The 141,046-nt window shown below is 41.9% G+C and overlaps 8 protein-coding genes and 1 non-coding gene across 13 annotated transcripts in view; 4 read left to right on the top strand and 5 right to left on the bottom strand.

Annotated features, from left to right (window-relative positions):
- Positions 1–14,092, bottom strand: part of IGF2R (insulin like growth factor 2 receptor) — a 60,804-nt gene extending 46,712 nt beyond the window's left edge. The window contains exons 1-3 of the mRNA XM_054064021.1: positions 13,905–14,092; positions 6,446–6,579; positions 1,336–1,460 (exon numbers count right to left, since the gene is read on the bottom strand). Coding sequence (XP_053919996.1) covers positions 1,336–1,460; positions 6,446–6,579; positions 13,905–14,026 — 381 coding nt within the window. The 5' untranslated portion in view covers positions 14,027–14,092. The remainder of the gene's footprint in view (positions 1–1,335; positions 1,461–6,445; positions 6,580–13,904) is intronic.
- Positions 14,093–28,771: 14,679 nt separating this feature from the next.
- Positions 28,772–32,105, bottom strand: MAS1 (MAS1 proto-oncogene, G protein-coupled receptor). The gene is made up of 2 exons (XM_009557716.2): positions 31,574–32,105; positions 28,772–29,812 (listed from the first exon to the last, which is right to left on the bottom strand). The coding sequence occupies exon 2, from the start codon at positions 29,773–29,775 to the stop codon at positions 28,786–28,788; it is 990 nt and encodes a 329-aa protein (XP_009556011.1). The 5' UTR covers positions 29,776–29,812; positions 31,574–32,105; the 3' UTR covers positions 28,772–28,785.
- Positions 32,106–38,422: 6,317 nt separating this feature from the next.
- On the bottom strand, positions 38,423–67,840 carry PNLDC1 (PARN like ribonuclease domain containing exonuclease 1). 4 transcript variants are annotated; one of them, XM_054064028.1, is made up of 22 exons: positions 67,723–67,840; positions 66,823–66,880; positions 66,274–66,347; positions 65,099–65,132; positions 64,848–64,971; positions 63,311–63,399; positions 62,909–63,009; positions 61,487–61,566; positions 60,374–60,511; positions 59,079–59,148; positions 58,751–58,836; positions 58,468–58,523; positions 57,718–57,788; positions 56,828–56,881; positions 56,569–56,611; positions 55,931–56,030; positions 55,269–55,444; positions 55,033–55,131; positions 53,465–54,134; positions 45,966–46,153; positions 45,734–45,865; positions 38,423–38,736 (listed from the first exon to the last, which is right to left on the bottom strand). In XM_054064028.1, the coding sequence occupies exons 1-19, from the start codon at positions 67,799–67,801 to the stop codon at positions 54,062–54,064; spliced, it is 1,605 nt and encodes a 534-aa protein (XP_053920003.1). In that variant the 5' UTR covers positions 67,802–67,840; the 3' UTR covers positions 38,423–38,736; positions 45,734–45,865; positions 45,966–46,153; positions 53,465–54,061. The 4 variants fall into 4 exon arrangements, with proteins under 4 accessions (XP_053920003.1, XP_053920004.1, XP_053920005.1 ...); XM_054064030.1 differs by lacking the exon at positions 38,423–38,736 and having other exon boundaries at positions 44,150–45,865; positions 57,718–57,785; XM_054064029.1 differs by lacking the exons at positions 45,734–45,865; positions 45,966–46,153.
- Positions 67,841–68,535: 695 nt separating this feature from the next.
- On the bottom strand, positions 68,536–71,438 carry MRPL18 (mitochondrial ribosomal protein L18). Its single transcript, XM_054064033.1, has 4 exons — positions 71,307–71,438; positions 70,200–70,380; positions 68,985–69,219; positions 68,536–68,730 (listed from the first exon to the last, which is right to left on the bottom strand). Exons 1-4 carry the CDS (start codon positions 71,362–71,364, stop codon positions 68,659–68,661), a joined length of 546 nt encoding a protein of 181 aa, XP_053920008.1. The 5' UTR covers positions 71,365–71,438; the 3' UTR covers positions 68,536–68,658.
- A 2,250-nt stretch (positions 71,439–73,688) lies between these two features.
- On the top strand, positions 73,689–83,023 carry TCP1 (t-complex 1). The gene is made up of 12 exons (XM_054064024.1): positions 73,689–73,845; positions 75,760–75,845; positions 76,614–76,742; positions 77,307–77,404; positions 77,720–77,830; positions 78,500–78,681; positions 79,291–79,417; positions 79,721–79,896; positions 80,587–80,710; positions 81,823–82,015; positions 82,323–82,486; positions 82,728–83,023. The coding sequence occupies exons 1-12, from the start codon at positions 73,698–73,700 to the stop codon at positions 82,939–82,941; spliced, it is 1,752 nt and encodes a 583-aa protein (XP_053919999.1). The 5' UTR covers positions 73,689–73,697; the 3' UTR covers positions 82,942–83,023.
- Positions 75,069–75,204, top strand: LOC128851931 (small nucleolar RNA SNORA29). The gene has a single exon (XR_008449461.1). It is a non-coding gene; the product is annotated as a small nucleolar RNA SNORA29 (small nucleolar RNA).
- A 122-nt stretch (positions 83,024–83,145) lies between the features above and the next one.
- Positions 83,146–93,259, bottom strand: ACAT2 (acetyl-CoA acetyltransferase 2). The gene is made up of 9 exons (XM_054064032.1): positions 93,099–93,259; positions 92,482–92,616; positions 90,629–90,810; positions 88,970–89,087; positions 88,080–88,223; positions 86,890–87,012; positions 85,973–86,127; positions 84,017–84,127; positions 83,146–83,458 (listed from the first exon to the last, which is right to left on the bottom strand). Exons 1-9 carry the CDS (start codon positions 93,145–93,147, stop codon positions 83,291–83,293), a joined length of 1,185 nt encoding a protein of 394 aa, XP_053920007.1. The 5' UTR covers positions 93,148–93,259; the 3' UTR covers positions 83,146–83,290.
- Positions 93,260–102,936: 9,677 nt separating this feature from the next.
- Positions 102,937–127,486, top strand: WTAP (WT1 associated protein). Of its 2 annotated transcripts, XM_054062033.1 has the most exons (8): positions 102,939–103,231; positions 106,403–106,440; positions 106,530–106,585; positions 109,120–109,178; positions 110,790–110,917; positions 117,334–117,512; positions 122,224–122,378; positions 124,227–127,486. In XM_054062033.1, exons 2-8 carry the CDS (start codon positions 106,411–106,413, stop codon positions 124,808–124,810), a joined length of 1,191 nt encoding a protein of 396 aa, XP_053918008.1. In that variant the 5' UTR covers positions 102,939–103,231; positions 106,403–106,410; the 3' UTR covers positions 124,811–127,486. The 2 variants fall into 2 exon arrangements, 1 of the variants encoding a protein (XP_053918008.1); XR_008449074.1 differs by lacking the exon at positions 124,227–127,486 and having other exon boundaries at positions 102,937–103,231; positions 117,334–120,897; positions 122,224–122,360.
- A 1,880-nt stretch (positions 127,487–129,366) lies between these two features.
- On the top strand, positions 129,367–138,209 carry SOD2 (superoxide dismutase 2). The gene is made up of 5 exons (XM_054063652.1): positions 129,367–129,514; positions 131,398–131,600; positions 134,275–134,391; positions 136,155–136,334; positions 137,694–138,209. Exons 1-5 carry the CDS (start codon positions 129,486–129,488, stop codon positions 137,837–137,839), a joined length of 675 nt encoding a protein of 224 aa, XP_053919627.1. The 5' UTR covers positions 129,367–129,485; the 3' UTR covers positions 137,840–138,209.
- Positions 138,210–141,046: the final 2,837 nt, after the last annotated feature.

Genomic DNA, 141,046 nt, shown 5'->3' with positions numbered 1-141,046 from the left:
TGGAAAGGAAAATGCCAATACAAACATACATAAATGGACTAAGAGCAAGGCAATGTACGGCCTACCAGTTTGATGTCTTTTATTCTACAAAGCAGAGTGACTAGCAACCTCCTCTGCTACAAGGAAAGACTTTCTCCAACCTCAGCTACTTATTTTTATAGGTTCATGTTATACACATTTTTATCTGTTTCAAGATGGGGGTGCTACCATAGTTGAGAGCTGGATGCTCAAGTGAATGTCTCTACTTCAAGAAAGACAACAATCAGATTTTTCCATTCTCCCTCCATCACCTCAGCTAGAAGCACTTTAGCGTATTTAAACTGATTCCTTCCACGTTTAAACCTGCCAGGAAAATGTTGGAAACAAGTTGCTCCAGACAAAATCCTTTTACCATGTCACATGAAGAACAGATGTTAAAACTATGCTAACTAGAAGAAGTTTGAAGATCATTAGGATCTGGTATTACAGCTGTTGAGTTGAGCAATTGTCTTTAATTTAGTTTAGAGAGCCATCTGCTGAAACAGAACAGGAAGCATTTCAATATCTCCGCTGCACTAGCACTTTGTTAAAATTGGCTAGATTTCCAAGAGGGAGTGTGCAACAGCATCATCGGTGTCAATCAACAGTGGTACAAACAAGTATTTATCTCTCATACACAAATACGTAAACCCATCACAGCCTGTACAGAAAACCAAGCTGTAGTATCAGTCAGCTGTGTGGAAAGTGTAACTACAAAAGCATGTGGAAGTGAATTGCATATACATACTCCCCTAGGAGCTTTTCGGGGATCTCCATTCACACTCCAAGCAGATTCTCACAAACAACTACAACCCCAGAAGCCAAGCTGGTTGTGTAAGCACTGGTAGCTCAACTATGGACAGACAAAACAATGCTTATTATTGTCAGCTATGCTGACCCATAAGAGGTCAGTCATTTTCTTTGATGCTGTTCTACTAAACAGACCTGCTAGGTCCACAGCTGGGGCACAGCCAGCATTTAAACAATAGCTCTTATTGTTCCAGCACCCTGTCCACTGTTGACTTATTTCTCCACATTATAACACCAGAGTGCAATCCTTGTAAAAACATTAAAAGCCCAGAAAAACCCATGATCAGAGCTAACTTGTAGATCCGCAATTATTTTCTACAGGGACTGAATTTTTAAAGTCAGAGTAGATCATGATCTTATTTTGGTACTAAAACATAGCTGGCTCTTCCTTAAGCTATGACACTCAGTAACTATTGCACATCCATGAATGCAGCAAGTCTACTTTAAAAGCAAATTAGAAATACATGACGTTTCCATTGAAGATAAGAACACTCGATTTAGACTTACCAATGTTTTCCCACACAGGAAGTTAATGTTGCTTTGAATTCGGTGCTGACCTCCTTGCTGAAAGCAGTCTTTTGTAGTGTTGAGTTCCAGAAGATTTTTAGACATTTTTTGCAAGCCTACATCACCTAGAGTTTAAGGAAAAAAAAAAAAAAGGAGGGGTTTAATCACACTACAGCACCAGACTCTAGTTTCAGGCACTGAGCAGTACAAGACATACGAGTTCACTTGAAGACAGTCTTTATCAGAGTACAACTGAAAACCTTTGTGGTTCTTGCAACTGGAACACTAGATCCAAGTTAAGGTAGTGTTTCATATCTCTAATCACACTTCTACTTTCTCAAAAGTTTTTAGCAAACAATTTGAATGTTAAGAAGCACAACAGCAATTGACAGTACAAACTAATCACTGTCTTAGGAACAAAGGACTCCACCAGAAAACTGTTACCAACTACTTTCAAGTACCACAATTCACTCCTTCCTCTCACCAACTTCTATTTATCAGCTTTTTAGCCTTTATGTCATTTTTAAAAATATCATTAGCACAATGACAGAGTCCATAACAGAATCACAGAATTATTTGGGTTGGAAGGGACCTGTGAAGGTCGTCTAGTCCAATCCCCCAGCAGTCAGCAGGGACATTTTCAACTAGATCAGATTGCTCAAATCCTTTCCAAACCTGACCTTGAACATTTCCAGCAACGAGGTATCCACAACTTCAGGCAGCCTGTTCCAGTATTTCACCACCCTCATCATAAAAAATTTATTTACTTATATTTAGTCTAAATCTACCCTCCTTCAGTTTAAAACAACTACCTCTTGTCCTATCAAAACAGGTCCAACAGCCCTCTCTCTCCATCCTTCTTATAAGCCTCCATTAAGTATCGAAAACCTGCAATAACGTCTCCCCAGAGCCTTCTGTTTTCCACACTGAGCAAACTCTCTCAGTCTCTCTTCAAAGGAGGTGTTTCATCCCTCTGATCATTTTTGTGACCCTTCTCTGGACCCACTCCAACACGCCCTTGTCTTTCCTGTGCTGAGGACTTCAGAATTGACAGTACTCCAGACTGGGTCTTCACGAGCATGGAGTAGAGGTGTAGAATCACCTCCCTTGATCTGCTGGCTGTGCTTCTTTTGATGCAGCCCAGGATACAGTTGGCTTTCTCAGCTGTGTGCACACATCACCTTAAGTCTACTTAATGAAGAACCTGTTGGTGCCCGATCACAGCCACTGTACTGGCGCTGTCTGCATACAAACCCAATAGAGATCCACTGCCTCAGCATGTCTCCCTGCAGCTCCCATCTCCTTTAGCACAGCTAGCATGCAGCATGAACACAAAGGTCAGTGCTGCATCACTGTGCATTCTCCTCCTCTCCAGCACCCGACATGAAGGGGAAAAATGAAGCACATTTCAAGTCATGATGAGCACCAGCTCAGGCCACTGAAATGTTCCTGTTCAAACCTACTTTGGTTAGTGTTAAGCACCAAGCCCTTTAGAAGTAGCATGCTAACTCCACTATGTCCATTTTTTATACATAGATATTAATTTTGCAAAGAGTTTTGGTTGAATTATACAGAACACTATAAAACACAAGTATTGACCAGCTTCCCCCTTCCCATTTTTGTTTATGTCTACACTAGGGAGAAGGCAAGACAAATCTGTATTCATTGCAGACATCAGCTTTGTACCTAGGCCAGATGTTGCTTCATCTTAGAAACACTCGCTGGAACTTGACCCAGCCTGCTATCTCCTCAAGGCAAGCAAAACTACACTACACCCAAGTAACATAACCCAAGAGCAAAAGGAGCATAAGTAAGAGAACTGGGCAGGAAGAGGGTACAAGAACCTCAAAAATACCGTCAAGGCAATATTCTGCAGAAACATGACTCCATGCACCCATACTCAAGGCTGTTACCAACTGCCAGTGCTTCTCCTAGTGACAGGAACTGTTTGGTGGCTTTCCAAAAAGCTCCCCAGCACTATTTTTCAATCCAGTCCTGCAAAGGAACTGAGCAGAGATGCATTTGTGACTTTTTCTGATGATCATAGACTGTGTTGAACTGTAGCAGAGAGAAAGCAACTACAGTCACCAAACTTGTAGGTAAAGCTGGAACAGTGGCAGTTAGAACAGCAACGAAACACTATCAAACACAACATCCCATCAGCAGCTCAGAGCTCTTCTACCATGGTGCACATGCTTACGATAACTGTGTTTCAGGAGGGTACATTAAGATGCTCATCCTGAAGCAGCCATTTCCTGTAAAAAAGGGGAATGACCAGTGTTACAGATCACTAAATAACCCTCCACCTTCTCAAAGGAAAGTAAGAGTGGAGATACACCAGTGCACAACAGCAGTGCAGACTAAACCTGCACATGCATGTGCACTGGCTGAGAACCTCCAACAGTGGTACATGTTACCACCACTGCAGTTCAGTGGAAGCTGTCAGTGGTTCAGGCCTTTCATATTTCCTGCCCTTCTCATTATCAAAAGGCTATCTTCAAGTTTTTAAGACTTCTAGCACTGATGCTGAAAAAGATGCCATGCAGACTTTTTAAACCTAAGTAGCTGCTATAAGAACAAGATTTTTACTTATCACATCACTGCTTAGAAGATGCTGGCAAGGAATCCTTCCCCTCCCCCCCCCCCCATCATATTAGCAGAAGGAAGCCAGCAGAACTTTCTAGTCAAAAGAGTTGTATATAGTAACAATACACACACACAATTAAAAACTCTGATTACAAATGTCTACAGTTTTAAGCCCCAGCTTACCAGGGAACTTAGGGCAGCACCATCCGAGGAATTACCTCGATGTTCTATAAGCAGTAGTTTTACCTCAACTCTGAGAACACACCACATTGCCCTAAAGGCCTTGTGAGAACTCTAGTCTCCTCAAAGTGATATTCAAGAAAAATCAAGTTAAGCCAGTATATCTTGTTTAGTACAGGCCAATATACATGTGTTCCTCCCCTCTGCACACTTGAAACAAGTCTGGGAACTTGCTAAAAGTTTTAACAAGAATTTCTTCAGTGTAACATGACTCCTCCCATACCTGCTCACAGAGCAAGTAGTCTCATGAACCATCCTGTCATATGATCAGCTTCCCAAGAGGCTCCTTCCAAAGCACCAGTTTTGCAACCACCTTTTCCATAATATTAAGCTTTCTCTTCAACAATCACTCATATTTCTTCATGACTTTAGGAATGCATTCCTTCCAAAAGGAATACACTAAAATTAGCTAGTACAGCTTACAAAAATTAGCACCATATACTCCATGTTATACAGTTGCGTTAAATCAGTATAAAAGGCACCGTCCACAAAACCTTTTACTTATTCACTCCATCTGTTCAGTTGTTTGGAAAGCAAAAGGCAATCATGGAAGACATCCAATCAGTTGACAAGAAGAAGGGAGCATTTAGGTGGAAGTTATCATTTCACGTCCAGTCCTCCTACTGCAGCTTGACAAACCACACATTACACCACTCAGGTTAAAAAACAGTTACAGTAATATCTGCTAAATGGCACACGAGTCATTATGTGGCACACAAGTCATTATGTGGCAAACTATATTAAGTAAGTACTATGTCATTTCCATCCTCACTGACATCTAAGACCTAAGCATTTGCCTGTACCTTGAAATCTTCTAAGGTCAATCAATGAAGCTGAAGAGCTTTTTCTAGCAGAGGTCTTTGGGGTCCTAACACCAATACTAGTACATCAAATTGACACACATTAATGCTAGTCACAAGGCTTCTTGCTCTATATTTATGGAATGAAAAACATTAGTGGCATTCCCCCTGAGATGTTACACTCCTCAGAGTAAAAGATGCTACTACATGAAATTGCAGTTTGAACTTAGATGAATCCAACCAGTCATTGCAGAAAACTCTGGGCCTTGAACATACTGCACGTAACAAAAAAAAAACCTCAACAAACCAAAAACATGCAGTCATGAACTGAGACATACTTTTATTCATGCACCCAGTGATTTTATAAGCCTGGGTCACAAACCATTGTTGGTTTGAAAAGCACTGACTGACCACAGCCTGAAAACAAAGTATCACTACAGTTAATGGAGAGGGATGGGGAGAATGGCAGCTAACTACCTGCTGTACATCTGCATACAGGCAAGAATCATCTTCCTTCCCACCAGCAGTTCAAGCTTAAACACTTTTACTGAACAGTCATAGCATTTAAGAGCTGTCTGCTAATGGAGGGCAAGACTTGGCAAGCAATTAAATTCGGACTTCAGATTGGCAGCTATTAAAAGGCAGTCTGAAGAGATATTACTCTTCAGAAAGCTATTGCTTTATTCCGTTAGAAGTAATAGCCAACTACCAGAAAACCTCTTCATCAGTATCCATATACTGCTGTTGCACTAGCTAAAGTACAGAAGCAACCTTGAAAGAGACAAGCCTACATGAAAATACACATACACTGTTGAGAGCACAAACTGCTTCCAGCTGATGAAACCACATGCAAGCATGTGTATAGGAATATGCCAGTTTCATATTTAGATCAGCATGCAGAAGTTCACACTTCTCAGAACACCAAGGACATCTTGTTTAATCTAGTGTCCGCTTCAGTAGTTTACAAGTATAACTGAAAACAGAAGACTGCATGTAATTATTTCCATTCTGTGTGTATCGGTGTAAGGATGACATCCCTGAAGCTCAGCAATACTCCAAGATTGCATTACAGAGTAACCTGACTCTGAACAAAGAGTTGATGTTACATCAGGCTAGGTTGTGGTATAGTTCAGAAATATAACTCAAGCTTTATCCTGTGTTCAGTATCAAGTTTCAAACAAGGCTACACACAGTGCATGTCTTGCCACAGGTAGATGCAACTACTTCTGCTCGAGAAAGCCTTGCATAGTTCCACACTCGGGTACAGTTAGCTAAAACATACGATAAGTTTCACTGTCCTGTGAAGTGATTATCTGCAATCAAACCAGCTTTCCCAAATCTCCTCAGTAAATCTACAACAGAATAAAGTTATACGCTGTTCTGAAAAGAAAAAAAAATCTTTGCTAACATGTCAAAGTTTGCAGTAGTTATAGGACCATCCATTAACATGAACAACTTATGAGGAAGGACACTTGTTTACTTACCTACAGACAGAGAGGTATTCTTATTCATGTCATATGCACAGATTGCACTCGATCTTCCACACTTCTCAACACCAAAACAGAAGTTTATTTTATAAAGCACATGTTTGTCTGCATCGATGGCTTCCCATGTGTAACTGAAAAGAGAAAAAAGCCTGTGAGTTGGTATTCATACTGCATGCACCACCACTCTCTAGACACAAGTTCCTGAACCAACTGAGTTAAAGCTAAGAACACCACTAACTTGGGCTGCATATTTGTGTTTTAGATCTGTAAATACCAGGAAAAAAAAAAACAAACCCAAAACATTGTGTCAAAGTAAAAAATAAAGCAAATTTAAACACTTGAGGAGTGTAAATGGCGTTCACTTTCCCTTTTCTTGAAGGCTAAACCTCCCATTCTTCCCTATCAAATCTGTGAAGAGAGGCCACTCTGACTAGGTCTATCACAGGTGGTGAACACTTGTCTTCGAGAGCCTGCTAAACTTCTAAAACATCTTTGGCAGGCTGCACACTACTGCATTTTATCAATAAGCAATAAGAGCAGCAGAAGTTCCAAGACTAAGTGGAACAGAGCAGCCAACAACATCCTGCCTGCCAACAGCAGAGCCACTCAGCTTCAGGGTCAAAACTGGGGTTGAGATTCTCACAGCATTCAGACTGAATGATGCTAATAATGCTTATCAGGGCCAATTTGCACATTTGTGCATTTACATATATATTATATAAAAAAATATATCAATATTGAAAGAATAGCTTCTGAAGGATGATGTCAGAAGCAGAGCTACCCAGAAGAGACTCAGGAAAAGATGATACTAGCTAGCTACAGGCATGTCAGAAAGTCATCTAACAATCAATAGAGGAACATGAAGCTCTGGTTAAATACTATGGGTAATTAATTGGAGTAAACAGAAGAAAAAAAATAAATTCAGTGTAGTTCAGAGACAGAGCAAGGATTTGTTTCCCACACAGCAGATGCTAAAACTGCAGTGAGATGTTGTCAGCCACATGACAGAGCACCACCCAGTTTCGAGGAAGGCCCAGGCCAGCTAGGTCAGAGCCAGGAGCTCTTTAGGCAGCCTGCCATACTTGCATGGTGCTGTAGCCAAGCTGTTAAAAAGGCACAGCTCAGTAAACATTTGCTGTGAGCTTGACTCAGTTACACCTCTTCTGGTGCCAGCAGCAGCTGGCACCCTCTGGACAGTAATGATTTTTGCAACATAAGAAATTCGACAGCTTCCCTTCCATCCCAAGTGGAAATTCAGTAGGTTTTAATACGGAGTCATCACATCAGAAAACTGAGGACAGCATGATGACTTATTAGGTATTCCCTATTCACAACTCGCACCGGGTTTAATAGACCTACCTGACTCCTAGAAGCATCTGTCTTAACCTTCAAATGAATACCAAATCCAGAAAGGGTCCTCAGCTCACTGCTCTCAGCTATCAATAAATTAGCAGGTTACCAGAAGCTTCACACATAAGGTTTGCTAGCCTTAATCTCTAGCACTACTTGATGTTATTCTATCCCAGATCCTCTCAAGAAGGGAATTCCTTGCTGTGCCACTCTGAAGCCCAATACTTGGTTGAGGAAGGAGCAACAACAGTTCAGTTACTTGACTCCAGATTTTGAGTCAGACAACAACTCCTTTCAAATCCACTGCATCCCATCTCTAATCAAACAGCCGCCAGTAAAACATCCCATACTTTTCCATTTAATTACTAACTACAGGGTTCTTTGCTTCCCTGTACTACAACAATTTTATTAATTTCAGTCTACTAATGACTGGGACAATTTAGGGACAACTACAAGAGAGTTCTTTCTGTGAGCTGAAAAAAAAAATTATATCCTAATTATACTGGGATATAAAAGCTCCAATAAAATAACATAAGGCTCAAAAAATAACTTACCAGCTACCGAATCATACCCAAAATACCAATAAAATTACTTTTTAATCAGATTCAAGTACTGTGCCTCAATCCTAGACAAATACTTGCCATTATTCTTTCCTCACAAGCAGGCAGAGCTCACATTTTACAGTCGTACTGATCAGTGCCCTGAGCCAGTTTCTTGCATTTCTGAAGGGAATAAAGAATCCCAATGAGGATGATCAGAATGAAACTACAGCACAGTATAACCAAAGTCAGGAACAGGATAAAGCTTGACAACACACAATCATAAATACAAAATAATTTAGAAGAATCTAACTCTACCTTCAAGGGCTTCATGCAGCAAGAGAGATTAACACTATAACTGTTATTATATCCAGGAGAAAATGCATTTCAATCAAAATACAATTTCTTCACAACGAAGCCCGAGAAAGTTAGTATTTCACTGAAAATTCCCAAGGGCTTCAGCATTCTCTTTTGTCTAGTTTTGGAAGACTACAAGAAGGCAACTTATAATACTAAGGAATAACAGTTTTAATCAAGCCAGAGTTTTCTTCGGTGTGATGCTTTTTTTACTTGCAAATTGAAATCAGTTTGCAAACTGAATGAGAATCTAAGCCCTTCACACAACAGAATTATCATTCTGGGAGATTAAGGGTTTTGCTTTCCCAGTTCCATGTTATGAAACAGAGGAAATCAACATCTTCAAGTCATTCACCCACATGCCAGAAGCAAAAAAGAAACAAGATGAGCAGCTTACAGAAGCAAAGTCGTGACTGAAGCCAATCCTTTCTTCTGCCCTTTCACAGGCCCCTGAACAGGGAAAGCTGGGGAGTCCTTTCACATACTCCACAGAAAAGAAATAAGAAGTCCCACGTTCAATTGTGTTCCAAACCACAACTTCAGTGGCACACAAAAATGAAAATCTAATGCAGCTTCAGAGTAGTATTACTTTCAAGAATGTTCAAGGGACTTTTTTTTTTTTTTTTAAAATGGGTGGGAGGATCAGGGCAGAATTTTTTCACTGCAAGTAACAGCAGGCTGGATGTAGGCTAAGGAGCTGTTCTCAGAGAGATGCAAAATACACTTTCACATAAAAACAGTTATTCTTCTCACAAGTAAGACTGCTGGTGCCTAGGAATAGTTTTTCAAACTACATGTGCCCTACTTTCCAATAGGATGCAAGCTGACCTCTCCACTGCATCCCATAACAGAAACAATCTGTTGGCAATCACATCATCCATCCTGACAATGGCTGAGCCACACAGACTGGATTCCTGCTACTGCTCAGCACTCAACTCCACCAGCAGTGATGCTTCATGTAATTACCCCCTTGCCAGGGCCAGACAAACTTATCTTGTTTGAAGGGCTCAAGCTATCCTAGATTCAATGCAGTTGAGCTAGTTTAGGCAGCTGTTATACCAACAGCTTTAAAAAGCACCAGACTTGGTCATGATGTGGGGGGTGACCAGCCCTCTGTCCAGGGGGCTCAATACAAATGCCATCTCACAAGACTGCACCATTCAGGCAGCCGTTTCTGGTGCGGTTCAAGATCTGGGCTCAATCTGCCTTGATCAAAACTGTCACAGCTGAAGACCTGTTTCCAGATAAACCCGGCCATGGATTGTCCCACAGTTAGAGGCCTGAAATACACACCCACATTAACACTCAAAGGCAGGCTCTTCTCCTCCTCTGCCCTCCCCTTCTCTTCCCATGCATGTTGCTGGTCCCAGTGCCTGACACAAGCTGGACTCAGGGACTGCCCTCTCTCAAAATTAACTCAGCAAAAACAACAGGTGCCTGCGCATGTGTGTGGCGAAGGCACTGAACCTAGCCAGTTCCCCGCCTGGCTCACAGCAGTTTCTGGCCCTGCACCAGAGGCAGCAGGAAGGCAGCACCAACCAAGACCCCTGTCAAAAGCAGTTGTGCAAACAAGGTCCAAACGAGCTACTGGGAATAACTTTGTCTGCAGGCCAGCCTTTCCAGCTACCCAGCTTTGTTTTTAAGACACTGAAGCAACGGGATGAAAAATAAAATTAAATTACTTTTCAGCAAGTCGCAACAAAGAGCTCTGCATTTTTTTTTGACAAATGAAAGAAGCAACTCATGGAAAAGATAACATGAAAAGAAAAAGCAAGACTAATTTACCTTGAAAATCAGCAGCTCAGGCATCGAAGTCAGACAAAGTACAGATAGCTAATGGCTGCCACAGAATGTGCAACCCCACAGCAGAGCCACTTTGAGGTCTGAGCACCAGTGAACCACTTCAAACTCACTAGAGTGCCAGAAAGACTACTGCAATCATTCCCATAACCATGTTCAAGTTTTCAGTTCTCAAAGTCTTACCCAAAGAATGACTAATAGAAGAAGAGTACACCCTGCTTGTAACAACTGTAAAATGTAGTTACAAAGAAAGATGCATTTGCTTTCTGGGGAATGCACTGAAGAATGTCAAAGCAAGTTCTCCTAACAGAAAAGGAGAGCTTGAGTGGCAAATGGTACAGAGCTATTGTTATACTCCAAGAGCTTTTTAATGTATCCCTACTCAATGCTTAGCTCTGCTGTAGCTTACCTGTCACCCTTTCCAACCATCATGCACACTGCTTGTCTTCAGGCAAGTTTTCTTGCATATGCATTGTGCGTAATAGCCTTGCAGTTACACCACAAGCTGTTAAGCTTTCGCCAACTAAAAGACATCTGGTCTTTCACACTACAGTCTAAACCACATCTACTACATCATTTTACACAACGCTTAAGAAAAGGGATAGCAGTTTGAAGTCGAAGTACACAACAGCTATAGGAAGCTCACGTGCTGAGAAATCGCATTCAAATCATTATAATGGCAGCTTCCCAGGCATGTGAAGTAATCATGCACATATGCAAATAAGTCCAGTAATGACTTATTTATTGCATCTCCCACTTAAATATGTCAAAGCACCTAATGAGGCTGAGGAAGTTCACCTATAGGTCACCTCTCTGTACTCAGCCTCAGTGAAGACGCATGTGCTAAGCTGAACGCTGAGCTGAGGGTTTCCAACCGCACACGAGAGCAGTTGTGGTTTCACAACAAAGGCTGAAAAGACAGTGTTTGAATGAAGAGAACTGTCTGCACAGCCAGCTGTAGGAGTTGTATTATTAAAAACTATAGCATTAAATGTAAAGTAGACTCGACTTACAACCCCAAACTGGAAATTCTGCACAATAGCAATCCTGTCACGTACAGCTGTTAAAGGAGTTTTCCTTCCACTTATGAGTCGAAAAGTTAAACAAGTTACACACCAACTCCTATCCTTGCACAGGAGACAAAAACATTACCTGTCATCAAATCACCTCTCATCCAGGGCAGATTATCAGGCAAAAGAACACAGGGAGAAGACAGTTTGTATTTGCTGCTCTACCATCACACTCAAAACATTTCCTGCTATTTTTTTATAGGGGAAGGAAAGTTTTACAGTAACTTTCCTAACGTTACACAGAAGGTGAACCCTAACTGTCAACTTTTCTTTTGTTTTTAAAGGAGATGAGTTTAATTAACTCTAAGCTCAGAATTTATTTCTCCCATATTGTCACATGAAAGATGTAAGGGGAAGGAAAAACAGAGAAAGAGACAAAACTGACTAGTCAGTTCCTATATCCAACCAGCTCCCTGTATTCTTTCCCAGGTGCTCGTACTGCAGCAGTCCTGGAGACGCCTTTATACAGAAGATAAAAAGAGAATTCCAATTACAAGCATAGGACAGCACAGTCATTTATCAGAGCATACAAGAACAAAGGAAGACGTATGACAAATACAGTCACTAAAAGCCATGACATTTGACAAAGTTTCAGAGAATGAAAGTTTTTCTTCTTCCCCCAGACCTCCCAAGCATACCAGCAGTAAGGCTACACAAAACAAGGAATGAAAACCACTAACTCAAATTTAAGTAGCCTCCTGCCATAGTTGTTGCACCAACAGTTTTGACACCTTTCAAAACTGATAGATACACCCGGGTATCACTCTACTCTTTTATAAAGGAGAGTCAGTGCCTCATCCAATCCCCAACATTTTCTTTCCCTGCCCACCTTTTGATATCCACACACCAGTCACAGAGGCTGCAGCAGCTTTACCAGCCCTATTGTGCCACATAAAATCAGGACATTGCTTTTCTTAACAGTCACAAAACAAACCAAAATCTTGTCTTAAGGCACTGCAAAAACAGGTTGTTCAGGGACCTGCACACCAAGGTTTCATCTTTTGGCTGCGACATCAACATCAGCGTTTGCACTAATAAAGTGCACCATCCTCCACTTGGTAGCTTTGCTGCAACTTTGCCCAAGACGACACACCACTGATCTCCATGGTGGCTTCCCACCAGTCAGAGTGCAAGTTCTTGATTTTTTCCTTTACCCATTCTAAATGACCAGGTATAAGCCCTTCAAAGCAGTTTTTCCCACCACAGCACAACAGCAAGCACGTTTTTGAAGCAGTCCATCTTAAAATGAAAACTGCCAATTACATCATTTATTCACAATTTATTTTTCACTTGCCATTAACAAAATGAAACTAGCATCACTAATTTGCATCCAATCAGCAGCACTTCCAAACATTCCTCTAGCCACAGACATGCAACAAAAGCAAGACAGACATTGATAGGTCTTAACGCTATTCTCGAAATATGAACTGCTTAAGAATCAAGTCATTTAGAAAAGTGTTTTTTTAAAGATTCATTACAGTCAAAGAAGTTAAACTCCCTCCAGAAGCCACACAATAGTTTCACATTTCTGTCTCAGTTCCACAATTAGGGTGGTCATCTCACAAAACCATTATTTGTCACCCTCGTGGGTTAACCTTGCATGCAAACCTACTCCTTCCCTTCGTTTAACAGTATCATACCCCAGTTTACACCAGAAGGGCAGTCCGTTCCCTTCCACGACCCAACCTCTGCCCTCAGTGCTACACTGTGCTACAGTGGTGCTCTTCAGTGCTGTTGATTGAGATAGTGTAATCCTGTAAGTAACACTGCATATTCTGTCTAAATAATGAAGAAACTGAGCAAGAAGATGGCAGACTAAGTTCATGTCTGAATTCAGAGTAGGAACATGCCAAAACACGAAGAATAGTGCCATTTCCACATAGCAGTTCTCATTACTCAGAGTTTTCTTAACTCCCCTGTGAGTAACTTCATGGAAACTGGCAATAACTTTCATACAAAGACAACTATCAAGTGACGTCCCTTCCACACCACAACTGATGCAGTGATATGATGCAGTCTTGACCACAGGCAACTGTAACCGAGCAAGTGTTCTCACCTACAACCTTCCTCTGCCTGCACAGAGTCAGACGACGAGGTCCTCCCGGGGACTGCCCCACGCCCCAGCCTGCCGCCTCCCTTCAGCCCAGCCTCTGAGGAGGCTCACGGAGCTCCCAGCACCGCGACCGGTGCCTGGGAACAGCCGCGCTCCCCGCCCCGACCGCAAGTCCCGCTTGGCTCAGCTCTCGCGCTTCCCGCTCGCTGCCCCGCGGCAGACAGGAGCGAACCCAGGCACCGGGAGAGCCCCTCCCCGCGGAAGACTCCCCCCTCCTGGCCGCCCACCTGCACAGGTCCCGGTAAGCGTCGCTCAGGGCCGCAGCCGCCGCCGGCCCGAGGGGCAACGACAGAAGGAGGATGAGGAAGAGGAGGAGGGGCCGGGGCGGCGGGAGGCCGGCGGGTGCCATGGGCGCGGGCCGGGCCGGGCGGAGGCGGCTGCCCCGGGACGTCAGGCAGCACCGGCGACGGGCGACGCGTCATGTGACCGCCGCGTGCCCACCCCCCTCCGTGTCATGTGACCGCCGCCCGCCCTTCCACCCCGGTCATGTGACCCCCGTCACGTGCGGGCGCGGCGCTCACGTGACGCACCCCTTTTTCTTCCCCCTCCCTTCCCCCCTCCTCCCGCCGCCACAGCCGCTGCCGCAGCGCGCGGCCCGAGCGGGCGGGCAGGCAGTATGTCTGTCAGTCCGTCCAGCCAATCTGTCCGTCAGCCAGCCATTCACTCTGTCAGCCAGCCAGCCGGTCCCTCTGTCCGTCAGTCGGCCAGCTGTTCAGCCAGTCCATCAGCCATGCAGCCAGTTCAGCTGTCGGTTGGTCACAGCCAGTGGGTCCGTCTGTCAGATAGACAGACAGTCTGTCAGCCATGCAGTCGGTCCATCTGTCAGTCCATCAGCCAGCCAACCAGTTTGTCAACCAGACAGTCTATTAACCAGACAGCCAGTCCGACCATTGGTCAGCCAGGCTGTCACCCATTCAGCCCATCTGTCCATCAGCCATTCAGCCAGTCCCTCCATCAGTCTGTCAGCCAGCCAGTCGTCCATCTGTCAGTCCATCAGCCAGCCAACCAGTTTGCCAACAGACGGTCTACTAACTAGCCAGCCAATCCGTCGGTCAGTCAGCCAGTCCACAGCCATTCAACCGGTCCATCAGTCAGTCTGCCAGCCAGTTGTCCACCAGTCAGCCAGTCAGCCAGTTCATCACTCAGTCCATCAGCCGTGCAGCCAGTCCATCTGTTGATCTGTCAGCCAGCCAATCAGTTTATCAACCAGACAGTCTATTAACCAGCCAGCCAGCCCGACCGTCAGGCAGCCAGTCCGACTGTCAGTCAGCCAGTCTGCCAGCCGTTCAGCCAGTCTGTCTACCAGTCAGCCAGCCATGCAGCCAGTCCATCCATCAGTCAGCCAGCCAGCCAGTCCATTAGTCAGTCAATCAGCCAGACAGCCAGTCAGTCAGCCATTCAACCAGTCTGTCCTCCAGTCAGCCAGTCAGCCTGCCAGTCCGTCAGTCAGTCAGGACAAGAATGGGCACATAACAGCCACCAGCACCCACCACGGACCTTACCACTGCCTGACAGTGTGACATCCCTGATGCCTCTGCTCTGTGTGCCCTGATGTGGTATGTGGAGCTATGGGGCAGAGCTGCTGCCTCCCTTCATTGCTACACACACAGCTCCAGGGACAAGTCATCCCTCTTCTTGAGCACCAGCCTTGGAAGGCAGAGTGCTTGTCTCGCAGTCTGCTGTTGGGAGGGAGAGTTGAGGCTTTGTGCTATGCCGGCTACTGGCTGGAGTTTTGGTGGGAATAGCTGTGCGGAGACTCACCCTGTGAAATGCACTGTAGGTGCTGTGGTGGCTGAGTCAGAGAGACGCTGTTTGGAAAAAGTTAAATAGGATTTTAAATAAGTGCTGTGAAGTCTTGGGAGAAACCAGCAAACTAAACCCGTTAAGGATGGAAACTGAAGAGGCGATGATAGCAACATGGTTTGTTGTATTGCAAGCGTTACTACTAAAACAGGGAAGCTGGCATGGTGTGGAAATTTTCCCCCCTTTCAAACGGCAGGCAGCGGGGGAGGCTTGCACAAGGCAGCAGTTCCATCAGGGGGAAGTAGAAGAGATACTGGCCTACCATCTCTGCCTCCTAGACTACGGTAAAGAGCAGGATGGCACAGAGCTTGTGCAACAGATTATTTGCAGGATTTAGCAAATTTTACCTGGGGTTCTTAGGATTCAAAAGAGAGACTTAAGATTTAATTTTTATGAAACTGCAGTTAAGAAGCAAAGCATCTTTGCGAGTGGGAGGAGGCAAAAGATGGGGGAGAGAAAGAAAAATAAAAATTACACCCATTAAACAGACAGTTGTCTTATTTGTATGAAGTAATTCTGTTCACTAACAATGATTACATTCCAAAAGTCATTTGGACAAATAAATTCAAAACTTCTGCACCTGAAATAGTTTATTGTTTTCTTGCCCTATTCCCTGACCTCCAAAGGCAGTATGACAGCACTGAAGATCTGGCTCTATGGCAGTTTAACCTGATTCCAGGCTGCCACAATCTACTCCTTTCTTCCCTCTTTCTCCCGTTACATTTTTCACTTCCCTTTTTTTAAGTAGCATTAGTTCTTCTGCAACAGGGCAATCAGCTCATTATAGGTGCTGATCTCGCTGAAACCTAACGTACTACTTTAATTGTTCCAGGTAAGTTTTCAGTAGTATCATTTGCCTGACTTATGTAGCTCACTGTATATCGGCACAAATATCAACACCAGCTCAAGAAGGGGGACAGGAAGGCATAGCTGATGCTGCAGGGGGACGAGGCCCCAAGTTAGATCAGCCTTTACTGCTGTGAAATTTCCCCCAACTAGAGAAGCCAGAAGTTACAGCTCAAGTCAACCTAAAAGCTCCCCACTGCCACACATGGCCTCAGACCCCAGTGCCTCCTGTCTGTCTGCTTGCGCAAGATGTGTTGATACTTGTGTAAAGCCACTTAGCTCAGTTTAACTCATTAATCCAACAGAAACTTCACCTTCTGAAAAAAAAAGGGGATAGTTTTCTGCTGGCTCAGCAATTGTAGCAGCTTAGTGAAGTGATGAATCCTGGTAAATGGGCAGAGGAGCGAGAGGAAGGTAAAACAGGAAGAGGACTGCATTGGTGGTTCTGTTCAGCTGTGGTGGCTGAACAGAAAAAACTTAGTTTTTAGAGCTATCACAGCCTAACCTAACAGCAATGTCCTCAGCTAATGAAAGGGGAAGACCTTCAGTCTTTACGTTGGAAAGAGAGTTGTGTCATGAAACAATAATCAATCGATCTTTGCTCAGAACCTAAGAAAAAGGTGGAAGTGTTCAAGGTCAGGTTGGATGAGGCCTTGAGCAGCCTGATCTAGTGGCTTAAAAGAAGACAAAAGCAGTGGACTAAAAGAATACCAAGTCTATTATTTCTGTGTTTATGTTTGTTAAACATTGCTGCTCTGCTCCCAATACCAGCATCACTCAGTCTGCACAGAGCAGTGCAAATACATAAGGCTCAGTGGTAAATTCTGTCTCTGCTTACCAAGTTGAATTAAAAACATATTGGCCAGGAAATTCACTGCAGACAGCAGTATGGGCAGACATGCTGTAGGTCCTGATCTGATTAGCTACCTGTGTTTCTGTGAAGAGTTTTATTCCTGAAGTGTTCTTTGTGTACGTTTAAGCATGTGAGTGACTCCACTGAAGACAACGTGACTGCTCTCCTTGCTAACATTATGAATGCACATAAAGATCTGCAGAGTCAGGGCCTGGCAGCATATAAACAGTTAATTTCAGTTATCTGATAAGAGTTAATTCAAAGTTATTTACCGACAAAAGAATGGAGAAGTTTATAGTAGTTGCATTCTTCACTCTGCATACTCCTTTGTATACATAGGACCCTATATTTGCATAAGGCTCAGAGACTTCAGAGGAGTATCTGAAAAGTATCTGAACAGCTACCTAACAAGAAGGGAAGAAACTGAAACATCAGGAAAAAGAATGCCAGTTAGAAAGGGGGAAAAAAAAAAACCCAGAAATTCTACTTATATCTGCAGTACTAGTAAAATACAATTAATCAAAGTTTCAGAGCAGCGAGGATAGCTATGGAGCTGCAGAAATACTGAAATATACATTGTAAATACAAACATCTTTAAAATAAAATTATAAAGTAAGAAACTGCAGATTGCAATTCTGTGACTGTTTTCATTTTCTTTATAGTTTCCTTAACTTTTATAATCTGGGAGATCCGGTAGTTCTGTCAAGATCCATGGAGATTCTCTCATGTTTAAAGCTAACTAAATACATAAGAGAGGTACGTGTTGGTCATTTTTGCGTCCTAAAGTATGTTTTGGAAATAGGCAGCAATGTTCCATTCTGAATATCATTTAATAATAATTTGAGTGGCAAATAATTTAAATATTTGCCACCCGTGTTTAGTGATATTGGCATCTCAGCTAACTGGATACATGGGACAGTATTAAAATATGCTGCACTGTAATCTCATAATCTTACCTTTTTGTTTTCCTCAGGAGAGGCGATGACTGCTAGTTATGTGCCACTAAATCCCAGTATACCTGAAATTCATGCTGAAACTTCCAAGTTATAGATGGGTTTCAGTAGGCAGAGTATCACGAATAGGTGATGTATACATAGGTTTTCTACGATTCTTCCTTGCATCTTGCTGGATGTCAAATGTCACATCATTTCATGTTCTTCTGATTCACGCTGTTGCTTCATGTGGCCAGTATCAGCTACGCAGTACAAGCTGGCTGAGTGGCAGCTTATTTCTACTGTTATTGTCTCAGTTCCCTTTAACAGTCATATCTGATCTCTGACATTTCAATAAATAGTAACAAAAACTCTCAGAATCTAAAGTTGTTTTTACATTTGATTGTGGGAAGTTCTTTCTCCAGTGAGGTTTGGATGGTTTATTTCTAGATGTCTGTAAGCTCCACTATAATGAACTAATTATTTCTATACTTTGTCAAAACTCTTCGTGAGGCTTTTCTATGGAGCCGTGCTGTTCTTCAGGCATTTTCTTGCTTGGTACACCTAAAATTTAGTCATCCTAATCTTACACAATTATTTCTGAGTGCTCCTTGTTCTTTTTGCCGCTCATTCAGTCTTTCACTGTTTTTCTAATTTCTATTGCTTTTCCTTCCTTTTCTGTTCCACTTCTGCTCTTCCCTGTTTCTTTCTCTCTAGTACTTTTCAAAGGCAAACATTTGAGAAGAGTTACCTCCTGTTTTGTTATAATGAGTTATCCTGTTTTATAACAATTTAAAATAAGACTGTTGAGGAAAACAGTGCCTGATGACCTTGTTTGGCAGACTTAGGTTTAGGCTTCCCAATGCAGTTAGAGAGATAATTAATGACATTGTGTAATCTAGCTGATATTGTTCAACGAAACTGTAAAAAGATATTGACTTAGTCTAAACGTGTTTACTTTATTTGCAATCTTTGTTGCGTTGGGAAAGTCATTACATGCTGTACTCAGTGTACAGCATGTACACTCAGATGCTTTTTAGTGTAGGCACTGAAAAGAGCACTGTTTTGTACCATGGCTGAGAAGATTAGAAGACAGCCCTAGTCGAGGCCGTTTTTGAGTCATTGCCTGAGCAAGTCTATAGTAGTTTTTCTGCATTTCTCCATCTCTTTTCACATCTTTCATCTAAGTTTCAAGGAATATGACTCTTGGCTATTTATGCTTGGGTCAGAACTCAATATTTTATAATGACGAAGGATGTGATTCACTAACTAGGGCCTATATTACTTGGTGGACTTTCAACAAGTAGAGCAAGAACTGTAAAATACGAACTACTTCACCAGAGTAAACCAAAGGTACTTTGGTTGGTAGTCAGTGAAATTTCACTAGCACAAGTTTTTTGTGTCAGAGGAGTATGATTTGATTTCTCTGCTAATCCCATTTCATTCGAAGCCAATACTAGAAATTAAATTGTTTAACCTTAAAGTAAGTGTAGAGTGAAAGACTCTTCAGTATTTTAAGCCTTGTTACCCAGTCTTGGGCACTTTTACTTCAGTGTTACTCCTCACACTTTTGTCTGTTATTTTCCTAGGAACTTTTGTAATTGTGGTCTTTTGTTGTCCCCCATCTTTGAGCTAGCCACCATCCTTTTTTTCTGTGACTTATACCGATAATGACGGGCATACTATGCGAGCCTGCCTTTGCTGATCTCACTGTGTTCCCAGAGAGCATTCAGTCAGACAGGCAGAGGTAGGTGTGGTGGTAGCAAACAAAGCCCCCACTTCCAAGGCAGGCTTTGGAAATGAAAGTGTCCCAAAATATATTTGTTACTTCAGAATAATTTTTTGACATTTCCCTCCATCCCCTTCCTGACTTATATTTATCAGCATTCTCCCAGGCTACATCTGTTGTCATTAAACATATACTCCAAAAATATCACCATCTCTTTCCCAATATCATAATCTATCATGTTTTGCTTTCCAGCTATATGATTTTTTCCAATCACTTTTTAACTTCTGGATATGAAGTGTTTCTTTTCTCTGCATCTGGGATCTCACTTGTAATATGATTATCTCAATGTAAGCAGTTCAGCACAGCAGGATGTGATAATGGGAAAAGATAACCTCCTACTCCCTCACCTAGAGCAGCTGGAAACAGTTGTGGTTCCTCCACTGTGAGAAGTGCAAGCTAGTACAAGATATGTAAAGGAAAAAAAACCTGCAGGTATCTCTTGTGGAGCTGAAGTGAATAAATGAAATTTACTGCCCCATCATGTTGTGGTGTTATTCTGAGACAATAAGCAACTTTTTTTTTCTAATTCAGGAGTCATTTCACCTAATTCGTTAGTACTACGTGTGGCAATAAGTGGTCATCTGTTCCATCTTGATTGTTACAATGTAGCTGATAAATTTCTGGTTTGCTTCATTTTTTTTTCCTGTCCCTGTGTAGTGTCACGACTTCTCCTTGTAACTGAAAGACACTAAAATGAAACTGCCATCTTTATCATCACTCTTAAAAATTAACAAATGTCATACACGGCAGAGAAATGACCAAATTGGTTTTGTTTAAAGCATCAAGGTTCAACCTACATTTTCTTCCTTCATTTTCCTCTCAGGGGAAAGAAGCTATGCAAGACATTTCTTGCATAATGTGCTATTTGTGGAAGACTGAAGTATGTGGTATCATTTACTCAGTTGATTCTTCTGTCACCCAGTCTAGAATGTATTTTCTGGGAATATATTTATATTTTCTGCCCATGTATACACATTTGTTTTCATAGCCACATTCATAAATATGCTTAGGCCTATATTAAGTGTCTTCTAGGTATGCTTTTTATTTCCATTACATTTATCCGTAGAACATTTTAAGATATCTGAAGTAGAAAAATAAGAGATAAGGTTACATATAAGTTCGTTTAGAAGATTAACAATATAGTTCTTTAATGATAGACACATTTCCATGTATGTTTTGTATTCATTAATTGCTGAAGGAGATAGAGTAGAGAAAAATAAGTATCGACTATCAATAGCAATTTATATATGAAGGCCCAGTTAAGCCTAACTCTAATTCTAATTACAGAATTAATGCCAAATAACAATATTGTATAAATGGTTCAATTCAAGTTTCACATTAGATTATAATAATAGATTGCACATGTAGATCACAAGACACGAGAGAGATCTCAAAACTATAATGTTTTGAATCTGTAATATCTCCACCTCTGTCAGTGGAAGTAATCAATATTTTCCTTACATCTTTTCGGTCAGAATCTGAGTTAAATGAACGGAACACTTGTAAATATCATAGTGAATGTGCTAAGAAATACGCATCAGATCAACATGGAATAACAACTATCTCAAAGAGTTGTCTGGCATTTTCTCAGGTACCGGCATGAAATTGAAAGATATGATAAATATTATCAGGGGGGAAGAAAATCTTACAGTGAAAAATTTACTAGTTATAAGTATTAATATTTCCAGATATTTATTTCCTTAGCAGCTGAAATAAAGTAAGATTAGGAAATGCCATGTATGTTCTCTCCCTGAATAGGATGGAAGGTTTGTACAACACAAGAGAGAAAACAGTTTTATCTGTAAATCATTTGCATTAACTTTCACCTTCACAGTGTTCTGATGGAATTCATGCACTCTGAAACAGGTGTTGGAGGAGCTGCTGCTTTCTGGTGTGCTAGAACTAACTCATCTCAAAGGCTTCAGTGAAACCTTTTGGAGGTATTTTCTGTTTCTTTTCTTCTTGCTGCTCAACAAAACACAATAATGAGGAGGCTGATGTTGTGTTTGATGATGGGCAGTGGTTCTGAAAGCTCATTCAGTCCTCTTGGCAGTGTTTTGTTATCCTAATGCTACAGGAGGTACATGATCTCGTGAGCATAGTCAAGAGAAGGATGTAACGGCTGCAGTGACTCTGAGCAGACAGGATAGGGGGCATCTGATCGCTGCAGAATTTTACAAGTCTTATGCTAAGGATCAAACTGGAGGGAAGTGTGAGTGGAGTACACAGTAGGAAACTCAGGATGGATAGAAAGGTGAGAGTTATATGGCATATATTTTGCTGTGACTGTCCGAGGACTTAAAATAGCTGCCCTGTAGCCTTAAAGTTTTCTGCCATAGGGATTAAACAAGGGAGAACCCACAGGATGGCACATGCAGTGGCTGAATGACGCTGTGGGCAGGAATATCAAATCCTGACGGGGAAAAGTACAGATAAAAGTTTCTCAGTGTTGAAAACTGCTAAGAAACAGAGACCAGTGTCATGCTTAAAAAGGTATGTTCTAACCGAAAACTGCACGAGAAGCACGCTGATAATTAAGAATGTAGTGAATCGAGCTGTATTTACAGAGGACCTCAGCCATGCCAAGGTTAGCAATAGAGACATCTTTCATTGCTCTGACACTGGTCTGACTGGCCCAGCCTGTCCTCTGGCTAGGGACAGGTCCGTTCTGGGCTAAGCCCAGGGAAGTAATTATCAAACTTAGCCAAAACAAAAATTGCTGGTTGTATATATTTATTTGCACCAAAATAATTACATTTTCCTGTAGTATGTAACTGAGTATCTTCAGTGAGTTTAGAAGATGTGTTCATCTGATAATCTTCACTTGTAATAAAGAGAACTTTTTTCCTATAAATAATATGAAAAAGTTACATCTGAAACACATTTCACTTTTTGAGTCAAAAAAATAAATCCAGATAGACCAAAGACAACATAGAACATAAAATACCCTCCTCCAATTCATATTGTCAAATGTTTTTTTCTTCTGACATAGAACATCAACACCACAGTGTTCGCTCCATCTTCTGCACATAAATGTTAAAAGATTTACATCTCTTTATAGGCTCTTTATACAAACAAATACTTGCTTCTACAAATATTTTAATTTATTCTTTACCTCAACAATCTGTTACCTTTTATGATTAAAATTAATATTTATTTGCTACAATGTCTAATTTTCAAGGCCCATATTTGTCATGAAGTAAATTCTTAATGGGATAAATGCTTAATTTAAAGTTACTCCTGTTCCAGAGACACTTCGTGTCCAGCTCTAAAAAAACCCCACAAGATTAGTTGCTTAGTGTCTCTTCTTGTTTAGTGGTGTTAGAATGATTAAATCCAAGTAAGAATCCTCCAGCCCTTGAGGGTAATCTTTATGGGTGACCATGAAATACTAAGATACCAATTACAAATAAAAGGTAAGTAGACAGTGTTAGTGGTGGAATAGTTGCAGCAAATTGGAGAATGTTTAGGATAAAAATTGCTATAACAAATTAATGTGTTAGTCTAGATTTCAAACCTATGGACTACAATTCCAGCTGGAATAAGAAAAATACCTTTTTCTTCTATTTTCTGTATCACTGACTGTCTAGCTAAGGTGCTGAGGGACATAAAAAATGGCGTGAAGGCAAAGCATAGGGCAGTAATATGTGACCAGGGCCACCCCATGGTAGAATGACTGTCATATCAGAGCATGGGGCCAAGGTATCTGTTTCAGATAGTCAACAACAGGGGCTAATGAGGAGAAAAGCATCCCCTGACTTGACTAAGTAACATGTAGGACCTGGTTCAAAATGCCACTATCAAAGCATTGCAGTGCAGTAGCTACTATAATACATATAGATTCTTGCAGGAGTGACAAAATTGTAGACAATTGTACTCAATGTCAAAAAAGGAGCTCCTTAAATGTGAGAAGGTTTCTTTGTAAAGAAAGAAGTTGAAGGGGAAGTAGCTGTTAAGTGGTACAACAGACATCTATTCAATCACAGACAGGCTGGTTGCAGAAGGTTGGTCATGTTTTTTTTCCAATACAAGTATTAGGGGCATTAAAAGATTTAGGAAGTGGCAACTCAAAACAGCCTAAAGGAGGATGTTTTTCAGGAAATACTTAATATAGTTTTGAAACAGTATTGAAGACATAAAAAACTCCAGTGGAGGTCAAATATATTTGTTGAGAAATCATTAAAAAAGAAATCATTAAAAGAGAAATTAAAATCAATAGAAAAGAAATCATTAAAAGAGAAATCATTAAAAGTTGCCAAATACAAAGATTTCTAGACCAAGAGGTTTCTGAGTTGTTAACTGTTGAAGGCTTGGAGAGGATGAGAAGGAGCTCTGATACATTTGCCCTGTTTCTTGTCCTCTGCAGGCATCTGCTTGTGACCACTGCTGGAGATAGGATTTGGGACCAGATAGACACTGCCCCACCCTCTCCTCTCCTTTCCTACCCGCCATATTTCATGCAGGCTACCTCGTCTCAGTACCTGTTTCTCTGAATTCAGAGTTTCGGACCTATGATATTTTTCTTTGAATGTAGATTCTGGTGCTTCGTCTTTTAGGATTGTAGAAGTCAATGACAAAAGCAAAATAATTCCATGTAGCCATCGCAATAAGCACCTGAACAACCAAATGGAAAGCAAACTATTCTTGCATAGGTAGCTAGAAGCCCCAAGTAGCAGATGTTAGAATAATAAATTATTTCTCTGTGGAGTTAGGAGGAGAAGCAGCAAAGTATGCACACGGAAAGCAGTATACTATGGCAGCTACACCCAAGCTCACACTGATTTTCTGCTTTCCCTTGGTACAGGTAGCATCTGAGAATATCCTCTGCTGACCAGTATCATCACTACAACATCAGTAGGCCATGAATGCCACTGCTTGAACTCAAGGAATAACTGAAAGTTGCAGGCAGCAGCTCTCCTTTCTGCTGGAAACCAGGCAGTGCCGGGTGAGGAGAGGTGGGTGCACAGCTAGGTTTCACCTTGATACTCACTGGGGCTACTAAAGGGGTACACACCCCACCACCAGGATTATGCTGTCCAGGTCTAGCATAACAGGCTGTGGGTATTTGCAGGTCAAGAAAGCAGTGCAGGAAAAGAATTGCAGAATGTAGATGATGAAAGTCAGCTGAGGATTCAAATGGTTTCTCTGGGCATTGTCTCATCAGGTATTCATGTTATGGGGAACTCAAAAGTCATACACGTTCCCTTGTACTGAGCTTTACTCACAGAACCCAGTGTGTGGATCACCCTCATCGTGCAATGGACCGGGCATGAGGACTTGGGAAGGAGCCTCTGACAGGTACGTGCAGAGCCAAGCATCACAGGCTCCCAGAGGATGAAAAACATGAAATTGGCTGAGACCTTGCTGGACATCTATCTGGAATTTGAACTGTCCCTCCAATCTTCCCCCTAGATAGTGACCTGAGGTGACCTGAGTGACAGTGGGAAATGCTGTGCACTGGTAGATTGTTCTCATGCTTGGAAAGGGGACAAGGGGAGGTTTTGTTCTATGTCAGGGACCAGTACAACTGGAATATATTTCCGCTTCCCTGAGATGATTTTCCCAGGGTAAGCTTCAGGCTCTGCCTTTGCTGTCACAAGTATCATTCATAAAGTCTGTGAGTTATAGAGGAAAACTGATGCATAAACTCATCACATCCTTGTGGACCTGAACCCCCACAGCAACCTGCCCCCTGTTATCCTTTCCACCCAGGAGGTAGCTATGAAAGCAAAAAGACTTTGTGCAGTACTGAGGGAAGTGACTTCCTTCTTTGCATTTCTCACCACACTTTTATATCCCACAATGTTTATTACTATGAAATAGAACAGAAGTGTGGTAAAGAGTTTTAATAAAGTAGGGACTACACTGGGCATTTCTTCCTGGAATAATTCCTTTTCCTGCCCGCACCGAAAACTGAGTCCTTATTGCCCTGGACATTACAAGAGATAACCAAGAGATAGCTGCTGTTCTGAAGCATAAATAGTATAAATGTGGAGGCACAACACTGGAAACAAAATAATATAATCCTCACGTTTTAGGCAGGAAAAGGAGGAACAGAAAAAATAGATGCCAAGACTGCATTGAAACAGAATCCACATCTCTAAACTCTGTGACTAGTACTTCATCTGCAAGACAGTCTTTCCTGTTCTGCACCACTGCAAAGTGCTTATTAACTCTGCGTGATCCACATAGGGTTATTTCACCCTCTTCCACAGATGCAAATAATTTTGAAAAATGCAAACTTCTGGGGAATCTCATTCTTGTGCAACAAATGGAGTGTCAAAACTTTCCTGGTTTGATTTGCTTTTGTTTTATTTTTTAATCATGGAATAATGTGCTTATCAGTTCCCCTTGTACTGCAGCCTGTCTGCACAGAGAAAAGTCATCAGGCACTGTAATAAAGAGGAAAGGAACATCTCTAACATATTTTTATCTGTGGACTGGGAGACATTAATCATTTTTCAGCCACTAGCTGTTCATTCTTATTCATCCTTCTGGATGTTTATTTCATGATGAATGTTAATTTTGTCTGCTCTGCGAACTGATCTATGGATAGTTGTCCAAATTCTGAAGGTGTGGCCAGACAAAGGTGAGAAAAGGTAAGAAGTTAATAGTCCTCAGCACCTATTGAGCTCATGAATATCTGCATTGCCCTGCTGCATAATACTGCCTCTTCAGATCTATTGCCCTGCCTGCATGCATAGTGATCCTTACCCCAAACCTGTTAGTAATAATCTGTGTATGTTTAAGCATTGTAAATAATATACCTTGTCTCACCTGAATCACTTTGACAGAACTGTGTTACATTCATGCTTACAGTGGAAACATGTTTTGAACATGCTTCCTGCAACTCCTGCTTCCTGCCCCTCTCTCTGTTTCTGCACGTGATTATTGTAAAGGGTCTTGAGGTAAGGGTAGGGAATGGCTTTGGAGAAGAGTCTGGGTTTTTTCTGGGCTAGATCTACACTAGCATTCAAGTTTATGGCATTTATCACTGTTGACAAATTCCCTGACAGTCCCTCAGGAGGTGTATGCACACACATGCCACATGTATGTGAACATCCCATGCACCCTATTCCCCCTGACCCTGCCAGGGTGTCCACAGACCTACTTACCCCATCCTGCACTCACCATTGTCAATGGGGAGCTGCTCTGTTGATTTGTCATTCCAGCAATGCAGTAGATCATTGCCCTAAGAAAGAAGCAGGCTGCTCTAATCTACCACCTGAATCAATAGAGGTGATTAGTCAGGGACTAGAGTTTCAAAGTGAAAAACTGGAACAAGTAGGGTGACTGTCATAGATAAAGACTTTGATGGAGTGGGGCTAATTAGGAAGGTAGAAGGATAAGTTCTTCGTTTTCATGAGTTTTTACTGCAGTGACACACTGCAGTACTTTAATGTAAGGAGAAAAGGGCACATGCATAGAAACAATATTTATCCTTCTGAGATCTGTTCTCTACATGAATTCCCATCCAGTGCTCAGTCTTAACCTACCATCTTCCTTATTCCAGGACTGGCAATCTTTCAACAAAGGAGGAGTAGGTTGTATTTTTCTTTCCGCAGTTAGCTATTAAATGTGCCAATGGAAACTTGGCGGGAAGCTGACAGGAGGTCTCTGTTACTGCTGAATTTGCAGCTACATGGGGTCAGAGACAAATGCATCTCCCAGACATCTCTTTGAAAGTGCCACAGCTCTCTGACTGCCCAGATCCTATGTATTGTGCGTCTGTGTGATAAACGTGACCTAGTCCCATCCCCTCCTTGTTGTTGTCGTGCTCTGCACTCTGCGTCTGGGCTGTAGATGGGCAAGTAGCCCTGGGAATTAAACACAAAATACCAGTCACAGTACCCTGGCATTCAACGAGAGGAGGTAATCAGCTGGAACAGTGTGGCTGGGGTGTAGCCCCAGTTCTACATTGTGTGAAGCATCTTTCTTTTCTTCTCTTTATCCAAAAGTGACTGTTATAAAACAGAGAGACCATAAAAGGAATTTATATTCTCCAGAGAACAACTAAATACTAAATAAGTGGCTGGGACAGCAAGTGTTGGGACCGACTTTCTCATAGACTCCTTGAATAACTAAACCTACAAGAACACTGACATTTTGAGGATAAGCCAGCCCCACCCTTTGTAATTAGGGCAAAAGCCCTCTCTGCGTTGACAACGTCCCTAAGTGGCCAGCTACTCCCATGTGTCAGGTGAATTACCCAAGGACCCAGAGAAATGTTGATGTCACTCGAAATGCCACAATGTATGTTTTTAAAATGGACTCTGAAAAAGCCCCTTAACCAGGGAGGAACTTGACCATTTAATATACTCTTAAACGCCTTACTAGACCAAAGCTATGCTATATGTTTGCAGGTATGTATGGGGACTTACTCTCACATATGGATTTCTTCCACTTTTTGTCCCCAGGGAGCAGCTCTTTTGCGCACTTAAACAAACTGGAAACAGTTGAAACTAAATTGCGCTATGTAACATGACTCCTGCATTTAGTAGGTTTGACTTTCAAAAATGTGAATACACACAGGACCTGGTGACTTCAATGGCATTTATGGGTGCTTAGTGCTTGTATAAATGTCACACTATTTATAATATATTTCTGTGTCCTTTTTTTATATTCTCTGTTGGCCTCTCTCTTTTCCACTGTGGTATCTTGACTGACATAGTCACATCAGGATGTAGCATGTGTTTGAATAATTAAGAAAATACAAATAAAAGTTAACTTTATTCTAGTCCATATTTTTCCATTGCTCAACCACCGAAGGTAACAGTACTGTTTCACCACTGCTTTATACATTCTATGGAAGAAAAACACTTCTAGGTTTGCAGTGGTTTATTAGATCTTCCAATTATTTGGCCCTAGACTTCCCGCCCCAGGCTTTAGAAAATTGTTTCGGCTATATCCAAACTCATGCCAACTTCCTGGCTTCTCGGCCGCAACCCATCAGTGAGTGCTCTACTAAGAACCACTTTGAGGCTTTCCTTGAACCTCTTCTTCTTGCTGCTTCCTACGAAGAAGTAAACAAGGGGGTTGATGCTACTGTTAACAGTGGAGAGAACGATGGTGACGTGGTTCTGCTGGCTGAGCAAAGACGACCAGTGGTGGTAATTCAGAAGGTATAACAGCCTCATGGGCATGGCAAAGATGAGGAAGACAATAACTGTGGCCACTATGATGATGTAGAGCTTTGACGAATGAGGTCTCAAGGAGTTACGGTGAATTCTGATAACCAAGATCAGGCTGGACACAATCATTAGAGGAATGAAAATCATGAAAGTCAGGATCCATGTGAAGATGAGTAGTGCTTGGCAATGGTTGCCATCGTCGAATTGTTCCTTCGTTGAATCATCTTTGCATGTTAAGTATTCAGCTACTGTCATCAGAAAAGACAGAGCCCACAGAATTGCACAAACAGTTGCCGATTGGTGCTGTGACCGGTGGCATCGGTACCAAATGGGGTAGACAATAGACAGACACCTCTCAATACTGATGGCTGTCAGGAGGTACAGACCAGTATTATATCCGAGAAGGAAGATAATAGATAGTGTGGTGGTTATATAATAGTAAAATCCATATGCGAATCCAAAACCAGCAATGTACTGAATCGACAGAATAAAAGTACAAAGCAGTAAGGAGATGTCAGCAATGGACAGGTGCATGATGTACGCAGTGAATGGGTTTCTTTTGATCTGGAAGCAGAGGCACCAGAGGACAATTCCATTTTCACAAAAACCCAGGAAGGAGATGATCATAATTACCCAAAGTGGGGTCAATATCTCCCAGACCCTTTCCTGTGTAGAAATGTTTCTGTGCATTGAGATGTTCCCTGTGCCTTCGCTGGGATGAAACATTATGTTTGACTCATCCATGGGGAAAGCTCAAGTTTGGATAGCACAGCTCTTCCTTCTGTAAATATGTATAAAAATACACTGTGAGTGTTGTGTGCTCCTCATCTCCCCTTTTTCTTTCTGTTTTGTGGCCTATCAATTTCTGGTCGTATCTGAAAGCCTTAGCAAAAGGAAAAACAGCTTTGGAACACTATTGCTAGTTGAAACCCAGTTGGAATTACTCTAGGAGTTAAAGATCGCTAAGCCTATCGTGCTAGCAGAAATCTTGAGCTTTCTTCTCTATGAGGTTCAAGATATCAGTGCTAAACTACAGCTACAGAGATACTCTCAAAGAGCTATTGGACAAGCAACATCTCCCTCATGTTGCAAAGTTTCATGATACAGTGGTCACAGGTTGCATTAGTGGTTCTTGTTAGAGCCTTAAATTGTTCCCAGACAGGTCTATTCAGCTCCCGTTGAAGCTAATGATATTAATTTTAAGTTAAACACATGTATCTCAAGTGAATTTGGCTCATAAGTTTTTGGTTGTTTTTTTTAAAAAAAATGATGCCAACATATCTTTTCCAGGAAGAACTTTAAGTAAATAAGTAAAAATAATATGTAGTAGCTACTCAGCATCGTATTCCCTCCAAATACAGAGGTGGAGGGAAAGAAAAATTGTTTTGAGACAGTAATTTCTTATCAGCTTTAATTGTCATTTATCATAGCATAATATAATTTAACAACGTTTACACACTCTGAACACTTAGTACAACTGCAAATATCCTGCAAACATTACAAATCCAACCCATCACAAGGAGTAGCTATTCAGGATCCTTGTCATTTGTTATAGTGGTTTTAACTGTTTTGCTGAGTTACAGAACAAGTTCTCCTTTTGTATATCTTCTTTCGGCTGATTTTCACATGAATGTTTCATGCCCCCTTCCATGTAACTTCCAAACTGCCTCTGTGATAACACAGAGTCATATTCAGGCCCCCTGCTGATTTACTGATGTTAACACGGACTACATGTTTGCAGTAAACTTGCCCTGCTGACTTGGTTCATCCATATCATCAGCCTGGTTCTTTAACGTGCCATAATGGAAATTTACCCATACCCTCAAGTAATTAAGAACATCAAATGCAACGTAAAAAGTTTTAATGGAGCAACTTTTGCGATGATCATTTAAAAAGAGCCATTCATCCCACTCATAAATTTTCCTTCATGAGCCCTAGGCTTCCTGGGTTTGAAACAACTTCTTAAGATACAACATCAGAGTTTAAAAAAGAGCATTCAGTAAACAACCCAGGAAGCCTCAGGGCTTGCTGGCATTTAAGCCTGCAGAAAAATGTTAGTGATGATTGTGTTGACTGTGACACCATCTGAGACTCAGACAGAGAGAACAAAAAACATAGCTGAAAGTGTGGCAGAGAAGCCAATGTGAATGCAAAATGTGAATGAACGCAAAATGTGGACGCAAAATGTGAACGCAAAATGTGAATGCAAAATGCGGACGCAAAATGTGAATGCAAAATGTAAATGCAGTGACCAGACTGAGTGGCAAACTTCCCAAAAGCAGTGTTCTGGAAAACTGCAGAGGGAAGGTGCTCAAACATTGTGCTGTTGTGAGTGTAGTAAAGCTTCACAAAAGAAAAGAAGAGAGGTTATCTACTTCAAGTGTTAAAACAAGTAGGAGAGGAAAAGAAGAATTAAAAGATTCAAGTATGAAGGAAAGATTCAAAGTATGAAAAGACTCAAGATGAGTGTTTGATTTGTATCCCTGTGTAAATGGAGCATTTCTCTCTGGAGAGTAAAACAAGGAAAAATTTCTGGACTTACTATGGTCATTCCCACGTGAGAGCATTCAGAGATGAAAGTGGCGAGAATTCTCTCTTTCCAGATACATCCATGGTCTGTTCAGATTTCCCTGAAGCTGCTGGATAATGTTGTCCTTGAAGAAGCTGATGGTTACCTTCTCCAACCATTTGCCTTTGGTAAGAGGGGGAGCAAACAGTGACTGCGACTATGACGCCCTCAAAAAGAAGTGTGCAGTTCTCCCATTGCTCCAAATTTCTGAGGCATGCCAAGCAAAGGGCCCCAGGCTCATCAACTGAGGTTGTGCTTCAAATGGCATCACTCAGTAACTGGCAAGTCATCTAGCTGAAAGCCTGGGAGTTAACTCTTGTGGGAACTAAATGGCAGTATATGGAAAGCTGTCCTGAGCTGCCACAATACCAAGAGACATAGTTTAAACAAACAAACGTGAAGTGAGTAGAAAATCTATTTGGGGATGATAAGATCTGAAGGAAAAATCTCAAATTAGAACAGTGCCACAAAATGTCATCTAAAGTAATACGAGTTGATTTGTAAATTTGTGTTATATTTTTAATAGGAGAAAGAAAGAAAGAAAGAAAGAAAGAAAGAAAGAAAGAAAGAAAGAAAGAAAGAAAGAAAGAAAGAAAGAAAGAAAGAAGGAAGGAAGGAAGGAAGGAAGGAAGGAAGGAAACTAATTAATAGAATGAAAAAAAAATAGAAAGAAACCACAGAGCAAAGAAAATAGGCACATCGTTGTGTTAGTCCCATACATCCATTCCTCTTGGTAAAAACTGTGTCTTGAGGTAATCTACCAAAAGAAAAAAAACAGCCGTGTGAAGTGAAAATCTGTACTTGAGATTTAAACAGTCTCCCCTGAAAAGTTCAAACAGGCCTAGGAGAAGAGAAACTCTTTGAAAAGTCCCTTGAGGATGTCTCCTGCTTTTACCCCAAGTATTAGGTTGTTTTTATATTCAGATATTAGCAGAACAAACATTCTTAGCCAAAAAAGGAGAGAGTTTGCTTGGTCTTTTCCTTTGGATGTTTCACTAAAACTACCAAATCCCCAAACGGGAGAAACTACTAACTAATGTGAGAAATAAATGACCCCAAAGAGGGGGGTCAGAATAAAGTAAGGAAAGAAACAGAGTGAAATAAAAACAATGTCTAATTGCTTTCTGTTGGCTTAAGCTGTCATATACCTTACATTCAATGGCCATGGGACTAAAAATTTCAAATTACCTCTGAAACAGGAAAAAAAAGCTCCTTTCCTGTAGAATGAGATGTGCATATGCTTAACGTTCCAAGACTGACTACTCACTTGGGTTCATAGCCCACTCAGTCTGCTGTGCAAGCACAATCCAAAATTGGGGATGCCCTGGACTCTCTGTCTCCACGAGGCAGGTGATTTGTGATCCCTCTCACTCACATGCACACAGCACCTCCTTCATGACAGGTCCTAGGGTCTCATCAGTCATCATCTGCAAGGCCAGGGCAGCAGAGTGAAACCCGGTCTTGAGGGTAACAGGTCACAAACACAGCTTATACTCAGTGATTTCAGAAAGGTTGAATAGCACTGGGGGATCCTGTGCCTTCAGACCGTTGAAGTGTTTATATCAGATGCTGCCTCGAAATGCAGTGGCTGTTTCTGAATCAGATTAACTAACCAGACATTGAACAAGGAGACTACAACAACAAAGCATGGAACTCCAACAGCCCATGGGACTAGAAATTCGTATTTGCAATAAATTCATGATGGGCCATATAGATACTCTGTTAATTTCAATCTAAACTGAATATACAGCAGACCATGACATGAATGATAATTTATCCTAAAAAAAATCTCTCATGCACTAACCTAGTGGGACAGAGCAGCCTTTCAGTGGATGTAAATCAAATATACTAATACTTTCAAATATCCAGTATGCATGAAGCTAGCGGTGTTACCTCTTTATCATTTTTCTTTGAGCCTTCAAATAATTCTATGTTCTTGTATCTCAAATTCCAGGAAGCAGAAAGCAACCTGGCAAGAACTTACAATTCATTCATTAAAGAAAATCCAATGATCTAGGATTGATAAACCAAATTAGAGGGGTTTATGCAGTTGATATAGGTGCCAGTGTATGAAAGACCCTCCAAGTACCTGGGAGTCAGATGTTTTAATTATGTACTTCCATAAGCCACAACGAAACCCCCTTAGGAATGTGCTTTGGCAGAATTTTCAGGCAGTGCAACTTTTCCTGATGGTCATTCAGTCATTTCCACTTTCCAGATGAAATTCATTCCACAATTATTCAGCTCAAAGAAAGGTTAGAAATTGTGCTTAGGTTTCAGAGCATTGTGGACTGAGGAGCTGAGTTTGAACAACTAGTAGAGGCTGAGAGGCTCACTGGAAAACTGAGGGTTTGTAAGATGACCAAAGCCCAGACAGAGAGCTCTGAGGCACCACGGGGAGCAGAGGACTCTGGGGCACACTGGGGGCAAATGCACAGGTTGTAGGTGTCTCAAGATCCATTAAGGTTCATGGACACTAGGAAAGCCAGAATGACTTACGATTACTCCTCAATCAGTGAAATGCAAATATGATTAAAGTAGAAGTTAGGCTTAGAGTAAACTTTAAGGTTGTTACCCTAACCCAAAACCCACCACAGAACTTGCTAGATGTCTTTTACCCTACTTGTATCATTCTAGTGTATGCCCAGTTCCCTAAAGGGTGGGAATTGATGGATTGTGTTTTATAGGCAAGAGGCATGAGAGATAGATTTATTATTGGCTTCTGCAAAGCAAGGTGAAAGTATTTGTCACCAGCTAGTTTTGAGGCCAGCAGGGATCATCTGTTTATAGATAAAAGTAACATATGTTAGGAGCTAAGATTCAAGAAAACAGAAAATAAAGAGTAAGAAGACTCTGTCCAGAGTCAGGGTTACAATGAAGATTCCTTAGTGGCTGCTCAGTTGTTATAAAGCCAGCTGTAAAATCCTGTTAATGGTATGGTGGGATTATGTTTTTATGAGAACAGTAGGAAATAGCAGGCTCCAAAAGCAAGGATTACTGCTTAATCCTGAAATCCTACTGAGAGATTTCTGACAACCAAAGTTGGTAGGAACGAATTAATCATACTTTTTTTCTGAGTGGTTAAGACCTACTGCATGTTGTTTACGGACAATTCAGTGCTTATGGCAGTGGGTCTGAAAACTAGGTGTATTGTGAGAACCTGTGAAGAATCTTGTCTGAGGTCAGAATAAAGCTTCTAGTGAGATGGGAGGTTTATAGTTACTGTTGGGGTCATACAGACCCCTAAAATAGTTTGGCAAAGCTATTTTCAGATTATTTTTCTATTTGTCAGGGATGGCTTTTCAGGCATTTTAGGTTCTGCTTCGAAATGGATGATGAGAAAATGATAGTTAATAGTGGACAGAAAGCTAGGGGTAGACAGGCCCAAAACCAGTGTGCAGGGCTCTGGAAATCTCTGGAAACAAAGTGAGGTGGCAAGTTAGAGGAACTGTTTACGTGTAACTTCATGGAATGACTGTCATGTGAGCAGGGGAGGATTTGGACATGTTCCTGCTCCTGACTCGAGACGCACCTTCTTTCTTCCTACTTGCACATCTCTGGGTGATGTGCCAGGACTCAGCACTCAGGGGCAACGTCACAGAGCAGGAGGAGCACAGCTTCAGCTCTGCAGTGCCAGGGTGAGGTGTGTGCTGCCTGGGCACGTTTATGGCAGGGGCGAGGACAACTCCAGGGTGGCTCTACTTGTGCAACTCCACAACCAGAGAAGAAATCAGCCTGTTTGGTACAGAAGCTGTAAAGACATATTCATATACCAGGTGGACATGTTTACCTGCCTGGGGTGCAGCACACATAGTGTTCTGGCTGTGAGCTTACAACTCTGTGTCCCATCACAGTGGTGGTGAGGAAGCAGCCAGAGAGCAACTGCAGAGAGATTCCCAAATCAGAGATGGGTGGGGAGCTGAGAGAGTGTATGAGGAAGCAAGAAGTTCTTAGTGATACTGTAGGTATAGGAGAAACCAATATAAAATAACAAGATTTCCTATTGCCCATCTTTCCGGGGTGTTTTTGGAAAGGGGGGGAGGAAAAAAAAATTTAAAAGTTATATAAAATGAAAGGAAAAGTTATTCCTGGGCAAGGAAAAGAATGCATGTCTTTACCAAAACCCACAAGTGTTCACCTCTCAAAGAATCTCCATAACATTTTTCTGAATCTATTGGTTTAGAAGTTTCCTGTGCAAGTGGAAATGTGTTCCCACTCTCGGCTTGCCTCCCACCAAGTCATGCAGAAGGAGAACCTGGGCCTTAATGAAATACAGAGCAGCTGTCTTCTTTCTTCACCAAGTAGCCTTGCATCTCTCTGCGCTCTGATCCACTCCTGGTCACACTTTGCCTCTTTGAGGCCTTGGCCGTTATCATTCAGTTCCCTGCAAAGCCTCACCAACATTTTTTCCCTCTCTGCGTAAAAAATTGTAACGAGTTCTTCAAAAAACCTTTCTTATTCAGACAGATCCTATCTTCAGCCAGCCACACTGAATGCAAGGAGGTCTCCTCTGTCCTTGGGTTTCAGAAGCTCTTCAGTCCTAACATGCGTAGCAGATGGCAGCTTTTGCCTTGGGGACAGTGGGGTCTGTCCCCAGAAATCTGCCCTCGCTAAAATCCTTCCGAGTCTTATTTCCCCCTTGGGCCAGTCACCAATAGCACAAATGCTAGCACCAAACCCAGCATCATCACACATCAGAAGAGAAAATACGCTGCACCTGCCTGCTGGCAGCCCCACCAGCTACCAAGCATTAGGACCGCCACTGCTGTGTAGTGTAAGACAATAGAGGAAAGAGTATTTTCATTCTACATTTTCATTTTATGTATGTAAGACAATACAGGAAACTATTGGAGAGAGATAGGATAAGAATGGAAGTAATAACTTGGCATACACGTGTAACTAGTATAGGCAGTTTAAACCATTTATCTATAGTTGTGCAAAGTAGAAGTTACAGGATTAGAAAATATGAGAGAGGCATGACAGAGAGGAGTCAGAGCTTTCCATGACAAAAGGTTGGAAGAAGTGGTTTGTGCACCAAGGAGCCAGTAAATTTAGCTTTTCCTTTGTTTAGGTTGAGATAAAATGGGATGGTCATGTCCAGTTACCTCATATAGACTAAGACATTTTGTATTCCCATCAAGATAATGAAAGAAGGGTCTGGTACCATAGTGCTCTGTTGTTCAACCTGTGTTATTTTCAGAGATTCCCATTTATAGATGTTCAAATCCTTCTTGACTAAGTTGTATGAAGTGCTTTCCATAGTAAGAAAGACTGCCCCGAAATAATCTTTATTCCTGATAGTACTAATCTCCATGTTTCCTTTTTTTTACCCCTCTTTTAATTTGTATTTTGTATCACATACTCATCATTTAAGGTCCCCTTCAACCCAAACTAGTCTATTCTATAATTTACATCCATTTCCAACCTATCACAGAAGTTAGCCATTATTCTTTACTTGCTCTCTCCATTGCAGGAATAGGTGGCTAAATAAAATGTTTGATGCTCGTTACTATGAAACCTTAGTCTCATTGGTTGGGTTCAGTGATTTTTTGACTGAGGTCTGGTGATGCACCTATCTCCTTGTACTCTGCTCCTACACACAAGAGAAATAGCTATGGTGCTGGGGATCCCTTCTACTGGAAAATTATTTAGAAGGATGATAACTGCTCTATGGAAGCACCACTACTTCAAAAAATGAAAGTAGATGACATAGGAATTGTTGACAGCCTTCTCAGAACATGCTTTATACTCAGCCAGGATAGGTCTGTGACTCCTCAGGGCAACACCCTTACAAGCCATTTAATAGCATGCTTACAAATGTAATTGCTCTGTATGGATGTAATCAGGTAATAAGCAGTAAACAACCAGATCTTTGTAATGACATGATTGAAAGCGCTATGTATTGCTATACGATGCTGGGGTTTAATGAAGGAATTTCTAGCTGAACTATGAAAGTGGTCTAAAAGTCTATGGAGTAATTCAGTATTTTAAACACAAAATTTCATTGTGGATATCACATCGTGGTTCTGCAGGGAAACTGTAGCCCAGTTTTTTTCATGTCTCATTTCTCCTTTATTGGATGGAACCTCCCACAGTGCACCACAGAATAGGACTTTGTAATACAACCCTGTTTTCTCTTGCTGTCTGATTGAGGGCCTAATTGACAGAGATGAACTAGGGCATGGTGCATCAAAACATAAAGTCAGAAGGGAAATACTTCTTTCTACTTTAGGATTTTTCTCAAATGCTGACTTTTTTAAATTAAGAATCTTCTTTTGAGTAAATTTTCCTATATTTCAGGCTGCTTCTAATACTAGTCTCTTTTCAAAGACAAAACACAGACTGAGAGGCAACTCATATTTTTCTAGGTGATCCAGCTTGAACACAAGAACGAAACAAGCTCATGCAGATTTACTCCATAAAGCCAGCAGGTCACTGAATGAAAACAGTGAATTATCTGTCTCTTCTATCAAGCATATATACCTAGACTGGATCTAGGTATCAAATGAAAAAGCCATTACATTTTCTACAAAGGGATATTTTTAAGGTGTAGCAAGAGCACAAAACATTGTGAGGATAGATGTTGTGAGTCCTGTATTTCCTCTGTCTCAGACTTCCTTAAACTCATAAAAATTCCTCCTCTGCAAAATGGGAGTAACATGGGGGCACTGGGAGGATAACTTCAAATCTGTGAGATGCTTAGCTAGCATAATATAAATACTAAAAATACAAGGAATTCACCTAATACTTCAACCTCACTAACACAATAAAACAGAGTTTGATTCTATTACAGCAAAAACAAGTGCTCTTGGCTGTTTTCCCCCCCCCGTCTTTTCCAACTTTCTCCTTTATACCTGCAATAGAAATGGAACAAGATGCTTAGTTGTGGTAAATCATCACAAAGCCATGGAAATCATTGTCAGTAAAAGAGGTGATAATTCAGCCTCTGCACAGGCAAAAGGGCTGCTCTTGGACATGCCAGGCTCATGATTTCTGTCTTCCACAGCGATGTGGTGGTACATCTTGCCAAAGCTTCAGCATGAACATCAATATTGGCTGTGTCATCAGTTTGCTTCCAGAAACAGTATTGACTTGTTCTCTTCTACTCGTAGGTTGATTTATTAACAGCATTTGCTCTGCAGAGTTGAGATAACACAAAATAAGTTAGATAATGAACAACAATCAACTGAACTGCAGCTGGAGATGAAGAAACTGAAGTTCTGCATTTTTTAGGAATTCCACTTCATCCTACACCAAAACATCACATTCATTCTTCCTTTGAGGTGGGGAGGTTACAGACACTACCACATTCTCACCCTACTTAACAGGTAATTAAAGTGTGTTCAGACACACTTGAAGTCTCAGTCTTTTGTCAATAAAAAATACTTTCCTCAGACTTTAGATGCTGCAGAGACTGTTGCTGCCTCTGTTTCCTGCTGAACACATTTCTTACGACTATGTTTTTTCTTCCTTGTCATGCTTTCCCTTTTATCTTTCAATGTCAAGGACACACTGTTTTTCTTGCCCTATGAGCAACACACCGTGTCTGTGTGGCTCATGGCCGTGTGATGCATGCTGCTGGCCACAGTCAGGGCTTCAGGATGTGTCCCAGCTGGGTGGTCATATCTGCTTGTGTACCTATGGTAGGATGGAGTGGGGCTGAGCTGGCTGTGCAGAGGAGAGCCAGGGTAGCACAGAAATGTTCAAGTTATCACTAGCTCCCAACCAGCACAGTCCCAGGGAAAAAACATGGGATATAGCCCTGGCAAGAAGCATTTGACTACACTTTAACTACTGATGAGGTGCTTTGATTAAAAAGCTAGAAGGCTGGTAGCTCTGTATCATCTGTCCTGCTTCTCTGCCTCACTGTCCTACATTGTTTTCTCCCAGTTCCTGGCCTAATCTTTTAATATCTTGTTGTGGTTTGCATGCATCGGCGTTCCCACTGATGGGAATATGCATTCCCATTTAAGAGCAGAGTTTACAAGGATGACTCAAGGTACACTTAATACCCATAACAGATTGAATTCTCTCCACCTACATTGTCATGCGGGCTGTTCTGCTGTGGTACAAGGAACTCAGACTCTGATTTGAGATATATTCTCAGCAAAGGTATTTCCATAGTAGTCCTCCAAATATGAATTGATGGAAGGAGATAACAAGTTGTCAGTCACAGAGCTATACAGCGCCTCCTCTTCAGGCTGAATGTACCAATACTCCAAAGGACTGTATAGTATATAATATGCATAATATTTAAACACATACAGATATCTTGCCAAAATTAAACTTGCTACTTTCCCAGGTGAAAAAAGGCTTAGCTTCTGGTGTTCTGTTGGGGGAGACAGGGATGGTGGAAGGAAGAACCAGTAAGAGACTAGAATATAATTGATATTGTAGAAACCATATTAGTCAGAAGAGAAAAGACAGGTAAATAAATTGATAAAATAACTAGACAAACTGCATCTCATTCTTTTACTGGAAAGTTTTGGAGACATTGTGATGGCTGAAGACCAAAATCAGAGCTGTCTTTTGACAGTGGATAAAGATTGAGTGTCATCCTTCAGAGCTGTCAAGTGACTCCGGGGCAGAGTCCTGAAACAGATGCCAGGGGGGTGATGGGCTGCCCCCTTGTTTTCAAATAAATTATATACTGGATTTAATAGGAGAGAAGCAGAAGTGCAAAAACACAGAGCAAGGAAATGGTCTTAAAGCAGTCAGCTGCCAGCAGGTCACCACTGTTCTGGGCCAGCAGCACCATGTTGGCTCTGCAGACAAGGTGCAGGCAGGCAGTGCCAGCGCAGAACTGCCCGGGCATCCTTAGTGTGCACTGCCTGCTCTGCTTTCTACCTCCATGGATTGCTTTGGTGCTAGAGACTGTGCAGATGAGTGAGTTTCTGAAGCTGGTGCTAAAGGGTCTACTGCACAGTGATGACGGTGGAGGTCATGGCACTCACCCTCTCCTGCCACTGTATGCTAGTGATGACCTGTGTGTGACAGGGAGCTCCAGGAGATCCACGGAGACGGTGGCCAGTTACCCTGAGAGCCACAGACAGCACCATGTCAGGATGACAAGGCAGTGGGCTTCATCCCTCACATGTCAGACGAGTCACTGAAGTCCATGTCTCTTGGACCATGACTGTCAGCTTTATGACTGTGCTGTGACAGAGGAGGCAATGTGGAAGGATGCTGGCCAGGACTTGCAAACACGCATTTTTTTGTTCCTGATAGTCTCCATGTGCATCTACTAATACTGTTTTGGCAGAGTTAAGCTACAGTACTGAATCTGTGAGCCCAACAACAGCGAATGAGCTCCAGGCTACAGAGTGCTCCTTATTCCCAGGTAACTAGTTTTACAGGGGGTTCTTGCATCTTCTCAGCTACTTCATCAAGCTGGTATGTGTACCTGAGGATGGGATCAGGTTGGAGGCTCTGAAAGCAAAGGCCTTGTATGGTATATGAAAAACTAACTCTTCTGAAAGGCACACTTAATTCAGCATGATTTAAACCACATGGTTTAAAACACATCACCTAAATTCAAGCCTATGTCCAGGCATTTCATTCAATCAAGGCTTAAATGTTTCAGTCCTGGGAAGAAACAGCTGAGGAGGTGGCACTGTCTGCCCCATAATTGCAAATGCAAAACTTTCTCATGACGATTATCACACGGTAGGTGCAAGTTTCCTGAAGGCATAGCGTGCCAGACAAAACAAGGCCAGGCTTTTCAAGCATTCATCCCCTTGTGTCAGTGGTGAAACACACTTCCCCAGTGGAAACATGTGATTGAGTAAGCTTAATTATACCTCCTGGCTTCCCAGATCAGGTCTTTATGTTAATGCAACAGGAGATACATTCTCTGCCAAGAGCACTCCATGATTGCAGTAACTGGCATGATCTTCCAGAGTGGTAATACTCATATTTTTCCTTGTTCCTCACATATCTCAAACATCACTCTTGTATCACAACTCAATCAACATCTCGTATCACTGTTGGATGTGGCTGTTGTAGCACCACAAGGTGAATTATATGTTTGTGCTTTGAAAAGCCTTTCTTTCCATTCAAAACGTTGCATAACAGTCAAAATCCTTCTGGAATAGGCACAGGTGGCCCCTCCCTTCTAGGGTGATTTCTTTCTCATATGGCAAAGCTAAGCTGTTTCTCTGAGATGGGCATTTGGAAACACTTGTGGGGAAAGGAGGGGAAGCATTTCCTTTTTGGGCCTCTGCCCTGGTGCCTTCCACTCTTGGATAATTTCACAACCTGATGGATGTAGAGGCCAGAGATGTCCTCCTGGGGCTAGGCAAAGGCCTGGGCTGCCAAATCATCTGTTTGACAGCTGATTGGAAAACAAACAAATCTTAAAATAGTATTTCTGCCATTGCATTGGCTTCAAATTTTAAGCCTTACATCGAATTGGACCAAGAAAAAGGTGCAGAGTGAGCACCACTAAAATAGCTGCTGTGCCTCCTTTGTCATCTGTATAACTCCAACGTCCACAGCTTTCCTCTGTTCTTGTACAATCAGTGGACCCTTCTTCCTTTATGCCTGTTTCTTGGTTCCTTTTTTTTCACTCTGCCCTTACTTACATCATCTATGTTCCCTGTAGCTCTCCATTGAGGTGTTAACTTCCTTCTTGTGACCACTAGAAATGCCAGACAAAGCTTGAGACATTGGGAAAATGAAAAGAGAAGTATGATGAAAAGATAAAAATACGGAAAAAAGCCATGTGACTTTTTCCTTTACTTCAGTGCAGACAGAGCCCTCAAAGCACGAGTGAAACCAGTACGGAGAGCATTCATCTTCAGTGTCTCCCTGCAACATCCCATCATTGCATTTCTACCCAGCAGGTCACCACACTCAGTTTAATCATACTCTGATTCATGCCCTTCTCTGGTCACACCACCAAAAATAAAAGCTCTTCTTTCTCTACACACTCATTCCAAAATTACCCACCAGCTCCAGGGGACTGTCCTCAACCCCTCTTACAATGCGGTCCTTCTATCTCAGACAGAGAATTTATTTTTCTCCAAATGTTTACAGGCAATCTTTATATGCTACAGGTCTTCCAGGACACAGACAGACACACGCAACAGGGAATCTCTCTCTTTCCTAATTTAGGCAGAAGCGGAAGCCTTCTCTTTCATCTTCACCCTTTAGATTTACTGACCGTTGAGGAAACGTTACCTTCTGGGTGGCTTTGTGCATTTCCCCCAGTTATGACATCAACCCTGGAGCTTGTCTAAGTGCACGTGGTGACTTGCCTCAGCCTTGCCTTTTGCTCTTCCTCCATGTGGCTCATCTGCAGATCATGGGACATCGCTAACCTGCTCGGTGAAGAACTCGTGAGCTGGATTAACCAGGGTTCCCCTCATCACGAGCGTGGTGGCTGCCACTGAACGTATGCAGTTCTTCACATGCACAACTAACCATTTTCCTCAAAAATTAGCACAATGGTATTATTCAAGATAAAAGTAATTATTTTTAAGCATGTCTTCAATGTTGTAATTATTGCAACAGCTCCAATTTAAACCTCCGGAAAAAAGTTACCCTTCAGCTTGACTGGTAACAGGACCCAGTCTGAAGCTTGCTTGAAGCTTAACTTTTACTTTTGCAGAGGAAAACTGCCTGTGAAGCGCAATATTTTCCTCCAGTTAGGAAATTACATGATTACTTATGTCAGGCAGTATCTAAAAGCACCAGAGTGCATTGGCCTGGCTGACAAGGTTGTATCTCTTCTAACATGACAGAGCACCTGGGCTGGAAAATGATCTGGTCATCAGAGGACTGTGGTTCCTGGACAAGCTGCAATAAGAATGGGCAGAAAATCCTGAATACCTTTAGGAACAAGTATGATTGTCTTAAATATGCAGATTTCTTTTTTCTATATAATAACAAGAAATCAGGCTTTGGAAAGTAAGAGCTGCCTTCTAGTCCTGCATTCCCACTTACTTCAGCACATTATTGATCTCACTTCAGCTTAGAGAAACAAAAAAACCCCAGCATATTCTCCTTTACATCTGTTCTGCTCTTGGGAATTCTGGATTCGCGTGCTATGCCTGCAGCAGTGGTACTAATAAAGTCTGCTTATTTAGCTTTAATCTTGTTCATGGGTATGTCTGGGACTTTTTGTTCCTGTTGAACCAGTGGAGCCTTCAGCATCCTGTTTGCTTGGGTTTGCAAGTCTTGCAAGCCAGAGAGTTGTCTGAAAAAGAAGGCAGCCATCTCCTGCAGTTCCCTGGAGACCAGAGCAGCCTTAAACAACTGCAATAGCCCTTGCTTATAGCTACTTCCTCCTTCAAGGGAGCCAAAAAAGCATGAGGCTGCCACAAGGCTCATGCCCTGCCCCAGGAAGGACATCATAGGGATGGTAGGTTAGGGTGTTGTAAGCATAAAACAAGCAAATGCAAGTCTTAACAAATGCCTCATGGCCTACTTTGATAATGAAAGAAAAGTAATTTGAATTGTAATACTGGCTGGCTTATTGTTTTAAATCAATGCAAGGTAGTACTCAATTTTTTTTGAGCCTTTTTAATTAATGGGAGTATACAAAGAGGTGCTTAAACAGCCTAAAGGCGTTTTGCCATTTCATTCAAAACTTGGAGATTAAATGGACCAGAATAAAGATTTCATCCCAAATGTAATTCCACCCCCTCGCCCCCAGTTTTCATAGTCTTGTTTTTAAAGAGCAATGGTAGGGTTTTATACACTTTTAAAATACTTGCGGTCATTTGCTGTTAGCTGTCTAAAAGCAGATTGGTAAGGCAGTGCTTCGCCTTTGTTGACAGTAGATAACGCAGGACACACTGGGGAAGGTCACAGTGACAGGGCTGAGTCCCCAGCCCGTCCTCACAACAGACATTGGGGCTGTGTCTCAGGGTAAACCTACGGCACCAACAGGCTCTCCCCTTATCTGTTGGATACAGAAAACGATTGAAAGCAGCACACCAGAGCTGGAGTGGTCAGCGTTGCATGCCTAGTTAGATCCTTGGAGATAAATTATAGTGAAGTTCATGACTTGTGAAAAATATAGGCCCTCGTCCCACAAAGCACTGAATATTATTGGCTGTTATTATCATAAACAGGGTAAAAGATTCTCGGTACTTTAAAGCTGGTAGTTTTTTCCCAAGCCTATAGAAACATGGGCAAACTACACTAGACAGCAAAAGCTGCAAGATAACGTGATACTGTGAGTTATGTATATATACTGTGTATATTTATGGATTAATACAAACTATTAATTACTTTTTTAACGCAGAGTGACACAAATAATTTTGATTGATGACGTTGTGTGCTCTAAAAATTTACAAACCTTTTAGTTCCATAAACAAGACCTTAGCTGTGGTGATTTTTTTCTTTGATGATAGTTACGATTTTATCAGACTGGTTTCCATGAAAAGTACTTAGTAGGTGACCAAGCATATTTAATACAGACAATTCGCTAACATGGTCACATTTGCTGGGTCTTTATCACAAGAGAAGAAGCATTCTTCACTGATTTGGGGCTCTGGATTCCTAATACTTATACACAAAAGTAAGATCTTTTCTTTTTTTCTAGTTATATCTTTGCATGCAGTGCTATTTAAATCAGAATCTCTGCTATGCCATCAGCTCAATACTGTCAGCTTGGAGGTTTACACAACTAGGAGACTTTTATTTCTAACTTTTGCAGAAGTCCTCTTCAATGAGCAGATTTATCTCTGCAAGAAAGTATTTTTTGTCCCCTTTTTTTTGCCTGAGCTTTTTGTAACCCTGCTGTAACGGTGAACTGGGAATCACTCAGTAAAACAGCTGTCATAGAATATGCAGTACAAAATGTGTATTGGCTTTAACTCTGTTTTTTTTTGATGAACATATCTCTCCTTTGGTGAAGTCATTTTGCTTTATTAAAGCAGCATTCGAAGGTACTATTCTCCTCCTAAAACATCGGACACATGAGAAATTAAGTTCTTTGTAACCTCTTTGAATTATAATACCTATGAATTTCTAAGCTATTTGATGAGAAGATGCTGATATTTTTCCATTGGCCTCAGTAATGCAAACTGATGGCAGAATAACCCCATTTGCTGACGGAAAAGAGCTCATACTTTAAGTGACACCATGACAGGGTGCAACACTGCGCTGTCGCCCATTACAGACCTTGCAAAGTGTAACAAGACCAAATCCAAGGGCTTAGAAGACAGCACGTTATTTCTGAAGGCAGTCTTTGTCAGGTGAGTGCTTCCCACCGCATCTTTGGGATTCAGTAGGAATGGTATCATCCTCTGGTTTCTGTGCTCCAAAACAAAGAGGAACAAATTTATTGTATATATGCAAAATCAGGCCATCCTCGATGTAATCTCCACCCTAGTATTAATGGACCTGCGGTCACCTGTTTCAGGGAAGCTTCTCGGCTATCACAGCGCTGGGCATGGTTTTCTCCACTGGGTACAATTCCGGTCCTTCCTTTTGACAGCTGACAGCGAAGTGCAGAGGGTCCTGTTCCCCACACAGCACCCGTGCATTTGGCCTGAGCCCCTCTCATTCTGCATACACAGTCATGTTCCAAGTGTCTCTTGTCTGCTTAGAGGGAGGGAGGATTTCATCAAATGAAGGACACACAAGCTCTGCTCACTGAGCAACAGTGCAATTATTATTTCCACATCTGACACAGATTTCCTAATTTTTATCTGCCTTATGGTTCTCGCGAGTCTGATCTTGCTCATCACTGTTCCCAAAAGGCCTCCAAATGAGGCTTGACGCTGCCATCGTTGTCACCATCGCAGCATTCCTCATTTTTGCTATGCCTGCTAGACTGGTAACCAGCGTGAAACACGGATTTCTTATGTTGCTACCGTACAAGATCATTTAAGTCTCTGCTTCATTCAACATCACCAACAGCAGTGCAAACCCTCCGGTCACCTACTGTGTTGGAGGATGGAGGAAGATGATGCTCAGAGAAGCCATTCAGAGAGCACTTCAGAGAGCCTGGGATGGGACAGGGAGAGCAAGTTGAGAGCAGAAACACTAGGACAGATCAGAAACCCAGGAGTTTAGTTACAAGACCCCCCAGAGGGGATGCAATCTGCAGGTGAATATGTTTTTCAGACTTACGAAGACTATAAAGACAGCGAATCACTACATGAGATTACCAAGGAACACTTCACAGCCTTCAGCACAAGCAGATTTTGAAGAGGAGGTTAAACAAGCAGCAGGAGGTGTTGTCAGACCCATGGAGACAAAACCAAAACATTTTTCCATCCCTAAAGAAACTCTGAAAAGTTTAAGCAAACTCTGCTTTTTTTTGTAGGTGAATTCAAGTTTTCTTGGAAAAAAACGCACATAATCCTCAACATTTAATTAAGATAGAATGTTTCATATCTCAAAAAATGGAACACAAGCAGATACAGGACAGGGAGCTGCCGTTTGGGTATTGCAGGGGTAAGGAGTCAAGGGAGCAAAAGACATTCCAACCACCCTACCTTGCAGGGAAGGCAGCCTTCCCTGCCTAAAAAAGAAAACTAAAATCATGCAAGGTCCCTGCCAGAGTGATTCAAGGGAAATTTCCTCCCAGTTCCCAGATGGAACAAGCTGCTTGAGCAGACTAAAGGGTGTAGGGAAACCAGCTCCAGTGCGGAAGGTCGATGATGGGCTGGCTGCCCAGTGCCAGGGCATCAGCATGGGTCCAGGCTGGCTCTGTCACCCATGGAGAGCAGGGTACAGCGTGGGCCAACAGTGGCTGTATTCAGCTGACCCGGGACACCTGCCTGGGAATAAGAGACCTGTGTACACAGAGCAGAGTACTATCCTTGCTCTAGAAAAGTTGTGCGGAGAGGGGTGGAATCCGTGTTTCCAAAGAAAGCTGCATTCATTTTTATACTTCAGAGATGGAGGAGGAGAGTAGCAGGAAAGAAACGCCGACCCTTGCTGCAAGTTGCCATCTCCTTGTGTCAGCTGCTTCAGCCCATTGCTGGTGGCCTGAGTGGGCTTTGCGCTGATGTGGCAGATCAGAAGGTTAACATGCAAAATCCCAAAAGAAGTAGTAACCTTCAGTGAGGAGGAAGCAATGTGCAGATGAAGGTGCCAAAATCTCCAGCCTTAGGCTAGAGCCCAGGTTCACCCTGCAGATCATCAGCAGCAGACCCTTTCACATCACCCTCTAGTCCCTAATTACCTATTCCTGTCCACTCTCTCCAAATCCAGCTTGTTCTCCCAGCCCCTCTACCCCCTGTGGAGAGGCAAAGCCCGTCTCTCTCCCACTTTTGCTGATGCTGGGACCTGATGGAAGCCAACAGCTGGGAAGAAAGGGTAGGACCAGAGTCCTCCTTTACTCTTGCATTTGCCAGCAGGGAGGCTGCTAGTCTTGGCCTTTGTGCTGGGAGTTCATGACCACTGCTGCAGCACAAGTACGTGTTCCTTGGGAACCACCTGCAGCAAGGGGACAGCAGTGCCTTGCACAGCAGCAGCCTTGCCCTCAGCACAGTGACCCCACCACGGGTCAGCAGCCACCAACAAGTGCAATTGGTTCTTCCAAGTGCCTCCCACAGCAGTGACACCACTTGAGGCACACAGGTAAAGGACGCTGAGCTCAGCAGTGGGTGTGGATTTGGAGGTGCCGCCCAGACTGTACAAGTATTTGGGAGTCTAAAGATGGCAACAGGTTCCAATGGGATTAAGAAGAGCTATGGATGCGCTTCTGTCCTCCACGGCCACACTCTTCTCTTATGCTAAATTATGGTACATGTAGGATATTCATCAGTGCAAGCTGTGGAGCAGGAGCATCCCCACTTTACAGGGATGCCTCTGGTTGCAGACAACCCCAGACACCCCTTGCTGAGCAGCTAGCCCCGAGCCACCCCCTGGAGGCTGCAGGACTGCCGGGGAGGCCCAGGAGCCCAGCGTGTCTCCTGTGGCATCAGTTCCCATGACCCAGCAACCCTACGGAACAATTACATCAAGTTACTTCAGTCCCACATCCCAGGGGAGGGGGCAAGTTTTGAGCACTACTAAGGCAGCTGTGGGAGCCTGTGGGTTTGCAAACCCTCATATTTATGTAGGAATGGCATAGTCCGTTGTACATGTTTGATGCACAGGACAGACGAGCTCCAGAGGATGAGTGAACAATTGCCTCTTTTGGTCATGCTGGCTGCACTTGTAAGCAAGCAGCTTACTAAACAATGAGAAAATATAGAGAGCGTGACCTTTGGTAACCAAAGCTGGAAGCAAAGCAGAAATTTCTAGCAGTGTATTCTAGAGCAAGCTCAGAATATGCCACAGCTCTGTCTGATCACTACCACTAAGCATTATGGGACAAATAAAAATAGTATTACTTCAAAATACAGAATTAGGATTGCCAACTACTCTTACACTGCTTAGAAACACAGGTGAACTCCAGAGGTGTCAGTGGGTTGAACCAGATCCAGACTTAGAACTGCTTTAGTGTTTCCTTGATTTGTGTATGCCCAGGTGGTGCTGAATAACACTCATCCATGTTTTAAATAGCACTTTTTCATTGTCTTTTTTAACTGGATGTGTTTCTGCAAGATGACATGTGTTTCTCCTGTCTCGTAACCGTTACCTCTTGCAGATTCCATCTCATAGGGATTTTAGAAGCAAGGCTAACTTACAGCACTGGCATTATGTTCTTTGCCAGCTGCCTTGCTGTTGCCATTTTCTTTTAAAGCTTGTCTGCAGAACAAGCATACAAGACCTTGTATAGGTCTATGGGTTAGCACACTTGCTCTAGAAACAGGAGAACCAACCTCAATCAATCCTGTGTCTGGAATGTGCCTTTGGCCATCCTTCTCCCTCTTGCGTGGAGGAGGGAGCGCAGGAGCCCCATTTCCATCATGCCTTTGGTGAAACATCTGTCTGTTCACCTCTACATGCTCAACTGGCTAGGGAGAAGTTGCAAGAGGATTCAACTATTCACCTGTTTGCTAGGATGGCAAGGAGAAAAGCACATTTGAACTCCCAGACACCAAGGATCTGTGTCTCCTTCCCCTGCCCAAGCTGCAGGGCAGGGGTCTGAATGTCAGGCAGAAGCACTTCTGCAGCAGTGCCTGTGCTTAAAAGCAACAAACCCCAGCGCAGGTACCCCTCAGAGCTGGGACTGCCCCGTGCTCTTTCCCTGAGGGTGAGCCTAAAGGTGCTCACAAAATAGTTGAAGTACTGGTTTTCTTAAAACTGGTTAAAATTACAACCTTGAACAAGTTAGTTTCTGCAGCAAAAGAAAGCATAGATGATCTGGGTGAGACACTGAGGCAATACTCTCTCCCTTGTCTCCCACGCATCCTGGCAGTACAACTCTTCTCCACTTTTCATGGCTTCCTGCCCTGCAACAAACTCACAGCTCCCCAGGGAACTCCGGAAGAAAATCTTCCTTTCCATCACCTCTGCCCATATATGTTCTCCTTCCTGTCTCCACCCGTGCTGAGCCTCTCTTTTCTGCCTGCCCCAGTTTGTGCCCTACAGCCACCCTCAGCCATCCTCTGCCCCACGAGCTCCACGTGTCTCTGCTTGGAGACAGCTTGCCTTCCTCCCTACTGCTCAGGCACAACCTTTATAACAAAATATGCAGTGCTTACATATACTCGCACGGGTATTGCTCCATCGGTGCTCCTGGAGGTGTATGGCTAGTCCTGGTGGCAAGTCTTACAAGCTGTCATCTCCAGCTGCAAGAGAACCCTGCCATGAGACACACCACACCTCCAGCGCAGCTCTGACTCACTGCTCCTCCAACAAACCAAGAGATATAGAGATCTGTGCTCTTTCCAGCATCACTGATCTGTATTTCTGTAACACACCTGCCTTACAGAGGGGACAGGGCTGACCCAACGCTCCCCTTCTGAGGGTCCCTTGAGTCAGACGGGGTATAATCACCCCCTTTCGTTAAACATAAGGGTTGTTGGAAGAAATACAGCAGCATTTCCATTTCATGCACTGTCCCCTCAAGTGGTGGAGACTACAGCAAATAGTGGAGAGAGGCTGTTCGGAAAAGCCATGAGAAAAAGGGAAATTAAACTAGAACACAAAAGTCACATCTGTTGCTGCATATGAAGAACACCACAAAGATGTGCTAATGGAGCAGTTGTACAGCAGGGTTTTCCCACATTTAAGGCATACAGACATTTCCTCAGTTGTTTCATCAGCACACAAAAGTTCTGACCCAGCTGCAGTGCTGCAACACAGCCAAAGCCATTCTGGCTTGTTTGGCTAACTCACATCAACAGGGTGAGCGATGCCAGCACTTAGCGCCAAGCTCTAGTTCTTGATTCTTCCAGCAAGACATCTGGAACCTTGACATTCCAAGATGCACCAAGGTTTTCAGCGATGATGTATTCTGAACAAATGGAATGCATAACATCAAGAAGAATTGATGCAGCACTAGAAAACATACATTTATAAAACCTTTTTCTGTATAAAAAGAATGCCACAACTTTTAAGAGGTAAATCACACTGTCCTCCAATGCCAGACTGGCATATTGTCACTGAAGCCACAAAAAGCAAGAATGATGTTTTCAGGAATATTTAGACAGTTTTGCCTTTTCCCTGTACGGATCCATAGACATTTTTGCATAATCGGTGTTTGTTGGGATTTTTTTTCAAAATTAATGATAAAATTTCTCAACAACATCCTGGTGTGGTGGTACTTCTTTCAACCCGAGACAATGCTGAGCTTCTCCATTGCAAGACTTCCAGTATAGATGTCCAGCAAAAAGAGGTGCCCTGAGAGGCCTTCAACACGAGTAGAGATGTTATATCAAAACACACATATTTAATTTTGAACATGTAAAATAAAAAGACACAAAGCAAACCCTTCAGTATCAAAAATCAAATTGTTCTTGGAAATAGATATATTCTGATCTGCAACACTCCGTTTGCAGAGCTATATTTTAAATGCACAGCTTCACAACTTGAATTTGAATGTTTTGTTTCATTGAGGCTTGGAATTATCTTTTCAAAACTTACTCCTAAAGCACAAGTTTCTCATAGTGCTGAGAAGCAGGTGTGCTATAACCACTGCTAGGGACTTTGCTGTGGTTTTATCTCTGTCTTTGGAAAGCAGATTTGGTGTTGTGAGCTGCCAGTCTTCAAAACCACTCAGCAACTTTGACATGCATCACTTCAGAGCCAGAGTTACATGGCAGGTTGCACCACCTTGAACTGGCTTCACAGGAATCAAAAGTAGCCCCCACCTATTGCAGAAGACACGCAGGAACAGGCATAACCTGAGCTACTTTTGATACTTCCAACTTCAATTAATAACAACTCCCAAGTCCGGAGCAAAAGCAACAGCTGAGGTTAGAATGGCCAGATCGGCATGTTCAGGGAGATCTTGTTGATCTACAACTGCTCAGAAAAACTTGTATATCTGTTCTCACAGATAAAAGTTGCGGCTTTGATTCGTTAGATTAGCCCCCAGCTAATCCATTTCATGGGAATTAACTGCAAGTACATCTGACTGATGTCTTTTAATCATGCTCACTCTGAGCAGCGAGTGACCCTAGGTTATTACAGACAGGCAACTTGTTTCTGTAAATTCTCCCCTAGGATGGAGATCAGAATACACTCAACCTGCTCTCATTTCTTCCTCATGCATTTATTCTGCATGTAAGCTTTACTGGTTTACAATAGGAATATCTAGTAGATATACAGCAGTTATTTATAAGTTGTTCCAGCTCTAACGCAGGAAACCCAAGCCTCTTGATCACTACACTATGTTCCTACATGAGGTCCATCCCTTGGAAAGGGAAAAGGCATGGTCAGACCCATGGGCTATTTCTCACAAAAAGGGTAAAAGATCGCTGCTTCTTCCATGGGGAAGTGTGTTTCTCTAGAGGGTGAACCAAGAGAGAGAACAGTACTGCAGGGAACTAGTTTATTATATATCTGAGTGCCACTGGGAGAAGAAAATGGGAGGAGGGGAGAAAAATATTAAAGACAGAACAAAACTTCTTTGTTCCTTCACAGTGCACGCTGCCTTAAAAACTGTTGTGCTTCTCAAAGGTGACATCACTTACATCTTCATGATCCCCAGACTGTAACGATTAGAGCGAGGCCACATCTACCCCATGTTCAAGCAGCTGGCTGAATCTGGACCCCAGAGAACAAGGGTATTATGTTTCCTAGATCATAAGCCAAGAAGTGTTTTTATGGGAAAGCGCATGTAACATGCAGTGAAAATTTCCCCAAATCTAAACAACAGACAGAGCCTGTGCTCTCCTGGACACAAGGGAGGTGTCTAATGATGCCAAAAGACAAAAACTATTACACAATAAACAGGGAGATACTTACACTGGTATCTGAAAACAAAAAAAAAAGGCTGCAATAGAGAAACCTGTCACTAAAAGGGTTGCCAAAAAAAAAAGGAAAGGTCATCAAGAAGTCAGTTATTTGTCTGGCTAGGAGCTGGCTTATGAAACAAGAGCTGTAAACCACAAGCTGTGCAGAACTCAAGAACCACATTTGAAGATACACTGCCCTTTTCTCCTAACAAGCAGCAAAGCAGCAAACCATTAGTAGCAGAGAGCACATGATTCTTCAGGCACACCGCAATACCGTGCTGCTGCTTTAAGGTCCCCTGCAGCAACTCCCATTCTACGGTTAATTAAAGGCAGATTCTATGTATTAGGTCATCACAGACCCCATCCAATTAGGTCTGACTAATGAAATCCAGGGATCATTATTTGGCAATTGTGGATCAGCATGTTGCTTTTAAGAGAAAGAAATTAATAAGAAAATGTTCTGTGCAGACCACAGTTTCTGGACTGACAAAACACTCCAGCTTATATCAGAGAAACAGATGAAAACATATCTCATGGTGTTTCTGAATAAAGGACTGCTCACATGCTGTGCACCAGAAGCAATCAGAAATGTGTGCCAACTCACCTGACTTGTGTATACTGACGCTGATAAATTCCATTTATCTGTGTCTCTCCTCAGCTCTGTTGCCACTGAAATTACCACTGCATGACATTGAGAGTACTGCAAATTATTTACTATTCCCCAGTATCCTTCATGAGTCCCAACAGTGGTCTGTCCATCAACTCTGCCCATTTTCATCTGGTAAACAGTGACATTTCCCCTCTTTACAAGTGAGACTAAAAATAGCCTCTTTGATTTCATAACTTTCTGAAGTTCATCAGAAATGTGTTTTATACAGCAGCATAAGTACTGGGAGCAAACTGGGGTTATGAATAGCTGTGAAGAACGAACAGAGGATCAAAAGTAAATCAGGCACTGAGAGAACCATCTCTCCCTCTTCAAGAGGGGACTATGCTTTGAACAGATTACAAAATATCACAAACTGGAAACCAACACACCCCCTTTAAATACACATTTCCAAGAAAGTAAAGTTAAAAACACTATTCATAGCTTTTTTTTTTTTCCTCATAGTTTACTGAATGAAACGAAACAATACAAAACAAAACAGAGACAAAACCAAAACGAACTGTGTTCCTCATGTCTCAGCTGCACCGTGGTCCTTTACAAAGAACAGCAAGGAGCTCTTCCGAATACAAAGGCCAAGAGAGACCACAGTGCCACAATACCAGAGACTCTAAAAGGCAAGAATAACAAAATGCTGTTAGGCTAGTTAAATTTAGGGCTTAATTTTGTTCTTGTTAAGTACCAAGATTCTTTTCCAAATCATACCAGGCCAGAAATAAGGTCCTTTATAAGTATCACTGTTATCACCTCATGAGAGGGGTGCACTTTGAATCTGGAATTCTCTCCTACTACTGAGCTTTATAGTCACTAAGTTTTAAAAAGATTTAGATATCATCGACTCCAACCGTACCTGTCTAGTACTGAATCATACCCGCAAGCACCTCATCTACCCACCTTTTAAACACCTCCAGGGATGGTGACTCCACCACCTCCCTGGGCAGCCTGTTCCAGCACTTGGTAACCCTTTCTGTAAAGAAATTTTTCCTATTGTCCAATCTGAACATGCCCTGATGCAGCTTGAGGCCATTCTCCCCTGTCCTATCACCTGTCACTTGGGAGAAGAGGCCAGCACCCACCTCTCTACAACCTCCTTTCACGTAGTTGTAGAGAGCAACAACGCAACGTTTCAGCTCTGCTGTAGAAAAACCACACAGTCATCCCACACCTAGGAGACTCTGCCTCTCTCTCCTCAAGCTTATTAGATCCAGCACCACAGCTCATTAAGATAACCCTCTGTCTGTTATGATAGCACCTACATAGTTTTGTGCTATCCACGGGTTAACATTCCCCGGTTAATCAGAATCAAGATTAACGTCCAGTTGCCCAGGGCTGAAAGCTCACAAGCTCACAATGTCACCCAGCAGTCAGTAAGCCCACCTGCTTCTGAACCCCTTGTTCTCCTGGAGGGCTGGCAGGAGAACATTGCAAAAGAGTAGCAGACTGCAGGGCCAGGCACCCCGAACGGAATGCTCTTTCCCTTCCCTGTTCCCGTGATTTCTGTAACTCACTGCAGCAGGCAGTTCACACCCGGAGAGTGCCTCCAGCGGCGATACACAGAAACCCGCAGATGAGGGTGATGCTTATAATCTTGCAGAACAAGCCTGACTCTGGAATGAGAGCAGATGTCAAAAGCAATGGCTTGCCGTCTGCTTACAGCATCTGCTTATAGCTCAGGACAGGAACCTCTTTATCCAAGAGCTGTCACAGCACAGGGACTGTAAATTAAGACATTCCGGTCACTTACTGCTTAAATTTATTGGAGAGCAGAATGAACTGGTTGGTTGAAAGCCTTCTGACATCGAAGCGACAGAGAGCTTTAAACTCTTGGTAAATCTGCTCTTCATTCACACCTGGCCAGCCTTGGACACGGACAACCAAGAGAGGAGGATATTGGCAGGGAGCATCTTCTCCAGAAAAATTCTGGAAAATGTACAATACTGAGACACATCCAAGTTCGGAAATACAATATAAGCACTACTAATATAATCAGAAAATAAGTAAAATGTAACATCAATAAGACAGGCTGTACAGTACAGCTGTTGGTGTAAATTTATTTTTCTTTCATCGCAAGATTCTCCTAAACATGACTAATAAAAGTAAATTGTCACAATTACCATGGAGAAACCACCATAGATGCAGCAAGCTCTGTATCCGCTCTCTTACAGAGCAGAAAGAATTAGGGCAACGTAAACTGACTGATGCCGTCTTTCAGGAAAATAATATTAACACACTTCACAATGAAGAAATCCAACTCATTTGCCATTTGGGAAGGTCAATTGTATCATTTGTATGACAGCAACTTCTGACCCAGGCACTGGTGGATTTTCCTCCTCTCATGAAGCTGTCAAATAGGCTACTGACCTACACACCCCACAAAGTGGTCACAGACTTGCAATTCATACGCACAATGCTGGAAACACCACCTCGGATGAAATTCACTTTGTTCAGATACTCGGCTAACACGGTGAGATACTGAGAGAAAGAAGGATCAGCCTCCACTGCATCGCTACATCAGAAAACAAAATGGAACAAAGTTTTGTTTCTCCAGCGCTGCGCTGCTGCACAGTGTCTTCGGAGCACAGAGCTCCTGAAAGAGCTATTTAACTAGGGATAAAATATGTATTTCAGATCTTGGTATCTTCTACAGAAGTCGAACAGCAGCAAGCAAAGGGAAGGGATTTGAACAGCTGTCTCTTAGGAACTTAACTGAATCACACAGATTTCAAAAATGGAAACTAATGGAAAATGATTTGACCCTTATCCGAGTGAACTGAACTTGAGAGAGCATGTTCAAGGATAAAGGAGTCACAGTTTCCCAACCCCTGAGCCACTGCATGGCCCTCAATTTAATTTTTTAAATGTCGGCTTTGACATAAATCTACTACTTTCAGATTTATAAAATAAAAATCTAATTAGAACAGTGACATTTCCAATAACACTTTCTCTTATCCAAAAGGAAAGTCAGCCAGAGCAAAATGACGACTGTTTTCTGTAGGACCCATCCATGTAACACAGTTTTCAGTAAATATTTAAACATCACTCACTCCGTGGATCTGCACAGTAGCAAATAAGCTGACTTCAGAAGAACTAGAAGGAGGAATAATGAGTTGGCATTAGAACAAAGCTAAAGAAACATAGCTAAACAAATAGAAAGCAAAAACCTCACTAAAGTGCAGCTAAGCTACCAAGAGCAACAGACTGTATATAAACAAATACTTCTTAGCATCAAGAGAGCTACAGAGCACGAAAGGAATTGCCAAGTTCCAACACAAACTCTGAAGAAGTGTTTAAGAAGCATTTTACCTGAACCGCAGAGAAATGCATCATAGCCTGCCTCATGAGGCAATTCCTTCTCAGCTGTAATGTCCGACAAAAATCAAAAGGGAATAAAAACTTTTTAACACACCATGGAAAGCGCTCCACTGCAGAATCCTAACATTCATAAGATCCACTGTTTTGGTTTGCAGTCCACCCCCGACCCCAGCTCCACTTCGTTCCTCACCTTGAAATATTTACACCCCCTAGAAAATCTATTTTTCTACCATGTGTTTTAAAATGATACCAACAAAAAGACAGCAGTAACACGAATGGCTGAAAAGCTTAGCAAGATGTGCATTAATAACTTTCATGAAGATCTAAATCGGATTGTGTGCATATATTGTTGATAGTATAGGAACCATTTCAAAACACAGGAAGCCCTGTGCTGCAGGACACTGTGCTGCCAGGAGAACCCAGGAAACACCTGCCTCACAGCCTGTATCACACCATGTACTGAATACAACCGCCTGCACATGCAGCACCACTAACCCTGCAGGAGCCATCAAGCTCCTGTTACTTTCTGAGACCTCTCTGCCATTAGCTCCCCCTATTTTCTGTTCTAGGACCACTGTTCCCCACCTCCCTTTGCCCTTTCCAAGGGCTACTGACTCTTCACAGCCCTAAGTCAGGTTCAGTTCAGCGCAATGCAGTGTGAATACCATTTGTGTGAGCAGCATGATGCAAATCTGCTACCAGGGACATGCAGAACACATGTCATTTTGGGAGCCCAGGCTTCGGGTCTGGGCAAAAATGTGTATTGGCAGCTCGGTGCAAATTCAGCAGACCCACTGGCACTCACTCATGTATGTGGACGTCCAAAGTAAAACAAACCCCTTTTGAGCCACCTGACTTTGAAGATTTGCTTAAGAACATACCATATCTTGAGCAGTCACTTGCAAGAGCTATCACTGGGCACGTTGGATCTTTGGAATTTAGGCTGCTGCTGCTGAAGACAAGTGGACGTGTAAGATTTTTGTCTTAAGAGACAAGTTACTGTCTTCTAGTCACCTATGGCTTTGAAAGGAACCTTGGTATTATTCTATGAAAAGGCTAAGATACTTAGCTGAATAATATCTACCAGTTCTCTTCCTGAAAACTGACTCCTAAATACTTCCTCAGCCGTTTCCCCCCATCAAATCTGCTAAGCAGCAAGTCTGCTCTAACTGCATACAAAAATGTGAGCAGAACTAAAAATCAATGGAAAACTCCAAGGAAGAGGGTTAACTAGATGGTTCTATTTGAATGGGAAACTCTGGAGGACAGATTAATAAAGAGACACCCATGGAACGACTGAAATAAAAGAAAGAACAAACAAGAACTGAAACTCACTCATTTCAAAACATGATATAAGTAACACAAAACTCTAAAGTTATACATAAGGCTGTTTGCAAGTCAAACTTGAGACCAAAAAATTAGTGATGGTACAACATGAGAAGTGACTTAGAAAAAATAATTTACTGCACAATTACTTTATAAGAAAGATAAGCAAATATTTTGCTCTTAAATTTACAAAGAAAGCCCCTGAAAAAACATTTGAGAGGAGGGCAAGTAAGTATATATGAAATTACTGCCTTTTGATATCTTTCCCAAAAGGATTGCTGAAAGCTTTACAGCTTACCACCTACCTGCACAAAGCTGCATACACCTCCGTAAGATTAGATACTGGAGGAAACGGACATGTCTATAAAAGAAAAACATTTTAGAAAACCAATCAAGACCGACCTCATGGTAAGTGAGCTCATTTACTGATACTGCTGATTCATTAAATAAGATCTAAAATCAGAATGTCTCAGGGCAACACTGAGAACTGCTCACAGTTCTGTAACCACTGGGCATTGCGAAAATACATCCTCTCTTTTGGGTGAAAGACAAGCTTTAATTGCAAACAAAAAGACATTTTCATCTCACCTCCCAGAGGGATTTTGTTACAGTCTTGGTGTCTATGAGGACAGGAAACAGGTTGTGAACGTTCCTTTTAAACTCCTCATAGCTTTCTGAAAGCAAAACACACGACAAGAAAGACAACGTAAAACTGAGGAAAAGCCAATGGTATTTCAAATGAATAAGAGAAAAAGGTGGAGTCGGAAGAAAAATGCACAGCTCTAGCAGTTAAAGCTCAGGAGAGGCAACTACTAAGCACCACAGGTGCCTGAGGTGGCAAATGACCTCTGTGCTTACTGTCCCATCCCCACTGTCCAGGCAGCAACCTGGGGACAGCAGCTATGTATGCCATTACCTGGGAGGGGCTTGTAGAACTTGTCATGAAGATGCATAAGGTCCATAAACATGTTGTGTCCCACCACGGGCTACAGAAAGAACAGAAACGTAACAGCCCATTGGAGCATACTTTCGAAGAGAGCTCAGAGATGACTACTTTTAGGCCTGCACAACAGCTGTCCTCTGCTAGACAGCATCCACAAATGCTCACCCCAAAGTCATACAGACTGCAAAACTCACAGGAAGACTACTGCTTTCAGGGAATCAGACCTGTGGATTCTCCGAGGAGGGTGTTACTTCCAGCAACATTCTGGTTTGAGTGGACTTAGGGAGCTAGGTGGATTCTCAGTTCAGCTGAACACTGCTAAAATCTTTCAGTGATTCAATTTATAGGCTCGCTCACAACGGGATGGAGGGCCTTTACCTGCACATCACCCATAGCCTTCTGAAGCTGAAATTCATTCAATAATATACATACAGAACATAAGAATCTCAACACATTGTCAGACCAATGGCCCACGTGGTCCAATAAACTGGTCTGTCACATGCTTTAAAAGCATAACTTGCCCAAAATACAAGAATTTGCTTGGCTTTATTAGACAGTGATTTGTACTGTGTAACAAAAGATTTTCAGCATTGCAGACTCCTGCGTTTTCTCAAGTGACATAAAAAACACATTGCAGAATGGGTTCTCGGTCCCTCTACCCTTGCTGCGCTTGATTTGCAGGTGTAATAGAAAAGCAACACAGGGAAATCTAGTGTTTGGCTCTGAGCATGCTTTTGGAAAGGGTTTAACACTCATTTTTTCTAATGATGATTACAATATAATAATTCAATTTCACTGACAACTAAACAAGATGATCACACCGAATGAGTCCAGTCATTTAATACGAATTACTATTTAATCTTTTATCACCCCTCAGTGTAGCAAATCAAAGACATGAAAAAATGAGTAGAGATCATAGAACAGTTTGTGTTGGAAGGGACTCTAAAGATCATCCAGTTTCAACCCCCTTGCCATGGGCAGGGACACCTCCCACTAGATCAGGCTGCCCAAGGACCATCCAACCTGGCCTTGAACACCTCCAGGGACGGGGCAGCCATAACTTCCCTGTGCAACCCATGTAGTGTCTCACCACTCTCATGGTTAAGAAATTCTTCCTAATGTCCAGTCTAAATCTGCCCCTCTCCAGTTTATACCCGTTCTCCCTGGTCCTATCCCCACAAGCCTTTATGCATAGCCCCTCCCCAGCTTTCCTGTAGGTCCCCTTCAGGTACTGGAAGGTCGCTATAAGATGAGATGAGGCGTTTTACCTTCTTGGCTTCAACAATTGTCTGGAAGAGGTTGGTGAAGCCCCGGGCAGACAGAAGAATGTGCTTCTTCTGGCAGCAGTCATAAGGAGAGTTCTCCAGAAGCTGTCGATTACAAGGACTCACTTTTTTCACCAGTACCTAAAAAGAATAGTCAGTGGGTATCTTAGTCTCCCATGACAGCAGTATGTACACTGCTTACTCAGGTTCAGTAATGCTAAGGACAAGTTTAGCTTCTAGGCTCTGAAGGAAAAAGAGAGTGCATCCTCTGAGACTTCATAACTGCCTCGCTTCTCTTCCACATGGAGGTCAGTGCTCTAGTAACACAGGAAACCTGCTCTAAGGATGCCTTATTAATGTGTCTCTTGTTAAGAGAAAAGTTCCTACCACAGTTTTTTTTCAGCATAAGAAAACATAATTCAGTTTAACACGACACCAATATGGCGAGTTCAGGGCACTGAAAACCAGAAACAAACAGCAGTCACACAGAATCTCCAAAAGCTGTGCTTCAGGTGAGAAGGCTGGGTAAATCTGTCACTCTGTTGATGCTGGTTATCAGACCGAAACAGCACTAATGCAAAGAAAGGATTTCTGTAACCTCCTTCTAACATACTCAGATCATGTTTTGAGAAGCCCACAGCAACAGGTTTAATTCAGAAAATATTGCTCCAAATGTAAAATAGCAAATAGCAAACCAGCAAGTCATATAATTGACAGAGTAAAAGTCTTCAAAGCAACTACACTGCAAAGGTCTCCAAAGGAAAGCCACAAAAAAAAGAGCTAAACCTTGTATATTCTTGTGGGGGTATTGAAGGAGAGATCAATGAAAACCTGGAGACACAGACAGGGTCCCTCCAGAAGTGCCCCAAGGACAAGCACTTCCACCTCAAGGTATTTTGTGGCTATAGGACAAACAAAGTTACTCAGTTTTCTAGATCTCTTTTCTTAGGATCCCAGAGTTAACACTTCCCAAAACGTTCCTTTGTCAGTGTCTTCTCCTCCTCCTGGACCCTATTATCAGAAGTACAAGCAACATTCCAGAGCCTCTGCAAGAACACCAGTCCTATCTGTCTAGATAGAAACCCTCTTTTCAAAAGGTCCACATTTCCCGCTCACCTTCTTGTCCCCAAGAGGCTCTGTCCAAACATTTTGGAGAGCCCGTCTCAGAACCAGCTGAACTTCAAACACCTGGTAGCCTGAGATACAAAAAAAAAAAGAAAAAAGAAAAGTAGCAACAAAACCTTCAGAGGTGCTGACAAGTCTGTTTAGGAAAACACATTTTTCTAATCAGAAGGACTGACCAGATGTTTCTCCCCAAGGGTACAATCAGGATTATTTTCCGTATGACCTTGGTACATTACCATAAAGAATGACAGATGAAAAAAAATAGCAAAACAAACAAACAAAAAACAGCACAGTGAGAATTTCCAGCAAATAAGCTTTTGTGAAGACACAGAGGAAAGGAGAAGACTAAGTGAAAAGAAGAGAGAGGAAAGCTTCTGCTCTAAAAAAAGACCGTGGTTCCGGAAGGTTTCAGAGCAACACACCAAAAAGCCAAGCACAGATGAGAGGCACCAATGCATTTTCCACCATTACTAGTAAGGAACTAACCCAGCCTTCTTCTGAACAGCGTCCAGAAAGACTTAAATAGTCTTATTGCTTACTTAAACAAATGCCTTTCTTGTTACAAGTGCTCACTGTTGCCAGGCCCTATTAAAGTATCAGTATCATTTCAACTACAGCTGACACAGATGCAAAACACAGTATGCTCTCCATCTCCTGTATTTTACACTGTGCAAAAAAATCATCAACAAACAAAGCCTGAAATGCTTTCAGCCTTTCCTAACCTTTTTCTGTATTTTATTCCCTGACCTAGAGGAGTAAGATTTGGTTTCTGTGAGCAAATCTACAAAATAATCTCTGCTACAATTCTCTGTCACTCAACTCCTCCACAAGAGCACTGAAAATCCTCAGTGTTCCATCATGCTCTCAAAAGCTAATGCAGGTGCTAAGTGGCCTATTTTTCCCCACTGGCATATACACGGGTCTCCGTGGGGTTCTTTGTTGCTAACCTGAGAAGGAACAAACTCTGCAAGGAGACCCACCTTTCCCTTCTCCAAGGGGAAGAAAACAAACAAAAAACAGATTACCCAGGATTTAAAACAAGTCAGAAGTTGTTCTGATCCAGAGCAACGTCGAATTCTCCAGTTGCTCTGAAGAAGCACAAAATGGAAGTCAGTTACAACAAAGCGTGCTCCAAGCCCCTAGCCATCCACTTCCACTACAGAAAGACCCACCACCACAAGACATACCACCTCAATAGAGCAGCAAAGCAGATTAGAGAAACTAATGCCTGAAAGAATTGAGGCACAGCCAGGGGTAAAGAGTTGTAAAGGCAGGATGGGCACAGGCACTTTCACTCTCAACAGAGCAATTTAACAGAAGAGGCAGCAAAGGACAGCAGCAGCCTCAGCGGTTCAGAAGTAATGAAGCCACTCAGAGCCCACAGGTGCCTAAGGAAGGCACTCTGCTTCATACCGCTCAGATCCTGCAGGATCATAGTCTCCTCTTCCTTTGCTGCAACTATCCAACGAGTCACTTCATCAATAGCCTTCTTCAGTACATCCCTGTCCACAGCACTAAAGCAGGATCAGAGGAAAAGAGGCAGTGTGAGAAAAAATCTCTTTACAGATAGAGCCCTGTGCCTTGCTATGGGAACGCAAAACCGTCTTTTCCCCGCCATTCATCCAGCTCTCCAGACTGTATCTCGTGATCTCGGTCTTCCTTCAAACAGAGGATGGCATGCTGGGACAGCTGGCAGCAAGGCGTTCAGACCGATAGGCTTAACAGTCCTACAAAACGGGATCTGAGTGAAGGGGAGCTGTCAATACAGACAAATATTCTCAGTACTGAGGAGCCACTTCTCTGAATAGCACTCACCTGCTGGCTTTCCAGCTACCCACGAAGAGATGCTTGCTAAAGTTCTCCTCCTGTACCTCATTCATGTATGGGATTCCATCTTTGAGGAACTGAGGGGGAAGAAAAAATGCCAGCTTAGTTACTCTCTTCCCTGGACTTTCTTGCAGCAACTTCAGAATAGCAGGTTAGCCAGGTCCAAAACCAGCATATACCTGAGAGATGCTGGTGTCCCTCATTCTCAGAGTATCTTCTTAGAAAATATAAACCGTAGGTAATCCAAGATAAATTCTTACATAAAGGAAAACATGTTCACGTATGGAGGAAAGAAAAGTACTTTGTCAACTGTAATCAATTTTTTGCTCTGCTTTTACCTTTCCTTTAATGAGACCATAGAAAAATCACAGAATCATTTAGGTTGGAAAGGAACTTTAGACCATCGAGCCCAACCATTAAGCCAACACTGCCAAGTCCACCACTAAACCATGACCCTGTGCGACACATCTAAAGGTCTTTTAAATACCTTCAGGGATAGCGACTCAACTACTTCCCTAGGCAGCCTTTTCCAGGGCTTGACAACCCTTTCAATGAGGATTTTTTTTCCTAATATCTAGTGTAAACCTCTCTTGGCACAACTTGAGGCCATCTCCTCTCATCCTATCACTTGTTACTTGGGAAAAGAAACCAACACCCTCCTCACTACAACCTCCTTGGTAGAGGTAGCTGTAGAAAGCGATAAGGTCTTCCCCCTCAGCCTCCTTTTCTCCAGACTAAACAGCCCCAGTCCTTGCAAGACTTGTGCTCCAGATTCTTCACCAGCTTTGTAGGCCTTCTTTCCACATGCTCTAGCACCAGTCTTTCTTGCAGTGAGGGGCTCAAAACTGAACACAGTATTTGAGGCACGGCCTCGACAGTGCCAAGTACAGGCGGAGATCGCTTCCCTAGTCCTGCTGGCCACACTATTTCTGATATGAGCAAGGATGCTGTTGGCCTTCTTGGCCACCTGGGCACGCTGCTGGTTTATTTTCAGCTGGCTGTTGACCAATACCCCAATTGCTTTTCCACCAGGCAGCTTTCGAGCTACGCATCCCCAAGTCTGTAGCGTTGTGTGGGGTTGTTGCGGCCCAAGTGCAGGAATCGACATTCTGCCTTCCTGTCCAAAACTGCTGAACAGTGCGCTTATGTGATGACATAGTCTGAATTTTATGGGAAATGTGGCAAAATGTTACGATACAGGTTAACTGAGACTTAGTCACCTTCATGGCTAGTAAACACTCCCCTTGGGGTCTGCTCGGTAACGGCTCTTCTCACCTTACCGGTTTTCTTTTTTTGAGCTGGGAAAATCTGTCCTAGTCTGACAAAGACATGGCTATTGCCTCTATGACAGTTCAGAGAAAACAGCACTCGCTCTCCTTGCTGGTAATGAACCACATGAAGTATTCCCACTTTAGCAAGATGTTATTTACCCCAGAAATGTAGAATTTAGGGATATTAATCCTAATTTCTCCTGCAACCACACAGACGTCCTCTGTTCTAGATTTCTGGAAGACAGACTACATACCTTATTATAGTCAAAGCCATAATCAGACAGGAACTGAATGCTAGATGCAGAGAGGGTGAATTCGACATCTGCACCTCCCAGTGTTGAGGGAAAGAGAAAAAAGTTGTATGAATGCACCACATACCTACAAAGAAAAGAGAAATCTCCCTAGAAGGTAATTACAATAAATTACTTAACCCCTACCAAGAGAATTCTGCATACAATCTCAACTGCAACGTCTTCATTATGACAGAAAACTGCTTTTTACTTACTTGTTTGAATTTTCATTTGTGAATGTTGCCAGCCCTGCAAGAGAGAAACCTGTGTTGAAATGGCAACGTTTAGCTGGATGTTTAGAGATGTGAAAATTAGATAAGGGATGTGGGGATTCCCTGATGGAGTCCATGTTTTCCAATCACTAATGCCATAGCACAACCCTCAACAGCAACTGCCAGGCCACTTCACAGCTCCCTGAGAGCTGAACGGAGAACAGCTTTTTGGGCTAAGTGGGAAAAGGGGTCAAGTCTAATTACATAGCAAACAGATTGAGCAATGAGCAAGAAGTGAGTTGATAAGGAAAATTTCCAACTATGCGTACACAGGTCTATGGGTCCAACTACACTACAAAAGCATTTGGACGGCATCACAGGACTGAAATGTGCCTTTTGCTAAATGAGTTCTGATTTTTTCTATTAGTCCCTAAAAAACACAGTATGATCTTACATAGTCTAAGGCTTTGAACATTATTTTAAACATTTTATCAGAAACATTTTAAACATTTTATCAGAAATATGAGCCTTCATCTTCGATAGTTCCCTTACTGCACCAAAGGCAGAGCCTTTAATAGGAGCTGTCGTCACCAACTTCTTGCTTGCATCCTGTTTTAAGAGCCCTGTATTTGTATACGCAATCTTTAAAAATCATAGAATCACAGAATGTCCTGAGTTGGAAGGGACCCACAAGGATCATCCAGTCCAACTCCAGTCTCTGCATATGACAACCCCAACATTCAAACCATGTGTCTGGGGGTGTTGTCCAAATGCTTCTTGATTACTGCCAGGTTTGGCGCTGTGACTGCTTCCCTGGGGAGCTGTTTCAGGGCTCCACCACTCTCTGAGCGAAGAACTTTTTCCTAATATCCAACCTAAACCTCCCCTGGCACATATTCCTGCCATTCCCTTGGGTCTTATCATCGGTCACTAGTGAGATCAGTGACTGCTGCTCTTCTCGTAAAAAGTATACGGCCCACCTGACTATAAGTTATTTAACATATTAAAAAGCTGAGACTATTATATATCGGGGGGGGGGGAGCAAACCCTCCCACAGCAAACAAATGGCTCTCTAAAGAGTGAATTCAGACAAGAAATACCTGAAGGGCTCGCCAGCTGGCAAAAGGCCTGTTATCACTGGGACCTGGGGAGATCGTTTTCTCTGCCAGAACACTTACCAAGCTGAGCAACGGTGAAGCGCTGAACGCTTTGTCTCTCTTTCAGGTATCGCTTCGCAGCAGAATCAAACAGGCTACGAACAAAACCAGAATTGAGGGGTGGGGAGTGGAAACAAGGTTTGCAAAGCACAGGTTGTTCTCTCAGAGCTAGAGCAGCAAGTGCCCCTCGTATTTCACTGAATTATAGAAAAGTTTGGGTTGGAAGAGACTTTAAAGATCATTCAATTCCAACTTCCCTGTCATGGCCAGGGACACCTTCCACAGATAAGGCTGCTCAAAGCCCCATCCAACCTGGCCTTGAACACCTCCAGGGATGGGGCATCCACAACTTCTCTGGGCAACCTGTACCAGTGCCTCACCACCCTGAGAGGAAAAAATTCCTTCCTAAGAGCTAATCTAAAACCCCCCTCTTTCAGCTTAAAACCATTACCCCTTGTCCTGTCACTGCACTCCCTGATAAGGAGCCCTTCCCCAGCATCCCTGTGACCCTCCTTTAAGTACCGGAAGGCTGATATAAGGTATATAAGGTTTCTAGTCCAACAGCTTTACCTGGGCTTGTTATTTGGTGGGAAATCTGAATGCAAGCCAGTAAATTCCAGATCAAGGGCTGTTGAGGCAGAAAGAACAGAAAAATATCAGAAACATGAAGCATGCAATCAATCCATCAGCATCATGACAAGGATCTCTCAGACATCTCTCTTCCCCATAACCTGTGTGTCAAACTCATCGGTAGTGAGCAAAAGGGCAATAGGCTGCAGCAGCTGTGGAATCTCCTGCTCCCTCACCCCTTTGGCAGGATGAGGAATGGAGTACGCCACCAAGCCTGTCTCACCCTTTGGGGTACCCATACAAGAAGTAGCAAGTGTTACAAAAAGTGGAATACTTTGACTAAAGCTAAAGCAGAGTTAAGTCTCATCTCAATTATTTTGGACAGAACGTCCCTCTGAGAGCATTTTTCCTTTCAAGCAGTGTTTTTTCAGACACTGTTCATTTTTCAGAGACGATAATGTCTTGTATGCAGTTCTGTACTGAACAGATGTGTCCTCTGGGATCCCCTCTGTCTGGAGGCTTTCCCTCTCTCTAATGCAAGGGCAGGCAGAGCTGGAGCCAGCTCCAAATTAGCAGGAGATTTGACTGTTGTGAAGTTCATAATTAAAATTAGACCTTGGAAAGTAACAGCACATGCATGGGATTTCTGGGGAAGCTTATACACGTGTATAAGTGGGAAATCCATCCTGTCCCAGCTCTGGTCTCGCCGCACATGATCGATGGAGACCGCTCCCTCGTGGGGCCCAGCCCGGATAAAGGATGCTCGCTTTCTAAACCTCCACAATGAGACGGAGAGAGTTTCTTTGCCGGCGTTTTGGGTGTCAGCACATCCCCCGAACGCCCAGCCCTGCAGAGAGGGCTCCTTTCCAACCCCCTCGAGCCCCCCCGGGTCCCGCTCACCCAGGAAGGCGGCGCTGCGGACACGGTCCCGCAGCTCCGGCAGGCGCCGCTCGAACGCCTCCGCCCCCACTACGTCCATCGCGGGACCCCACCGAGGCGCCTGCGCGGCTCCCGGGGGCGGCACCGCCTTATTTAAACAGGTGGGACGGGGGACGGTTCGCATGCGGGAAGTAAAAGCGCGAGCCGGGTAGCAGCACCCGGGAGCGCTGCGGCTCCATCAGGCGGAGCAGCCGGCAGCAGCGAGGGGGATAAACCGGCTGCTGGCTCCCCACAGCGGGCATCTGCGCAGTGCCCTGCTGCCCCTGCGGGGCGTAAGGCAGCGGGAGCCAAGTTGTTGAGAAAAAGCTGCAAAGACGAGTTAGGGGAGTGTAATCTTCTTACCAACTTCAGCACACAAGCTCTTCCTCGTCTGAGTCACCATCCCTATAGGTGTTTAACAGGTAGAGAAGGTGCTCGGGGATACGGTTTAGTAGTGGATGGGTAGAGTTGGACTCGATAACCTCAAAGGCCTTTTCCAACCTCACCATTCTATGATTCATTAGACTTGATGATCCAAGAGGTCTTTTCCAACCTCGTGATTCTGATTCCAGTAAGTGACTGCGTTTTGCTAAACTAGACCAGCTGTACACATAGGGCAAACATTTCTCAAGAGTTCAGCCTTTTCAAATAAATTTTAAAAGTATATTTTAAAATTGTTGAATTCTTAAGTAAATTCTGTTAGTCTGTCAGGTTGAACCATAACAGCTTATTCTCATCTTAAAAGAAAGGTGTTGGAAGATTTTAGAATCAAGAAATGAGACATACTTCTACACATTTAAAAATATTTTATTTAAGACACCATCTTCATACTTTTCCAGGTCTGGACCTTCACTGTGCCGGTACACACACATAAAGAAGTGAGTTTTTCCTTGGGAAGTTTTCCTGACCTTCTCCATTTTACCGAAAGATTCTTCGTGGCTCCCGTAGAACAACACCGCCCTCCTCCACAGCTTTTACGAATTCCTGAATCTTGTTTAAAAGACAGAGAGACCCAAATAAGAACAAAGAAAGTGTATCAGCAGGACCACCTTCTGTGGAGGGGCAGAGGTTAACAGCCTGACTGAAGCATAATGCCAAGAACTGCAGCTTGACAAATTTACCCTTCCGAGCACTATAAGAAGGGATTGTCAAGCCACATACGAAAGCTACTGGTGAAGAGCAGTAAAATTAGCTCTTAAAAAGGGGAAAAAAGGCCAAATGGGTGTCAGGAGATGGGTACTTGCCGAGTCACAACGGTATTCCCAGGGTATAACAGCTTTAAAGTTCACAAAATTGATTCCTGCTTCCAAACAGCGCTGCGCCATTACACGGCCAAGGTTTTTGCATGCTGTCACTCCCTTGGGACTGTACAGGTGTCTCTTTATGGCCCACTCTCGGGTAGAGGCAGATACCACAACATCCCCATTACAGCGCTCAACAAAGGCTTCTACATAGTGCTGTGTCCGCTCAAGCCGTAATCTGGGTGAAGGAAAGAAATAACATGCGGTGTGATGTCTTTTCCAGATCTAAAGAGAGAACACATTCAAATGCTTAAATGTATAAGTGACTTAAAATAAACCTGAATTCACTGGAGCTATTAATACAATAATGATTTTTAACACTGCTTTTATGATCCTATCTAGGTTTTTGCTTACTTTATTAGAACATAAAATAGGACTCACTTTACTAGTTCAACAGAGTGAAATTCCAAGAGGAGCTTCACAGCAGTTATGGAGCTGACAGTCTGATGCTACCTCATGCCAGAACTTGCTCCAAACTGAGCACTGTGTGGTGTGGGCGCTTATGAGCTAGATCAGAGGAACTGTTCCAGCAGAAATGGAGCCTTAGGTTTGCTGCACAGTCTCTTCAAGGCTTCTGCTTACACAGCGGGTAACAACTCATCAGGATCAGCAAGCAGTCAAGCAATATTTCATAACCCGTACCAGGTGTCAACAGGGTGTTAGCAGTGACTATTTACTATTACACTGAAACAACATGAGGTTTCCAGGTAGGAACAAACTAAATGTGGTTCTCCCCAAAATAACAGAATAACGATTCAGAATCCTCAGCTTAAAAAGAACTTATTTCCCAGAAGACAAGAAATCAGCATTTTCTTAAAAACAAAAAAACCAAAACCCAACAGACTGTTTGGTGCCTTAAGTGAAACAACGACATGTCAGCACAGGACTAGGAAATCCTAAGTTAAAAAGCAGTTGCTTAAGCAATATTATGCTGCCTTAACAACAAATCTCCAACACACGTGCTAACTTTCACATGATGATAGCCTACTGCTCTCTGACCACAGAAGATACCAGTTTATTAAGAACAAATACGAGAGCAAGTGATTCAACAACCCAAAAAGTGCATCTTGTAGAAATTTTGACTGATGGGTTTGTAGGTTTTGTGTTTTCTAAATTTACTTTGGAGTCTTCATTTCTGCTGGTAACTTTCTGCCTCACCTATGCCAGAATTCACGCTTTGGCCACGTTGTCTTCCAGCCACGCTCCTTCCTAGCCAGGCCCAACTGCTCCAAGTTCCGAGGATTCCTGTTAGTGAAGTCTGGGGCAACAATTTCATTTTCACTTGTGTCCAGTTCTGTCTCAGTTTTCAGACTGGTTGTAGTTGAAGCAAAACGAAAACCTTGAGGAAAAGCAACAAATAACGCCCCCCTGAGTTAAAAAAATATAACACAGACAGTAGAACAAATAAAATACAGGATGATGCAGCTTGCAAAAGTTAGCAGGGCAAAATTAGCTATTTATTGTTTTTTAAACATTAAACAGATAAATTACCAGGATTACCTGTGTCTCCATTTGTGAGGTGAACTATAGGCAAAAAATCAAAAGTATATCTAGTTTTATCAATGGTTCAAAAATACACTAATCCATGCAGGCCTAGAAAACCATTAAGACTTAAAAAATACTGAGTGACCTACACAACGAACCAATGACAGCACTGTCAAGTAACCAAGTAAAAATCATCGATCATAGTATCGTAGAAAAGTTTAAGGGACCTTAAATATCATCCAGTTCCAACCCCCCTGACATGGGCAGGGACACCTACCACTATATCAGGTTGCTCAGAGCCTCATCCAAACTGACCTTGAACACCTCCAGGGATGGGGCACCCACAGCTTCCCTGGGCAACCTGTGCCAGTGCCTCACCATCCTCACTGCAAAAAATTCCTTCTGAATAGCTAATCTGAATCTTCCCTCTTCCGGCTTAAAACCATCCCCCTCCATCCTACCCCTGCACCTCCTGATAAAAAAACCACCTTTCCCGTAGGCCCCCTTTTATTACTGGAAGGTTGCTCCCCTGAGCCTTCTCTTCTCTAAGCTCATCAAGATCCTGTCAGGCTAACTTTGGTCACTAAGTTAGGTTACAAACCCGAATGTGGAGCGAGGTTTGCAAACTCACTCGGCTACATAACTTTTCGGTCCAGAGAGGCCGCGAGAACCTCTCCCGGACCCCTCGCCAGTACCGCCGGGCCCGCTCCCCCGGGAGCAGCGCGAGGGTGTGGTAACGCGGAGCCCCCACCACGGGAAGAGGCGACGGGCCGAGCTTACCCGCTCCGGGCGTCGCCAGCCCGCGGGCCGCCAGCAGCAGCCGCCCCCGCAGCGCCATGGGCTGCCGCCCGCTCCCACTCAGCGCCGCTCGCGCGCTGCCATCTTGGTCAAGCCGGCAGCGCCCCCTCCGGAAGTCGGTGCAGAGAGTACTTCCGGTCGCGCGGGCGCTAGGGAAACATGTGGCAGTACGTGTGGCGGCCTTGGGCCCATCGCCCAGTCTAAAGCAGAGTCGCTTCTCCCACCCTCACTCGGAGAAACGATTAATGGCCCTCCCTTTCCCTGCCGGCGAGATGCTGGCACAGGTTGCCCAGGGAAGCTGTGGCTGCCCCATCCCTGGAGGTGTTCAAGGCCAGGTTGAATGGGGCCTTGGGCAGCCTGGTCTGGTGGGAGGTGTCCCTGCCCATGGCATGGGGGCTGGAAGTGGATGGGCTTTAAGGTCCTTTTGATACTGAAAGTGCAGGCAAATAAAACTCTTACGACTTGTTTTAGAAAGTAAGCATCCTTTATCAGGCCTGGGCAACATGAGGGACTTGAAGGAAGGAATAAGGAAGAACATAAGGAAGAATTAAGACACAAGGAGTGTGAGAAACACTCATTCACTGGTAAAATATTGAAAAGGACAAAGTCTTTGAAGCAAAGGCAATAATATATTTATTTTACAATTCAGCACTGAATTGGATGCCCTTCTAAAAAAGGCACATCTTACAAAAGCAGGGGGTATATATACTAGTTCTAGACAAAAAAAAAAAATAAATCCTCAAAGAATGTTCATTATTTTTTTAATTATACAACCATATCCGGAGATTCCCTTCAGCTTCTCCTGACCTACAACAGCCACATCTTAAAAGACAACTAAGCATATTTATAAATTCTCACAGCCCTAAGACATGTTATTTCTTGGCCTAAACCAGCTACATCTTACAAGACAGATTTATATGATGAGATAATTAAACATACAAACCAGGTGCGGCAAAACTTACCAATTAATTCTCACAGGGCAACTTCTTCACCATGAGGATGCCATGGTGAGGCACTGCAACAGGTTGCCCAGGGAAGCTGTGGATGCCCCTTTCGCTGGATGTGTTCAAGGCCAGGTTGGATGGGGCCTTGGGCAACCTGGTCTAGTGGGATGTCCCTGCCCATGGCAGGGCTGTTGGAGCTAGATGATCTTTAAGGTCTCTTCCAACCCTAACTATTCTATGATTTTATGTGCAATGAGATAAAGGCTTCATCACTGTCATGGTGAAGAAATTCTTCCTAATGTGTAGTCTAAATCTGCCCCTCTATAGTGTATGCCTGTTCCCCCCGTCTTATCTCCATAAGCCTTTATGAATAGCCCTCTCCAGCTTTCCTGTAGCCCCCTTCAGGTACTCGAAGGTTGCTTTAAGATCTCCTCAGAGCCTTTCCTTCTCCAGGCTGCTCAAGCCCAACTCTCTCAGCCTGTCCTCACACGGAAGGTGTTTCAGCCCTCCAACCATCTCCATAGCACTCCTCTGGACCCGTTCCAACAGCTCCATATCCTTCTCACATTGAGTATTCCAGAACTGGACACAGTATTCCAGATGAGGTCTCACAAGAGAGGAACAGAGTGACATCATCGATGAAGAGCACTCCCACACGATGCCCAAGCCAGTTTAAGGGTGCTTGCTTTCTAAAACTCCAGGAGTCCTAGAGAGTTTTATTTGCCAGCATTTTTGGTGTAAGTGTATCCAACAGAGTGAAATTCTGGCTTTTCACGGCATCAGTATTCTAACATCATTATGAAACCTCACAACAGTGAAAAATCTTGCTAGTTTGGAGCTGGCTCCAGCTCTGCTTTACCGTGCATTTGAAAGGGAGACTCCAAACAAAGGTGATCACAGAGGACATATTGCTCAGCGCAGATCACACTGCAGATAAGGCGTTATGATCTCCAAAGAACCAACAGTGGGAAAACACTGCTTGAAAGAAAACACGCTATCAGAGGGACCTTCTGACTTCCAAATAACAGTTACTCAGGTGAAACCTAACTCTGCTTCAGCTTAAATGAAGAATATTTCACTCTTCGCAATAGTTACTGCTCCTCATATCACCTTCCACCTCTCCTCTTCGCTGCACACCGCCCCCAAGGCGGCGGGAGCACCGCCCCGCCGTGCCCGCCCTGCGGGCCCGCGGAGCCGGAGCCGCGCACGGGAACGCGCATGTGCATGAGCTCCCTCCCTTCCCCCGCCCCCCTGCCTTCTAGAACGTCCTGGAAGCCTCCTTCTCCCCTCCTTCTTCTGCCTTGGCGGCTTTGTTAGGGGGCGCGGGCCAATCGCGGCTTGAGGCTGGGCTGGCGCCGCGCCCTGTGATTGGTCAGGTGGGGCTTGGCCCCGCCCCCCGGCGCGCGGGGCCGTGCCCCTGCTCCCGTGGATGTGTATGGGGGGGAGTGTACCCATCATCCCTTGCGGCGCGGCGGGCTGCCTTGTGTGTCGGGCGCGGCCGAAGATGGCGGCGATGGAGGGGCCCTTGGCCGTGTTCGGCGAGAGGACCAGCGGGGACACCATCCGCACGCAGAACGGTACGGGCAGAGCCCAGGCGTAGCGAGGAGGGCCTGCGGGGAGGCAGAGCAGTGCAGGCGCTGCCGCCGCCGCCGCCGCCATCGCCATGTGCTCGCCCGCCCCCGCCCCCCCCACCAGAAGCGGCCTCGCTTCACGGCCCCGGCCTCACAGCTGGGAGGGGGATGAGACCCAGGATAACGCCAGATAAACTCTCTAGGGCTCGTTTTGGAGTTTGAAAAAGCAAGGGCCTTTTATTAGGGTTGGGCGGCACGAGGGAGCGGTCTCCATCAGTGATGTGTAGCGAGACCAGAGCTAGGACAGGATGGATTTCCCACTCGCAGGCATAGGGATAAGTTCTCCCAGAAGTCTTGAAGCTTTTAACGTTAGTATGAAACTTAGCAAGGTCATTTGCTAATTCGGAGCTGACTCCAGCGAGACAAAGCTAGGGACAGAATAGATTGCCCACTTACGTGTAGTCGCCTCTGTTTAAAGTCTTTCCCCGTCTCCAGTGCAAGGTTAAGCAGAGCTGGAGCCAGCTCCAAATTAATAAGAACTTTGATTGTTTCGAAGTTTATAATAACGTTAAAATCAGCCCTTGAAGAGTAATAGTATACGCATAAGCTTTCTGGGAGGATTTATACTTGTAAGTGTACGTTAGTAGGAAATCTATCCTGTCCCCAGCTTTTGTCTTGATACACGTGATTGATGGAGATCGTTCCCTCCTGTTGCCCGGGCCTGACAACGGATGCTGGCTTTCCAAAACGAGTCTTAGTTTATCTACCAGCATTTTCGGTATCGTCACTGTTGCTGGGGAGGAGGGAGGGTGGGTGGTGCGGCCCCTGTGTGAGAGAGGGTACCACTCTGGACCTCTCCGTGACCAAATGTCCCCGCATCCCGCTCCTTACTGGGCAGGTTCTCAAAAACATTCGCCGTTTCTCAGGGTTTCATCCCAGTCCTCGGGAAGACTGCAGGTTCGGATCATTCTCAATTTCTGGCTTAATAAAAGGCAAGGGAAGAAGCTGAAGGCATACTTTGTAATGATCGTGAGAGTCACGTAGCTCTGAGGATACTTCAGGCAGAACACTTAAAATGAAAATTACTGTGTTAATCTGTGGCTGAGATTCTGCTCACTAATGGCGCTTTTGATACAAAGGTTATTTCTTCCAGAAAGCTGCCATTGGTCCTTCACAGCAAGAAAAATAGCGATAGTTTGAAGTTCAAAGTGAAAGTCTGGGTTGTAACTATTCCCATTCTACTACCACTTTTTCAATTTCTAGATTAAGTGGCTATGCTTGTGGGATAAAGAAAAATTTGCCACGGTCTGAAGGAAAAGGTTGATTGTATCTTTTTCCTACATGAAGTTGGCAGAACATCCTTTAAACGAGCTGCTGTGTTAAAGATTTCATGTCACTTCTGTAGTGACTAAAAAAAAAGCCACTTTTTTATATAATGAGTATTTTATTTTTGTCACAGACCTGATCCAGACAAAAAGAGGTGTTGCTAGTTGATTGATGATGATGATGATTGTTGTATATTCTCTTAGAACTAAGGAGTAAATGAGAACAAAGTTTCATAGCATGACTTGCTGTTGCCAGAAGAAACTGCTGCCAACCTCTGCTAAGCTACAACCACTACTGCTTTTCTAACCTGAATAGTGTCCTCCATCTTTCCAGGCCAGCAGAAAAAGATTCTTTTTCTGATTGTTTTGTTCTGCTAGGTTAGTTACCTGAACCAGGTTGGATGGAAGAGTGAGGTTTGGCGCAGAGTTTATTATTAGTGTCAGCAAGCCATTACTAGCTTAGCTTGGCTGAAACCTAATCCTAGATAGAGTCTCTTTATCTCAGCTTTCTGAATCACAAGTTTTTGGCACGCTTTCTTGTAAACCCAAATGCCTTAAATTCGGAAAAGTAATATTTGTTCTTTCATTCATTCAGTTACTGCTGCATCTGCTATTGCTAATATTGTGAAGAGTTCTCTTGGGCCAGTTGGTCTGGATAAGATGTTGGTGGATGATATTGGGGTAAGTAACCTTTCTTCAGGAAGTGTCAGGTGGACTTGCCTTCTTGTGTAAAAGTGCTTCCACTTAGTGTGCTTCATAGATCAAATGTGCACATGCCTAGTTTTTTCCATGGGTCTGAGAGGGGTTAAGAAAAGAATTGTGGTCAAATTGAACATCAGGTGATGTATACTACATCGTTTTAGTTCAGTCTAGAACTGTGGTTTATGTGGTACAGTTGTTTCCTTTCTACGTGTAAGTTCTTGTCACCACTTACAAGTATTGGTCAGACACACAGGAAAGAGTATCACCATTTAAGTCAGGCCTTGTGGTGGTGTTGACTTGTATATCCTGATCTGTATATTAAAGGAAATAAAGAGAAAAGAATTTATGTAATCCCATAACAATCTAAAGGCTGTATTCCACATTTTATATTTTAAAATATTCCAAGCAAATGAGGAAAGTTTGCCATTTTACAGTCTGATATAATAGAACGCTATTAAGAGGGTCGTTGCTGTACTACTGCTAATCTGGTATGTGGAAAATGTTTGATTTTCTGTAACATAAAAAATTTCCTGATTAAAAGAAAGCAGAGATTCTGCACTAGTAACCTTTCTATTATAAGATTGGGACTTTTGATTAAAAGAAAGTGGTAAACATTTGGTATAAATGCTTATTTTATGGACATTTGCGAAGAATAACTTGCTTTCATTTGTATGAATCCTACAAAATACAGCAATCAATATGAAGTATATTTCCATGATATTTTAACATTTGTTTCCTGAAAATTAGGATGTGACCATTACTAATGATGGTGCCACCATTCTGAAGTTGCTAGAAGTGGAACACCCTGCTGCAAAAGTGCTTTGTGAGCTGGCAGACCTGCAGGACAAAGAAGTTGGCGATGGGACAACTTCAGTGGTACGTAGAAAGTTCTACAGGCAGATAAACCAGGCAGATAAACCAAAAATCAGTGTTTCGTTATCACGGTGTGGCTTTTAATTTATCTGTTATGACTCTTGATGCAATGACAGTCAGTAGTACAGAATTAAGTTTTGTGTTTGACTGAATATAAGCGCTTACAGAACAAAGAAATTATTAGACTTGTGGGTTTTTAGGGGTGCTAGTTTCCATACACAGATGGTGCTCTGGAATGTAATTTGCTTGCTGCAGTTTCATTATTGATTTGGATGGATTCTGAATTAAGGTTCAGAATTTTTAACCACTATGAGAAATTGAAGTGTTGGGACTAATAAGGGTGCAAAGTGTTGAAAACTTGCCTGAGACTTCGCAGCTTGGTGGGGAGGTGGATTCAGATGGCTTTTAGCTGATGTCAGAAACTATTTATGTTTTCTAGGTTGCAAATACTTGCTTACACAAGTAGGAATTGGAAAGCTACTTGTGATTCTGCTTTCCGCTTAATGGCAACGGGTAGTTACTTTGATTGTATGGAATACGTGTGTCTGTTGTTTGTTTTTCAAACAGGTAATTATTGCTGCAGAACTTCTGAAAAATGCAGATGAGCTAGTGAAACAGAAAATCCATCCTACCTCCATTATTGGTGGATACCGACTTGCTTGCAAGTAAGAAACTAAGTTGAAGTACATTGCGTTTTTTAAGGTACAATAACTGCATGCTTTTTGTTTATTTCTGTATTTGTGTCTGCATTAAGACAGACTGCTTGGTGCAAAGGGGATATTTTTTTAATAGAGGCAGGGGTGATTTTTTGGGTTGGTTAGGGTTTTGTTGTTTTTTTGTTTTCTTCCGTTTTCAATTTTGTATTTCTTTAATCACATAAAAATGTCACATACCTGTTCTAGAAAAGGAATTTATTTCATCTGTGTTCTTTGAGGTAACAAGGGCTGAAAATATGTAAAATTTTTGTCTTTGTTCTACAGGGAAGCAGTTCGCTACATCAATGAAAACCTTATTATTAACACAGATGAATTGGGCAGGGAGTGCCTAATTAACGCTGCTAAAACATCAATGTCCTCTAAAATTATAGGAATGTATCCTTTAACTTGATCCAGTTAGTTAAGTGAGAGTGATCCATTGGAGAGCTTGAGTAGCAAAGGTTGATTTCCTTGGCAGCAGTTTTTCATGAATAAGGTGTAGTATTCAAGCTGCTGTTTTTATAACAGGGGTGTGAAAAATGTTTCATAAATACTATGTTCAGATTCTTTCAGTTTACTTTAACCTTGTTAGGGGTATAATAGCTTTAACAGTATGTTGCTTCCTTATTGACATTAATTGTTAGTAAGACTAGATAAGGAGTTGTGTGAATGGAAGAATGCATTATAGAAGTCGGGTACCTGGGGTGCGGAACTAGAGGAAAGGAGATTGCGTTTTACTCCATGGTCACAGAAAAATTTGTGTCTTTAGCTTTTGTGTTAAAAAGGGAATGCAGTCTGATACAGCATGTTTTTGTTAAGGAAGAAAGGATGTGTAAAATGCGAGCATCACACTAGTCTGTCCTAATTCTCTTCCCAGTGTTTCAGCTTTTAAGAATTACTCCTTCCTCTAAGGCAGAGGTAAAGAAAGCTAGCACTTCTGTGCCTTTCTGGAGTTGTAAAGTCATTGCAAACGGGTTTTGACTTTTAGTTTAGGCACTTTCAGTGACTTTTTTTTCTTAAGCGTAGTAGTAGTTTTCTTCAGTTTTAACCTTAACAGCATTGTAGTGATGGTGATTTCTTTGCCAATATGGTGGTGGATGCTGCGCTGGCAGTTAAATACACAGACCAGAAGGGTCAGGCTCGGTATCCAATCAACTCTGTTAATGTTTTGAAGGCACATGGCCGAAGCCAAAAAGAGAGCATACTTGTGAACGGTTATGCTCTGAACTGCGTGGTGGGCTCACAAGGTAAAAACATGTTAAGTTTCATGAAGCGTTTTTTGTTAACTTGGTCCTCTTTAGTCTTTCTGCATGGATCTTCTTAATGACTGCATTAGTTGCAAATAGTGGGGTTTCAAATCCAGAACAATTAAACAGGAACACGCAAAAAAAGCTCCTAATGCTTTACCAGTGGTTTCTAGGCTAAGGTCTAGGTAATAGGAATCCACAGAGTGTTGATAAGTTGCTGTAGTTTCCTTAGCTCAGCAGTAGCCTGATAACGCTGTGAATCTTCTAGTACATTAGCACCTCCTAGCGTCAAGTTGTAGGGAATTGCTACATTTAAGCAGAGCTGAAATGGGAGACTGATTGGTAAACTTCTCATGATGATTCACGGGTTTTTTGGGGTTGTGTGGTCTGAGAAAAGGTAAACGTGTTACGGGAGAGATTTTTTAAAAAAAAAATTCCCTGTGGAAGTCTTTATTAGCATCTTCTGTACTGGAGCAGAACTGAAAGTGGAAAAGCCAACTGAATATTATTAAATCTGAAAATAGCATTAGTTTTTTAATATCTAACCCTAACTTGATGTTCTCTTAACTCAATGTGACAAAATCCTTCTACTTTCTTTCCATTTGTCAGGTATGACCAAGAGAATAGTTAATGCAAAGATTGCATGCCTTGACTTCAGCCTGCAGAAAGCAAAAATGAAGCTTGGTGTTCAGATTGTTATCTCAGACCCTGAGAAGCTGGACCAGATAAGGCAGAGGTGTGTAAGCTTGAGTAACTGAGGGAGTGAGGTTTCATGGGCATCTTTTGGTCTCTTTTGTTGAGGTGGCTTGGTGTAATTTTGGCTGAGCACAGGAGGTGAAAATGTTTTAAATGTTAATATTTCCCAACAATACCGAAAATTAATGGTAAAAGTCTTCACTTCTGGAGGCAGAACTAGTATTGAGTCAGTTTTCAAGAGTCCCTTTCTCCTTGCAGAGCTTCGCATTAAGATTTTGTGAAATGGGTTGACAGAATGTGATTGTAGATGTTTAAAGACATTTTTGCAACTTCATCCCTGCAGAGAGTCAGATATTACCAAAGAAAGGATCCAGAAGATTTTGGCCACTGGTGCCAATGTTATTCTCACCACTGGAGGTATTGATGATATGTGCCTGAAATATTTTGTCGATGCGGGTGCTATGGCAGTGCGGAGAGTTGTAAAAAGGGACCTTAAGCGGATTGCTAAGGCATCTGGAGGTATGTATATGTAAAAATCTCCTATTACTTTTTTTTTTCCTTTAAGTAAAAGCTGGGTTTGGGTATTGGTAACTATTTTTTTAAATATGCCTTCTTTTATTTTTTTAAATATGCAAGCCATGCAAGGAGGGGATGAGTAGAGCTGAGTACGGTAGGATTTGACAGCTGAAGATTTACAGAGCGGGGGGTGGGAAGAAATGCTGCCCTTGGACTGGGAAGACTGTCCTCTGGTGGAAATAGGAGCCAGAATCTGTGTTTATTTAGAAGTCTATTAAGCACATGTCATTTATAAAGCCTTTGTTTGGAGAGTTGTGTTCAATAAATTCTTTAGACAGTTTAGAACATTTAATACATAATGCAAAACAAAATGTGGTCCTATACTGATTTTTATCTGTCAATTCTTAAATTGGCAAGCAAGCGTTTTCATGATGGTTAAGCCCAGGAGCTCATATTAGCTGTGGGAAAGTAAGCACTCTAAAAGTTGAGCAAAAAGAGCAGTATTGATTATAAACTGCAGAATATTGAATTCCTAGCTGAGAATTAAAAGTGCTGTTGAATTTAAGAAAAATCTACTTGTGCCACTTTTCTTTCGGATGTCAATTTCTGGGTTTTTTCTGTGTGCCTGTTCTGGGAAGTCTGCAAAGCTTGTGCTGGAATTGAATGCTAATTCCACTTTTTTGTTTGTTAAAGCAACCATCTGTTCAACCCTTGCAAACCTTGAAGGTGAGGAGAGCTTTGAGGCAGTAATGCTGGGACAGGCTGAAGAGGTGATCCAAGAAAGAATCTGTGACGATGAGCTGATTTTAATCAAGAAGTAAGGATACATTTTAAAACAGTACTCAGTTTTGTATACACTTTATACTAGGTTTGAGATAATCCCATTAACTTACTTCCATACTGGCAGTAATTACACGCATGGGAAAGAATATGCAAGCCCACTGGAAATTAGAGGTTAAAATATCAGTATTTTATATCTTCTTCTGGGGCTGGACCATTATTAACCACAATGTATGAGACAATCAGATTGCTAGATAGGCTATATGTTTCGTTTATGAACAGATTTTCCTAAACTGGCTGTCCTTTACAGACAGTAAAGGAAAACAGGTAACCATCCAAGCAATTTCACCTGAGTAAGGAGGTACAAGTTAAATCATGCCACTTAACAGTGGAAGACAGGGTTTACTGGTGCTGGTTTCATTGAATCAGTCATGGGTTGGCAGTATGAAATGGCCCATATTTTTAGAAGAGGGTTTTCTGGGTTTTTTTAGGGGTGTTGTGGATTGAGCAAGAAGAGCAACAATTACTCATTGCCCACATATGTGGTGTTTTCCCTTGACGTTTAGTATTCCACTGCTGTTTGACACCTGAAGATCCGAGTATCAGTTCGTTTAACAAGAACATACTTTGGATATTAACTTTTTTCTGTTTTAGAATCCCCTCTCAGTTTTGAGCTTGTATAGTCTCATTTGTGTGTGAATGGAATATTTTCACCATGGCACAGTTACTGCCAGCATCACAGTATAAGCAGGCATGTCATGAGCTCACTTGATGCCTGCACAAAAGAGAGCTTTCTTAATATCTCACTCCATTTTCCCCCATTTGATGGAGAAACATTTTGTCTATTGTGCTTTTGCAGGTAGCTTTCTCTAAGAGGCTAATACTCAAACTAGATTCTTGCCTATTAGGACTATTAACTTACTAAGTTACAATGTACATATTTACATATTATGTATATACTGTGGTTGGGCTCCTTTTCCAGCCTGGTGATTCTATATCCTAACTGGTGCATAACAATGTTAAGATTTTCTTTTAAAGCTTGGAAGACTCTAGCTCAACAGAACTCTGCTTTGGAGTTAAAAAACATAAGCAAGAGGAGTTTTGGCTCAACAGAACATAAGTTGATTTTTCATTCCTCTGTTTCCCTAGTACAAAGGCTCGTACTTCAGCATCGATTATCTTGCGAGGAGCTAATGACTTCATGTGTGATGAAATGGAACGATCTATACATGATGCTCTGTGTGTTGTTAAAAGGGTATTGGAATCCAAGTCTGTTGTTCCAGGTGGTGGTGCTGTAGAGGCAGCACTTTCAATATATCTCGAAAATTATGCAACTAGCATGGTAAGTCTTGCACAAAGAAGTAACGGCATGTCTGCGTTAAACTAGGACAATGTGAATTTTCAAGCATTTGTTTTCTTTTGCTAGAAGTCAGTTCTATGGTTCACGAAAACCTAATCATCTTACAGAGTATAAGCTGCTGCTTTAAAATGAAGGCTATGAATTATTCTTTCTCAGATAATAAGACTGTACGGTTCTTTGGCCTAAAAATAGGTTTTGCAGGTCAAAACCCCCTCCTGTTGATGATCATGGCTGTAATTTTAGATCTTTTGTTGCAGCAGTTGGTTTAAAAGCTTTTTCTTTATTGTAGGGATCACGCGAACAACTTGCAATAGCAGAATTTGCAAGATCCCTCTTAGTAATTCCAAACACATTGGCAGTAAATGCAGCTCAAGATGCGACAGACCTCGTTGCAAAGCTGAGAGCATTCCACAACGAGGCTCAAGTTAACCCAGATCGCAAAAATCTGAAATGGTAAGTATTTATCTGTAGAAGGTATGAAGTGGATTGATGATAGAGATGGAAATTTGTTAGGCCAGTATGCCAAACCACGATTTGCCTTTAAGAAAAGGGTGTAGGCCATCAGTGCAATTTTCTCCTCTCCTTCAGTCCTATGTATGTGTCCCTGGGACCCAGTAGTAGTTAAACAGCATACTCCCAGCTATGTTTGTACTTGTTTTTTACCTCTCTATCTAACAATATTTCTTATGTGCAGGATTGGCCTTGACTTGATCAATGGAAAACCTCGTGATAACAAGCAAGCTGGTGTTTTTGAACCAACGGTGGTTAAAACTAAGAGCCTAAAGTTTGCAACAGAAGCTGCAATTACTATTCTTCGAATTGATGATCTTATTAAACTGCACCCTGAAACTAAAGAAGAGAGAGGGTGCTATGAGGATGCAGTTCACTCTGGAGCACTTGAAGAATAACTTAGGATTTATTTATGTTCGTCTAACTCATGTTTCCCACTCTTGTAACTAAAATGTTAATAAAACAAGTGGTTGAATGCTGCTGCTATTTTCTTGAGAATAATTAATTTTTGAAAGTGAGGTTGGTCCTTGCCTTGAGAATGTAAACTCTAGGGTGCGTTAACAGGAGGGCCTGCGGTAGCCACTAATCTTCTGGCAAGGCAATGACTGAGGGGCAAAAAGTAATTAATTTTAGGGACAACAAAAAAAGTAACCTCCATAATTAGAAGTTTATTAGTGAGTTATTTCAAAGTTAGTTAAAAGTATTTCAAAGTTAGTTAAAAGTATTTCAAAGTTGGTAGCTGTTTGTTCATCTCTCAACACACATGGCTATTCCCATTCCTCCTCCTATACAGAGAGCAGCAACGCCACGTTTTCCACCTGTTCGTTCCAGTGCATATAGAAGAGTAACAAGGATGCGACAACCAGAGGCGCCAAGAGGGTGACCGAGAGCAATAGCTCCACCTTGGATATTAATCTAGAAAATAAAAAGCCCATAGAGAAGGTCAAGTTAAAGAATCATGGAACTAGCTTAGTTGAGTTTCAACATGAAGGACTTCACTGGATACCGGCCTTCATTGTGAGTAAACCTGAAACTCTCCATTTCATGGAGAAATTAAACATAGATGCAACGGGTGCTGTTGTTTCTTCCCTATAAAATCTACTTTCTGAAGAGAAGGTGCTAATTGAGGTCAGCTTGGGGACAGTAACACTTGGGTTTTGCTATCACTGGAAGAATACAGTGGCAAATGCCTCCAGCAGCAAGTTCAAATTCCGATGTTAATTATGAGCGTGCTAGAGTAGTTCCTTAGATTTTATATAAATCCACTGCACTGAAGTTGTAGCTTGTGCAGTTAGGAAGAAGGTGCTTGGTAGTAAAGCAAGGCTGCAGCAGAATACCAAAGGGGATGCCTACTGGGGTTTCCTTCCGCTTTGCTTAACAGAAAAGTGATGACAAAAGGACCCAGATGCACAGACTAGAGCCATCTTGAATTACAGGAGGCAAACTAGTTATGGCCTCAAATATATCCATTACCTTTTCTGGATTTACTTTCAGTTCTTTTGATATTGCAACAGAGAGTGATGCAAAGGCTTCATTAATTTCAAACAGGTCAACTTGTTCCAAAGTCCAGCCGGCTTTGTCAAGCTGAGAAAATAAACACAGGCTTTATTGTTTCTCAGGTCTTCAGCAGCAGAGGAAGATCTTCGTAAGACTTCAGTTGGGTGATTTGAAGCCACCACTTCTCAATAGATCATAGAATCAGAATGGTTTGAGTTGGAAGAAAGCTTAAAGCCCATTCAGTTCCAACCGCCCTGCCGTGGGCAGGGACACCTCCCACTAGATGAGACTGCCCAACGCTCCATCCAATCTGGAAACAAGTTTTTTTTATAGCTAAGGTTGATGACAATTCTTAAAGACAACACATGCAATTTCAGTGTTAGCAAGTCAGTACAGTGTAACACACTGCTCTTAAAAAAAATCTTGACTAATGTAACGTGGTGGTGGTGATGCAATTGTGGGAATTGACCTGTATGTAGTTTGAGAAAGCACCGTTTTCAAAAGTAGGTTTTAACAAATGAAAAGCAAGTTTTTCAGACATAACTCTGGTTCAATTAGAGATTCTCTGCATAATGCAGACTTTTTACAAAGAAAGCAGTGAAATGACTGTTAGTGACGGGTGTCAAGTGTAATTTGTTTGGTCTCGCCTGCCAATGGAGATTGACTCATGTTTTTGCTTGAGTAACTTATGGTGCAGTTGGCTACTTGTGTACAGGCTTAGGCATGTTTCATGTACTTACATTTTTATTTCCACTCATTTTGTTTCTAGTAACAATGCTTTAACCGCAGAAGCATCAGCAACAATGCTTCACAACCAGCTAGCCAGGCTGGTGCATCTCCAAGACTATAGTCAAGGAGGAGAGCTTCTTTCTACTACATACTGTAGAGATGTAGAAACAGTCCACCATCTGGGGAACGTCCCATCTTTAAGATTTACAATGTTCTTGGAACACTAATATGCGCAGCTTAGTCATTTTCTCACTATAAAGTGTTGCTATGATAGTCTGAAGAGATAAACTGATAATATACGGAGGGTGTGAAGTGTTTGGTAACACTACAAAGTTTACACTAAGAAGTAAGTAGTGTGCCCTTTTTTCATGGTACCTGTAAAATGATAGGTACCGTTAAATACAGCTTGTCTGTTCTTCAATTGAAACTAAAAATGTGTATTGTTTATACATTTATAGCATTCTTCATTTAAAAGAGAAGTTTGGTAAGAAAATGCTTCAGCATTACAGTTCTGATTTTCCCATTGAAAGCCTCAGACACTGGGTGAGGTCAGGCTAGGCTTTTGCGTTGCCAGGATATTTCAGAGATGAACAAAATAAGGCCTTTTGCACAGCATACATAATACTAAGAAGGCCTAAGTAGATTAGATATGGTTCTGGAGTGCACCTTCCTGTTCAGTTTCACCTGAAAGGAATCCAATTGGCACCCTCCACCTTTTTGCAGGGCAAACCAAAACACAAAGGGCACCATCAAATTTGGTAATGGAGATGCACTCACTGGCCCTTCCCTCAGTGTTGTACTACTGCAAATATAATCAGGCAGCAATCTGAAAATTAACCTGGCCAGACACAGCACCAGACCCATGCGTAGCAGGACCAAACCATCCCCAAATTAAGTTAGTATACACATCCATGAAATTTGGTCTTTAGCCTCCTAGGTTATTAGGTGGCCTTTCACAAACCAAATTAGTTAATGCTCTGACCTCCATTCATACACCTAGATATTTTTTCTTTTTCCCAACAACTAGGGACTAGCCTGATAGCACTATTACATACTCTCTGCTATTTTAAGTCTTGTTTTCAGTTAGTCTAGTTTTCCTACTAAGTTTTCCTTAGAATACAGAAAAACCAAGATGTGGCCAGAAAATGAAAAGCAATTAAAAGCAGGAAGTTTTACATAATAGATACATAGACAATTACTTACAGCCTTCTTTATTGCTGAAATGGGCCCTACTCCCATTATAGATGGATCGATACCTGTCTGAGCCCAAGATACAATCCGAGCCAAAGGCATAAGACCTCTCCTAGCAGCTTCTGATTTCCTCATTAGAATTACAGCTGCAGCTCCATCATTTAAACCTGTGGAATGACAAACAACTTGTATGTCTTTGTTGTACTGTACTCCCTTTCCCTGCTTACACAACTTCACAAAGAAAATCACAAGTTTTTATTGGTTTAAGTCAGTGTTGTTCACATCAGCCAAGTATGACCTCTGACAAACACTTCAAACAGCTAACATCTCTATACTGCTGTAAACGTGACACATCTGTGGTTTCTGTTTGGAAAGAGCAGGTGGAAGAATTCATAGAATCATAGTCCAACCGTACCTGTCCACGACTAAACCACATCCCTGAGCACCTCATCTACCCATGACTGAGGCACGACCTGAAAAAGGAGCACATTAGATTTGCCTCTGGAAGAGGCAGCTTAAGCCCCAAGGAAGGCGTTTCAAAGCTGCCAGTGGCAGAAGTCAGTCCCACAGGAGTAACATTTTCAAAAATTAATTGTTGAGATTAACTTTGTTCAGACGTGCAGTATTAGAAACCACTAGATAGCTCGCTTTAAAAAGAGAGGATGTAGTTTCTATTTGTTCCAGCCTGTCAAATATGACTGGTATGGTCCAAACACTTGCTTCACAGAAAGCAAGCAAGCCACAGACAACTCTGTAAAAAAGTCCTCCACTGCAGTCGAGTTCCATCTATGCTGTGAAACACGTTGCCATTTTCTGCAAAACACATTCAGCAGTAACCACAGGACAGCCTAACCCCTCGCAGAGACCCTGCCTTGAGCCACAAGTAGCTACTGTTCTTTTCCATTTTGGCTTTAGCCTAATAGACCAACCTGAAGCATTAGCTGCTGTTACAGTCCCAGTTCCATCTGTCAGGAAACAGGGCTTTAATTTTGCCATTGCTTCCAAGTTGCTCCCATGTCGAGGGTGTTCATCTGTTTTCACTTCTATAGGACCTGCAAAACAGAGTGTTATACTCAATGGAGGGTCTAATCACACACACGTCTCAAAGCTGGTGCAAACAACAGGCTGATTGGGAATATACACTATATTCCTTTTAACCAACAAGCTATTCTTCTGTTGGAGTCAAGCTTCCAACTCAGTGCAATTGGCTGAAGCTCCTTCCAGCTGCTCCAAGCAGGACAGACAGCTGGGTATCCTGAAACAAACCCTAACAACTCAAATTCTGCCTAGTTGTACCAAAGCATATCTTTGTTCCTGTTGTTCCCAAGCCAATGGCTTCTCTTCCATGCAGACAGCTATCTTCCAAATGGTACCTGTAGGAATCTCATCCCAAAGACTAGTCAAGTGTCATTAAATATTATTATCTAAACTGGTACAGGGAAAGCCGTTCTTTAGTTTGTAAACAGCCTGATGCCAGAACTTTTCCCACATAATCTACTGAATGCAAATATTGAACAATTGATTCTTGATTTCTGTTTGGAAAATTCAGGTTTTGCATCCATCTCCCAAGGAGCTGGCAGAATTCCCCCCCTCTAGAAACAGACCTTTGGCTCAAGCACAATAATACTACTATTTATATCACTAATAGCCCTAAAGAAAAACATTATACATAATGTATGTAAACTGACATAGTTAATTAACTACTAGCCCTAATTATTGTCACTGTGTATTTTACTAGGTGGGCGAGGTTTACCAGATCTGTGGGACTGTTAAGTTTGGTGCAGCAGGAGTCTAATGAAACAAAAAATACTGATTTTGGTACCAAATCCGAGCCTATGTTAATGCAACCATTGGCCTGGGTAGTAATTACATCTCCAACAAAACAGATAGTTACAGTTATTTGCAGAGAGCTACATTTAGATATTCCACATTTGCACTGTTTCTCTCTTACTGCAAAAAATAACCACTGAGAGTTGAAAAAGAGAGCAACAGGCTACGCAGTCGCTGAGCAGCTTCCAGAAGAGGCTGCATAACTACGGAACCATCCACTGATCACAGAAGACACAGCAGAAAACAGGTTTTTCTTTAAAATCAGCTTTCGCTATCCATTCACACCTACCTTTTTTAGAAGGGACAAGAACAGGAACAATTTCTTTCGTAAAATAGCCAGCTTTCTGTGCTGCCTCTGCCCTGTTTTGTGACAGTACAGCAAGTTGGTCTTGTTCTGCTCTGCTGACCTGCCACTGATTGGCCACATTTTCAGCTGAAATAGGAACAAAATGCAAGCTGCCATCAGAAAAAGCTACAATTTTAAGTTGTACAACTGTAAGTACAAAGTCAGTCATTAATGTTCTCTGTAGTGAGCAGCTAAGCTTATTGAACGGCCTACATTCCAATTCCTTCATTTTGTTTGCTCACGATTCTCTACTATGTTTTCTTTTGAGGGTGAAAATTTCTGGGTGCGAGCTCCTCCCAGATGGTATATCAAGGTAAATACAAATGCAAACAAACTTTCTTATTTTATTGCCTCTATGAACTATTACACACAGATCTCTCTAAAGGTACTTCAGAGAAGGGAACAGTTCTGAAGTTACTTTGTTTTATAAGTCAACTCTCCCATCCAGGGTGCAATAAGCTGAATGAAGTTGCAAAACCACGTGTCCACACTATATGCAATTCCCCCCCAGTGTAAATCTGTGCTGCTGAATGCTTCAGTTACATGCATGGATTAGTTTATTTTTCCTGAAATTAAATGAAATTTCTCAGATGCAAAAGAGATGCAGAGAGATTAGCTCATACAAAAAAATCCCAAAACAGTAGCTTTACAAATGCAGCAGAAAACGCCTTCAATACCTTTCAATATTAGGAGTTTCTTTCTTTTTCACAACTACAATTTAAGGACAGCTTGAAACACCTTCTTTGAAACTTCAGACTTCTGAAATTTCCTATCAGTGAATTCTTTTCCCCTCCTCATTTAACTATTTCATTTTCTGGTCTGTCACCACTTACCTGTTATACCCATATGATACTGATAAAAAGCATCTGTAAGACCATCAAGGATTATAGTGTCCTGCAAGGAAGCCTCTCCCATTCTCACCCCAGCTCGCATATGAATGACATGAGGAGCCTGCAAGAAGGTATTTCAGAAACAATTAGATGTTTTTTATCTCCAGTACATAATGGAGCCACACAACTGAAAAGACAGACTCATGCCTTGTGCCTACAGGTAACCATCCCTGGCTGTCTGCTCTCTCTCCCTTCGGAGCCTGCCCGCTGGCATGCTCTGTTTAGCCTGTACATTTCTCCAGCAGTGGATCATCAAGCACCAAATGTTTTCTCTCTGCAGATCTAATCAACTGTACCTGGGGCCATACAGCTGTGGGTCCTCCATCCTACCAGACTGCTATAGGTGGTTCCCGATCATACTTTGCTGCCAGCCAACACCAACATCATTCTCAGCATGGGCAGCTACCAAGCCCCAGCAGAAGAGGTCACTCTTTTGTTCTTGTTGTGGTTGGAGTTAAATTAGAGTAAGTTTTGTGCCTCTAATTCAGTCTTGCCTAAATCACTTCATTTTCTGAAAGCTAACTGCATGTTTTTCAGACAGTTTCTCTCTAGAAGTGATAACACAGGGCACTGGTATGCAGAAAGGCCAATGCTTATACTTATTCCTATAGTAACCAAGGCTATCCTTGAGCTGGTGAAATAGGGCCGCACCTGCAGAGGGGCAGACACGACAGGTGACCCTAAAATGACCAATCCATCCTATATACGTCACACTCAGTATAAAACTGAGAGATCATGAAGGTCTCACTCTCTTCTGCAATGGCCAATGTTCAAGGACAACCCTGTCTCTCTGTTTGCCCCTAATCCTAGATCCATGTGCTCCTGAATCCAGTTTGTTCCTAGCTGTGGACCCATTCCCTCATGTCTGCTCTATAGTATTTGTGGTGATGTTTAGTCATTGAGGGGTGGGGGCGCAATCTCATATATTTGTGTATATTCTTTATTACTTTCTAATTATTTTCATCATCATCATAATTATTATTATTACATTAAAGCTGTAGTTTTACTTTACAACCCACAAGTCTTTTTCCTCTCATTTTGCTTTCCCTGTGAGTGGGTGGAGGGATTGAGATCCCAACTGCATGGGTTTAGCTGCTGAAATTAGGTGGCTCGGGGGCTAAACCATGACAGTTACAGATCAGATCACCAGTCCAGAGACATTCCTCCATGCAGTCTTGGGCTGAATGCCTTGAAATGAAAAGCCTCTGTTTCCTCTCCAAGCTCAAATTGTTTGGTGAACAATAATATTGTCAGTTATTCCTTTGGGCTTCTACGAACACCCTCCTCCCATCTATTGCAAGATGCCACAATCAAATAATTCACCACAACAGGGCTAGATGGAAATTAAAATGGAATTTTAAATGTGGTATGTGTTTACATGGCACCTTTTCAGTAGCTCAGCATCAGGTCTTTTTTATACAAGAAAAAAACACCTACTGAAGTTAATTGTTTATGTGTAAATTCATTCCCAAGTGCAGAAACTGAAGCTGCTCTTTCAATCTGCCTCCAGAGGATTAGCCTGGAAATACACAGTTTCAACATAACTTCATGTTGTTTGTTCCCTCTAAGTTAGTGCAATGCGAGTGAAATTGTTTGCTTTACCTTGCTCATACTTTCCATGCCTCCTGCAACCACGATGCTGGAGTCTCCGGTCAGTATGGACTGAGCAGCCAGACACACTGCTTTCAAGCCAGATCCGCAGATCATCTGGCAGCTCCAGGCAGGCACAGAGTAAGGGATGCCTGCAGCAACACTCGCTTGCCGGACAGGGTTCTGGCCAGCACCTGTGGGAACAGGCAGCATTTTCCCTTTGTCTGTTCTTAGACAAATGTCAACCTTGCCACTTTTCACAAAGGATACGCCGATTCCAACAAAATCATAGAATCATAGAATAGTTTGGGTTGGAAAAGACCTTAAAGATCATCCAGTTCCAACTCCCGTGCCACGGGCAGGGACATCCCACTAGATCAGGCTGCCCAAGGCCCCATCCAACATGGCCTTGAACACCTCCAGCGATGGGGCAACCACAACTTGCCTGAGCAGCCTGTGCCAGGGCCTCATCACTCTCATCCTGAAGAAATTCTTCCTTACGTCTAGCCTAAATCTGCCCCTCTCCAGTTTCTACCCATTCCCTCTCATTCTATCACTACAAGCCTTTGTAAATAGTCCCTTCCCAGCTTTCCTTGTAGCCCCTTCAGGTACTGGAAGATCTCAGAGCTATAAGATCTCCCCAGAGCCTTCTCTTCTTCAGGCTGAGAAGCTCATTCCTATTTTCAGTTGGTGGATAGAGCTCCATTACTTCTCTAATTTATACTGTCTATCAATAAAATATCTGCAAGATCAGGGATTTGCTACTAATACTCTTATATCTGCAACTCTGTTTTTGATGGCAGGTCAGATGAAACACCAGCTTCAAACTAGCTGTAGCCTGTTGTACGTGTATGAGAGGAGAGTTAATTTAAATTGCTACTCGCTAAAGAGTTTCTTTTTGGTATCTCTTGTACATCACCAATAGGCAACTTATAGGGAAAGTTCCAATAGAAATCAAAAGCATGATTATGCAAGGGCAGACACAAAACGTTCCATTCATTGCCTCTATTCTGACAGAGGGAATAGGAGCACTATAATCATAGAAAACATTCTTCATCTGCATCTCCCCAGGCTAGCTCTTTGTGTGCAAAGAAATGGCTAAGCAAAGCACATCCCTGGAGGTGTTCAAGGCCAGGTTGGATGGGGCTTTGGGCAGCCTGATCTAGTGGGACGTGTCCCTGCCCACAGCAGGGGAGTTGGAACCAGATGATCTTTAAGGTCCCTTCCAACCCAAACCATTCTGTGAGTCTATGATTCAGAAGCTAAAAATACACAGGAACCTGGATCAGCTTTAAGTAAGACAAAGGTATTTCTTTCCTTTATTTCCTTCCATCATCATTAAAATACATTCCTGCCCTATGACTCTGCTGATTAAACATTACCCCAGAGAAAGCAGGGGATCGTTTCAAAACAAACAATTCCCTATCAGCTGCATTTGCATTAAATCAAAATATTTGTCTACAAGCAAGTGGCATCACGAATCTCGAGGTCAGTCTCACAGATGAACGCAACCGTAGGCCTCGCTCCCAAAATCTCAGGGTTATCATTGCTTGTGATGTTAAATGTATGAGAGGAGATGAATGGCGTGAGAGAAGAGAAAAAAACCTGACTTTCATGCACACGCTGTTAGTTACTCCGGGGATTTTGAAATAAAAAGAATAAACTATGCCACCACCGCATCCTTTCCAAAAACCTATCACAGGGTTTGGTCATCGGGAGCGCACTGAGAAGTCCTTTGTTATCGAAAGGACTTGTCATCCTTGTTAGGTGCAAGGAAAAGCGCTCGGAAACGCGACAGCGGAGCTGCCCCCGCGGGGAGGAAGGCGGGATGCGCTGGCGGAGAGGGAATCCCGCCGCGCCCTTACCTGCGGTGAGGACTTGCCCCAGGATCACCTCGGACACCTCCTCCGGGGCCAGCCCGGCCCGCCGCAGCGCCTCCCGCACGGCCGCCGCCCCCAGCTCGTGCGCCGGCAGCGCCGCCAGCCCGCCGTTAAAGGAGCCTGGGAACAGACACGGAGCTCAGCACCGGGACGGGGAGCTCAGCACCGGGACAGACACAGAGCTCAGCACCGAGATAGGGAGCTCAGCATCCGGATAGGGGGAGGGAGCTCAGCACCGAGATAGAGGGAGGGAGCTCAGCAGGAGATCAGCACCGCGACAGGGAGCTCAGCACGGGGACAGACACAGAGCTCAGCACCGAGATAGGGAGCTCAGCATCCGGACAGGGGGAGGGAGTTCAGCACTGGGAAGGAGAGACCTCAGCATCGGGATAGGGGGAGTGAGCTCATTATCGGGAAGGAGAGAGAGAGCTCAGCACCGGGAAGAAGAGAGAGAGCTCAGCATCGGCAAGGAGACCTCGGCAGGGGACAGGGAGGAAGAGCTGAGCACCAGCAGGGACAGAGCTCAGCACCGGCCCCAGGGGCAGGCGGGAAGGGGCGCACCCAGCGCCCAGCAGGGCCCCCCGCCGCCCGGCCCCTCTCACCGACGGGGGTCCTGACGGCCGAGACGAAGACGACGGGGTCCGTGCTCATGGCGAGGGGCAGCGGCAGCAGGAACAGCGGCGGCAGCAGCAGCAGCGGGAGCGACCGAGGCGAGAGCGGAGCCGGCACCGCCCCTGGCGTGTTGCGGGCACCGCCCCTGGCGCGGGGGGGCGGGGCTGTGGGGCGGCGCGGGGAGGAGGCTGGTCTGCTTGGTGATGGCCGATAGGGCAAGGGGGGTGGCCTCAGCCTGCGTCAGGGGAGGTGCAGGCCGGACATTAGAATCGTAGAATCATAGAATAGCTTCGGTTGGAAGGGACCTTAAAGATCATCTAGTTCCAACCCCCTTGCCATGGGCAGGGACACCTCCCATTGGATCAGGCTGCACAAGGCCCCATCCCACCTGGCCTTGAACATCTCCAGTTGGCCTTCTGGGCTGCGAGAGCATATCGCCAGCTCATGTCGAACTTCTCATCGACCAGCACCCCCAAGGCCTTCTCTGCAGGGCTGCTCTCAAGCACATCATCCCCCATCCTGTATTGGAACCAGGAGTTGCCCCAAACCAGGTGTAGAACCTTGCACTTGACCTTGTTGAACCTCATGATCTCACAGGCCCACTTCTCCAGTCTGTCCAGGTCCCTCTGGATGGCATCCTGTCCTTCTGGTGTGCCAACTGCACCACTCAGCTTGGTGTCATCTGCAAACTCGCTGAGGGTGCACTCAATCTCGCTGTCTATATCATTGATAAATATATTAAACAGCACTGGTCCCAGTATGGACCCCTGAGGGATATCACTTAGGAAAAATTTCTTTTTAGGAAAAATTTCAGAAAGGGTTATCAAGCACTGGAACAGCCTGCCCAAGGAGGTGGTTGGTTCACCATGGCTGGAGGTGTTTAAAAAGTGGGTAGATGAGGTGCTTGGGGACATGATTTAGTAGTAGACAGGTACGGTTGGAGTCGATGATCTCTGAGGTCTTTTCCAAACTAATGATTCTATGATTATATGAACCAAAGATCAATTTCCATTCCCTACCGGAAATAAAAGTAATTTCAAGCACAAAGTACAGAAAACCTGTATATAAAAGGTAAATGCTATGTGAGCAGAGAAAACCTCAACAGGAGTGATCACCTAAATGAAACACTGCCAAGCTGCAGCATTACCAGCACCTGCGCCCAGCACATCACGTCCTTTTGTCTGTTTTAATCCAACAGAAGCCTAAAACACTTCCTTAGAGGAAACAGCCTCCAACTGTGCCAAGGGAAGCTTTAGATTGGATATTCAGAAGAAAATTCTTTACCAAAAGAATGGTGAAGTGTTGGAACAGGCTGCCCAAGGAAGCAGTGGAGTCACCATCCCTGGAGGTGTTAAAAAAATGCATTGATGTGGTGCTTCAGGACATGGTTTAGTGGGCACGCTGGGTTGACAGATGGACTCGATCACCTTAGAGGTCTTTCCCAACCTCTGTGATTCTATGACTCTAACATGCTTATATTTTTTATCACAGGCAGTGCTATGCCACTGGCCCAAGGCCTGTTCCTGTCTGACCTGCACAAAGAGAAAAGCGGGGGCTTCTCTTAGGCTGCCTCCCTGGGAGGCAAATGCTACAAGGGGAAAGCTGGGATAGCTGTGAGGGACACTCCCATGCTGGGACCCGGAGCTCCCTGGCAGCCCAAGGGGCAGAGGCTGGAAAGAGAGGAGAGAGCAGCAGCAATGGCTGCAACCTCTGGCAGGGCAGGCAGGCAGAAATTCGAGGTTTCCAGCTTTTGGGAAGAGAAGGATCCCTTCCAATATCTTCAGAAAAGCATAACTCTGGAAAATCCCATGTGCAGATAAATGCTTAGGTAGACCAATCTACCAGTCTACTAGGGAGGCACTAACTGGCAACAGGGGTGGGCTACAGTTTTTCTTTAATGGTGCTGCACACTCAGGGCAGCTGATAACAGTAAGAAAGACCTCAGATTATATTTGGATGTGAAAACCATGTCTGGTGTCTTTCCAAAAGACTCATCAGTAAGTAATTAGTAGATATGTCATACAAGCAAAAATCAGGAATACATGATTTTAAGCAATATAGTGATTATTTTGAAAGAATACTGTTACTGAACCCTATATGACTGAATGTAGTCTCTGCCCTTTTTCAGAATTCAGTAGAGAGTGAGTAATACAGATGTATGAGGGTAGACCCAGGTAACCTACTTTATTGACAGTACCATGTGCCACCAATACATCATTCTTAATGTAGTATTAGATTAGCTACTAGAAAGAAATAATTTTTTGTGAAGGTGGTGAGGCACTGGAACAGCTTGCCCAGAGAAGTCATGGATGTCCCATCCCTGGAGGTGTTCAAGACCAGGCTGGATGAGTCTTTCAGCAACCTGGTCCAGTGGATCAAGATGATCATCAAGGTCCTTTCCAACCCAAACCATTCTATGATCCTATTTGACTGATTACAACTTCAGGTTATCATGCAAATACAAAATCAATAATGTAAAATGAGCTCAGATTAACACCAAATATTAGTAGGCATGCAAAGTCCAAAAGAAACAGGACACCTAAAGTAAGCCTTACAAAAAGGATTCCCTTGTATTTAAAACTTTCCAAATCGCACTATAAATACTTAACAGAACATAAAGTGAGGCTCCAGCCTCTTCCCTCCCCACACTTCACCTTTAATCCACTAACAGACAGAAAGAGTTTGACTGTGAAGCAGGTCTAGGGACTTCAGGTCAGACGACCTGCTGCACCTTTGATCTCAGCCCCAAACAGCAGAACTGTATTGCAACTCAACACAAGTGACAGAGCAGGCTGCAATGTTGGGCCACTTTGAAATGACAAAGATGAGTGAATTTTATCTTGGTATCTTGATCAGACTACTTGCAGTAGCCTATTTAACTCTGCTTGGACGGTATCCAGGACTGAGATCCGAATGTATAAAAGGGACATGTAGGGGAACAAAATAACATAGCAATTGCACAAAGGCAATTACGAAATGTGTATGGTACAGATCAAAGTTAAGTTATTTAAATATAGGAAAAAAACTGTTAAACATGACTAGGCAGCTGTGCTTTTAAATTCAGTGTAGCTCATGAGCAGCATAATACCCAATAGAAAACTACTGCCCCATGCTGGTACGCTTTACCATTTCTTGGAAATCTAAGCTCTGGGAAATTAAGTAAGTCAGTAAAAATTAGGACGTCAATTCTGAACATGGAGCTTCCTTGCTATCAGTAAAAGACTAAGCCTGTGTTGTGCAAAGTTTATTTATTACCTTTCTGTGAACACAATGAAACAGACTTGTGCCTTATGTGAAATACTCAAAATGCAAAGATTTTGGCATTTTTATTTGGTAATAGTGGCTCAGTTTTATTAGAAAGAGTCTAAAAATTTAGAGCATTTCAGTGTTCATAAATTTACCCTTCTGCTAAAAAATGCTTTCTAAACTTAACCTTTACAGAGATCAGTATTGTTACCAAAATGTGAAAGCCTTGCTTTTTAACAGAAATCCAACACTTGGCCAGTGAATCTTTGCAAAAATAATTTTGTTGGGGGTGTGAGTTTGATAAAAACTATGCCTCACCTTTTACGGAAAAAAAAATTGCAAGGAACAATTATTTTAAATTTGTAAATCTTGACATGAGATCATTCTATAATTTAAAAAAAAAAACCTTAATTTTACAACTTTCCTGTAATAAGAATTTTCAGCTTGAAATTACTTTTATTCCTGATCGGGAATGGAAATCGTTCTTTGGTTGGTCTAAGCAAAAAGCCAGCTTGACAGAGGGACAGCAAAGTCACCATTGTTTTCTCCTTAAAAAAATCAAATCAGCTACCAAAACAAATAAGATTGACAACAAGTATACTTTTGTGTAAACCAGAGCCTTTTTCACTTGGGAAAGAACTGAGAAAGCCTTTTCCTGTCTCCACATACCATGAGATTGTGTCAGGATACGTAGGACATTCAGGCTTGCTAAGCACATTTAATACCTTAAGGGCCTTTCTCAGGCAAAGACAATTAGTTATTTTTTTCCAGACTTTCTTAACAGTGGACTGACACTCACTTGTCTATGGGTAAGTTCAGCACATAAGATATGCCTCAAAGAACAAACTGCTTTTCCTGTGAGGATGAGATTTACATTTTCTAAAACTCCTCAACCTCAAACTTCAGCCTGACTGATGGGATCCTTGGAAATCAAGTTCCTGACAGGCAAAATATGTTCTCAGGTGCACTACAAGCAATCTGTGTTTTCCTTGAATCTGTTTTTGTCAGGGAAAGCTCATAATCTAGTCAGTGTTTAATAAAACATGCTGTCTTCCCCCAGACAGAAAAAAAAATTTGCAGTATTAAAGCCATCATGGCCTTTCCATGGCTTAAAAAATGTGTATAGTAAATATCTGGTTTATATTCTTAGCAACAATATCCATGCCTGTACTTCAAATGCAAGCTTCCAGTGTCTATTAAGCATCCCAAAGCAGAATTCAAATGGAGTCACCATTTGGATGTAATTGTAATTTGATTGCTTCTGAGTGAGGGGGTGTCTTCAGGAGAGGCTCTGGAGTTCACTCCCTGCTGTGGTCAACCCCTAACAGGAAAAAGATTCCTGACCACTACGTTGCACGCACCCATTCACAGCTATGTGATGGCATCACAAGAGTCTTGGAGTCACGAGTTACAATTCTAATTGGCTCTGTGGAGCTGTACATATCATACTGCTGATTTTATGTGCTCTTGTGGAATCTTTTATATAGATATAAAAACATTACTGGTAATTAAAAGTTAAGTCCTTATAAGAGCTTTCTGAAGAAGTTTAATTACTTCTTGCTTTAAAAATGGTAGAAAAATACATCATAATTCCAGTAAGAACCTTAAAAATGTCTTAACTGCGGGATATAAAGAAAGCATTAAGCCTGCAGCCTAGCATTCAAGAAGCTTCTGTAAGAGAAGGAGAGTTCATGGATGTCAAAATTGGGCTTTTTGCTGCCCAGATCTTTACCTATCAGTCACCTGATGGACCTCCGTATCACTTCCTTCGCAGTGCAGCAATCCATAGACTTTATCTTTCACCTGCACCTGTAGGCTACAGCAGCCTTTTCTAGTGCCCTGTGAGAGCTCACCCTGTGCTCCAGCAGCAGATGTACTGTGATTTTGCCTTCCTTCATTTTGTGTCCTTACAAATCAAGGACAACCTTTGCAAGATCTGATTAGCCTTTCTTTAGTTCCTTATATGTTAAATTACCTCAAAACACTAAGAAATGTACATAACAGTACTCCAAATAGTTATTAATTCTGAACACCACTTTATCTCACTTTTTCCTATTTCCTAGCTTTCCTGACCTTCAGGCTATTATTTTAAGAGTCTTTTATACTAGTGAATAGTTTTCTTTAGAGCCTGTGTTGCCCGTGCTGCAGTGTTTCATCTGCCTCTCGCCATCCATCCATGGAAAGCCGTGGGAAACAGCCTTCACGCTCCCACAGCGAAGGGTGGAGGCGCATGCCTGGGGCACCAGGGCATCCTGCCACATGGGGAGGGCCATGCAGTGGACCGTGTGAAGGTGTGACAGACTGAGGAAAGAAAAGTGAGCCAAAAAAAGGTGACAAACAGCATCCCCTCTAAGCTTAGAAGCATCTTAGCGTTGGCGTTGTTCTGGCTGGCTTCTATATGAAACCAAAGGGCCAAAAAAGAAACCCAGAACTGAGCAGGTAAAACCAATAAGCCTTCCAGTTACCGGATAATTAAGTTAATGAACAATACGCTGTCATTCAAGGAACCTAAAACCAGATGAGACAATATGAACAGATTTAAAACAAACAAGAAGAGACCTGTTTCCCCTGAGCAGGTGCTGGGCATTAAAATGGCACTTGGGGGCAGCTGGGCAGGGATGTGGGAGCACAGAGGTCACTCTAATGCTAAATGTGGACCTCATCATGACATTCTTCCTCTTGTTTGAATTGACTTCTCCATCAAAACTGGATGTAGAAGAGAGAGGGTCTGCAACAATTTTACCATACAATGTAGATGACTTCTTAAACAGAGATTCAAATGCAATATACTTAATGAAAGTGTAATGGATATTTTCACCTTAAACACTTTTATCTCTTGTGTTAATTAGAGCAAGCTGTCCTGCAAACACGTTCATAATCAGGTTCCTCTTTCTTCTTATCACTATAGAGGAATGAATGTATTAATTTTGTTTTTTTCATTAGTGCTTGAACAGATGGTTCTGTGTCCTCTCATCTGAGGACAAACAATGCTGATGGAGGTTATGCTAGCAGCTATTGTTTGAAAAGCAAATTTACTCCCATTATCATGCTGTAAACACAACCCAGTAGTGCAGATGTCAACACTAAAAAGGCCCAAGTTAGTTCTCATTGTGTTAGGTGATATACGCAGAATAAAAGGCTATTTCAAGTAAATGTCCTTTTCCCAAAGGCATCAAAGGACCTCTTAACAATATGCTACTCTTATTTTCTCCAACAAAAATTCTAAGTGTAGGCTGACAATACACGTGTTAATTTGAAGGGACAGAAGGAAGGCAGCCCAGAATATAAAGGTCTGCAGGCTAATTCTTTTTACACTGGCTGCCTCTTGCTCAGCCAGCGTGTTTCCCACAAATGTAATCTAAACTTGTAAAGATAAAGCTTAAATAACAAGTGCTGGCATGCGGCAAGAAAAATGCAGGAATATTTTCTACTTTCTCATGAATACAAACAGGCACTGGTCGAAGGTTTATGGTCCCCCACTTCATAGTGCTTCTGAGCTAGACCTTTATCTACACTATTGAAAAGACGCAAGGGAGGCCTGGTTTCTGAATATAAAAAAAATAGCCAAACTCCAAGCAACTATAGATAGATCTTGTGATTATATTACCACTGATATAAAGAAAATGTCAGCTAATTTATGTACAGAATAGAAATACACAAAATAGAAGCATCCTCTGCATCTCATTTACATGGAAGAAGTTTCAATTTCTTGGTTTATATGCATCTTTAGTATTGTAATGTTTATATTTGTGCACGAGGAAATCAAGTCAACTTGTTACATTGATGTTCATATTAAGGACTGTTCTGGTATTTCAGCACCTCATCCATGCTGCCATATTTTGTGGTGGCTTCAGCTGTTAATTAGTATCTTGAATGCTTAAAACAAATACCTGCAAGATATTGTCAAATGAAACTAAAGACGGTAATCATGGTGTATCTTTTTCAATTTAAAAATAAGGTAAAACTTCAAAGGAATTAATTCAAGTCCTCTGTCCTTGTGGTCACTAATCACACAACCCTAACCTCTTCGGTGTAACCATGTCAAATGACTTGAAGCTAGCATGGGTTTCAAACTGTTTCAAGTTCTCACGGAAAATCTGTGTGTTTATATATACACAGACAGATGTGTGGACACGTACATTGGAATCTGTTCTGTGGCAAAAACATCCTTTCTGCTAGTCAAGACAGCAGCTTTCTGGGGCATCGTCAACAACACCACAGTGCGTGATAGTCGCATCTGTGCAGTCTGCCTCTCAAGTGAATTTCATCTATGGAAGCTTTATGCCTTTGCTGGCAAGTGGAGAACAGGTTTACTCATCCTAGTAATGCATGAGAAATCAAGATAATAAATAAGAACAATAAATTTGATTTTAAAGTAGTAATTCAGTGCTAGACTGCAAATAAGGCCAAACAGTATGCTTTATTCTTTATTTTTCCCATGTGTTAAAACATGGATGAGAGGAAATAACGTCAAGTTGCACCTGGAGAGGCTTATACGGGATATTAGGAAAAATTTCTTTACTGAAAGAGTGGTGAAGCATTGGAATGGGCTGTCCAGGGAAGTGGTGAAGTCACCATCCCTGGAAGTGTTCAAAAAATCATGTAGATGTGGTGCTTCAGGACATGGTATAGTAGACACGGTGGTTTTGTGTGGGTGGTTGGACTTGATCTTAGAGGTCTTTTCCAACCTTAACGATTCTATGCAGTATAATTTCTTTGGAACCTCCTGGGATAGGACTACGTTTTCTTTTGTTGCCGATGGATGACGCCGCCTTGCAGCGATACTGCTGAGCTTGGTGCAAGTGATTGCTCCCCACTCTGGCAGAGGGGCAGAAAGCCCCAGCAGTCAAGGGTCCCACTCCCTGATGGGATAGGATAGGACAGGACAGGACAAGACAAGACAGGCCAGGCGGAGGGGGGCAGTGATGGAGGATGCCTCCCTGCGGCGGGACTTTCCACCTGCCCTGGGATGCCTGCTTAGCTTGAGACAATATCTGCAATATTTCAAAGTGGAATATTTCAATTTAAACTAAAGTACAGTTAAGCTTCGTCTAAGCTCCTGTGGTTTTTTTGAAAGTTAGATAGAATGCTCCTCTGATAGCGTGTTTTCTTTACAACCATGTTTTCCAGACATTGTTTGTTCTTTGAACATGATAATGTTCAGTGTGATCTGTGCTGAACAGATGCCTCTTCTTCTGTAATACCTCTGTTTGTAGTATTTTTTTATCTTAAAGCCAAGGTCAAGCAGAGCTAGAGCCAGCTCCAAGTTTGCAAGAACTTTGACTGTTGTGAAGTTCATAATAACATTAAAATTCATCCTTGGAAAGTAATAGAATATGTATAAGATTTCTGGGAGGTTTTATGCATGTGCACGTAAGTGGGAAATACATCCTTTCCCAGCTCTTCTCTCACTGCATGTGATTGATGGAACTCGCTCCCTCGTGCTTCCCAGGCCTGATTAAGGGTGCTTGTTTTCTAAAACTCCAAAACGAGTCTTAGTTTTATTTTCCATCACTGTCAGTATCAAGCTGGCAGCCTTCAATTCAATGCTCAAATAACCCCAGGGAACCATCACATTGGCAAGACGGGGAAGCCCCAGTGATAAAAGAAGTAGCTACTATAAAAAGTGGAATATCTTTGATTTAACCTAAAGCAGATTTAAGTTTCATCTAAATAATGGTGTTCTTTGGAAGTTAGACAGAATGTCCCTCTAACAGCATGTTTTCTTTAAAATGGTGTTTTTCCAGACACTGTTCATTCTTCGGACATGATAACGTCTTGTGTGCAGTGTGATCTGTGCTGAACAGATGTGTCCTCTGGGATTCCCTCTGTTTGAAGGCTTTCCCTCTCTCTAACGCAAGGGCAGGCAGAGCTGGAACCAGCTCCAAATTAGCACGAGATTTTGATACAACAAACAGCTACTATTAAAAAAGTGAGATATTTTTGACTTAAGCTAAATGAAGAGTTTCATCTAAATAATTGTATTTTTTGAAAGTTAGACACAATGTCCTTCTGATAGCAGGTTTTCCTTCAGTGTTTTTCCAGACGCTGTTCATTCTTCGGAGATGATACGTCTTGTGTGCAGTGTGATCTGTGCTGAACAGATGTGTTCTCTCAGATCACCTCTGTTTGGAGGCTTTCCTCTCTCTAATGCAAGGTCAGGCAGAGCTGGAGACAGCTCCACGTTTGCAAGAGATTTGACAGTTGTGAAGTTCACAACAACATTAAAATTCGTCCTTGGAAAGTAATAGACTATGCATAAGTTCTGGGAGATTTAATGCATGTAAATGGGAAATATATGCCGCCCACAGCTCTGGTCTCGCTGCACGTGATGGATGGAGACCGCTCCCTTGTGCTGCCCAGCCCCGATGAAGTCTGCCGGGCTTCCAAACCGGGTGTGACAGAGTTTATGTCCCAACACTCCCTCCCTCCTCCCCCGCCCTGCGCAGGCCGCTCCCCGCTCCTCGCCCCCCACTCCCGGCTGCGCGCGCAACCCGGCCCCGCCCCACCTCGCCTCGCGCGGGAGCCGCGCTGTGGGCGGGGCTGCGCGCTCTCTCGCTTCCTCCTTGGGCGCCATTTTGTAGCGCAGAGAAATCCGCAAATAAAGAGCGGGCGGGAGCGGCGCCGCCGAGAGAGAGCCCGGGCGGGAGAAGGCAGGGGGGACGGCGACGCGGCGGCAGAAGCAGCAGCGACAGCGACGACGACGAGAACGACCGCGGCTCCGGAGCGGCGGTTCCTCCCCTCCCCAAGAGCCGGTTTGCGGGCGCGGAGGTGGCGGCAGGCGTGAGCGGTGGCGGCGCTTCGCCCTCGATGTGACGGGCGCGGCGCGGGCAGCGATCGTGCGGGGAGAGCGCGGCCTCCGCTCCGCGGGTGGGAGGTAAGTGGGAGACCGCGCCCCTCCCCCTCTCCCACCGCTTCGCGGACCCCGGAGCGCCAAACCCCAGCGGCGGCGGCGGCTCCATCGGCTGAGGGGGAGGAGCGGAAGCGCTCAGAGCCATTTTGTGCGCGGCCTTGCTGCGCTCGGCCGGGGTTCGGCGGCTGCCACGCCCGCGCGCGCGCCCGCGCCTCACACCTTCCTCCCCGCCCCCCATCATCTCCTGCCAGCGCGCAGGAGGCGCGGGGCACCGGCGGGGGCAGCGGGAAGGGGGTGGGAAGCGAGTCAGGCTGCTGGGGTGGCTGAGAGGTCTGCCCAGTCAGTGCTGTTTGGAAGCTTCCCCCCCCATCCCCTGCCGTATTTCGGGAGCCTGAGCTTTTCCCCATGGAACGCTTTTTCTTATTGGCTAAATAACTAGGCAGCGGACGCGGGATCCCGGTCAGGCCGCGGCTGCTGGGGCGACTGTGAGGTCTGCTCAGCCAGAGTATTACTTCGAAGCTTTTTTTCTTCGTATTTCGGGAGCCTGGAGCCCGACCCAGGGTTGTTTTCCCCATGGAGCTCTTTGATATCCTTAGAACAACTAAGCGTTTCAGGAGTGATTATTAAAGCGGCGTTCCTGATGCTATTTAATTTTTCAGTCTTGAGAAAAGGAGGCTGAGGAGAGACCTTATCGTTGTAGCGAGGTGAGTTTTGGTCTTGGTCTCCCAAGTGACAGGCGATAGGACAAAAGGAAATGGCCTCAAGTTGCAGTACTGTAGGTTCAGATTAGATATTAGGAAACATTTCTTCTCTGAAAGGTTATCGGGTGCTGGCAGAGGCTGCCCAGAGAGGTGGTGGAGTCACTGTCCCTGGAGGTATTTATAAGATAGGAGACTGAAGTGCTTGGCAATATGATTTAGTAGTGGACAGGTACAGTTGGAGTCCATGATCTCTAAGGTCTTTTCCAACCTAGTGATTCTATGATTCTTTGTTTTTTAGGTTTGTTTAATCCTTAAATCCCATGTTTTCTGAACGCTGTAGTAAAAGGTGTATGGAGTAGTGGAGTTCTCATAATTAAAATGCGCTTCCCCGTTTTGGCTGTCTTTGTATTTAAAGTGCCATAAAACCATAAACTATCATGAGATTACATAAAAGTTCTTTTGCTGCCCATGACAATGTTATTTTAAGTATGGAGTATGGTTTTATGTTGCTCTTGACAGGAGCAGGTCTGCAGGAGGAGCGGTACATAGCTGCTATCGTTTTCCCCAAATCCTTGAAGTGCTTAGTTAGGATAGTACAGTTAAGCTGTTCATCATATAAATCACAAAATATAATCGTGTTAATTCCAGTTAGTTGTACAGGAATGTTGTTTTCGTTGATTCTTTTTGTTGTAGAAAATGGCACTTCATCATGCTCTTGCAGAATATTTCTTATCTGCATAGAAGAGCGATAATCTCTGTTCAGAATAGACCCATGTGATGAGAAACATCTCTTGCTGCACAGTACTTGAAAAATTTCTTATTTATTAAATTCAAATAATAAACTTTTAAGGTGTTGTTTTCTGTAGCATATAAATTAATCTGTTAATGAAGTGAAAGCTAAGACAAATCACTGTGAAAACTGATGTAGTTAGCCTGATGCTCTTAATGTTTCTGAAAAACACCGATCACAATGGTAGAAATATATAGTAGTAATAAATGCAAAATCTTTTGATGACTTACTCAAGGTGCCAAAAAAAGCTGTTGCATCAGAGTAGCGAGGTGAAATTCACACATACAGAAAGACTGCTAGTGTTTATCTGTAGATGTGATCAACCTAGCTTTTCCAAAAATAACTTGCAAAGTATTTTTAGCTAGTGTGTTTTTTCATGTTTCCATTACTACAAGTGATAATAGGCATTAGTAGCTTCTGTGATGCAGTGGCCTGTAGCTTGTAGTCTTCAGCACCCTTGTTCTTCCCTGAAAGCAAGAGGTGTTTTTGTAAATGGTGTGCTGGGCGTAGAGGTTAGAATAGCCAAGTCTGGTGCTGCTGTAGAGAACTGGGTACTGGAGATGTGACGTAGGCTAGATGGAGCATCATCCTCTGATTTCTTTTAGTCATGATTGTGGCAGCAGTCAAGTGTTGAATTGTTGTATGCTGCTGCCAGGTTCACAAGCTGAGTCTTTGGGGAAGTTCGCCTGTTTTGGTATTTGTGTGACTCTGGTACTTCTATCAGGAACATAAGAATAATCACTTGACATGTGCACAATTTAATCAGTCGTAGCTGTAGTTCTGTGGAGCATCTGAAAAGCGTGTTACTTTCTATCAAGGACTTAAATCTTGCTGTGGTCTTCAAGACTACTTCCAAACACTGAAGGGGTTAAAAGGTTCTAAAAAATCTTTAGGAAAATTTATAGTGGGGGAGGTAAGCAACCTAAATCAGCAGTTACAAGCATTCCCCTGTGATCTCAAGTTATTTTGTTATTTTGGACAGCCGAATTTTTTATGCAAACACTGGCAGTTGAATATCATGAATATTTAATGTAGCAGAATGTAATCCTGTTATGCTACCTACACACAAGAGGAACTGAATTTGATGGTGTATCCAAGCTGTTTGCCATCGTACTTTTCAAAAACATATTCATAAATATTTGAAAATAACTGCTTAATATTGCCTGTTAATCGGAATTTTAAAAGTGAGAAAATAAGCACTCGGAAGAAAATGTTATGTTGACGTGACCCAAACATTAGTGGTAATTTTAAATGATTCACTTTTATTCCAAAGAGATACTCAAGTAGTAGTAGTATAAACTGCTTTTCTTAGACCCTGACTATTCTCTACCTTGTAAAATACAATGTTAAATAGATGTAAGCACATACAAAATATCGGTTTGATCTAAACAAATGTGGACAAAGTTGGGAGTGGTTTTGCATAATTAAGTAGGAAGAATTGATTAACAACTTTTTAGACACCTAAACAAAGTTTTGGTTAACTTTTAGGAAAAAATACTTCTGTTGACTTTATAGATATTACAGCAACAAATTTGGCCTGATGGTGCTTTGTACTGTGGCACAGCATTCTGTGGAAGCAGTATTTCAGTAGCTTGATATTGGAAATTAAAAAAATTAAAACTAGAAATACAAGTTTTGGACTTGTTTAGTATTTCAAGTACACTAGTAACAACACTAAATAAAACTTTTCTCATCCTCCCTCAGAGTTCACAATGACGAATGAGGAACCTCTCCCAAAGAAGGTATGTTACAAAATACTTGTGACTTCCCCTCTTGCCTGCCCTCCCCAGGTAATCATGACAGCTTGATAAGTTGTGTCTTTCCTCCATAGGTTCGCCTTAGTGAAGCAGATTTTAAGGTTTTACCTAGGGACGAGCTCATTCTAAGGTAAAGTAAAAAGCAGTTTTTCCATCTCAACATTTTAGTGAACTTTTAATGGAAGACGCGCAACTTCCCTCTTTGGTTGTTTTTAGCATCCTTTATTTTATATTATTTGTGGTGCATCTCTTTTGTGAAGTTCTCGTCTTTTCTCAGATATTGTTGTCTGTAGTTTAGGGGGAAGCACTCTGTCCAAAGAGTCAAAATCCTGAACAGTATTTCATAATACATCAGTAGGAGTTTTTTCTTCTCTAGTAACTTCAGAAGATATGGTTGTTTGCATTCCTCGCTGAATAGCAAGTTATTTTTAAACATCAGAAACATATTTTTGTCCTTACTCCTACAACAAACTTTAGGTTTTCTTGATCCGCACGGTAGTCCAACACATTCTGATATTAACTGCAAGATGTTACAATGAAGTTTTCATTGCCTAGAACTTGTATAAAGGAGAACCTGTCTATCTTTTCCACGTTTTTAGAAAGCTAAGTGTCATCATGGGGAAAAAAAAAATAGGAAATTGTGTCACATAGGCCACCTGCTTGGAGAAACCAACTGAAGCCATTTGTCTGTGTATGCCTAAATTTCCTGATATATAAACAAGGAGCTGACTGAACTAGGCATCTGTGGATTGTCTTGTTTATCTGCTGGAGTAATTTTGTGTTTCTGTTTCGGTAAACTTGTGCTTTTGGGGTTTTGTGCACTGTAAGTTGTTAGCATTATTAGGATCTGAAGTTAAATATTGGTATTTCATAGAACAAAAACTAAAGTGTGTAGAAACATGAGGGTGCAAGTGCAATGAAGTGTTAATATAGGAGGTATACACACACACCTCTTCTGGGCAAACTATCCTACCAGCTCCTTCTGGCGTTACAGCTCTTTCTAGGGGAGTCAATGTAGTCTGGCTAGTATGTTTAAAACTGGCTTCCTCTCAGTATCTAGTCTTTTGGGTAATAAAGGATAATATATTTAAACAGGAGAAAATGCTTCTTTGATGTTGTGGTTTAGGCATTTTGAACCTTTACATAAAAGTTTTCATACTCGAGATTATCCTCAGGAATAGCAAACTCCAAAGTCTAAAATTGTGCCCCTACTTCCAGCTGTAAAATTCCTGTCAAAGTACCAAAGCATAGATTCTGTGCAACTTGCTTTCTAATTGATAGTGTGTATATAAGAAACAGGCTTCCAATTGTAATCAGTTTCTGTAACTTGAAATGATTAGTTGCCACTGTAGAAGAGATCCCTCTCCGGTGTATATTCAAGTGAAAATGTGTTGGAATACACCCAAGGAAGTGAAGTATATCAGCAGTTGAACTGTGTTAATGAAGGGACAGGAGGGAATCTGCACATTCAAATGTTGCTATCAAATCATCTTAGTGTAGACAAAAGGGTGAAACTGTTTCCAACAGCATTCTTTTGATAGCAAAGAGATAAGCTTAAGGGTTAAGTGGTGATACAACTGGATCCCTTCTGCCTAGCTTGAGAGTTAATTCGTGCTGATTTCATCCTCAGATGAGGAGATGCAGAATATTGTTGCTGCTAGGAGGAAGAAGTCTTGTGCTTACATTTGATTTTTTTCCCAGTGATGTGATTTTGCTGTAACAGATCTGATGCTTTCAGACATGGTAAAAAATGATCTGGAGTTAGATTTATATTTTTTTTACAGTTTTGATTGAGGTAGCAGTCTAGTTAGGTTATGGAGTCAAAACAGAGCAGGGAAAAAGGGTAATTGGGAGCAGGGTAGAGAAACCTTCCCTTTCTGTAGTGGTAAGCTAGTAGTTTAATTTTTTTCATAATGAGGAAGACACATAGTTAGATGCGAAGTACTGATTTAAAAAGAAACAAAGCCCACAAAATATCGTCCAGTGAACTACGGTAAAGCATATCGTGCTGAGCTTTACTGTGCACTGTTTGCTGATTTGATGGTTTGTATCAAATGCAATGCTGTTTTTAAGTGTGAGGTTTTCTGACTGAAGGCTTTTATGTGCCTTCAAAGAGTTGTAGAACTGTTTGGCTCCAGGTTAATGAATGTAACTTGAGTATGGTCTGAATGAGCTGGTATAACTACTTAACCTAGACTGCGAATTCTAGTGTATTGTAGTACGTATCCGCTTGCTGTCTTGTTCACTTGGTAACAGATTTAATACTGTCTTTGGATTATGGTTTCTAGTACAGAATTCTGTTAAATTGTTCTGCTTTGAGAATATGTATCTCAGGTACTTTACACAAATAACTAATAACTGTTTGATACGAGTGTTTGTCCAAAATGTTACAGTAAGTTTTAAGATGTCAGTTTTAAGTTGCCAATTTGAAGTATTGTAATGCACAGCTGCCTCTATCTTTTTGACATAAAAAATGGATTTAACTATTTCCATGGTTAAAAGCCCCGTTTTAAAAATCTGAATTGATTTTTATCCAGTTGTGTATTTATCTCTTGACATTTTCTGATTTTGGTATAAATGTATGCTCTGAAAGTTTAGGACTGAGATGCTTTGATTTAATGAACTGAGCTTTAGAAAGTTCTTTTTTCTCCATCTCTGCAATAGGTGGAAACAGTATGAAGCATACGTGCAAGCTCTGGAGGGCAAGTACACAGATCTTAATTGTAAGTTAGCCAAGTTTCAAAATGGTATGAGTTACCTAAATGTTTTTATGAATCGTAGTGTTCAAGTAATGTCTGTGCTTTGTGGAACTGTTAGAAATAAAGGATTGCTATCTGGCAGAAAAAAAAGTACCTGGTTGTTTGGGTTTTTTTGTGTAACTCGGCCTTCCCCAACGTTGTCAGCCAGTTACTTTCCTTTGCAGGTCTTGCACGGCTTCTAAAAAGTCTTGGGTTTGTATGTGTAGGACCATCTGTACCCGGACTGTTGGGGAGGGGAAGTCCCAAAATGGAACTCCACAAAAGGATGTTTCATGAATCTTCTATTTGAAAGGAAATACTATCCTCTACCGTAGTACCTCATGAATGTTTGTGCCTTCAGTAGTCTTAGGGAGTTGTAAACCACATGGAAGAGGTTACAGTTTGTAGAGGTAATGGTCTGAAATTAGTCCCCCCCATGTTTGGTCTGATTAGGCAAATTAACTATTTGACTATCAGTTGTATGGTCTTTAAAACTTGGCCTGCACTTCAGAATACAGGAAAAACATCCTACTCTCAGATGAGGAAAGCTGGATGAATTCTGGAAATGATTGAGTTCCGAATCCTTTCACCTTTTAAAGTTGTGTTGGTAACTAGGAGACGGGCTTTTTTGTCTTTCCCGCTTGCCTTTGCAGTCTTAAGTACTTAAAAGACTTAGTACCACTGACTTTTAAGTTGTTTTCTGTGAGTCCAGATGGATATCCCATTTCTGTAACATCCCTCTTCTGCTGTCACCCCCTAATGTTTGAGGTTTTGAGAGACTTAAATATAAGCAGTTAATTTCGTTCTAATCTCAGACTGTCCTAACATAGATGAATAAGTTTTAATGTTCCAAATTTCTCAATTTGGGAAATTAATATAAGTGTAGCAGTCAGTATTGTTGAATTAGTTGAAATTTTTTTTTTTAGAAATAATTGTCTTTGAAGTAATTTAGTGTTCTTAGTTTACATTTACAGCTGATCATTGTTAAGTAATTAGAAAAAATAAATCTTATTTATTTCAAATTTCCATCAAGTTATACATGGCAGGTAGCAGAGTGAATATATAGTCTGTGTGAGACTGCTTGTACTTGTTCCCCTTTGAGTCATTTGGAAATGTGCAGTGCTTCTTTCTCATATTTTTTACATAAACTTCCATAAATGTTAATGGATCAGAAAAATTTAGAGTTTACAGACTGTGGATCATTTTTGCCATAGTGTACGCATCTCCTCTTCCCCACTTTGGCCTTAATATTTCTTACAGATAGCGGGACAGTTCCAACTTCCAAGTTTCAGGCTGCAAGTTCTAATAGTAGTTGGTTAGCAAGCAATTTAAAAGTTATTTCCTATGTAAATATGGAAACATTTTCAAGTGTTTAGTAAGTCTTTAGGATGGATCAGAAAGATTAATTTAAAACCAGCTGTTGTCAAGCTTTTCTCATACTTAATGCTACTTTTCTTATGCTTTTTATACAAAGTCATGCTTATTTAGTTAGTTCTTTCTGTTTGAGCTTAGTTTTCAGATTTGCAGCTGTCTTTAAAAAATGTTCATGAGAGGATGCTATAAAACATACTTTTTGTGTTTTATTACTTATATTAGCTAACGATGTGACGGGATTGAGAGAATCTGAAGAGAAGCTGAAACAGCAGCAGCAAGAGTCTGCACGAAGAGAAAATATTCTGGTGATGAGGCTGGCAACTAAGGAACAGGAGATGCAGGAGTGTACTGTAAGTATTTAGAGAGGATGTGTTTTCAGACTGTTGGGGGAATGTTGACTTTTGGGACAGTACCTATGTGCTAATGTGTTTAATATATCTATAGCATGCCCTTTTCTAAAGAAAACTTTCACTGAATTAGTAAAGGTCACTGCTTACAGTTTGCGTTTTCAGTATTACTTACATTGCTTTTCTGCAGCAGTTGTGCTTGGAAGGACTTTTGCTTCAGAACCAAGCTAATTCTTGCATTAGCCGTGCTTGCCTTCTAGCATTTATCAGCCGTGCATATTTACCAGAAACGTTATTCCTGACTATCATTGGATGCAGGAACAAAGTGAAATGTAAGGATAAGATTGAGTATACTGGGTTTTGTGCAGGAGATTGTAGGCAGGTATTTTTGTTAGATTTGGATAACAAAGTATTTGTAAGCTTCAGCATCCATTTGGCTAGGTAGGGGAAAAGAGTTACTGTCTTTTTCAGAGGGAGATTTGGCAGATCTGCTTCTTGGGGATTCTCATGTTCTCTGTACAGAATACATTTGTTTGTCTTTATTTCTGTACATTTTCTGTGACTTCTTCTGTGTTTAGTTAGTTTCTTGAAACTTACCTTCTAATGATTTCTGATATTTTTTGAATTTCCTTCTTAACATAACTTTCATCAGCTGCTCTAATTTGGCAGTTCCTGAGAGAAGATTGTTAAAAGCTTCTCCTGCTAGTTTGTGTAACGTGCTCCTTAGAACTTCTTACGAAAAACATAAACTCTGTGCAAACACAACTAGTATTGTAGCTTTCCTCTGCTATTTTCTTTTAGCTTTCCTTTCTTCTTTTCCTGTAGGTTTTCAGAACTGTCAGGTATTGTAATGTCATGCTTAACTCTACATGTTATTTTCACCGCTGTGAAGAACATAGATGATTTCAGTTTGTTGTAAGCAGTTATGAAAACAAAAAATGAGGAGGTGAAGCTTGCCTTGCAGTGGCAAGAATCACAAATCACTGAGGGTGGAAGGGACTGCACAGAGTCAGGTTTTGAGCTTCCCAGAGTTTTGACTGCAAAATCTCTCTGGATGACCTGTGCCATTGTTCAACCATCCTCACAGGGAAAAGCTTTTTCTTATGCTGAAATGGAATTCTACGTATTTCAATTTGTTTTCATTGCCTTCTGTACTTTCAGTGGGCGCCACTGAGATGAGCCTGGCTCCACCTTCTTTTCTCCCTCTCTCAGGTATTTATGCACACAGATAAGGTCCCCCTGAGCTGCCTTCTCCAAGTTATAGCTCTAATGCGCTCAGCCTCTGCTTCTACGTTATGTACTCCAACCCCTTAATTATCTTCATGGCCCTTTGTTGGCCTCAGCCTAATATGCCCATGTCTCTCTTGTACTGGGGAGCCCAGGACTGTACTCAGTACTTCAGATGTCTCACCAGTGCCGAGTGGAGAGAAAGGATCACCTCCCTCGACCTGTTCACAGCACTGATTCTAATGCAGCCCAGGACACTGATGAAGATCTGTTCTGGTACCATACTGCAACGCTTCCCTAGTAGTAAGACTCCTATATTGATCATATTTATCTTATTAGTTTTACTGATAAATTCTGCTGCAAGGAGCAGCGGTAATAAGAATTTTTTTTCTTTTGGATTTCTGAGCATATGGCCAAAACCGATAAATACATTTTTTATTAGGAAATTTTTCACAGAATCCAAGTTTATATGTGCTATCTTCACCTTCTTTCCTCCCTATTTCTAAAAGACTGTTAGACAAATTTCAAGTATTTAAGACTGAGTCTTCATGATCTTGTCAAAATTATAGAATGTTTCACTGCTCTTTGTTATAGATATTGATAGGTGTGATACATAGACTTCCCAGAACGTCTGTTTAATAAAGCTTTTCAGAAGTTTGTGTAATTTCAGTGTATTTAAGAAAAAAAAGGGGGGGGGGGTATTCTCTAGCCCGCCAAGAAGAACAAAAGACGAGTGCGCAACCACATGAGTGACTTATGTTTTTCTGGATATCAACACATGAATAACATCAAGGATGTAATCTCCCCCATAATGCATGGAGCTAGGAAGAAGCATCCTTGATTGGGGGGTGTGTGTAAAAGCTGTACTGGAGACGCTGGTGTCTTAAAGTGTTTCCAAGTTTAAATGCATGTAGTTTCAAGTTCTGGAGGATTACTTGTAGTATTAAATAGTATTTTTCCAGTAAGTATATCATGTTTGAGGTGCAAAGCTAAGCTGTATGTTCCTAAATGATTTCATAAATGGACAAAAACTATTCACCATACGATGAGTTATTTGGTTTGTCTCATTTTCAGTTGGTAAAATAACTTTCATTTTTATCATCGTTAACAGTGGTTTATAATCCATATTTACATGTAATATATAGTAAAGACAGTTATGTTATATGTAAGCCTTTACTGTTTCCTGTCCCATCTCAGTTAGAAAGACTGAATGTCTGTGGTGTCAGGTTTCTTGAAAACTAAAAATGAATATTTACCATGTAATACTTAGTGTTCATATTACTCTTAATGTATTTTGGGGGCATATTTTGTACGTAAATAATTACATTCAGGTCTTGATAATTGGATAGAAACTTAAAACTACCACACATTATTCAAATGGTAGTTGACAAAGACATGAGTTTTCTGATTGCTGATGTGCAAAACACTTTGCTAGTTAAAATATACTGTCTGTGTTTTAAAATAAGGGGTGATAGACTTTGTGTTAGTTGTTTTAATTTGTACCCTTCTTTTAAAAAGATAAGACAACAAAATGTACTTTAGCTTATAGAAGTCACAAGCCATCATCTTGAAAGTATAGGCGTGCATCTCAGTAGCAGAATTGTTGTCCGGATTCTGTTTAAGTACTCCTTGAAGAAACAAGATGGTAGTTCAGTGCATAGCTCTACTCTCGTACTCTGTGCCAAGTCCAGCAGCAGAATGTATGGGTTCCTCTTGAGCTAGGAGCTTATTGAGAGTCTAGTGTTGCAGGATTACTGTGTGTAATTCGGGGTGTCTGACTAAGGGGCTAGATTTAAGTTCAGGTGTTTAATACTGCGTGCCCTATTGTCAGCATAAACCGTGAGCTACCTTCCCCCTAGCAGGAGCACCACCCTAAAAGGTTGCTGCCATTATGGGAGCGCAGATGAGGTACTGGCTATTGCTTTTATGTAAAGCTTTATTTCTGGCAGGGGTGGTGAAGTTATTGCTACTTCAGGGAAATGCTTTAACCACCTCCCAAGCACAGCTGCTGTAGGTCAGTAAGTGAGCAGGCAGTTGGAAATATTTGCTACTCAAATAGATTTTCCTTGGAACAGGTAACAGTTAGTGAAAGCTGCCTGTGGGTGCAGTTTACTATAGTACCTAGATACTTCTTACTCTAATAATCTACTCATGGTTTACATTACAGCTGTGTTTTTACAGTTTTTTACTATGCATTTTTTCCCCCGTCTTCTTTATAAGAAGGATATGTAGTTGTACTTATTTGCTTGTTTTCTTTTAAACACCTATATACAATTTTGTTAAATTCTTCATGTCAGAGGGTCTGGTCTTTGTGGATGTCTTTGGATTACTTCGGCTGGAAGGATTCAACTGTTTCCAAGAATATGCAGTATTGTCTGTCTTAAGGAAAAAGAAGTCCACCCAAACAAAACCTCACACTGCCTGATTTCGTCTGAATAGATAACTTTAATGGCTTTCCTGCCTTGACTTAGAATGTTTTTCTCTTTCTGAAAATTCACGTGTATTTGTCAGTCTGGGCTTTTGAAAAATAACAGCTAGTGTCTGCTTTCGTGTTTGGGAATAGAAACAACCAGTAGGCATTTCAGATGTTAGTGGGCATGTCCTGAGATCTGGTAGTGGTTGTTACTATTCCTGCATATTCAGCCCTAGCCTGAAGTTGGTTCCGAATGCAGATACCCTTCTGCCTCCTACCACCTGGCATATCAATGAGAGAAGAGATATGCCAGAGGAGTGGTTAGAGGGAGCAAGAATGGGAGGCTTGGACTTACATAAGCAGGGAGAAGAATAGAATAAGGAAGTAGGCAGAAGGGTTAAGAGGGCTTTCTTTCATATCGGGGAGACGTTGCTAAGTCTGAGTGGATGAAAAGTCTGACAGGTGAGAACAGTGGACTTATAACTGGAGAAAGTCCTTGTAGAAGGATGGAGAAAACTTGAGTTGGAAAAACTGGAGGAGTAAGTGGTCTTTAAGTTTTGGGAGGGAACAAGCAATGATTGTTCGACTCAAGTAAGTAAATTATTTTTATACTACTGTTTTTAGGAGTGACAGAGGAGATGTTATATGGAGCCTAAGCAAGTGCTCTCTGCTTGGTCTGAGAGCGTGAGCTAGAGATGCCCAAATGAGACTGTGAAATAACTACCATTGGATAGAAAGAGCTGAGTCCTCTTGAGTATTTTAGTGCATTTCTGGCATGAGTAAGGAGCAGCTGACAGCAATATTTTGTCCTCCTGATCCAAGGAATTTATTACAGTTCTTAGGCTGTCAACGGAAGAGGATGGGAGCTGTGTCTAGGTAAGACAAGGAACGTGGTCTTTTCCTTCCTCAGTGATGCTGGCCTAAAAATAGATGGGGAACCATGTTGCTGTAGCCTAATTATATTTCTGGAATACATGGCCAGCTGTAGTGTCTGTATGTGTGCGGACATCTGTTAAACTAGCTGTTTCACCCTCTACTAGTGCTAGACCTTACAATGAATTGACGGGTTGTTGAAATACTTCAGTAGTGCAAGAGTCAAAATTGAGTGGATAGAAAAGATGTATCGGTAGCAATAGATTAAATAGATCTGTATTCAGTGAGCAACATCTTGGGCATTCAGAGAGGCAGAGGACCTGTGTGGGTAAAAAGCTATCCAGGAAAAGTTAGGATAATCTTAATTTGGACTGCCTCTTTCCAAGTAATGTTTGTAGGTGGGTTCTTGAGTGCAATATTTCTTGAAATATATTTGTGCAGTGCTTTATTCCCTTTATAATTCTTTATGGACACAAGTTTGTTTCTATTTAAAACTTACAGTATGATGGTTATTTTGGGGGGTTTCTTGGTAAGTAAAAATTTTTATTTTGATAATATCAAATTAATGTGAAGTCAGTGGAAATATTTCAGTTACTGAAATAGCTTTGAAATCACTTAGTTGAAATAAAATCCAAGAATTGTTGCTACTTAACAATAGATAAATTAAAACATAGGCTGTCATCAGTCAGAAAGTGACTATTGTCACTGTCTGCTTTTAAGGTAAATTAGATGTTAGTGCTTAATATTTTTTTTCACCATTGTTGTGTAAAGATCCCATCGCAGATCAACAGTATTCTGGAAAATGGTTAAACTGCTTTTGACTGTGCTGCTTGTACCAAGTAAAGTGTGGAGGAAGGCTTTCCCTCAACTTTGCTGTTGATGCCTTGTGCTGTTTGTCAGTGAAACACTGTTGCTGTCAAGTCTGCATGCAAGATTGTGTGCACTGGGAGGCAAGACCACTGACCTTCAGTTAACGTTTTTAATCTTACACGATTTTAATCACCTCTTGCTGATGAGGAAATGTATGTGATACAGAGAGCATAATAAATTGAATTTAAGAATCAATACTCTCTGTGTAGGCTGAGATTTTAGTGATTATCTGGATTCTAAGCATGTTTAGTACGTATCAATACTGATTGTTACGATGGGATTAAAGTACAAGAAACTTCCAAAAAAGTTAATCCTATTGAAATATATACAAGTTTTGACTAATGAATGCTATATTTAAAATAAAGCCTTCACACTTATTTCTTCTTAAATTTTGACTGTATTGGAAGTCTTCTGCATTATAAATTATAAAATTGTAAATATTCTGGGTTGTGGTTATTGCAAGAGAATCAAATCCAACAAAAATCTCTTCAGCCAGTTTTAATACATTTAAATGCATATTGGACTTGCAAAAAAACTTAGTTTGTATAAACCTTTTTAGTAGTTGCTTAAAAGTATTGTTTGTCTATATTAGCTGTAACGTTGCATCATAACTTTGACTGAAGTTACATGGAAATTAGCTGTCTATTTGAAGCACATAACTCTTGGTATATGCTTTTATTTTCTCTCTCCAAAAGCGTGCTGGCAGGTATAAAAGAAAGGGAAAATTGCAATGCTCCAGTCATTACTTTGGCAAATGTAAACTGATTGTGTAGAAAACAACTTGAAGTGGGGATGGGGTGGTGAAATTGTCCTTGAAAGTTAAGGCTAGATGGGGTGGCATGGGGGATTGGGTGAATATGCACATTGATAGGGTGCAGGTGGGCGAAAGTGATTTTTATTCTGCATTTTTCAGTTAGTGTTGAAAGAAGGCAAGCTTCCTTGATATTGTATTTGGAATAATTATTTATTATTTGTCTCTGAGTGCCTTAAAACATTGACGTTGTATAAGTAACAGTCTCTGTCTTATTTTATGCAGAATCAGATTCAGTACCTCAAGCAAGTCCAGCAGCCTAGTGTTGCACAACTGCGATCAACAATGGTGGACCCAGCCATCAACTTGTTTTTCCTAAAAATGAAAGGTGAACTGGAACAGACTAAAGACAAACTGGAACAAGCCCAAAATGAACTGAGTGCCTGGAAATTTACGCCTGATAGGTAAACAAAACAAATACTCCCCAGTCAAGACTTCCCTGACAGTCCCACTACGAGAATGCTATGGTGGGACAGCCAAGTACTCGTTTCCACACCAAGACTCAGACGTTTTGAGGCAAAAAGCCACATTCTTATACTGTCCAGCTTGTAATGATTAATGTAAAACTTACCAGATGAACCTTGTGTTTCAGCTTTTTTCTCCCCCTTTGCTTCAGAGGCCTGATGGCGTCGGACTATTCTGAAGAAATGGCCATCTTCGAAAAAAAATCTTTTCTAGAACATGTAGACATTTGCAAAATTTTTCTATTTGAAGAAAATAGAGGGAGAAACAGAAGTCTTAAGTCTGTGGCACACTGTGTCTACAGACAATTTGGAGGAGAGAACCTAGAGATTATAAATAATGAATTGAACATGTAAAATTCTCGTAAAATGTAGAAGTGGAATATGCTTCACTCTTAACCTTGAGCCTAGTGACTTAGAGACACTGTAAGTCAGTTTTGCCAATAAGACTGTGGACTTCCTGCTTGTTCACTGAACTGCTGGGTCAAAACTCAATGAGGTGAATTTTGCATTAAAGAGTTTACTTGCTAACCACTTTTGAATAGCCATGAGAGTGCCACTTGATATCACAGGAGTGGCAGTGCACACATTTGACTGTTGAGCCTCTGGGCTTTCTAGCACTTGACGGAGCCTTAAGTCAGTGTTGCTAAATAATGAACTGTTTTCTGAATGGTTGGTAATACATGGACGCCTCAAAATTAGGACTGTACAAAAATGTACATTCTATCTAATTGCAGGTTTAAAATTGTTGGAAGCAATATATATTTGATCACAACTAGCATGTATGAGAAACTGGTTGTGATAACTATTTCACTGCATGTTTTCATGCAGAAATGAGAGGTTTTCGATCTTCTATACTAAGAACTGATCTCAAATGCTCAATGCAGAAGGCACACAATGAATGGCACCTGTCTTCAGTGTTGGTGGGGTGTTTTTATTCCTTTGTACACCTGTTTTTTTTGTATTGCACTTCAATATAAAATGTGCCTTGGAATAGTTGTAATACACAGGTCAAGGAAGACTGCTGGTTATACTGTTGTATTGTGAAACTCCTGGGATGAACGAGAATTGAACAGGTTGTTATTTCTGCATTGTCTCGTTCTCTGAAAACAAAGTCAGTATTTTAACAAACAAAAAAAAAACAACCTTAAATGCACGCATTTTCCTTGGTGGAATCAGTGAAGGAGCCTTTGCTACCCTATTGATGCCTCTGTTTCGTTGTCCCAAGTTACTTGTAAGAGTAGCTATCTGGGACACTTGGGAGTGCATGTCTGAGGTGTGTAAAGTGAAATGCAGATTTGGTGGAGCATTTTGTGTGTTTACTTTCTTTAGTAAATGGAGTTCTATTTAGTAATGAGATTTTGATTTTCAAAACAGTTGGGCAAGATTTTATGACTCAGTCTGATTCTAGAAAATTCAGTTTTAAATGAAAAACCCACATCCAGCTGTCATAGAAGGTGATGTATTATAACTGTTTTGGTAACTTTTATTAAGATGGCATTACGTTTTTTAACTCTGAAGTATTTTAACTGTTTGTGCTACCCATGATATGGCGTTCAAGAGTAGTGCACTTCTGCAGGTTTATTTTGTTTGCGTAAGTAATGACTTAACAGCAAAAGAAAAACCTACAGAAAAACTTTACGTTTTTAAGTGATACATCTGGATTGATTTTGCTATAGCACTAAGATTTTAATGATCTAGCATCAGAACAGAGGTAAGACTTGCATTAATAAATGGTTAATGTGTTACCAAGCCATTTGTAAAGCTCGCTATAATGTGCAGATAGAGGCATGCTGTGCAGATTCTTTGTTTAACTTGGAGTTCAGAAAATTATTTCATATACTTAGATACAGGCTGGTTGGTTTTTTAAGTCCTCAGGCTCTAAATGTACATGTACAACTGAGGAGAGATAAATAACTTAGCGCTTTCTTTGAAGCAAAAGTATCAAAAGAGAATTTCATTATTTTGGTAGGTACAACGTGCCCCGATATGCATCATATAATTTGAAGTCAGTGGTGTGAATGTGCATAATTCATATATGAAGTAGTTGGAATACAGAAAATTAAGAGTTATTTCCTGGTAAAGAATGGAGGCTATCTTCATTAACTGGGTTAAGGTTTTATTGCTTTTATTTCTGGAAAGGTAAAGAAATGATGACTCATGTAAAGTATGTGTAGGCTTTTTCATTCTCTTTGCATCCTGCTCCTGCCTTTTAATTGCTATAATTGTCCATCTTTGTGTGCAGCTATTCTTATTTCTTAGCATCTGACCTAGTTTTAGAAATAGATGATGCTCCTATTCAGATCTCTAACTGGTGTTCTTAGAGTAGCATGTTAACTGCAACCCTAGGCAGTTATTAGTTCTGGGACTTAACCATAGATAAGGATGTACAGCACAATCCCTTCTGATGCCTGGAGGGAGAAGTAGAAGCCATTTCAACCATCATTAAATAGTGTACGCTTGGATTAAAAATTAGTCGAAATGTCACTTGCAGTAAGCCTAGTACAACAAACACTAGTCTCCTGGAATTTAACCACTTACATTCTTACAGGTTCTGGTGCTTTTGTGTTCAAGAGGATATGTGAAAACAATGCCAAACTTAGTTTTACAGCTAACATGAGTATTTTAATAGTTGCTGGATTTTATATTCTTGCATGTGTTGTCTTTTTTGTAAATTGCAAGGGGAGGTTGGTGCCGTACTAGTTCTGAACATCTGGAAAATTTTTGATGGGAAGAAATAGCATTATAGGTAACTATGCAAATTTCTATACAGGTAATAAATACGTTTTGGCAGGAGTTAACATGAAGACATTAATGGGATTCTAAAATTGTCCCAATTCCAAGGTAACTGGTACTTGCTAATTCTACAGTTGACACTGTTTTGTGAAGAGAAAAGAATTAAACGATTTAAGCACTGTGAACTTCTTCAACTTGCAGTGATGATGAATACAGTAACAGAAATTTGGAAATGGCTAAAAATCTTTGCATGTCTGCCTAAAAACTTTGGAGATAATCAATGTGACGTCTCCCAAAAGTGGTCCTGCTTTACACAGAACGAACATCTCTAAGGAAACTTGCATCTTAAGTGTGCGACTTGGACTGTATTAGGTCAGCACAATTTAAACTTCAAGGACCTGGCATTGGACATCACATCAAGAAAGAAAACGGGTTGCTGCCTTTAGCAGAGTTTCAGGCTTCCAGGACTTTACTCAGCCAGATTCCTTCTGGAGCAGCCCATCTGAAAGATTTGGGAGAGTCAGTTGGAAAATGTTAAATGGGGCAGAGCTGGCAGAACATAAAAGTTGTCTAAGTCTTGAATGGTTAAAAGGTAGTTGGTAAATTATTATTTTAATTTTTTTGGTTGAGTATTTTGGTTGCAGGAAAGAACTGTGGCTGTGAATTGTAGCAGAGATTTCCTGTTCTATTTTTTTTAACCCACAAAATTTCTTCCAGTATTTGTCACTTGTTTAAAAGCAAGCAAACAAAAAATTAAATGACCTTCTTGGTCTTGGAAAGTAATGCAAGTCCTGCCATTGAATTCACAATAAACCTGTTGGAGTTTGGGTTGGGTGGCTCTTCTTTTGGTAGAGTTATGTAGAAAAGAAGACAGCTTCATTATGTTGCTGAGCCTATTAAAAGGAGAACTGTTTGTCGTTGCTATCCTGACTTTGGCAGACAGTCTTAAATTTTTCTCTCTTATGGAGTCAGCTGTATTGCCTATATATTAATTTGCATACTACTTCCTATAATGCTTTACAATGCAGTCATTATGGTGAAGATTAAAGATGTGTGATGTAAAGAAAATCCTGTCAGTTGAAAATATTTTGTTGCTTCCCATTTCCTGTTTCTTTCAGAAACTGGGCATCTTAATAATTATTACTCAGTCTGAAATACGTAATTCTAAAGGAAGTAGATTAATAACACGCTTTTTCCTTACTTTCCTGCAAATTTTTAACTACATTTTACTTTCTCTTCACCAGGCAAGATGTCCTTAGGAAAAGCTGACCATAGAAATAATGAAACACACTGTGTACGCTACTGTAAAATAGATCAACTGAATTGAAAAATAGACATATTTTATACAAGAGTACCTGGGCAGCATTCGAAAGAATGCCTCAGCCTCTTGAAGAAAAATCGACATGTCAATCAAAAATGAACATGGGGTTTAATATTTTCCCCCAAGCAACTTTCTTCTCTTCACCCAAGTTTAATAATTAAAATTTTACTAGCACACTAAATGAAGGATTTTATTTGTAATTTGGTTTACACTTGTAATTTTTACACAATACTTGTTTTTTGAAATGAGGCACATCTTTAATCAAATACTTAACTCCATTGAGAATTAGCACATGCAAGATTGCGCATACTGATAATCCAGATGTTGGTATCAAAAAAGAACAATATGCTTATTCATATTTGCAGTAATAAAACTTGCCTTCCACTTTATGGGACAGCGACAGAAGATCAACTGGCATTGGAACAGCATGTGGTAACTATGGGGAGACTTTCTGCTATGACAATTATGTTGAGGCATAATGTTCCTTGAATTGTGACATGCAGAAATTGCATCTCCTTTTTGTCTGTAATTGTGTTTGAGGAAAATTACTGAAGTTTTTTTTATTCATTTTGTGATAGATGGCTCTTTCCTTTGCAGCCAAACAGGCAAAAAATTAATGGCGAAGTGTCGAATGCTTATCCAGGAGAATCAAGAGCTTGGAAGGCAGCTGTCCCAAGGACGTATTGCTCAGCTTGAGGCAGAGTTGGCTTTACAGAAGAAATATAGTGAGGAACTTAAAAGCAGTCAGGATGGTAAGGGATTTTTTTAAGAAAATGGAAGTTGCCTTGCACTTCTACTGTTTAATTTCCTGATGATACACATAATGTAAAACTATCTTTGCCAGAATGAAAGGACAATATTGAGTAAGATATGACAATTTTAAGTCTGAATGGGTGGTCTTAATTAAAAAACAAAATATATATATATGTGTGTGTATATATGAAAATATGTAAATCCCACAAACTTAACATTACGGGGACTGGTGGGATTTGCGGCTCTAGTAATGCAGCATTTAAATTTGAAATTGACAGTTTTCACACTGTAGGCCTTGCTATTTAATATAGTATTTAGACTGCACACGGGGGTGAATTGGTAAGATAAAAGCTGTTAACCTTGCGTGAAGCTAAGCATGCAGTGAGAATGCTGCTTGTTAACTTTTGACTCATTTTATATAGTAGATTTTTTTATTTAGGTAACTCAGGTGAACAAAAATCCCTCATTATTGCTTTCACAGTTGCTTTTACAGCATTGTAAGCCTACATTGAAATTAAGCTCCGAGCTCATGCATAACTTGAGGGGGAAATGCAAATTTAAAAAAAATCTTCAGTTGAGAGTTCTGCGTAGAATCTGTGTGGCTTTGGTAGAATGTTAGTGTAAGTTATTAGGTTATTATGGTATGTCTTGGGACATGAGCTATTTGGTCACATAAATCTGTGTATGTTTTTTGTTTTACAGCTGAAGTCTGTAAGATAGTATAGAATTGATTTGGCCCTATACAGGTCTGACACATCCTGTATTTTTAAGGGTAGTTTGCCCCTCTACTCCCCCATAGGGACCATATTTTTGTGCAAGTAGCAGTATAAAATAATACGTAATAACTAGAGTTCTTAAACTAAATTATTCTTTCTATAATGACTTTTGCTTCTTAACTATTTAGATAATGCCCTTCATCTAAGTTTGAGTTCATAATTGAAGCAAGCATGGGCACTCTTTGAAGCTTTCTGCTATTGAGTGCAGTATTGTAAAGTAGTCTCCAGAACTGAGATGCATTCTTAGCACCTGTTGATGCTTCCACAGATGGACAAAGACTGTGTTAATCCTGCAATAGGACTTTTCCTAATGATGTTTTTTTTCCATAGCACCAAGAATATTTTATTGTTGTAAAAGTTCATAAAATTAAGTAGCTAGCATTTTGCTCCATTGTATCAGTGGAGCCGTTGATTTGAAGATTTAAGGGATTTCAGTGCTTCTTTTACTGTTGTCATGTCAAATTTGTTTTGTTTTGCTCCAGTATGCAATCTGCTTGTAAAATGCTTTTTTTGGTGCATAAGTGATCAAACACTCTGTGGAATTAGTTAACAGTTTTGTTGGTAAGAAAGTCTTTGTGTCCCATTAGACAGGATTTAGGGGATTAAGAGCAATAAGGGCTCAAATATCCTTGAAGTGTAACTAAAACCATCTTTTTGCATCTGAATAGTCTTTTGTAGTTGTTCACAACCATTAGATACATACATGGCTCATGGTCACTTTTACAGTGTTTCTGTTAAAAGTTTTATAATTGAGTAAAAGTAGATATGAGGAATTGCTAGCAAAATACTAATTGTTGGAATTGAGCTGTTTCCTAAATATACTTCTCTTTTTGCTCAGAAATTTCTTCTAGTGTATTCTTGTGTATTCTGAGTAGCAGTATAAAAAGTATGTAGATGGCAGTTAAGCATTTCCTCCTTCAGAGGCAGAGTATCAAAATCAAGGCATACCTGATGGCTGCAAAAAAATTTCAGCATAAAAAGTCATTATGTGACATTTTTTTTGTTTGTTTTGAGAGTCAAGCTATATATGGGCTATTAAGTATTTGCAACAAATGTGTTTTCTTTATATAGAGTTGAATGACTTCATCATCCAGCTTGATGAGGAGGTAGAGGGTATGCAGAGTACCATTCTAGTTCTTCAGCAGCAGTTGAAGGAGACTCGCCAGCAGTTGGCACAGTACCAGCAGCAGCAGTCCCAGGCCTCCAACCCAGGTACCAGCAGGACTCCGTCTTCTGAGCCTACAGACCAGGGAGAGGCTGTGGGCAAAGACTGCAGCCGTCTGGCAAACGGACCAAGCAATGGTAGCTCCTCCCATCAGCGGACGTCTGGGCCTGGATTTTATAGGGAGGGTAGCAGCACAGAAGATGACTTCCCAGCTTCTCCAGGGAATGGTAATAAGCTGTCCAACCACTCTGAAGATAGAACTGGTAGAGGAGGTGGTAGCTACATAAACCAACTCAGTACTGGGTATGAAAGTGTAGACTCTCCCACTGGCAGTGAAAACTCTCTCACTCACCACTCAAATGACACAGACTCCAATCATGATCCTCAAGAGGAAAAAACAGTGAGCATGAAAGGTAACAGAACTGTGGGTTCTCGTCATGTCCAGAATGGTTTGGACTCCAGTGTAAATGTGCAGGGTTCAGTTTTGTAACATTTTTCTGCAGCATTTTTATACAGTGTCATTTAAATTGGGAGAGGATACTGTCCAGAAGCCGTTTAAATTAGTGCATACTTGTCACAATTTTGCCTTTTTGTGGGTTTCTTTTTGCTTCAATACCTCTGCCACTTTGGAAATTTTAACAGTTAATTACGTTGAATGTTGCTAAAAGGACGTTTGTGTAGCTCAAGTTATTTTTATATGAGTTAATGTGAAGTTGAAATGGAAATTACTTCCATAAAGTATAACATAAATGATGTCTGTACAAATCTGTGTATATCTAGAACCTGTGCTGTGTAAGGGCATTCTTACTCATACTGTTATACTTTCACCACCTTCAAGATTTGTCATAATAGCTGTGGGTTTATGACTGCCAAGTTTGCCCAGTACAATAGTTTTATCACTAAAAGATGGACTTACTGAAGGAGTCCTGTAGTAGTTTCAGTGTTAATTACAGTTTCTCCCACCATACATCTGTGCATTTTCTCCTTAGGTGACCGAATTGTGTGCATAGTTACTCAGTTTTTAAGAACTGTTGTATCCTGTTTATGCATATTGCTCTGACTCCAATATTATCTTACCTGTACTGACCAAACCTAAATAAAAACTTTTAATAATGTAATTTCCTCATTGTTCTGCATTGGCTCACGTGGCTTATTTGTGTGCAGTGTATTTGCAGTACTCGCTTTTTTGTTGCATTTGTTCCTGTATCGATCCTGTCTGATGCAGCTTATGCCAAATACCTGAAGTTCCAGGTGTGTACTATTATACTAATTTCAGGCCAGGTTGATAGTGCTTATTCTTTGGGTTTTGCCTTGGCAGATTAGAGGTGTGAAAAAAAGAAGAAAAGGAGAAAGTTAATAAATTAAACCTTAGAGTTGGAACATGACTTTTACAAAGAAAAAAGAAAACCTGAAAAATCTAGAAGTATCAGACAGGTAAATGTAGAAAATAAACTACAAAATTTGAATTTAGTCTCTTAAACCACATATAGCTTCTATTGGTTTTAAATGCTTAACTGAGGGAATCGACATTTTAACTGGTGCAGAGAATGGAAAAAAAAAATACTTTTAAGCCTAAGTAGAAATGTTACACAATTTTTCAGAACTTGTATCTCAGGTGGTTGGTTTTTTTAATCCAGTGGTTTAGTGATGATAGATGTAAGCAAGGAGATGAAAAGAACACTGGCTTCTAAATACTGTTCAAAGGGAAGATAAAAGTAGTATACTTTTGGGTCGACCTAAGTCCACTTCCAACATTTTTCTACCTATAAATTTTGTAATTACCAGTTGACTAATAATTCTCATGTGTATCCAGTCAAACAATAAATAGTAAGTAGCTTATAGGTTTACAGTTCGCTGTGGAAATGGTGAGATTCTTGTTGTAAGAAAGAAGTATTTCTCGGAAGTTCTAGGACCTACCTGAATTTGTTTCATTGTGATAAGAACTGGCATCTGCAGTAGTATTGTCAAATACAAATGGATGTAATCAAAAGACTACTAGCTGGTGTCATTTGTTAGAGACATCCTAGTCTGTGTACCACTGCTATTTTAATTTTGTAGGGTTAAATATATTAAAAAATACATCTATGATTCTATGAAATCATAGTATCATTAGTACTAGTCACTGGAGGTGTAAATTCCATTGGTGATGCCTAGTTGGTTTTTGAATGCGATTTAAGCCCTCATTGGCTGAAAGATACCAGTTGTTATTGGAGTGCAAGAAAGAAGTGACAAGTATGTCTACAGAAAAGTACCAGCATGTGGTGCCTAAAGTAATTTCTAGTTTATAAAAATCCCTGATAGTGATCCAGATCTGTAGCTGCTGGTGATACATACTTGGTCTTAGTATTTTTTTGTTTGATTATCCACAGTGCATGTATACGTATCTCCTGGATCTTGCACATAGTAAATAATATTTGTAAGAAAGTTAAAATGCTGATAAGTTATAATGATGGCTTTATCTGACAATATAAATGTTAAAAAGCCTTGTGGTTCAGCTCTCACTCTGAAATACAAAAGCAACTCATGCCATGAAAATGCTAGACATATTTTCCAGTAGTGTAAGGAATTAGAAGGCTGTAAAGTATCATTGGAGTTACAGTAATTGCTATTAATTCTGCTAAGGTTAAAAAAAATGCATAGCTTTCAGGTGGTGACAGCTTGCTACTTCAATCTGTCAGCTTCTATAGAATCATAGAATGGTTTGGGTTGGAAGGGACCTCAAAGATCATCTATTTCCAACCCACATGCCACGGGCAGGGACGTGTCACGCTAAACCAGGCTGCTCAAGGCCCCGTCCAACCTGGCCTTGAACACCTGCAGGGATGGGGCATCCACAACTTCCCCTTGCAACCTGGGCCTGCATCTAACCATCCTCATCGTGAAGAATTTCTTCCGGATGTCTAATTGAAATTTTCCGCCTTCCAATTAAAAGGAACGTATATACACATACAGTACATTCAGGTCTTAAAATAATCTTTGTATGGTTTAATTTTCTCAAGAGTGTGTGGTACTTCAATTTTTTACTATTCAAAAACTAAGTTTAGCTAAAGAGCTAAAAAAATTGGAATGCAAATTCTACCATTGGACTAGAAGTAAGCTTAACTTGAAGGAACATCATTATAAGGCAAGATCTTTTCTCTGCTTATCTTAAATAAACAGGCTGCGGTGTTTTTATTTGTTTGATTTTTATTTTCAAAATGAAAGCAACCCAGTTGCTGCACCAGTTGAAAACAAAATGTGTCATAGTTGACTCTTGGAACACTTACTGTAAAGCTTTAGTGATTTGCAGTATAATAATAAATAGAGGAATGCTAAAATGCATATTCATGTTCTTGCCTGGCTGTCAATGCCTATATGAAGTCATCTAATAATTCTGAATGTTGTTAGTTCTTTTTAACGTAAGATGACATCTTATTGATAACCAATAAATACAACATGTTCTTCTTTACTATTAGATACTGCCTAAATCTTGCTGTACATGTTACAGCATTCAAGGGAAAACCTTGTTTCCAAACCTGTTGATTTTGGACAGTTCACTTTTACTGTCTCTATTAATAAAACAGTTCTTTTCATTGCTCAGACTTCCAGAGTACTGCTGGTGGATAGGTGAGGGTCAGTGTGGTTTTGTAGGGCCCTTCAAGAAGTGCGAGGATGGACGCACATTACTGTGCTGTGCAGTAGGTGGAAATTCCCTGTCTCTGTCTCCAGGTGGATTTCCCAGCAGTTTCCAAGATCTGGTGCTTAATTTTCAAGAAGATTGTACAGACCTCACCCCTACTGAATTTTTCTATCTCGATTTTATAGCCCGATAAATGTGGGCTCTGTAAGATACCAGAACAGACGTGTTTGTTTAAGAAGACAAAGCCCGAAAGATGGAGTGTTTTGTGGTAGCAGAGATTATTTCCATACAGTTGGAGTTTTACCGAATGTTCTTTTTGTCTGCAGAGTGCTTCCTCATTGAGGAAGAGTTCTCCCCACTGGCCTTTCTGGAGAACCAGTTTTTGACGAGTCTTTGAGCTCGCTCACACTCACCATGCCCATCATTTTTGCCCAGGGGGTTAAGGTACTAGCGTGAAAGGACTTGTCAGCACTAAAGGCCCTTGAATTGCTACCAAAAAAACAGAAGCTGGGGAAACAAGAGGTGCACAAAAAGGAAAATAACATAAAAGAACAAAGAAAATAAAAAATAAGTTGTAGATAAAATAGCTGAACAGGTATTTGTAAGCATTGCTTGTCCTGTCAGTAAGCTGGCAGAAACATCTCTTTGCCAGGCACTTCCCTAGCGTTTACTCCTGCTGCCCTGTGCTGCTGTGTCCTTGGTGGTGCCTGCATAGGCAGCAAGCTGCTCGCAGGCATTTTCCTGCTTGGAAGAAACTCCTCTAGGACTCGTCGCTTGCCTTGGGTGGCAGTCAGCGTGGAGGAGAGGAGGCTGAGGGGAGACCTCATCTCAGTCTGCAGCTTCCTCGTGAGGGAGGAGGAGGAGCGGGCGCTGAGCTCTTCTTTCTGGTGACCGATGATAAGACCCAAGGCAAGGGCATGAAGATGTGCCATGGGACGTTTATATTGGATATTAGGGACAGGCTCTTCACTCAAAGGTCGGTGGAGCACTGGAACAGCTCCGCGGGGAAGCAGTCACAGCACCAAGCCTGACCATACTCGGGAAGCATTTGTACAATGCCCTCAGACACGGGCTGTGAACCTTGGGCTGCCCTGTGCAGGGGCAGGACCTGGACTCGACCGTCTGATAGTTCAATGGGCATAAACTGGAGAGGGGCAGATTTAGACTAGACATAAGGAGCAATTTCTTCATGGTGAGGCACTGGCACAGGCTGCCCAGGGAAGCTGTGGCTGCCCCATCCCTGGAGGTGTTCAAGGCCAGGCTGGATGAGGTTCTGAGCAACCTGATGCAGTGGGAGGTGTCCCTGCCCACGGCAGGGGGGTTGGAACTGGATGGGCTGTCAGCATCCTTCCAACTCAAACCATTCTATGATTCTACGATCCTCGTGGGTCCTTTCCAAATAGGTCACCCTATGATCCCTATGACACGCTAACGCTCAGCGCCGTTGCCGCCCGCCCTTGAAGATTCGAGCGTGTGTCGGGGGAGGGGGCGGTGTCGCGGGCGGGCGCAGCCGCCATCGCGCCGCGGGTACAGCCGGGCCGCCGCCATGTTGTGCCGCTTTGCCGCCGCGCGCCGGTGAGAGCCGCGGGGCGGGAAGGGGAGGGCGGGCAGCAGGCGCGTGCAGCGAGCCCTGAGGCGCGAGCCCGGGTGGGAGCGGACACGGGGGTGGCGGTGGGGTCGCCCCCCTCAGCGCCTCCGGCCATGCCGGGGGTGGGGGGAGGGGCGGCGCTGTGCGGACACGGGAAGCGGTTTTTATTACAGAAAGCGGAATGGTTTTGGTTTAAGCTAAAGCAGAGTTAGGTTTCGTCTGAGTAATTGTGTTCTGTGGCAGGCGGTCGGGCAAAATGTCCCTCTGACAGCAGGGGTCAAACGGCGTTTTTCCAGGCACTGTTCGTTATTCGGAGACGATAACGCCTGGTGTGCGGTGTGAGCTGTGCTGAGCAGATGTGTCCTCTGATCCCCTCTGTCTGCAGCCTTTCCTATCTTAAAGCCAAGGTCAGGCAGAGCTGGCTCCAAAGCTCCAAACCAGCAAGAGCTTTGATACAAAAATTAATTACTTTTACAAAAAATGGGATATTCTTGATATAAGCTGAAGTAAAGTTTCATCGAAGTAATTGTGTTTTTTGGAAGTCAGACAGAAAGTCCCTCTGATAGCATGTTTTCTTTCAGGCAGTGTTTTTTTTCCAGACACTGTTCATTCTTTGGAGAATGATAACGTCTTGTGTGCAGTGTGATCTGTGCTGAACAGATATGTCCTCTGGGATCCCCTCTGTCTGCAGCCTCTCCCCATCTCAAACACAAGGCTGGAGCCAGCTTGGAGCCCACTCCAAGTTAGCAAGAGATTTTACTCTTATGGAGTTCATAATAACATTAAAATTAGACCTTAGAAAGTAATAGCAAACACATGAGATTTCTGGGAGAATTTATCCGTATGCATCTAAGTGGGAAATCTATCCTGTCCCAGCTCTTGTCTGGCTGAACATCATTGATGGAGGTCTCTCCCTCGTGTTGCCTAGCTCTGATAAAGGATACTCGCTTTCTAAAACTCCAAAACAGGTCTTACAGAGTTTGTTTGCTGCTTTTTCAGTGTCAGTGCCCTTGCCCCTGGCCCCGGGGGTTTTAGCACCTGGCGTGGCACTGCCGGCTCTGCTCAGCTTTGCCAGCTAGGGCCTGCGGGGCCCGCGAGATTTGCTCTTGGTTTGAACCCATTTTATGCCAAGGTCACCAGCGGGACCTAAAAAGTGCCTGGGGAGCTGCCCTTCCTCTCGGCCCGGTGGGTCTCCTGTCCTTGTGGCTGCTGTTGCGTCTCATACCAAGTGCGAGGTACTGAAGTGCGGAAGGGTGACCAGAACCTGTGTGGTTTCTGCGCCGGGCATTGCGGCTGCCCTGCTGTTGCGCACTTTGTGGTTTTCCAGTCCCCACCTCAGGGACAGGCAAGCACGTGTGTTGGCATTAGTGCTGGAGAGGCTCAGCCTTGACTATCCAGTGACTGGGGTTTTCAGCCTTTTTATTTCTCAGTACAGGGACTTTGCACATAGTGAGGGAAGGACACTTCACGGACATCTTAGCCTCTAGTTTTGGTCAATAAAGATTAGGTGAAGCTTTGAATGTCAGCATGTAACTGCTGGCATTCCATTCCTAAGCCCACCGTTGCCTTGCCTGTGTGGGAGGGCACGTGAATCTTCTCAGTGACTTGGGCCTTCTCAGTGACTCGGGCGGCTCTGTTTGACAAGCTCTGCGTTGCAAAGCCTTTTGTGTGTAACCCTCATATGAATTAATCTTTGCAGTTTAGCTACAGAATGTGTTTGCTTTGAGCTGTTGAAAAATGGAAATTTGACTTCTTCATCTAAGATTAATACCCTGTTTGCTTCAAGCAGCTGATATAACAGTAATGGTTTCAATCTGCGTAAAGCCCAAGTACCGAATATGACTACCACATTACATTTTTTCTCTTCTAGGAGTGCTGTCAAGTTGATAGCACCATTGGGGTGCTTGGCCTCTAGGCAAAAGCACACTCTTCCTGACTTGCCTTATGACTATGGTGCTCTGGAACCTCACATTAATGCAGAGATCATGCAGCTGCACCACAGCAAGCATCACGCTACCTACGTGAACAACCTGAATGTTGCAGAGGAGAAATACAAGGAGGCACTGTCAAAAGGTCTGTATATCCACAGTGAACAGATGAGACAGAAGCTAGTTGACGTAGATGATGGAGAAGAAAAAGCGGATAGCCCTTCGTTCAGGGGAAAGTTTCCTTTAAAAGTTTTGAATTATATAATTAAAGTTTTGGATTATATAATTCAGGCTTTCCTTTTTTTTTTTTTAATAGAATGAAATGCTATTAGTAGTAACCTGTCATAGTTAGCTTCGATGCTACCACCTCATTCTCTCAGAATTATTCTTTTTCCATACTTAAAAACTGAGAATGATAAAAAAATCTTTCTGTGCTTCAGTTCAGCATTGAGTAACGACCTTGTCAATGGCTTTTGTTCAGCGATTGGAAGTAAAGTATTCTCTTCAGATGATCTTTAACATCTTATTTATCTATCTATACCTGCTTAGAAAGCTCAAATAAAAGCTGTCCTGAGTTGAGGCCTGTTGGCTTTTGTTGTTGGCTCATTTGAAAACGAGTATGCATTTCTGTAATGGGGTGCAGCACAGGACTTCGTTTCAGCATGAACTGGTTCTGATGCCTGGTTGATGAAAATGTGCAGAATTTGCTAATTGAAGGTTATAAGCTTGAGATTTAGGTTTAGTGAAAACTGGTGCCTCCCAGAGTTTCCTCTGCTCCTTTATGACAATCATGCAAGCTGTGGTGCTTTGCTTATCTGCTTTTACAAGGAAACCAATGACTCTTGGTAGAGGGAGAAACTGACTGCTGGTCTCTTGGGCACCTCTAAGCTGCCTGTTATGGTTTACTGAATTGTCATCTGTGGGTATGTTGAGGAGCGTGATAAGCTGTAACAAAAGCCAGGGTCTCTGTATACTTATACATTCCAAGGTACTTGTGCTGTAATGAAAGGCCAAGTTGCTTCTTTTTCATTGTTTTCCAGTGCAAAGTTCAGCTTTTTTAATCTGGCAGCTCCTTATATACTGTGTTTTAAGGGCAATGGTCAGGTGCCGTTTCTGGTTCCTAGTGGTCCTGGGCAGTAGATTCCTCTAACAAATAGTGGAATAGACAGTGATAAAGACATTAAACACATCCTGGGTTATTTTTTTGTTTCTGGCTTGTGATATGTTGTTTGCTTTGGGTTACCTTAGAAGTGTTGTTAAGGTATGCAAAATTCAAGGAAAGTGTCCCAAAGATTGCCATTTCACTGGATGCAAGAGATGTCTCATCCATTATTTGATGCTTGAATTCAATAAACAGTGTTTGCGCTATCTGTGTTGAATGCTTTGTTCCTGTCCTGTACCTGTATGGTTTCGTTGTTCTGTGTGTTATTAGGACTGGAGATGCAGAGATCATGTGTTAGTCATAGGCTGTTTTTTTACCTTAAATATTTTTCTGAATTTAAAACAAAACAAAACAAGCCACAAACACCTCCTCCCTCTCAAACATATTGCATGTGAAAGTGAATTGGTGTAGGGACAAAATTATTCCTAAGAAAAGTTTATAGAAAACTATTTAGTTTCTGCATCTTAAAGAAACTCTTTACTGTAATAGTGTCTTTTTCAGCAAACCCCCAAAAGCCTTGGATGTGTGATTGAGTCCTGCTGTAATTTATTTCAGCAAAGCATTGAATTCTGTATTTTTGGCTAACTGGTGAGTTATATTGGAACAACTCCATCCAAATATTTCATTAGTAACTGTTGTAGTTTCTGAAAGGTATGAAGAGATGCTGAGAATCTGGAATCCTGTATTAAAATCTTAGTAATAGGTGTGCTGCTGTTTTGTGGCTTGCTTTCATGTCTGTGTTAAGATGGGTTGTTTATTGGTAAAGGAAGACTTGTTACCACTCAATTCTGAAAGTAAGTAGAGGAAACAGCTGCCTGTACTGATTTCTTAATAGAGAATGTATTGTAGCGGTGGAAGAAGCTTCAAAAACCTTTGAAACGTTTCAGTTCTTTTAAAAGCCAAAATAGCATTGAAAATCTTTGCACTGAAGTGGTGCAACATCATTTAGAGGCATAAGGCATCAGTCACTTCTTTAAGGAATACAACATTTTGTGGAAAGGGGGGATATACAGGGCTGTCTGATCTTTTTTCAGATGCAAGGTTCCATAATACGCAGTAAAATGATCTAGGTCACTATCTCTTCCTGCAATACCTCATTCCAAGAAACCTAAACCAAAATAAAAAATAGGACGGAGAAGAACATTTTGTTTATGTATGTGCTTACTCTTTGTTTCTGCTTTTTCTGAAGCGCAAACTGTTTGCCCTGTAAATTGTTTAAGAAATTTAAATATGCTTGGTTTGCAAACCAGGGAGCTAATGAGTGAACAGTGTTCTTGTCTTGCAGTGGTAATTCTGAGCAGTTTACAAATGCTGGGTCCTTAAAATGTTCTGTCTTTACTAGTTCCTTTGTTCTGCTGTAGAACGACAGTAGATCTTATACGTGTAGTGTGTTTTGCCTGATAGTTGCTATATTGGCAGATCACATATCATTACAAGATAGGAGAAGGTCACAGATAAAGAAATCTTTAATGTAGTTTATGGCATACCTAAAATATGGGTAACAGTCACAAACCTTATCGTTCCTGTAGACATGTTATAGACTACTAAGTCTTGAAAGATTTTGGAGATCGATGGAGGCTTAGTGGTGACTTAGTGACTACTGTGATGATAATGATGTTTTTATTTATCCAGGTATTTTTATCTCCTGAATCCTTAGGTGACGTTACAGCTCAGGTGTCACTTCAGCCTGCACTGAAGTTCAATGGTGGGGGTCATATCAATCACACCATCTTCTGGACAAACCTTTCTCCTAATGGAGGAGGAGAGCCTAAAGGTTAGTGCTTGTTATGATGGTTTATTGCATCAATTTTAATGGCTCAGTAGAACTGATACATTTTCTCTCTTTAAAAGAATCTAAAGGATCTTGATTTTTCAGTTACTTTGTCTGTACGGCACTGATCACAGTCCTGAGGAATTTGATGTTTTTTGGATGCAAGCCAAGAACAGAAAAAGCTATCTCTGTGCTAAGTGTTTTTAATTTCTAAATCTAATTCCATATGCTGCCAAATACTTGGCTATTGCTGTGTATTGTCTTTTCCATCTTCCTATGAGAAAATAGTTTTCCAGAGCTATGCTATTTAAGTTGCCCTATATGTACTTAATTCACAGACAGAAAGAATTGTGCTGCAGACTACCCAAACTAGTGGCTGGATTCATGTTCCAGTTTGAAATAGGGATAGTTTAGCTGTTAAAGCCTAAAGAAATCCCTTCTGGGAGGACACAGTAGTGATCATCTACAGGTTATCTGCAATTAAAGGTAGAGGCCCTGTAATACAGATCTCTTAAAAGCCTTTGTGATAAACTTGAGGGGTTTTGAGTGAGGTTTATATGCCTGTCTGTAAATTGGTGGGTTCCTGGTGCTTTGTACTCTAGTTCAGCATTCGTAGTTGACATCTGCTTGTGACTTTTGATTCTGTACTTTGATTCTGGAAGTACAAAGATGGTCTGAAGCTGATCTAGTTAAGACTAGAACATGATGTTTTGAAGATTCGAAGCTGAAATTTCAACAAACAGTTCTGATATCAGTCCATTTCTGATAGTCCTTTTTTTTAGGTGACATTGTCAGAAAAGATGCTTTAAAGGCTTGATTTTTGTTTCCCAATTTCTGTGAGAGTTCTGTGGAAGTCAGTGGGCATAAAATACCGTTTTTCAGTTTCAACCTAATGGTGCAAGGCTTTTGTAGGAAGCCTGCTAAAGCCTGTCTTCAGATGCACTTGCAGTTATCACCAAGGGATTTTCAAAACCATCTGTCTGAAGGTGGAAGGCATGAAGAATTCTCCAGCATTGCGCTGGAGTATTTATAGAAGTATCCTTACATATGCTAATTAGAAGGCTAATTGGAAAGGTACATAGATACTTTCAGGTTTTGAGCAAACAAATATGTGAAAACCACAAATGTGCTAGGGTGTAGGGGAAAGGCAGTAGTTTGACAGTGTGTTGTTACACTAAATGATTCTACTTTCTATTCCCTTTGTCCCAGCACAGGTTATCTTAAATGTATAATACGGAAGGAGTGTAATCGTAGAGCCTACTTATCCACATCAAATAGACTGCCCCACTGTAGAAGCAGATGTAAATCTAAAATCTGAGGGAAGTGGTTAAATACCTCTTACTATGTTTAGGTTCATTATATTGGTATCAAAGATGTCCAAATATTTCTGTGTATTAAGAAATGACAGCCAATTAGCGTTGTCCTTTTGGATACCCAAATTAAATCTTCACCTTCTGTCCTAGTCCACATTTGTGGTGTTCCCTTTCCTTCTAGACAAGAATGTAAACTTCTGAATGTCCTGTTAATAGCACCGTGACTGTATCTTTGAGGACAGCTTGTTTGACTACTGCACTAATGTCTTCCTTGCACCCTTAAGCAGGTTGGGATAGAACTGTTAATGATGCAGCTACTCTGATTGTCTAGACACTTCCTTCCCACAAAGCCTAAATACACTTTTGCTCCTCTTTCCTTATATTTCCAAATGATATTTGGAAAGTGAAAGTGTTAAATACCTGACCTGTGATCTTTCTGTGCTTTCTTTAAAGGAGAACTGATGGAAGCCATCAAACGTGACTTTGGTTCCTTCGCAAACTTCAAGGAGAAGCTGACAGCTGTATCAGTTGGTGTTCAAGGATCAGGCTGGGGGTGGCTTGGCTATAACAAAGAGCATGGGCGCTTACAAATAGCAGCTTGTGCAAATCAAGACCCTTTGCAAGGAACAACAGGTCAGATTTCTTCCCCTCTCCCTCTGTCTTTGTAGATTTCATAGGCAAGTATGTGAGATGTAAAATGGGGTTTGTGGACAAATGCTGAGAAGAAATTGCTGGATAAACAGGGCAAGAAAACTGAGTATCACTACTAGCAAAAGTGAAAAACAGTTGAAATTTTTAAAACAGCATTTGTAAAGCAGGATTTAAACTGTGAAGAGCAGTGGGGTTTAAAGTTTGTCTAGTCAAAGGGGAAATAGATAGGCCATATTGTGAAAGTGCTCTCTTAAACGATAGTTTTAGCTTAGGTCCCTTTGCGTTATTTTTGAGTAAATGGAGCAGCTTCTTGCATCAAGAAAGATCAAGACTCTTTGCCTTTAGGTTTTTTTCTCTGGCAGAGGGACTACTCACAGAACTGCCAGTGTAGGCCAGACAACAGCAGAAGGGAAAGTGCACATCGTAACTCTTGTTACTATGTAGGCTGGGTTTAAAATGGAAGGCTTATAATCTGCTTCCTTAATATTGATAAAGAGGGTGTCAATTAAATAAGCCTTGGATAGGGATAAATCTTACAGCTAGGCAAGCAGCATAAAACTGGCCATGATCTCTTTTGAAGATATTTTTACTTGCTTAGAGAGATAATGATAGTGATGGTGGCAGGCTGGACACCCTCCACAGAGGGAAGAGCTTGTGGCCAAGGAGAATCCTTCTTGCAGTATTTGGTTGTCCAAATCCTGTTGCAGATCTTTAAAACATGTTCTGTAGAATCCATTTGGAATTGCAAGGAATTTCATGTATTGTCAGTAGCCTATGTATCACTCATTGATAGGGAAAGAAAAAAGGAATAATATTAGTATAGAGACATACGGCATAATGTGGGTAAATTTAATTCCTCCCCCTGAAACCTTCCCATTAAAAATTCAATGAGAAGGATATTTTAGCACAAAGGCAAGGAAAGTAATTAAACACTTAATGAATAATTTGTGATTAAAATATTGGAAGCAAACTGCCATAGCAAGAGACTCCTTCATGATGTAACCTTCAATGATAATGCTTGCACAATTATGCAAAAGATGTAAATCTTTTAAAAAATTACTCTTACCTGGTTTCAGTCATGTCTTCAGAGCAATTCTAGAATATTCATAGGTGTTTATCTTAATCAGGTCTTTCAGTTTCTGCAAAAGATGTGTGCGTAGAGAGCCAGCAGTTTTGTAAAGTGTTGCAGTGCACACCTGTGTGTTGGAGAGCTCTTTGTCTTCCTGCACATAAAGGCTCAGAAATTGGTTACAACTTGGGGATGCAATATAAGACTTTACATGTAAAGTGTATTTTCATAGATGTACAAAATTTATTGTCCTTTTTTTTGTTTTTTAATAGGTCTCATTCCTTTGCTAGGAATTGATGTATGGGAACATGCTTATTATCTTCAGTATAAAAATGTTCGACCTGATTATTTGAAAGCCATCTGGAATGTGATCAACTGGGAGAATGTATCTTCAAGATATGCAGCTTGCAAAAAGTAGAGTGGAATTCTTGCACAAACTACTAAAATGTCACCACTTCTACTCTGATACTGCTCTTGTAGTAGTGCCTGTGGCTTACAAATGAGTTACTCTACTGCAGAAAACACTTAGCTCATCCAACAAAACATTTCATAATCAAGCAAAGTGTCTGCTTGTTTAATTCCATGAAAAGTACTTACTTAGGGTTTTGAAGCTTTAAACTGTTGTGCAACAAAGGGAGACACTTTAAATAATCTTTTCCATTGCACAGAAAAGTATAGATCACCTTGCTGAAGCTTAATGAGGTAATGGATTTCCTTGTTGCATTAAAACACCTAAGTAGAAACATGTACTTTATGTTACCATAAACAAATAAAACTCAAAAGAACAATCTTCTGTAACAAGAGATTCATTTTTAGTAATAGCAAGTGTTTGGAGAAGAGAAACGCCTTTTGTAATTTGTTGTATTGCAGGCTGTTGTGGCCCAGCCTGAGATGCCTGTGGTGGGCTGTGGGTCCCAGTGAAAATTTAGGGACTGCACCCAGCTCAATTAAGGTGAAAAGGATACCAGCAGTTGATATAAAAGAAATTTATTCTCACAAGCAGAAGTCTTGGGAATAGGAAAAGTGTTGGGTTGTCAAACCCATGGTAAGAACAACATGGAAGAAGAAAAAAGAAGGAAGAAAATGAAGAGGAAAGAAAAGAAAAAAATAGCAAAGGTTCACCACCCCAGGGGTCCAATGCCAGTGTCTTCCTCCAGGATGGCAGGTGTGCAAATGAACCCTTCTGCAGAGTATTATTTATAGTCTTTGGGCCTGCACAGTGCTGCTTCTAGGAAAGTTCTGGAAAGTTTTGAGTGTGCTCCTTCAAGGGTACTGTTCTGCCCTTGCTCCCCCACCGGTAGGATTGCCATATGACCTCTCTGGGCAGCAAACACAGCCAGGCTGCTTGTGAGAGTGAGATAAAGCAGTGAAGGATTGTTGCCTTTGCTGTATCCTCAGCATTTGAAAATAAATTATTTAAGGCAGCAAAAAGAATCAGTCTCTTACACGGGCTCTGGAGCTTTCTTACAGATTAAAAAGATAGGTGAAAGGGAAAGTGGGAATTACTGTGCCTCCTGACTTGTCTTCAGTCATCCCTACCTTTTCCTGCGTCTTACATGAGATCTTCATGCATTGTACTGATGCCTTAGGTTTTGAAATGTTACCGTAGGCAATAGGTTACAGGACTGGGTCAAAGTTAGCTGAATCATTCTTTAACCTGGGCCAGGCAGAAGAATAGCAGAGGAATTGCATCCCAACAGTCCCCAAGCCTTGCGTTTGTCAGACCTTCCTTGACTGTGCTGCTTATGATGGTGTCATGTATATATTTACAGTTAATTTGTGTGTAGGCCGAGAACTTGGAATCAATCTCAAGAGAGGAGAAAAGAACAGTAACTGATCCGAATCCTCTTGAAAATGGTTGTGTTACGAGTTGGAACAGCAAAGTGTGTCAGGGTGATTCCGTAAGAAATGCTTATGGGTGGCAAAGCTGCTGCACTTGGAGATTGATTTGCAAACTGCAAACAGATTCAGCGGTTTAACTTCTTTTTAGAAATGGGTGCGATCAGGTCTCAAAGGGCAATATGCTGCTGTGAAATGCAAATGCGCATTTGTCGTGTGTTTCTGACCTGTAAAAGGACATTTGAAGGCTAATATGACTTGCAAAGCATGTGTATCTCTGTACTAGAAAAGATTAAAGTAGTTTAAGGCCAGCCAAACCAAGCTCTTGCGGTCTTTCATCTGTCCCTCCGTGGTGGGTGGTGTGGCTGCTGCTGGTGGCTGGTCTCGGCCAGCCCAGAGGGTGGCGCCTTCATGCTGCTCTTGGGACAGGAGGGTTCTGTAGGTTTCTTTACTGAGCAGTCAGAAATGGCAATAGGTAAAAGACACCTTTTTTTCCCTCCAGCTTCTACTCTCCTCCTCACAATTATTTATTTCACCTTTATCTAGAGCATATATTAAAAAATAATAGTAAACTCCAAACTGCCTCCAGAAAATACTGTCAATGACAGCTGTTAGGTTCTTACACACGTATTAACCTCTTTATTTACTTGTCTTTGTTTTGCATTCAAGAATTCAGTTCTCGCTAGTGTAGCAAAATAGGTTAAAATGCTGCTATGCCATTCTGCTAACAGTTTACATGCCTGGTGCATTGACCTTGCAGAGGTTAACGATTGCACTGGTATGAAGCAAGAGTGTTGTGTTTGCAGTAGTGTCTAATACCAAGTGGGTAAAATACTGGTAACTTATTAAGCTTAAACTGCCTTTTTCTTAGAGTGCTTTCTGCTTAACAAGGAAAAGTAATGCCCTCAGATTTCATCATAGCTGTTTTTATCTCTGATTCAAAAAGCAAAGCTGCTTTGGGGGCCTCGTAGTGGGTGTGTACGTTTGTCTGTTAGAGCTGAAGCCGTTCCCGTCCCACAAAACCAAAGCTGTGCCTTTCCCACTAGGTGGGGGAGTGTACCTACTTTACTGTGTTCTCAGTACGGCTTCGGAGTTGAATTTGCAAGAGGCAGGTTAAGGATCTGTTAGTGTGCTTTAATTGCACAGGAGAGGCACTGTTCGGGCTGTTGCTTCCACTTTCTAAATCATCAGGGTTACCCCTGAAATTAGCTGTCAGTATGAGGGGAGGAGGCAGCACTGCTGTAGAGAAGACACTTCATTTTAATACATATAATCATATACAGGTCTTGCTATTACTAACGCCAGGCAGGCAGAGGCTAGAGGAAAGTACTGCTAGTTAGAATGAAGGTGCTTCTAGGGTCCCAGGTTGCTGCCTCATCAGGCTCTTACCTATGTCTGTGTAGGGATGTACAATGTCCATGGTGTTCCGAATCGTCTTTCAAGCCCAGAGACGAGTTTTAACTACAGGGGAAGAAATTATTAAATTGCTGTAATTAAGCCAAGACTGCAGGAATATGCAGCTGGCTATGTGAGCCACCGAGGTTAATAGTTACAATTGTGCTGCCTGCCCAGGGCTGTTGCTGCTCTGGAGAAATTCCAGCACCTGAAGAGATGGATGGACTAATGAGCACAGAGGCAAGTCAGCAAACCTGCTGCCTGGACCTGCCAGAGCCTGTGGTGGACCCGCACCCACCTGGTACCTTGTGACACCACTGAAGTAGCTCTCTGGCAGACATGTCCCGCTGCGATGTTTATAAGCACCTCTGTTGATGACAAATCCCTGTAA

The sequence above is a fragment of the Cuculus canorus genome, chromosome 3 (genome assembly GCF_017976375.1).
Source record: "Cuculus canorus isolate bCucCan1 chromosome 3, bCucCan1.pri, whole genome shotgun sequence".
Classification (NCBI taxonomy): domain Eukaryota; kingdom Metazoa; phylum Chordata; class Aves; order Cuculiformes; family Cuculidae; genus Cuculus; species Cuculus canorus.
The sequence above is the reverse complement of the archived record's forward strand: the minus strand, read 5'-3'. Positions and strand labels throughout refer to the sequence as shown.

Excerpts from the sequence above, each read along its gene's own strand:
- SOD2 (XM_054063652.1), top strand. The coding sequence starts at position 129,486 with ATGTTGTGCCGCTTTGCCGCCGCGCGCCG. Across the intron at positions 129,515-131,397 it reads CGCTTTGCCGCCGCGCGCCG|GAGTGCTGTCAAGTTGATAG; the intron begins GTGAGAGCCGCG and ends TTTCTCTTCTAG. Across the intron at positions 134,392-136,154 it reads TGGAGGAGGAGAGCCTAAAG|GAGAACTGATGGAAGCCATC; the intron begins GTTAGTGCTTGT and ends CTTTCTTTAAAG.
- WTAP (XM_054062033.1), top strand. The coding sequence starts at position 106,411 with ATGACGAATGAGGAACCTCTCCCAAAGAAG. Across the intron at positions 106,441-106,529 it reads AGGAACCTCTCCCAAAGAAG|GTTCGCCTTAGTGAAGCAGA; the intron begins GTATGTTACAAA and ends TTTCCTCCATAG. Across the intron at positions 122,379-124,226 it reads ACTTAAAAGCAGTCAGGATG|AGTTGAATGACTTCATCATC; the intron begins GTAAGGGATTTT and ends TTCTTTATATAG.
- ACAT2 (XM_054064032.1), bottom strand. The coding sequence starts at position 93,147 with ATGAGCACGGACCCCGTCGTCTTCGTCTCGGCCGTCAGGACCCCCGTC. Across the intron at positions 89,088-90,628 it reads GCATGGAAAGTATGAGCAAG|GCTCCTCATGTCATTCATAT; the intron begins GTAAAGCAAACA and ends ACCTTCTTGCAG. Across the intron at positions 84,128-85,972 it reads TTTCAGCAATAAAGAAGGCT|CTTGACAAAGCCGGCTGGAC; the intron begins GTAAGTAATTGT and ends TTATTTTCTCAG.
- PNLDC1 (XM_054064028.1), bottom strand. The coding sequence starts at position 67,801 with ATGGACGTAGTGGGGGCGGAGGCGTTCGAGCGGCGCCTGCCGGAGCTG. Across the intron at positions 60,512-61,486 it reads AGCCTCTTGGGGACAAGAAG|GTACTGGTGAAAAAAGTGAG; the intron begins GTGAGCGGGAAA and ends TATTCTTTTTAG. Across the intron at positions 58,837-59,078 it reads GTTCTACAAGCCCCTCCCAG|AAAGCTATGAGGAGTTTAAA; the intron begins GTAATGGCATAC and ends TTTTGCTTTCAG.
- TCP1 (XM_054064024.1), top strand. The coding sequence starts at position 73,698 with ATGTGTATGGGGGGGAGTGTACCCATCATCCCTTGCGGCGCGGCGGGC. Across the intron at positions 73,846-75,759 it reads CACCATCCGCACGCAGAACG|TTACTGCTGCATCTGCTATT; the intron begins GTACGGGCAGAG and ends TCATTCATTCAG. Across the intron at positions 77,831-78,499 it reads TCCTCTAAAATTATAGGAAT|TGATGGTGATTTCTTTGCCA; the intron begins GTATCCTTTAAC and ends ACAGCATTGTAG.
- MRPL18 (XM_054064033.1), bottom strand. The coding sequence starts at position 71,364 with ATGGCGCTGCGGGGGCGGCTGCTGCTGGCGGCCCGCGGGCTGGCGACG. Across the intron at positions 69,220-70,199 it reads AAGCGTGAATTCTGGCATAG|ATTACGGCTTGAGCGGACAC; the intron begins GTGAGGCAGAAA and ends TCCTTCACCCAG. Across the intron at positions 68,731-68,984 it reads GGGAATACCGTTGTGACTCG|ATTCAGGAATTCGTAAAAGC; the intron begins GCAAGTACCCAT and ends CTTTTAAACAAG.
- MAS1 (XM_009557716.2), bottom strand. The coding sequence starts at position 29,775 with ATGGATGAGTCAAACATAATGTTTCATCCCAGCGAAGGCACAGGGAAC.